The sequence below is a fragment of the Uranotaenia lowii genome, chromosome 2 (assembly GCF_029784155.1).
Source record: "Uranotaenia lowii strain MFRU-FL chromosome 2, ASM2978415v1, whole genome shotgun sequence".
In the NCBI taxonomy this organism is placed as follows: Eukaryota; Metazoa; Arthropoda; class Insecta; order Diptera; family Culicidae; genus Uranotaenia; species Uranotaenia lowii.
Window position 1 is genome coordinate 202,702,053 of NC_073692.1, and position 144,179 is coordinate 202,846,231.

The 144,179-nt window shown below is 35.5% G+C and overlaps 2 protein-coding genes across 7 annotated transcripts in view; both read right to left on the reverse strand.

The window, feature by feature from the left end:
- Positions 1-18,420: 18,420 nt before the first annotated feature.
- On the reverse strand, positions 18,421-116,623 carry LOC129749513 (uncharacterized). Of its 6 annotated transcripts, none has more exons than XM_055744493.1 (5): positions 116,101-116,623; positions 99,629-99,783; positions 19,876-20,028; positions 19,547-19,730; positions 18,421-19,305 (listed from the first exon to the last, which is right to left on the reverse strand). In XM_055744493.1, the coding sequence occupies exons 1-5, from the start codon at positions 116,510-116,512 to the stop codon at positions 18,920-18,922; spliced, it is 1,290 nt and encodes a 429-aa protein (XP_055600468.1). In that variant the 5' UTR covers positions 116,513-116,623; the 3' UTR covers positions 18,421-18,919. The 6 variants fall into 6 exon arrangements, with proteins under 6 accessions (XP_055600468.1, XP_055600463.1, XP_055600467.1 ...); XM_055744488.1 differs by lacking the exons at positions 99,629-99,783; positions 116,101-116,623 and adding exons at positions 42,339-43,276; positions 66,118-66,274; XM_055744492.1 differs by lacking the exons at positions 99,629-99,783; positions 116,101-116,623 and adding exons at positions 42,339-43,168; positions 66,118-66,265.
- Positions 116,624-140,494: 23,871 nt separating this feature from the next.
- Positions 140,495-144,179, reverse strand: part of LOC129742264 (uncharacterized) — a 25,150-nt gene continuing 21,465 nt past the window's right edge. Inside the window, exon 4 of the mRNA XM_055734139.1 lies at positions 140,495-142,670. Within this exon, the coding sequence (XP_055590114.1) occupies positions 142,140-142,670 (531 nt within the window). The 3' untranslated portion in view covers positions 140,495-142,139. The remainder of the gene's footprint in view (positions 142,671-144,179) is intronic.

Sequence of the window (144,179 nt, forward strand, 5' to 3'; positions counted from 1 at the left end):
ATCGAACACTTTCACTTTTTAAGGGACATTCTTCTAGCGTGCCGGGAGCTGTCGGGGACGAATTGACATAGTAAACAATCATAAATCATTCCCGAAATGGGTAATTTCTTTGCCAAATGGAAATACATAGAAGCAACAGTCTGTTCTAATGGTTTCGGTAGAACGATTCACTTGTTGATGTTTAGTGTGATTCACCCAATCCACGGAATGGTTATTTCACCGAAAACGGTTTCTAATCAAAAATGAATTTAGTACCTTTCGAAATTATTGTCCAAAAAAAAAAAACTAATAAGCATTGTTAACTGATAGGATCGAAATTAATATCGTTTGTTTTTCACTTTTTCTCTTGTTGTTCTTTAAACGTCTAGGAATTGATAATATTCTCAAGCCTTTGTGTTACACTGTGAGTTATGAAACAGTAATTCCCACAACAACTCTTAGTCCGTCGGCCGTTGTGTTTGCTACATCATCGTAGAAATGGGAATTACTAAAGACGCGCGGTCAATGACCGATAGTTTATTGGCGTGTGCTTTTTTTACCTAGGTGCTTGAAATCCCTAACAGATGCATTTGCCAATAATATGACAAACAAAAAACCGCCGCCCGTCCCTTCCTTTGGGTTTGTTTGTACTCTGCCAATTGACAATGTTTTATAGAGCGTCAAAATGTTATGTAAACATCGGACTAAGTAAGTGAGCCGTTCTTATAGTGGATTTGGTTCGTTTGGTTTATGAAAGTAATATTTTCAAAACATTTAGCCACTGATGAATTAAGCTTTGATGAAGGATCACAAATAACGTTATTTATTAGTAAACATGCATGGTATGAATTTTCGTTATGCCATTCCTCTTCAATAAAATTTGAAAGCAAGATGATGTCAAATTTTAGCAGTAAATTATACTTCAAAGTGGCATCATTATGCCATCAAATCTAATTTTGAAACGTTGGATAAACAAGATATCATTTAAATTTCAATGAGATACACTTGAGATAATCGTACACTGAACCCAAAATCTCGTAAGCCTTCGTCCACAGTTAAGGGAAACAGGCATAAAATGTTTAATAAATGTAGCAAGCATTCCTTCCGGACGCGTAAAGAAAGAATTATTGAGTTTAGCTGCTGCTTTGAAGATGACTGCATCCTCAACTACAATGTTGTTTATAGAAAAGTCAAGTGGAACAATATTCCTGACAGCACTATCAAAAATGTTCAGGGGATGTTGAAGCTGTTTTATAGATAAACGAGAATTTTTGAACAAAGAGATCACAGACTCCACGATCAGAGTTCGTCGTATTGTCATCCAGAAACATTTGGAGGATCTTGACTTGTTATAATTTCTAAGGGCACATCACTTTGCCGTCTTTATTCGAATTGTTGTGTCTTGATCCAAGGAGTCCGTATATTCATTTCAGTAGTGTGTTTTGGTAAGTGGCAATCGATAGCGTAATTCAAGATGTGCGAGAAAGTTTCGGCTGCAGCGTTGGGATCAGATAGGTCATTATTTTAATTCAAAGACACGTTAATGTTATTTTGACCAATATTAAATTTGTTGATATGCAGAGCCTACTCCTCTATAAATGTTCATTAATTTTAAGTTAATTATGGTAAACATTTTTTCATATCTCTATCTATAATAAGTGCAACTTTCAGATATTTTTTTTTATATTAAAGCTCTGATTTAATAAAATTTTTCAAAAAATATTTAAAACCACTGTTTCCCAAAATTTTGAGATGATCATTGGCACGACGAATTCTCAAACATTGATTTTCAACTGTACGGTTTAAACAGACAACAAATTCTCCCAGTTAAACATAAAATTCCGCTTCATTTTTGCACCACGATAAATTGTTTATTATTTTCTAAAGACGATCCTTTTTTCCAATGCGTATTTTTATACAAGCAAATTCATCGTATGTTTCTTCATGCATATTTGATCAAATATTTAACAATATTCTGCCATTTGATTCGTCAATGGTATGAAATTCTACTCAAAATTTCAACTATCCAAGAACAACTTCCGACGTCAAATACAGCCCGAGAACATTTTACATGAACCAGAAACTGTAAGCAGCAAAATTTGCTTCCTGCTTCATAAAATAGGAAATGCTCATTACATTACAGCTTCCATTCCGAAAGAGGGGGATTATCAGATTCGATAAATTAAATATGCAAACTAAAAAATCATACGTATACCACAGCCATCACAACTAGTTTAGCCATAATGAACCATTACGGTTCGGATGAGCAAAATTTATCCACATTGACATCATGCTGGCTTTACAATTCATTGACAAATTAGTTTGCAGAGCGCTTTCGGCCACGAATGGCAGGCAGCAGCAATATAAAACTGTCATATCCGCCGCGTGTGGACGCTTTCCATACATCCCACCGGGGCAACCTGGCCGGCCACACGGGAACGAGTCAAAACGGCTATGGAAGATCGCCGGCTGCCGTCCTCCTCAAATAAAAACCATCTAAATGACTTAATTTTTGATTAGTATATATGCACGTAGTCATTCTTACGAACGTTAGAGCGTGCGTCCGCTTTTTGTTGCCGTTATTTTTCGTTTTCGAGGGCACTTCTATTGGAGATGCGAATCAAGGTCATGCCAAGCCTTTCCTTGGCCGGTTACGATTTGTTTTCTCCGGAGACATTATTTACACAATACATACCAAATTAATCAGCTGATTGGATTCGGTCGAAAAAACAATCTAGCTCCGGAGGTAAATATTGGACAAATGGCAATGTCAACAGAGGCAATCAAAATAGCAAAACATCAGAAAAAAAAAATCCCAACCCGGAAATATCACGATAATGACGTCCGGGTGAGGATAATAAAACCACAATACAATTATCTTCTGAGCCCTTTAATCAGCCAAGCGTTTTATAATCGTTTGCCAGCGTTAAGTGAAAGGATCAGAGCCAGACGGTTGAGTTTGGCAGCCTCTGTTTGTGTTTGTAATCGGATTTATTTCTATACCTGGATTAGGGTTAAATACGATGTTATTATTAAGAGGAAATGATCAACACGGGGTTTGGAAAAGGTAATATGTAGCAGAACATTTGAGTTTCTTTTATGAAATGAAAATCCGTCATACAAGCTTAACACATTAAGGATCGTGAAAAAATCTTAGCCGGGGAACAACAAAATTCAATATTTTATATTTCGATATCCTTTGGACCATAGACCAAACTCTACAAATTTAGTTTATGTGAGTTTCCTCAAGTGTTGTGTTTAATTTTGTAGAACCAAAGTTTTGCGGAAAGCGATAAAACGTGTTAATAGGGGTTTTCTACTCATGTCATCATGTCCTGAGTTGGTTTGAGGTAAAGCTCGCTCTGAGAAGTTGTGGAGTTAACATCATTTACCTCATTCTGAAATTGGGCTTGTGATATAGCTCGGTTAGCAAGTCAGTTGCTTCTTGAGCCGATGTCTGTGTGTTCGAGCCCAAGAGTAAACATCGAACATTGTTGTACCGGATAAGTTTTTCAATAACTGTCCGCCAACTGCAACGTTGATAAAGTGGCGAATGCAACAAAGATGGTCAAACAACTATAATCGAAACAAAAAAAACATTCTGAGATCTAATACCTCGTCCACACTCGGCAACTTGAACTGCGATTTCAGTTGCTGATACTTCATTTTGAACTAGACGAAAAGATGCATGTCTCAAGTCTCCCAACAAGTATGGGAGACTTTCAGCAACCAAAATGTAAACATAAACAAGTCTCCGCAATCGCTGAAATCGCAGTTCAAGTTTCCGAGTGTAAACTACTGATTGTTCCTAAAGGTTTTAAATTAATTTATTAGTTCTTTAATTTGCAACCAATAGATTTATTTTTTATGCAATCTTTGAAGATGCTTCTAAACATTAACACAGAAAAAAACAAACTTTTTCTTGATTCAAACATATGTAGTTTAAAGAACTGTACTAAAAATACTTTTTCGAATGCATCTTAACATCCACACAGTATACTCAGATCTCCATAAAATATCCACATCGAGTACTTCGGATCAAGTTGATCATACTTATTCTTTTGGAACCCCTCCGGACAAGCTCCAGTAAGGAATATTCCAAACCGTACTGAAAATAACTAGCAACGTGTTCATCGAGTGGTCGACTATATTTATTTGAGGTTTGTTTGGAATGGCAAATCAGTCCAAGCTTTTAATGGAAAACTAGAATCCCTGAAGATGGTGTCATGCGACACCGAAACGTCGAGTATAGAATAAAACTCGTTTGTTATTTAAAGCGTGAACTGATTTGCCGTTAACATTACAACAGACATTAACTAACAATTTCAAAAATCTTTTTGAGTTGTGATGATAACTCTGATGATGCGTGATAACTTTCATAAGACTTAGAATAGCATCTTCAAACCTGTTCATTTGTGTTAATTTTTTAAATGAGGTTTTTGCTGCAATTACAATATCCTAATTTTTCCACCGTGTTCTATAAATGGACTCGCAAAATGGCTTTTAATACCTTGTAAAGGGTGTCCACGATGAAATTGAAACACTATGAAATGTCTCTAACTTTTTAACCGTTCGGTAGAATTTAATGAAAATTTGGGTGGATTCAGTTCATAGTGTATTGTTTACATCCTACCAGTTTTAAAGTCATGTGATCAAAACTCGTAGAAATAGAGTCTAAAGAACTGTTCGTGCGTGATAAAATCTTGCACATTCATCACGAGTACAAGAATCTCTCGCAACGTTCCAACGATAAAACGTTGGGAATCGCGAATTTCACGGTGTCGCGAGTGGTTAAGCGGTTCGAGGAACGATTGACCACCAATCGGAAGCCCAGAAGTGAAGGAAAACGTATTCCGTACAGCACCAAAAATCACGTAGTTGGTCCTTCAACCGAAACCCGAACGCCCCCGTTCGGGATGTGGCTAAGAAGCTGCACTTAAGCCGAAGTTATGTGTACAAAAGTCCCCTAATCGCGACGAGAAGCAGAACAAGTTCGCCAAAACCCGTGCCAGGAAGTTGTACCTCAACATGCTGACGAAAGTTGAATGATGCATCATTGACGACGAAACATATTTGAAAGCCGACATCAAACAGATCCCCGGCAACCTGTTTTTCACGGCCAAGGATTCCTGGTTTGGCAAGCCAGTTCCAACAATCTTCTGGCCGGATTTGGCCTCATGCCACTACTCAAAGGACGTGCTGAAGTGGTATGCAGGCAATGAGGTCAATTTCGTGCCGAAAATGTTCAATCCTGCCAACACTCCGGAGCGCCGCCCCATCGAGAAGTACTGGGCAATTATGGAGCAGCAACTTCTTAAACGACCTAAGGTAGTGAAGTCAGTCGAGGAACTAAAGAAAGTTTGGACAACGGGATTCAAAAGTAATACTTGAAAGTCACTCGCTTTGAGCTGTCTAGAAACAGTTCTGATGGGCAGGACTTATCGTAAATAATGCTCCTCCGCGTTTTCGAAAACCGGGCACTTGAAAATATGATTTGTAACTTTTGAACGGCGCAATAGATGGCAATGTTTCAAGACAATTTTCAACGTATTTTTTGGATGTCGGCATTTGAAATTTTACACACTTTTTTTTGAAGATTTTTTGTTCGAGCTGGTACGTCTGTTTTCTGTGGTATGGGTTTACTTGCAAAAAACTGTTGATTCACAGGTTGTGCAGAATCTTATGGCCGTGGTTAAGGCCAAGGTGCGGGCATTTGCGTATGGACTGTAAATAAAATACAAGTAAAATGATAAAATGAAGTTGAATAGTTATTTTTCAATCCCTGAAAATTTGAAGGCAATCAGATGAAAACTCGAATTTTGCGAATCAGTTTTGTGTGTGGCAATTTCATCGTGGACACCCTTTAGACCTGAACCCCAACTTATTTGGTATCTTTCGGAAAATCAGACAGAAATATACACTCACAAATCAAATTCTGCTCCAATAATGAACTTCCTTGGAGGTGGTATTATTGGACCGGCATAAGCAAGCTTTCTTATAACTGGTATTGTCTTCCTAGTGCAACCGCTTTGCATATGTCGAAAGAAACCAAATAAAACCTATCACATATCCTATTACAAGACAAAGCCGGATGACAAAGCATAAAGACTATGACTATAAACTTCAGATTGCTAACCTACTCAGATGGTGCATTGGTTAAGATATAGGACTGGCAAGCCAAGATGAGATGTTACAGTGAGTTCTGTTTTGGGGCCGGAACACAATTTCGGACACGATTCGAAACTCGCGAATTTGATTTTAAACTCAACTTCAAAACGACAATTTTATTTCGGTTCGATTGATTGGGTGTTTATTGGGGGCGATCTTAATAGCTCGGCGGTTTGGTTTGGACTGTATCTACATTTGTGTTGTACAAAAAGTGGCGAATGATGGAACAGAATATAAAACAAATATCTCCTATCAATACAGATTTCACACATTTACATTTTGATAGTGTTCTTTTCAGAGAGAAAATATGCTAGAATTCGAGTAGTTGAACAGAGCTTAAGTGAGCTTTCCCATTTTAGATCACTTTCGGGTGATCAGCTTCTGACGTCTGTCTGTTCTTCTACCTTCTACTGCACTACCACTAGCTAACATGATTTTACCAAAACATACGCCGCCCGCCTTGAAATCTCATTTCTAAACAACGGTACTTTTCTACAGCTATCGATTTGGTTGAACATTGAGCTAATTTACTGCGATCATTCTAACGGTACTTTGGTCGTTTCTGTTTTGTTTAGCTCATTGCTTCGTGTGATTTTTTTTTGTGTTAAGTAAAGCTTAGTTCTTTTAGAAATGGGACAGTTACGAATGCGTGTATCTCAAAAACCTTTCGTTTGATCTAAAAACTTTCTATGAAGGAAATGAAGGTAATTTTATGATAATTCATGAAAAAATTTGAAAAAAATATTTATCGTTTTTTTTGTAAGAATTAATTCTATTTTATTCTTGGCACCTCCCATCAGCTAGCGCACACTTTTTTCAGTCATGATATTGATCAGTTTTTCAAACTAATACTTCGTCTAATCTGTATTTAGGTGGCTACACCCTCTTCCTTCAATTTCCGCTACTTTTTGGAGCAATACTTCTCTTTTAAAAGAAACTGAGGGCAATTTAGTGGATACAGATGTTTCGAAATTAACAAATTTAATTATTTTTGAGCCACTTTTTGAGCATTTTTAATGGAATTTCTGCTGGCAAAATCTGGCAATAACGAAGTAAAACCATCATGAGATTAAACTTAAAGTATAATCGGTTAGTATAGATCGTAGTTTGCAAAGGGTACATAAAAGATTACTCTTTTAGGCTTTTAAAAACAGCGAAAACCATAGTTTTCGTTTTGAATATTGTTATTTCTTTCCACAGGAGCAAAATTCTGGCAAATCATAATATTTCATTAAAAAAAACAGCAAATTCATACTTTAATATACACGGGACCTTGCCACGAGCAGACATGGTATAGGACTCAACCGCTGGAATTTGTTTAAAATAGGGTATTTCATGAATTTTGTCGTTCATCAGAAATCATTTGTCCCATAGCCTTGGAACCGGCTATACAGCTAACGAGCTCTGGAACTAGCAAAAATTTAGTGTTTGAGGTGTGGTTTGAATAACTCATTACCAGACAACACTTTCAGCTTATCGGAGAAAAAAAAAATTGGAAATTTCAGCGATCTACCCCTAGTTTTTCGCTTTTTTTTTAAATTAAAATGCTTGTATGGGACTTGACTTCCCTGATGACAATTAGCCGAAGTTGCCGACCATATGCTTCACTCCAATGCTTGATTTGAACTTTGTGGACATTTTTGAAAGTATTTGCATACTTTTCCACCACTCACATACAGTAACTCTTCGAATAATCAACGTTTTTGTCAGCTATCAATTTGATTATGACGGATCTTGAATGAAACTGTGCAAAATTATTTTTTCCTTTTTCTCTTGCATCATAAATATTTCAAAAACGCGTAATTTTGAAATTTTGAAAAAAATAGGTCGAATAGTACTTTTTACAGGCAACAAATTGCTGCCAAAATTTTGAATGTCCGATTACTAGTAAACGAGCTATAAGCAAAAGAAAGTGTCCCATTTCTAAAAGAACTAAGCTTTAGTGAGTGTAATGTTGTGAGATTTTAATTGCTATCACTGGACTGGAGCCGCTGGGCTGGGGCTGGGACTGATGTCGGTTGCAGTACTGCTGGATGGAATTTATGTTGCTGTTGGGTGCTGGTTGGGTGCTGCTCTGGATGTCTTGGACCTGGAACTGCCAAGGTGAGGTTTGGTGTATTATTTTCCTTGAAGTTCCGTGAAATTGCCAACGACCGTGCTTGGATTTTGTCGGCGATATTATTGTCGATTGTGACGATGATGTGTGATGGTTATTTATTGTTTTCGTTTGCAGCACTTTTCCCGTGTGGCGTACGGACCTTGGAACCGGACTGACATGCATTCGACAGGTTTGCCTGTTAGCGATGATACTCCGTAGAACCAGGTGAGTATTTGGCGAAACTCTTGGCTACCGGAATTAGAACTTAATTGCCTGTTTTTTGTAGACTAACCGCTGCTGTTGCTACCTACGTGCTGATATTGATGGTGTACTTCTTCCTTCAAGCATCTTTTCGGATGATAAACGGATCTCCGGCGAATTGTGACATTGTGAACTTGCACCATTGGACCTCGCTGCTAATGAGTGTTGATGTCACGGGAGTGGATAAACTTCGGATAGGCTTAAGGAGTTATTCAGATGATCCGACATACTGCTAGTTCCGGATGTGCTTGAACTAGATGGGTTGCTCGACCCGGTGGATGAACTGCGAATCTGGAGTGCACGCTGAATTCGATTCGCGTGTAATCATCATAGAATGGTTAGGTTTATCTGACTGTTGCTGCTAGATGTTGTTGCGCCAATCAATAACTGTGATGATGGACCAACGGCGGATGTGAATGCTTAATCTTTGGGATCGAGCGATGGAAACTTCGATGGCCTGCAGGCATTTTGTGTGGACCGGACCTAATATAGTCGTCGACACGCTGCTGGATTTGTTGCTCACGGGGCGCTGTACCAACGGGGTGACGTGCTCGGATGCTGACCTTCAATTAGCATGTGGACCTCGGACATAGGCGTCGATTCACTCGACTTGAAGCTCCTCCACAAATGCTCGATGGATGCGTGGGTGTTTGGTGTCGACCTGTGTGCATAGGGAAAGTGCTAAGCATTTTGTAAAATTCCTGAATAGATTGGAACTTCCCTGAATGCGGAGGTGCTGGGCCTCCGCACACCCTTCCATGACGTCGGTTCCCTTTCATTACAAAGATGACATCCTTTCAACATTTCTACTGGAGCCTTTGAGATCAAAACAAGGTAGAGAAACTCTTCTTACAAGGGTGGAGCATGGGGTGAGCCTTCTGCTGACAATGATTCATTAACTCGATGTTGTTTTAATCGTCAGTAAAATTCAACTGACTCAAAGATTGTTAATCAGCAGATAAGATGGCAAACTTCAGCAGATTTGATAGATTACTAGTATGGTTCCTTCAAATGATAGTGTCAATTTGAATGATGCGAGGAACTTTCAACAATTTAAACCTTATACGATCTGCTTCTTATATGAGTTGATTCTTAATACGATATGCTGCGGGTTCTAAAGAAAGTATGATTCTTTAAGCGCTTTGGGGGAACTTCAGAGGTTATGGGTGGACTTAAAAACGTGATGGCTATGTTCCTTCAAACGGTATGCGCATAGTTCTTCAGCTTATGGTGAGCTTCAAAGGCTTTGGTAGGGTACTTCAAGCGATTAAGATACTTCAAACGATAGGGTAGGTGTTCAAAAGGGTATGCATGTATGATGGTTTTTAACTTGACATGATTCTTCAGAAGGCAAGATTCTTCAAAACATACGATACTTGAAAAAGCATGGTTCTTAAAGCGATTCTGGATACTTAAAGCGGTGTGGGTGGCGGACTTAACTTAAATCATTTGCTTTAGTGTTTGACCAAGTATCATGACCGTTTTCTGGAAGACTATGAATACTTTGTCTGTTAGGATTTCAGTGACAAAAATTCTGACTCAATCATACAACTTTCTTTTTGAATGACATTCAACTGAATTCATTCCCTCTGACTTAAAATCTGACGACATTTTTGTTCAGCAAACCCTTGCTGTTATTTGGCATAAAGTTGTAACATAGCTTATTCAAAAAATGAGTACCTCTTGACTCATTGAACTGACACAAATCTGACTCATTCTTGGGTAGGGCAGTCTGCTTAAACTCTGACTGTAGGTGCATCAATTCAGTTCGAGATCTCAACGCAGCGTGTTTCGAGCTCCTAGAACCACGTGAGCTGCTTCTGTAGGTGCTTGACGAACAGACTAGGGTATGGGAAACTTTTAGCGGAGATTCGACCACTCGACCTGACACAATCCAACCAAAAACAGAGTTCTGAAGCGTGGGACCATTCTTCGCGACCTTTCTTCGTTCATTCCTCAACAAATCTGTGTAGTACTCGGCGCCAATGATGACATCGATCCGCTTTGACTCTTGGAAGTGAGGGTCAGCTAGCAAAGAGGAATCGGGAATCGACATGGGCGAAGGATCAAACGATGTTGTGGGTATTTTTAGCTTAAGTTTTGGCAAAACGAAGAACTGTATGGTTTCTCTGAAACCCGAGATTTTTAGCGAACGTGAACAGACTTCAGAACGTATGGTTTTCGTTGACTCTGACTCAGACGACCCAATACCCTGGACTGACAAAAACGTGGGTGTTTCTTCGAGCTTCAGTTTTCTCGAAAACTCTTCTGTCATCAGACAATGTTGCGAACAAGAGTCCAACAGGGCTCTGGCTACCAGAGCGTTACCGTAGCGGTCTTTGATCTTGATGAGAGCGGTAGGAAGCAGAGTATTTGATGTTGGCTTAACAGATAGTGCTACGTAGCTTTGGCTTGTGCTTGGCATAGGTGAATTGATTTGTGTGGTTGTGTTTGGTGAATTGTGTGTTGCATTTTGTGATTGAGTGTGTGTTTCCGTAACTATTGGCATGGTTTGTTGTCTTTGCTGTTGATAGGCTTGCTGTGGAATAATATGGGTGCTTTCTTGATAAGGTTGTGCGTTTGACAGTTGACTGAGTCTCGGATTCGACGGATTTGGAACGGAGGATCGCGTAGCATGCAACATAGTGTGATGCTTTTGTTGACACAACCGACAACTGCTACGAGTGCAGTTCGTCGCAAAATGACCAGGCTGCAGACAATTCCGACAGACTCGACTTCGATTGGCGGCTTCAACACGTTCTGATATCTTCAATCGAAGGAATCTCTGACAGTGAAACGGTGAGTGCCACGTTTCATTGCAAAACGGGCACTGGTTTGAGGACTTAAACGTTGTGTAGCTTGCTGATTGGGTTCTCGACTGATGATGATCGGTGACGTTGTAGCGGGGTTCTTTGGCTGGAGCAACTGACTGCAGAACGGAACAGTAGCTGCGCAGAAACTTCCTCATGTCCTCGTATTTCGGTACTTCTTTGCTGTTCTGTTGTGTTTCCCAGCTTCTTAAAGTGACAGAGTCCAGTCGCGTGTAAAGCATGTGCGCTAGAATGGTGCTCCAACCATCAGTGTCTTCACCGACCTTCTGCAGCATCATCAGGTTCTTCTCGAATTCAGATATGAGATTGTTGATGCTCTCGTACCCCTCTTTTCTTATCGGTTCTAGTGAAAACAGTGCGTCTAAGTACGCCTTCACTATCAACTTCTTGTTTTCATATCGTTCTGTCAGAATCTCCCAGGCGACAGTGTAATTGACGTCTGACAGTTCGATAGAGAGAACTTCTTCGAGTGCCTCGCCGCTTAAAGATGACCTGAGGTATGAGAACTTCTCCATGGGGGCGAGTTGTCTGTTGTTGTGGATCAAACTTTGAAAACTGTCGCGGAATGAAACCCATTCGCGAAGTTTTCCACTAAAGCTAGGCAATCGGATTTCTGGCAGCTTAACTCTCGACCCCATGGAGGCATGGCCTTGAATGTGTGAAGAGTCGTCTACGTTCGGAGCTCGCTCGGGTTTGTTTTGAAGTTTCGACAGTGCACCCTTCAACTGGAAGAAACGGTCTTCAAAACTCAGCAGCAGCCTGTCGTTTTCTTCCTCACGTTGAGCTTCAGCTTCATCCTTGGCGTCACCGTAGAGGTCTTTGGCTTTCTTCTCTTCACTTTCATAAAAGATCAGCTCAATTTTACTGCGCACTTCATGAAACTCATTAAACACAGGCTCCAAGGCTCCGAGCCTTGAAGCAATCTGACACTCATCACGTTCTGGTTCGTAATTCTGTATGAATCGGTCGACACTGTCCATGAGAAGCACTATTTGCCGTTCTCTTTTCTGCAACAACTTCAACTGAACATTTTTCGCCATTCTGACCGGAAACTTTGTCCACTTCTAACTTAAATTCAAACACTCTGACCTTTCAGAGCTGAAAAAGCAGCGATTCAACCCAAGTGTGGGCAAATGTAGAGAATAGTTTCCAATTTACAAAATATCTGACAAACTTGGACCAAATTTGCCCAAAACTGACGAATTTCTGACTCAAATGCTGACGTAGGCGAATTAATCGTTGAAGTTCAGGAGTTTGTTCTTAATTTCTGACAAAATATCGAACTATTTTCAATTTCTGACAAATCAGATACCCTTGGACCCGATTTGTCCAATACAGAACTACTAATAACTGACTCAGGCTTCCAATTTCTGACGAATTCAAACTTGTACCTTCAGACAAGTTCTTAAACTGGCGCTTTGTTTTCTGACACAGGCTTAGTATTTGACAATTTTTCAGACGATTTGTTAACTGACTCAATTTCTAAAAAGTTTCAGACCAAATTTCACTGACTTAATTTCTGACAATATTTCGGGCGAAATTTCCGACAATATTCAGACAAGATTTCTGACAAAAACTTAAATTTCGACTCAGATCCAATTCTGACAAGTTTCAAACAAGATTCCAACAATATTCACTTAAGAATTCCGACACGAACTGATTCAGACTTAATTCTGATAAGATCTCCGACTCAAACTTTATTTCTGACCATTCAGACTTAATTCTGACAAGTTTCTGACTCAAACTTAAATTCTTCAACAAACTTGTATTTTCTGACAAACTCAAACACCTTGGACCCAATCCGTCCAGTACTGAATAATTCTGACCAATATAACTGACTTGCACCTTCTGTGCTACTGACTTGCACCTTAATGTGCTCTGACATGCACCTTATGTGCTTCTGACTTAGGGTATTTGCACTTAATTTTGATCAACTCGACGTTCCAACCGATCGCGACGCGAATTACGAGACTTGCAACCCGATATTGACAGCAGCGAGTGGGCACAACCAATGTGCAAAGCAAAGTAAAATATGCCAATCGATTACCAAGACCAATGTTTAGTTAAACGGACAGGGCACACACTTCATGCAACTAAAGATCAATTCACAATTTAATTTCTTTATTAAATTTGCACTTTGGCCTCATGCACCAAGCCTTTGAATACTTCCTGCTGTAATATTCCAAAAAACTGCTCCTTCAGACGTTGCGTCGTTTGCTGGTTGTAAATCAGCTGGGTTGCTGGCCGATCAGCTGTCTTCTGCCTTATTGTTGCTGCTAGATCAGCTGAACTTTCGTTGCTTCAGTTCACGAGTATGCTTCTGGTATTCGCACTTTAAGGATTTCGCGATGGCTGACAACTGTTGTCCGATGCACTTAATTGCATCCAAGCCAAGCGTAAATGGCGAACGATGCACTTTTATTGTTCTATGCCACAATCACTTCTGTTCGATTGTTCACTTTTGCTATGGCGATTTTGTGAACCCAAAATGGTTCACACCTTTGCTGCTGTCGAGCTAAGTCCAACTTTACTTAAGTCCGATTTTTGTTCCAGAACCACTTTCCGGACGGTCATCCGGCTCGAAGGACCAAATGTTTTGGGGCCGGAACACAATTTCGGACACGATTCGAAACTCGCGAATTTGATTTTAAACTCAACTTCAAAACGACAATTTTATTTCGGTTCGATTGATTGGGTGTTTATTGGGGGCGATCTTAATAGCTCGGCGGTTTGGTTTGGACTGTATCTACATTTGTGTTGTACAAAAAGTGGCGAATGATGGAACAGAATATAAAACAAATATCTCCTATCAATACAGATTTCACACATTTACATTTTGATAGTGTTCTTTTCAGAGAGAAAATATGCTAGAATTCGAGTAGTTGAACAGAGCTTAAGTGAGCTTTCCCATTTTAGATCACTTTCGGGTGATCAGCTTCTGACGTCTGTCTGTTCTTCTACCTTCTACTGCACTACCACTAGCTAACATGATTTTACCAAAACAAGTTCGATTCTCACTATATTTTTTATGCGATGAATTATCCAACAGAATGAAAACTCCATAAAATGATTTTCTTGTTTTGCTTGAATGTAGTGGTCATGCATCATTTTGCTTGGGAGCTCGAGACTTTTTGCCAGTAGTGCTTTTCCAATCATATCATTTTTGTACAGTACACTTTTCAGCGCTTTTTCGGCACACAGATTTGCTAAATAGACATTGGAGTTTTGCAACCTGTTCTATGGGTGTAGACCTTCTTAGCTATGTTCCGTATCGAAGGATCCTCGCCTTCATGGCTTTCATGGAGTTGACCGTCTCCGTTCAAACTCTAATGCCTGCCTACCAGTGAGTCTTCAAAGTCCTCTTGATAGATTTTACCTCTAGAACAAGGTTAAATAGTAAATACTTAACTGTTTCGTCTAGGGCCAATTTTTAAGGTAGATCCTTCAAGATTGTCAAAAATATTCCACGACCGCGTCGAAGCACTTTTTAGGCAAGCACTTGTTGTTTAGAAGCTATCTCGTAACCACTTGAAAAAATTGTTCAAAATTTAGTGAAATTCACGTTCCTAGAATTCTTTTGGGCCCTGTTAGTAACACTATCAAACTGCTCTTGGCGAAAGTGTGTAACGTAAGTCGGAAAGAAAGGAACTAAAATGGTAAGGAAAATCACTTTTCTTTGTGACGCACATATAGATACTGATCTTTAATAGACGAGGCTCTCAAACATTTTTGGTAAACAAATTACAATTTAAATCTCATAATAACTATCCGCTTGATGCGTGTTTCTGGATTGCCAGCCTCTGAAAAAATACCCCCTATTAGCGACTAGTTGAAGATTGAAGATAAGCAATCTGGCACAATTCTTCAGCAGTCAAGATTGTTTTAAATAAACCAATGTACCTAGTCAGTTTACGAAAAAATTCAAATGTTCTGCACGAGTATTCTACAAAGCAAAAAATTTCTAAAAGTATACGGAATCTAAAACACGAGTGATCTATTTTTTCATAAGTATCATAATAAAAAGATGTAATTTTCCACTCTTTTGGATGTAATTTAAGTCTTTTCTCAAAAAGCGAATAAAAATTAGTTGATTTGGTATAATTTTACATTCCATGATTTAAAAATAAAGCGGCCAATGAAATTTATATCACAAGCAGTGTAAAATTATATCTTTTTGTTTGTGCAATTTGCCAGTCGAGTCATTTTTCGGAAACCGAGTGTCTTCATTCTAAGACGAAGCTCCATCATCTCTATGGTAAAAGTGGTGGGTTTTTAAATTTAAAAACAAACGAATGATGTTGTTGAAATTAATTATTTGTTTCTCGATTACAGCGACGGCAGATTTTGAAGTGGGATCCGGAACTTGATTCCCAGGAAAAGAATTTGCCAGAACAATTCGAGTTAAATCCGGACCATTACAGTCCGGAACGGAATTCCCTGTGGTCTCCCAGTGACGCTGACCGATTAGAACATTAGCAGAATGGACATCTTCGTATTAAACAGTGCGCCAGCCTGGCGGTGCTCTTGATTGTGGGTGTACTTTTTTTTTCTTTAGTATTTATGTTTTTCTATATATATAAAAAGCAATTTCTGTGGGTTTGTTTGTTTGTTTGTCCTCTATAGACTCAGCCGCCTTAAGAGCTATAGAGCTGAAATTTGGCATGGTTGCTCATTAGGACCAGGAATGATGAAAAATGTTTTCAGATTTTCGGATGACCCCTTCTGAAGGGGGTCGTTCATACAAGACAAATATTGTTTTCGCGTTTATCACGTTATTTTTTGTCGGATCGTGATGAAAATTTGCACATGGGGGTTTTGAGAGATGGGAAATCGATTTCAGGTATTGAATTTTGGGTCAGGGGTCAGCAAAAGGGGTCGCCCATATCAACTTTTTAATATTTTAGTGATATTGACGTTAGTGTTCATCGGATTGAGATAAAAATTTGCGCTCGGATGGTTTTAGAGACGGGCAATCGATTGCCGATATCAAATTTTGTATAAGGGGCCAGCCAAAGGGGTCGTCCATATTCACTGTTCGCTATTTTTGTGATACTGGCGTTATTATACATCGGATTCATATGAAAATTGGTACACAAGAGTTTCGAATGACAAGCAATCGATTCCAGGTATCGAATTCAGTGTAAGGGGTCAGCAAAAGGGGTCGTCCATATCAACTTTCAATATTCATGTGAATTTGGCGTTATTATTCATCGGATTAAGAAGAAAATTTGCGTTCGGATATTTTGAGGGACACGCAATCGATTGCAAGTATTAAATTTTGAATAAGGGGCAAGTGAGTCAGGGACGACCCTTCATTCTAACTGTTCGCTATATTTGCGATATTGACGTTATTATACATCGGATTAAGATGAAAATTGGTACACGATAATTTTGAATGATGTGCAAAAGATTTCAGGTATTAAATTTTATGTAAGGGACCGGAAAAAGGGGTCATCCATATTACTTTTGTAATTTTTTTGTGATATTGACGTTATTATGCATCGGATTGAGATGAAAATTTGTACATAGAAATTATTAAGGACGAACAATTGATTCAAATTATACAATTTTGGATCAGGGTTCTGCCAAAGAGGACGTCCATATTATCTATTCACTGTTTTTTTTTGCGATATTGACGTTATTATGCAATGAATCGGTTTGAAAATTAGCACACGGGAGTTATAAAGGAAGGGCAATATATTTCAGGGATCAAAGCTCGGAAAACCGAGTAAATTGATTTCTGATTTAATATTTGTATCAAACGACAAAAAAGGGATCATATTAACTATCAAATTTGCTTTCCAATAATCACGTGAGTTTGTATCGCATCGAAACGAAAATTCATAAACGGGGGTGTTTTGGCACGGTCAATGGATTCCTTATTTCAAATTTAGTAGTAAACGACAGAAAAAGTGAACGCACATAAAACGTGTTCAACATTATTGCAGTTATTGCTTAAAAATGCATTCGGAATTGCAACTGGAAAATGCTTGGCGATTGGCTATTCATACAAACTGTTCATGATATATTCCAAGTTGAAAGCGAAACGGAGTTCGTATGGGATCAGCTAGTTTTTTATAAATAAATGGTTAATAATAGTAAACTATAGTGTATTTTTCTACTCAAACGATTCATAATATCCCAATATTTCATAAAAAAAATTTAATATTCCGAAAGAAATCTAAAATCTTACATTGCTGTGTATTTTTACACGACAATATGCTGTTCTCTTTTCGTGCATCGTTTTTGGTATAAAATTACACTCCTCGATGTAAGGACGATGTAATTTTAGATCACAAACGGTGTTCCGCTTTCGTTCATCGTTTTCAATCTTAAATTACACGAATTTTTCTTGATGTGTACTGCGATAATAAGGATCTGAAGAAATCGGTAGACATGGAAATCGCGAATTCTCCACTGTTGGTATCATAAATCGGTTTCATGAACGTCTGACTGTTTAATGTAATTGATAACGGGACCTGAAAGATTAGTCTGTGCTTAAAGTTTAAAGGCAGATTTCAACCAGATTCCATTAACTTGTCGTAGTTCTTAAAAAGTGTTCAACTTGGCTAGCGTAGTACACTGTAAATCTGGATTCTCCTTCTCCAAAATTCCAAAAGAGCTTGAAAATCTTCTGGCCGAATTGAAAAGATCTTATTCTCCTAATACTCTGGAACTGCCCATGCATACTGGGCATTTGCAAGGAAAACTTTCTTAAATAATTTAGGGTTATTCTGTCTGTCGATTTTGAAGGTGTAAATAACCTTATGGCTGGGGTGATGCCAAAGTTCGCACATTAGGACACATAACCGGTATAAATTAAACGAATGGTGCTGAACCTCCGATTCGTTCTCAATACACCCTAAAAATTCGATATTAATTGAAAAAAATCGAGTTCTGAGAATAAATTTTGTGTGCAGACATTTGCAGACCCTTACTGCTCATTTTATGTAGTTGTTAATGCCGACCAACTAAAAACCAATTAATTCCTATTTGAAGCTTTTGAAGTTTCTTTAAATATTGAGAATGTTATCATATATTTTCTTTTCTGTTCTACCCATCGAAACTGGATACAACTTTTTTTTCGCATAGTATAAGTTTAAGGTCACCTTTGTTTTTTTTTTTATTATTCTAAAACATACGAAAACGTATTGATAAATTAGAGGAATGCTTACATCGTTGCTCTGTACATATACATGGTTTTTGTCCATATCGTGTTGCTGTTGTTGTTTATGTGCTTGTGTTTGCGTTTGTTTTTTTCTTCACTTAAAGAGGAATCACTTACTAACAATTAATACTTAGCCCTAGTCAACATACACAGTATAAATTTATTTAAGACAAATACAAAATAGTTTTCTCACAAGCGGCCAATCGTAGAAATTCTAGGTTGTGGACTTCAGATTCGCATTTTCCAATTTTAATGTCTCCTTCCGTATTCTCTTATTTTGTTATATTCATGTATAAAAGGAATGTATCGATTTTTTCTTTCGTTGATTTGGTTAGGTTCAATTAGTGGGCAAACCCATTTCAGGTTTGGGTTCACCTCCTCATTTTTGTTGTAAGGGAAAGTGGGGGGCGGTCATCACTGCTTTTCGTTTTCGAGTGAAATGTGCAGATCGCCCTTGGTCTTATCGCTATCGAGTATCGTTAGTGGCACGGCTTCCAAGTTTCGGCTAATTTGGTGGTTCTGTTCGACGATCTTGGCGGGTTTTTTCTCCAGCAGGACGCTGCTGACGTTGTTGTAATCGGAGGCCCGGCTAAGAGATTCGAGCAGCTTCCGTTGCTTTTTGCTGCGCTCCTTCTGGAAGAACAGCCGGATGTAGTAGACCGGGAACACGACGCACTCGCCCGCAGGTTCTTCGGCATCGATGTAAACCCCCCGCACCAACACCGAGTTGGAACAGTTCAGCAGGATCAGCAGCAGCAGTGAGACGATGTGGGTGATCCAGTCGCTTAGCAGACGATTTTCTGTGCGTTGGGAAGAGATTTGTTATAACTTCATCGTCCTCTTGATTGGTTCTATAGAGCTTATATTGAATTAAAAAGATCTCACAGAGCTAGATAAAGCTGAATCAAGGTTTTACTTAAGTGACACACAATTGTCACTTGAGAGTCTATCCTTCGAATTTGAACTTGTGAACTCGTGAACCTGACTTTGTCAATTAGGCTTTGTAAAGAATGATAAAGGGAATTCGAATTAGGCACTAACCTGGTAGGAAGTAATGGTCCAGTACGTGCCACACACCACGCCACACGTTGATTGTGCCAAGGAAGCTAAAGAATAGGAACAAATCAGCGACAACAACGCGCCAAACACCGTTCAGTCGATCGCAAGCCCATCGCATTGCCGGCTGCAGGGAGAAGGTGACTCCGGTCACTCCGTAGCCTATTAGCTATTAAGATGGGACAAAAGATGAAAGACGCTTAATATTAGAGATTCAATGGAACTAAATAGCAACAATTTGCACTATTCGAACGCTTGATTGTTATTTAAATCGAACGAAATTTGTGAAAAGGATAAACTTCAATAGAACTTACCACTGATGCCCACGCCGACAGGGCGCGATCTTCCGGGAATAGTTGAGTGTCCAGAAGTACCCAGAATCCTCGCCACACGAACACCACCAGTGATCCAATCACCAGCACTGAGAACATGCAGTCGAGAATGTACAACAGCGGTTCCTTGGAGCCCTGGAATTAAAGAAGAAAAAAAATATCGTTATTTTTCAGTAGACTATTGATTGTTGATACCAAGATGATATTAAGTTAGAAACCTTTAATTCAAAAGCTTGATTTTGATCAAGCTACATAGAAACATTTTCGGGTATGTAGTTATTTTGGTAGATTTTTTCATTTGAAAAAAAAAAATGCAATCATGCTACCGGAACATGTTAAAATCTACACCGCATGAAAGAGAAAGAGAAAGTACGGAGCTCTAGAAAATGTAGCGGTGAAAAGTGTGTTTTACGCAAAGCACTGCTGAATGTGCGGGGACTTGATCAACCATGTTAAGGTATGACAACCATGTTAAGAGATAACTGTGAACATTTTTTTTATATCGAGTTGAGCCTTCCTGTATACTGAAAGTCTTTTTAACGAATGGTCACCGTCGGTAAATTATTATTATATGCTAGTTTAATGGCATTGCAGTGAACGTTATGATGAAAAATTCTTGATAGAAAAATTACAGCTTGGAAAGAAATGACGGATGGATAAAGCAGATGCTTATTCAAAGAAAATTTAAAGGTGTTGAAATTGATCCAAGAGCATATTTTTTATGGAAAGCTTCAAAGGTGCGTTCTAGACTCTTTGTCCTGCATCAATTGAATGGCTGGGACAAGTAATAGCGAGAGGCGCATTTACGTTCACCCATACATCCAACCTGATGGATTGGTAAAGCACCTGCTTCCCAATCGGTCACATCCCTCGAACTAGTTCAGTAATAGGAAAGCTTCACCAGAGCCATGCAGTCTAGACTTTTGTTCCGATTACTTTAATCCACCACCATACATTATAAGGCCAATACAAAAAGTCAACCAAAAAGTGAATTCTGCTCAACGGACATAAAATTGAATCTTTATTTATGAAACCGAACCCGAACGAGTAGCACGCATCGATAGAATTGGTTAAGCAATCGAAACAGCACATGTGAGCGCTGCTTGTGTGATTTTTTGCCCGGTCGGGTGCAACCTTATGTGTTCGACCCATCCGTAGTTGGTTGTGGGTAGCAATGTGGCTTCTTCGTCACTTACTGCAAACAACCAGCTGGTGCTGGGCAACAAATCACACAAGTAGTTTAGAGCTGCCGGTAACACAAAGCCCTTTGCTGACATTTTCACCATCTATTCTTTTCTTCTACCCAAAGCGACCTTTCCACCTATCAATTTTCATTTCTGTCTTTATTACTCTCTAATTAGAATTAGAATTTTCCGATATGCCATAAACTAAAATAAAAAACCAAGAAAGAAGCAGCATTAGGCGTGCTTTTAGCGAAAAATGCGGATTATTGACATCCCGATCAGAAGAGAGGAGAGCATATCAAAATTGTGATTCAAACATATTCCAACGAGAAATTTCTACCATATTCAGTTACAGCTTTCAAAACTAGACATGCGTAAACTCGCTTCAAAAAATTCGTTCTGCTGATTTCTTGCGAGTTTAACGCGTTATGTGTCACACAACGAAACAACAGAACGAACACAAAATGCGCACGAACGTTTGTTACCTGACAAACAGAGATGCCAATATGCCTAATTTTTCAGGATTTGCCTGATATTTTTAGGCTCATCCTGACAACATGATGAGCCATTGAATTTGCCTAATTTTGCCTGATTTTTGCGAATGGGATGAAAATTTGTAGTAAGGAACTGGATTAGGTACCATTGCTGAATTGAAAATTTGGAAATATGGCTGAATCAAAGCAATCGAAAGATTCCCTTGAATTCTTATTTAAAAAGGGAATTAAAGGGAATCTTTCAATTGCTTTGATTCAGTTTAATGAGTAGTATTATTCATCCTTCCATTGGGGATGAGGGGCCCCATACAATTTTTCGCACAACCCGAGAACATATCTAATTAAAATTGTGTTGTTTAGCTTCAGAACTTTTAAAGTGATGGGTACGAAAAAGTTGGTATGCATATTAGAAACGCCTAACCTAAACAAAAAGGGTGGGGTTTGGCTCATAAACGTGATTTTTTCGCATAAATCGAGAGTTAATCAATCAGAAGGGACCTAATTTTAAAAGTGAGGTTGTTTGTGTACGGATATTTGGCTTATCAAACTTATCAAACAAAGATAGCCAAATGTGGCTTTTGACATCATTAAGACACTCACAATGTCAATGGTGTAGTTCGTGAGACCTTCCCACTTTGGAAACGGAAGAGGGTAGAGAGTCCATACCAGTAAAACCTACATTTTGACATTATTGAAGAACTCATGACGCTTTTTTCAGATCAAGAAAACAGTTTTTCTGAAGATAGCTGAAGTTCAGTAGGCCGAAACGTAAAAAAAACAGCAGTTTTAATTTCGTCTTAATTAAATCTCCGAAAAATATCAATAAAAGAAAACCATTGATAAAAAGAAATTATGAGATTAAGTTTCAGTAAATAATATGAAATCATCTTTATATTGTAAATCAAAACTCCAGATGTTGTTAACATCCAAAATCGATTTTAGATCCTTGAAAACTAAAAGTAAAGTTTGTTTCACATATAATCTGGTCGCATCTTTTCATTCACTGCAGCGTCCCTAGTTGCCACATCACGAATCTATTGGCAGTGTTTTGATCCGGATGGTTTGTTTACTTAGTGGTGAAAATTTCATCAAGATTGAAGCAGTCAGTTAAAAGTTATCGACGATGGAACGCGAAAGGCGAGAGAAAATTCTGCACACTCACGTAGAGAAACCGACGGACGTGGTCAGGGGTAAAGATCGCGAAATTCCTAAAATATCCAAAATCGACTGTAAATTCGGTGCTGCAACGTTACCGAGAGACCCTTACGGTGGATCGAGCAAAACAAACCAGGCGTAAAAGTGGAACATATGACCGGAAGCTGCGAGCAAAGGTAATTCGATCAGTTCACAATAATCCTGGAATCTCCTTGCGTGATTTGGCGAAAAAGCTCAAGACGAACCACAGTACAGCTCGACGAATTTGTTTGCGAGAAGGCTTGCGGTCGTATCATACAAGTAAACACCCCAACAGGACGCTGAAACAAAACCTGGTCGCCAAAACCAGGGCAAGGAACTTGTACGAGAAAGTGTTGAAGTACAACGAATGCATTTTGATGGACGACGAAACTTACGTCAAAATGGATTTTGGTCAAATACCCGGTAACAAATTTTACCTTGCGAAGCATAAAGGGAATGTTGCGGGTAGATTCAAGTTTGTTTTCGCAGATAAATTTGCTCGTAAGTTGATGATTTGGCAAGGGATCTGTAGTTGTGGGAAGAAGTCTAAGATTTTCATCACTGGGGACACAATGAATGGAAATGTTTACAAAAAAGAATGTCTCCAGAAGAGGGTTTAGCCATTCTTTCGGTCCCACAAAAGTCCGGTGAAGTTCTGGCCGAGCCTGGCAAGATGCCGCTACAACCGGGATGTCGTTAAATGGTATAAGGAAAACAAGAGTGATTTTGTTGAAAAAAGTATCAATCCACCAAACTGTCCGGATTTTCATCCCATCGAGAAATATTGGGCAATACATAGTTAAAGGCAGTTGAAGAAATTTAGCAGAACCATGAAAAACCCCGCTCAAATGGAAAAGTGGTGGAACAAGATGGCGAATGAATTTACCAGCAGTACTGTACAGAAAATGATGGGTGGTATCACAAAAAAAGCTTGAAAATTCATCCGAAAAGCTGACGAATGATTTTTATGTTTTTTTCCTTAAAGTGCAATAAAAACCCTTCAAAATGACATTTTTACTTTTGTTGTACGTTATTTCTTTGCGGAGAAATGATCTATTTTATCCGACCAGCTTCTATGTGAAACAGACTTTATAAGCCGTTTCAAATAAAAAAATTGTTAAATAAAAAAAAACTCCAGCTGCAATTTCAAAGTTGTTGCTTCTCTGTTATATGATTAAAAATTAATTTCAGAACTTCAAATTTCAAATTTCATTTATTTTGGGAAGGTGTAACAAAGCACACCCGGTCAGCTAGTAAAATTTATAATTTTAGAGTTATTCATCCAACTGTACCATACTCGCGGAAATCAGGCTACAAGATATCTCGTACTTGTTCCACGGTGTGTTAGAACGAAAGTGTAGAATTATTATGTTCATCTCTTATGTACGTTTAATTTTCGTTTGATCTTGATTAACTTTTAATGATTGCTTGAGGTACAGAACCTGATGTTTGGCCCACCATAATTATTGGCTTCATAAAGAATGCAAAACCATTTGATGCCTTCAAAGTCCTGATTTTAAAATTGTTTTTTTTTTCACTATTTTCAGATTTTTTTCGCAGCACTGCACCGAGGTAAGTGTCGATTGTAACTATGAATTGGTTTTTAAATCAATCTGAGAAACATAATCAAGGAATTTGAACAAAAAAAGTTGTTCATTCTTCATAATGGGGCTTGTGAGCTATATCAGTTGGAGAGTCACTTGCTTTCTGAGCCGATGTCCGTGAGTTCGAGCCCAAGAGTAAACATCGATCACAGTTGTACCGGATAAGTTTTTCAATGACTGTCCGCCAACTGCATCGTTGATATAAGTCGCGAATGACATAAAGATGTTAGAACGACTATAATCGAAACAAAAAAAACTTCATTCTGACAAAATAAATCCATTTCAAATAATGTTCCAGTAATATTCTCCACTTACTTATGATGAACCTGTGATATCAATTTCAAGTCCTATTGTATTTATCTGTTTTTTTAGCAACAATACTTATTTCATGCAAATTGTTCATCTGCCCAACTTTTTCATTCTGTGCCGTGTTTTCTTGAATTTGTTTAGGTAAAACACGCCGTGAGAATTGAAGAAATTGCAATTCAATGGAAATCTGCGCCGGCTACCGCATGATGAATTTAAGTTTGAAACTCTCCAGTGGAGATACTGTGTGAAGAACTGTTGTGTGTGAAATTTATTAGTTTTAATTCATATTTTCCCTTAAAATTTCAACTTTTTTTTTAAATATAATTAACTAACCTAACCATGTTTATCATGAAATGAGATTTTTAATTTTTTTTTAAAAATAATTTTAAACAGTTGTAAATAACGTGAACATCAAGCAATAAAATTAAAAAAAACACGATTTTTCCCATATATAAATTCTTGCAAATTTTATGCCTTACGAAGCGTTTACAAATCTTTACTTTGATAAATCTGACTGCAGTGTGTGCCTAGTTTCTACCAAGAAATTTATCGCCGCTTCTTGCATCTCATGAACTTTCCAAGCACCAAATTTAAAGTTTTTTTTTGTTAAAAAATATTGTGGAAAACACTGTTAATTATCAATACATGAAAAAATAAAGGCCATTTTCCATTTAAATGGTAAAAAATGAATTTGAAGGGGGCCAATTTTTTGTGAGCGAAGACTAGTGCGAGGAAAATAAAATCGTGAAATTCGGCCCAATGATATCGACCAAACAGCTGTAGAAACTGAAATAAAAATCCATCGATGATAAAAAAACGGGAGATCCCTCATAAATGATTGATGAATTGTGTCCATCTGATTTTTTTCGTAAAGGAAAGCAATTTCAACAGATAAGCAATTGAAATGAAAAAAAAAACTTCAAGTGATAGCACATTTTTCATTAACCTGATAAAACCGGGTAGCGAAAGTCATCTTCAGCATCAATTCAGATGGATACTGCAATGGTATTTTTAAATTTCCTGATAAGGGAGACAATCTAAGCAGATTGGCATGTTTCTTTTGTTTGAATGGCTTCCATTCTGGAATAACATTGCAAAAAGAGATGCAGATGTTTTCGAAGTTATGGTCTTCGACAAAGTTGTTTTGCAGAAAATTTCCTTTAAAGAATTTGTAAATTGGCACAAACACCACCAGTAGTTCTTCAGAAGAAACAAAAATAAAGTTGATTTTTCACAGTTTGACTTTCGGTCTTTAAACTGTTTGGTTTTTCGAAGAAGTCATCAAATTTTTCAATGAAATATCTTAAACTTTATTTATTTTTCCCTTCAGGATTTTCTAAAAAAGTCGAAGGATGAGGGTGGTGACAAAAGCAATAATTCGATACATGATCCGGCCTAATAAACGTTTTTGTAGTTTTTGAGGTATTGTAGTCTGAATGGTAAAAATCCGAAACGTCTTATTTTCGTAGAATAAATGTATCTTAAATTTTGTTAGATAATAGTTTGATAGTTAATCATAAGAGTGAAAAGTTATAAAAAATGTGTGCTTTTGGGAATCTCGTAACGCAATTCAATTATTATTCTCAGCTTATATTCATCTAAAACTATTAGGTTTTAAGTTATTCAGAGTTAAAGAAAAAAAATCGTCAAATATGCTCCGGGGCCCTGAAAGCTTTGTATTAAAATTTCAAATTTATACATTTTTACCCCTCCCATAACTTTTTGTTGCTGTTTTTATTGCCTCAAAAAGCAATAAAAATTTTGGAAGTGATTAATTCAGTCCTGAATTAGCGCAACGAGATAACAAATTTTATGGAAATTTGTATAGGATAGCAAAATTTTTAATTCAAAAATTGCCAGAGATGTGCTGAAAGGTCTTAAATTATATGTATGAGTTTTAATTATTCCTTGATTCTTGCAATGCATTTCATGTAAACAAACCTTAATCCTAACTTTTACCCTAGAAAAGATATTCAATGTTATGGAAGAGATCTAAGTTGTCTGTGACAAAAAACTGACGTGTTTTTTTCGAGTTCTTCATTTCAAGCTTGTGAAAAAAATCCAAAAATCATTTAAAATCAAGTGTTAACCTTGAGTTCGGGACGGAAGGCAACAGTTGTAGTCATTACACACCAAAAATGGAACGAACGATCAGGGAGGAAAAGGGTCCCTTCGGATTTTAGGAAACGCAGTGCAACCATTATGCCATTGGCCAGAAAGAGCCGCAAGTGGACCGTAGAGAATAACGAGCAAAAGTTCAAGCATTGAAAAGTATCCAAGCTAAGTATTTATTTTTATTAGGTTTTCAAAATTTACTCCAAACTGTTAATTTTCCTTGTTTTCTGTGTTTTGTTTTTTCCCTACATTTTCTTTTAAGTTTTAGTTTCCCACAGCTTTTTAAACGTTACAAAAAGAAAGTTTTGAAAAATTTCGACCTCAATACTTATGTTTCAACAAATCCTGCATTTGTAGCTTTAATCGATAAGTTCTCGGAAGTACTATAAGGTTCCGTAGTCGTCAATTTAACCACAAAGTAATTAACATATTTCACCATATTTCATAATATGCCAGATTAAATTTAACGTATTTTTTTATGTTTGATGCAGTCATATTATTTTTCAATTTCAAAATTCTATACAATATAAAAAACTCATAGAAAATTTGAATTTTCAGCGTATTTTCTGTGGTGTTTTTTACGCATTTTGAAGTGCAACTTTTAATACCGTTTCTTTGTAGCCCTCCAACAGCAGGTATCGCCTGCAGTTCTTTAGTTCCTTTTTTCGAATATTATTTTTGAATATCCTTTTTTTTTTATTTCTAAAAATGTTTTTTTTTCATTTGAGAATTTAAACCGTTTTTAAATGGATGTTGTTTTCATGCCCTGCTGACTGGAAGGCAAGAAGGAAATTATTCCAGATTTTCTCATTTAAAAAAAAAGGTGTTTGAAAAAGAGTACAAAAATAAAAATTTATCAAAAATTTATACGTTATTATACGTTATTATATTTGGGTCGCGGAGAGGAAAGGATTAAAATGTGTTGCAGGATTGTTAGCGAACCGGGAAGAACTTAGAAAGTTTTAATGTCTCGTCGGGGAACCAATAAAGGACCTAGAATTTTCAAGTAACATTGGAAAAAATTTTTATGTTTGGAAGGTTTCAACGGAATTTCAGAGGTTTTTTAAAATATATTTCTTAATCTGAATGTAGTTTTTGACAGTCTCGTTTAGTTTCACCTCATAAACATGTAAAACAATTTTTTAAACTGATTTTTCTAGCTTGTGCGGAATTATTCTTATGAAATAGTAGTTTTTTACATTTTCAACCATGTTTTTGTTCATTGGTCAACAAACGAAGTTTCAATCGCCTTTTAAAAACCTTTTGTGCGATCTGTCGAAATCTGTTGTCTCCACCCTAATAAAATTATCTTGTTACATTTTTCAATAACCAACGTTTAATATTTAGCCTTGTCTCATAAACCCATCTTGAGCTCAAATGACTAGGTCTTTCGTTAAACAGGCATATTGACTTCATTTCAGTAACTTAAAAAAAAATCGTAATCTAAAATAATCTTTTCTCAGATTGTAATACACAGAGGCTTATTAACCCGTTTAAGGAAAAATAAATTATACCGGTGATTATTAGGTGAAGTACAAATATTTTTTCTAAGGCCTCACGAAACTGTTTAAAATGCATAGAATGACTATCGAAATATTTTTAAGACAATGATTTTTTTTTTCATCATTGATTCAAGTTGTATTGAATGGATAAGACCGAACGTTTAAGACGAATTATTGTTCGAAAGTTGAAAGTTCATAGCAAGCTCATGCTTTTTCTTTTCAGTAATAGCGAAATCAATATGAGGCAAAGAGTAGAATCGAATTGATGAGTTTCCAAAAACAACCTCTATCAGTTATTATTACAGAAATCTCATTTAATTTTTTTAACTTAAGAAGGAGGTATTTATTTAAAAAGCATAAGACATCAAAAATTTAGTTATAATTATACTTTGAAGTATCTCTTCATTTTGACCTTTTGGAAAAAAACATCAATATAACAGGAATAATAGCTAGAAAAATAAGTTAGCTTCAAGAAGATTTTTAAAATATGCTTTATTCATTATAATTGCATTATGGTAAAATTTTTGCCTTTTCGTCCTTAGGAAATATCTAGGAGCATAGGAGGTGTAGGAAAACTTGATCGTACCATTTGCCAAAATGCCTAAACCTTCCCCAACTAACAAAACCCTTTCCCTGGATATTTCAATATAGATTCGCAGACGTATAGACGGTTTCTATAGTTGGAGATATTGATTTACCTTTGTTTCTAAATTTTTCAAAATTTATCTTTGGAATATTAAGGGGCGATAGGTTGTTAATTGATCCTATGAAGTATCCTACTAACAATCCTTCCTGCATCCCTCATTGACTACTAGGACGTGGCCGGCGTCGTTATTGATCATTTTCAAAGGAAGAGCATGAGTTTTGTGCATTGCGAATGAACTGCTAGTCCCAAGCACCATTCTTTTGGTCCTTGCATAAAATTGATGGCCTCGATCAATCACGGAGTAGCAACCATTGGCGAAGTAGAACTTGTTCTGCCTAGCCACGCCAGCGATCATGGAATTGGAAATGCGTAAGTTGAGCAAAGCCTAATAAAATTTGCTATTTGAAGTCTTTAAAAGTGTTGTTGTATAAACATATTTGCACAGCATTTCCAGTTCAATGATTTAAGGTGGATATGAGAAGTCAACCAAGCTAAGCTAAGCTAAGAAAAGATATTCAATGTTATGACAAAAAAAAAAATCAAAATATATGTGACTCAATAAAGAATAATTTAGCATGTGATAATTTTTCACTTTTTCTCTTGAGATTTCTGAGAAAAAGCCTGGAAAATGAAAATCCTGGAAATGAAAAGAGAAAAGTCGGACTGAATATTCCTTTTTGGATAATTCGATGGAAAATTAGTATTTGATGACATGCTGATAAACCACACCAAATCCGATAAAATACTTGATTTAGAAGAAAATAGGCGCTTTCATTTCCTTTCAACAAACAATATATTAGATTTGTGCGCTACGAAACATTTGAGTATATCGCTTTTGTGATCTTTGATAACTGTTCGGGGGTTTATTGCATACTCAACGGTGCTTATTGCGCTCGCTGTAAATTACGATTCAAAGATGACGATACGATACAGAAACGGGATATTTAGATAAGGTATTGAAAGTTTTTGTAAGTTTTATTTCTTTCGTATTTCTTGTGGTAAACACACTTCGCGTACTGCAACAAACAAGTTCATTTTTCTGTTTAAATGGCTCTTATAAAAAAGAGTACATTTCGTAAAATTTCTCAAAAAGAAGAGTACGCCCATTTTTAGACCGAATAAGAGTCCAAAATGATATATTTTTCTTCTGAATGGATCGTTATCATGAAATTACTAATATTTGTCCAATAGCTAATGTTTATGCAGTAATTATCTGTTAAAAAGAACTAAAAATACTGTATTCATCTAAAAACCAGAAAATTACGCTCTTAAGTATGCAATGACTCTAGGGTAGTAGACAAACTTTTAGAATTCTCTTTGTCTGATACTTACAAACTGTGAAATGAGAACTAATATGGAAAAAATAGTTAACAGACCCTTTAATCTTAGGATTTTACTAGATTATTGTCTAGGGTCAGGGCACCCGGCACGTGGTTTTTTCGACGTCGCGTTTTTTTCGTCCGTTTTTTCGCGAATAAAAATTGTTGGTGAATTCGATGAAAAATCTAATAAATTTTTTGTCTCAAGTAAAAAATAATGGTGAAACGTGGTGAAACTATTAACAACTGAGATGCAGGGAAAAATGTTCGCAAGTTGTTCGGGAAATTTAGAGGAAAATAGGTACATTTATTTCAATTAGCGGATCTAACCGCTAGCTCCGGAAAGCAGAGCGTTTATTTTGTTTTGTGCTATCATCAGAATTCAGTATTAACGGGATGTAAAAGTGCTTTTTATGCCGTATGTGAGTCTTTAAAAAAACGATGCACGTGTTTTGTGAGAGCAAAATTACCGGAAGTGTAGTTTGAATAGATGAGACCATGAAACGAAGAAAATCACAAACTTAGTGTAGTGGAAAATTCCTGCTTTAAAATGTTTATTTAATAAATTTGAATGTATACCGCGAAAAATAAGTTAATTATTAACAATACAAAAATTGACAGCATCCTGGGTCGTATGAGTTCTCTGCACCTAAAAAGTTTCTTTAGCTGTTTCAGATTATCCCCACTATGATTACATTGACTTGTCGAGGTGTGCATTATAGTACTACACTGATTTTCTGAATTTTCTGAAATGAGTTTTGAATCCAGATACTCGTTTTGGCAGCTTGTGTTGTTCTTGATAATTAGTTGTACCGCATGTATCAGCCAATGCAAGATGTGTGTAGTCACCCAATGCTATGCTATGCTATGCTTTTTTTTGTCTAGGGTCAGGGCACCCTGCAATCAGGATCAAGTCTCCTGTAGTAAGGGATCAAGTCTCCTGTAACTTAAAAAAATATCACAATTTTTTTTTAGTCTCATGAAAATGCCTCTAGTTTATCTACGAGTTCATGTATCGTACTAACTTTTGGAACTTAAACTTGAAATTATACGCTGTCAGAAAATGCAAAAGACGGTGAATTACAAAACTTTTCAAAAAACATATGACAAAAAAAGAAAGGGGATCAAGTATCCCCATACTCCCCTATTGATGAATCAATTAACCGCCTGAATTGTTTCAGTCATAGTAGAAAACAAATCATAGTGTCGTACCAATTGGTTTAGAAAAACCCGATTTAATACACTTAACAGTGGATTGGAGCCTTTCTAACAGAGTTTAAATTATATTTGGAAATATATAAAATAATATAGAATATACATGATAGATTCCTTCCCTCTGAATCATATAAGTATGATTTCAGATATTCAAACACGAAAAATTCCAATCTCAATATAAAAAAATGATGCCTGATACGTTTTTTTGGGGAAAAGCGAACTGGTATGTAAGGAGCTCATTTTATGTATGGAAAGAATGGTATTTAAACAGTAGAATTTCCAAGATTTATAACACGCTGAAATGGTGCCGTGGTAGCAACCAGAACTTTCACGTTGCTGGTCACGGTTCGAATCTTACTGTTTTTTTATGCTTTTTTTTTACTGAATAAGTAAAACCAACTACAATATTGATGGATAGCCGTGACGCGTGCCCTAGCATGATACCTTTTTTAGAGCTCAACCATGCATAGAGGAAAAATTCCCACAAAAGGAGGGGAAAGTAATATGACTATTAAATGATTAATCTCATTCTGTAAACTAAATCTGAAATCTTATTCTGATTCTAAAGTTTGAATTTTGAGTTACAACACTTAGTCTAATATTTGAATATAAGTTCCAATTTCAAATTCCAGGTTGATCTTTAATCCAAATTCTTAATCAGAATTCTAAATCTGAATTCTCAATCTGAATTCTGAATCTGAACTCTGAATTTGAATTCTAAATCTGTATTCTGAATCTGAATTCTGAATCTGAATTCTGAATCTGAATTCTGAATCTGAATTCTGAATCTGAATTCTGAATCTGAGTTCTGAATCTGAATTCTGAATCTGAATTCTGAATCTGAATTCTGAATTCTGAATCTGAATTCTGAATCTTAATTCTGAATCTGAATTCTGAATCTGAATTCTGAATCTGAATTCTGAATCTGAATTCTGAATCTGAATTCTGAATCTGAATTCTGAATCTGAATTCTGAATCTGAATTCTGAATCTGAATTCTGAATCTGAATTCTGAATCTGAATTCTGAATCTGAATTCTGAATCTGAATTCTGAATCTGAATTCTGAATCTGAATTCTGAATCTGAATTCTGAATCTGAATTCTGAATCTGAATTCTGAATCTGAATTCTGAATCTGAATTCTGAATCGGAATTCTGAATCTGAATTCTGAATCTGAATTCTGAATATGAATTCTGAATCTGAATTCTGGATCTGAATTCTGAATCTGAATTCTGAATCTGAATTCTGAATCTGAATTCTGAATCTGAATTCTGAATCTGAATTCTGAATCTGAATTCTGAATCTGAATTCTGAATCTGAATTCTGAATCTGAATTCTGAATCTGAATTCTGAATCTGAATTCTGAATCTGAATTCTGAATCTGAATTCTGAATCTGAATTCTGAATCTGAATTCTTAATCTTGTAAATCTCATTTTGATTGTTTTGCATCACACGGTTTTCAACATTGAAATTTCTTTCATCCAAATTTTTTTTTATGATTTCGGATTTTACAACTTTTAATAGTATGGTTTTACCCCTAAAAGTATGCAGCAAACTTAATTTCAGAAAAATTGTGAAAAAAAGTTTTCACAAAACAAAATCGTGTTTTCATGCGTAATGATCTTTAAGTCATCGCAAATTTATCAAAAACTGTGCAAATTGGTATTCTTGGAGAAACAATTCCAGAATTGAAAATTGATAAAGTGAGGAGAAATTTTACGGATGATGAAAAGAGCGAAAGAACATTTTTGCAAGGAAAATTTATTAACGTACACCATACTTTACCTCGCAACATCCAGCTTCATCAATTTTTAATTCTGATATTCTTTCTCCATGAATCTAAATTTTTCACCGATATGCCGAAAATAAATTTACAAAAATTCTGAATCTGAATTCTGAATCTGAATTCTGATTCTGAATTCTGAATCTGAATTCTGAATCTGAATTCTGAATCTGAATTCTGATTCTGAATTCTGAATCTGAATTCTGAATCTGAATTCTGAATCTGAATTCTGAATCTGAATTCTGAATCTGAATTCTGAATCTGAATTCTGAATCTGAATTCTGAATCTGAATTCTGAATCTGAATTCTGAATCTGAATTCTGAATCTGAATTCTGAATCTGAATTCTGAATCTGAATCTGAATTCTGAATCTGAATTCTGAATCTGAATTCTGAATCTGAATTCTGAATCTGAATTCTGAATCTGAATTCTGAATCTGAATTCTGAATCTGAATTCTGAATCTGAATTCTGAATCTGAATTCTGAATCTGAATTCTGAATCTGAATTCTGAATCTGAATTCTGAATCTGAATTCTGAATCTGAATTCTGAATCTGAATTCTGAATCTGAATTCTGAATCTGAATTCTGAATCTGAATTCTGAATCTGAATTCTGAATCTGAATTCTGAATCTGAATTCTGAATCTGAATTCTGAATCTGAATTCTGAATCTGAATTCTGAATCTGAATTCTGAATCTGAATTCTGAATCTGAATTCTGAATCTGAATTCTGAATCTGAATTCTGAATCTGAATTCTGAATCTGAATTCTTAATCTGAATTCTGAATCTGAATTCTGAATCTAAATTCTGAATCTGAATATGAGTTCTGAATCTGAATTTTGAATTCTGAATTTTGAATCCTGAATTCTGATTCCTAAACCTGTATCCTGAATTTGAAAACTGAATCTGAATTCTGCATCTGAAATTGAATCTAAATTATGTATGAGTATGTAGAAATGAAAAAAAAACATAAATTCATTCTTCAACACGAGTAAAAAAAACGAGGGTCATAAGATCTTCATATAAATTCCCCCCCAACGCAGTTTCCTGTACGGCTCTGCATTTTGTTGACACCCGGCATGGCTTTAGACACTATAATTTCATAAATGAAATTATAATGTCTATAGGCATGGCGGACTCTGAAGGAAACGCCCATCCGCCATTTGCTGCATTGAAAAGCAAGAAGTGTAAGATATAAACACTGTTGCCGTATTTGCCCCAGCAGACTGAGAAACTGCCCAGACCACGGTGCGTCTTAGTAATGCCTTTTACCTATTTGAGTTTGAGCCGCTTTCAATCAAGCGTGCCGATGGTTTATTGGATAGCGCTTGCAACTTGGGATCTGAAGGGTTTTGGTTCAATTCTCGAGTTAATAAAAATATTATTTTTTTATTTTGATTATCTTCAATTTATAAATGATTGCTGGTGCTGCTGCTTCGAGGCGCCACTAGCAACTTTTTTTTATGCCATAATAAGTATGATATGTATTTGGTAAAGAAAACGGTTTCAACTATTTTGTTTTTTTCCCGTTTTTGAAAGGGTTGTGTAGAAAAAAAAATGCATTCTTTTGAGACTAAAATCATTTTAATTGTGCAGCCCAGTTTCGCAAAAACGTTCTAGACATTTTTAAAATGGCACATACAAATCCACGGACATCAACAGAACTCGTCGAGCTGAGTCGATAGGTACCTATAAAGGTATGTCTAAGACCCATAATTAATGATCTCTCAAATCGACCGATAACCAAACCTTTCTGTTAGAAAGGCAAAAATGATGCCTGATACGTTTTTTTGGGGAAAAGCGAACTGGTATGTAAGGAGCTCATTTTATGTATGGAAAGAATGGTATTTAAACAGTAGAATTTCCAAGATTTATAACACGCTGAAATGGTGCCGTGGTAGCAACCAGAACTTTCACGTTGCTGGTCACGGTTCGAATCTTACTGTTTTTTTATGCTTTTTTTTTTACTGAATAAGTAAAACCAACTACAATATTGATGGATAGCCGTGACGCGTGCCCTAGCATGATACCTTTTTTAGAGCTCAACCATGCATAGAGGAAAAATTCCCACAAAAGGAGGGGAAAGTAATATGACTATTAAATGATTAATCTCATTCTGTAAACTAAATCTGAAATCTTATTCTGATTCTAAAGTTTGAATTTTGAGTTACAACACTTAGTCTAATATTTGAATATAAGTTCCAATTTCAAATTCCAGGTTGATCTTTAATCCAAATTCTTAATCAGAATTCTAAATCTGAATTCTCAATCTGAATTCTGAATCTGAACTCTGAATTTGAATTCTAAATCTGTATTCTGAATCTGAATTCTGAATCTGAATTCTGAATCTGAATTCTGAATCTGAATTCTGAATCTGAATTCTGAATCTGAGTTCTGAATCTGAATTCTGAATCTGAATTCTGAATCTGAATTCTGAATTCTGAATCTGAATTCTGAATCTTAATTCTGAATCTGAATTCTGAATCTGAATTCTGAATCTGAATTCTGAATCTGAATTCTGAATCTGAATTCTGAATCTGAATTCTGAATCTGAATTCTGAATCTAAATTCTGAATCTGAATTCTGAATCTGAATTCTGAATCTGAATTCTGAATCTGAATTCTGAATCTGAATTCTGAATCTGAATTCTGAATCTGAATTCTGAATCTGAATTCTGAATCTGAATTCTGAATCTGAATTCTGAATCTGAATTCTGAATCGGAATTCTGAATCTGAATTCTGAATCTGAATTCTGAATATGAATTCTGAATCTGAATTCTGGATCTGAATTCTGAATCTGAATTCTGAATCTGAATTCTGAATCTGAATTCTGAATCTGAATTCTGAATCTGAATTCTGAATCTGAATTCTGAATCTGAATTCTGAATCTGAATTCTGAATCTGAATTCTGAATCTGAATTCTGAATCTGAATTCTGAATCTGAATTCTGAATCTGAATTCTGAATCTGAATTCTGAATCTGAATTCTGAATCTGAATTCTGAATCTGAATTCTGAATCTGAATTCTGAATCTGAATTCTTAATCTTGTAAATCTCATTTTGATTGTTTTGCATCACACGGTTTTCAACATTGAAATTTCTTTCATCCAAATTTTTTTTTATGATTTCGGATTTTACAACTTTTAATAGTATGGTTTTACCCCTAAAAGTATGCAGCAAACTTAATTTCAGAAAAATTGTGAAAAAAAGTTTTCACAAAACAAAATCGTGTTTTCATGCGTAATGATCTTTAAGTCATCGCAAATTTATCAAAAACTGTGCAAATTGGTATTCTTGGAGAAACAATTCCAGAATTGAAAATTGATAAAGTGAGGAGAAATTTTACGGATGATGAAAAGAGCGAAAGAACATTTTTGCAAGGAAAATTTATTAACGTACACCATACTTTACCTCGCAACATCCAGCTTCATCAATTTTTAATTCTGATATTCTTTCTCCATGAATCTAAATTTTTCACCGATATGCCGAAAATAAATTTACAAAAATTCTGAATCTGAATTCTGAATCTGAATTCTGATTCTGAATTCTGAATCTGAATTCTGAATCTGAATTCTGAATCTGAATTCTGATTCTGAATTCTGAATCTGAATTCTGAATCTGAATTCTGAATCTGAATTCTGAATCTGAATTCTGAATCTGAATTCTGAATCTGAATTCTGAATCTGAATTCTGAATCTGAATTCTGAATCTGAATTCTGAATCTGAATCTGAATTCTGAATCTGAATTCTGAATCTGAATTCTGAATCTGAATTCTGAATCTGAATTCTGAATCTGAATTCTGAATCTGAATTCTGAATCTGAATTCTGAATCTGAATTCTGAATCTGAATTCTGAATCTGAATTCTGAATCTGAATTCTGAATCTGAATTCTGAATCTGAATTCTGAATCTGAATTCTGAATCTGAATTCTGAATCTGAATTCTGAATCTGAATTCTGAATCTGAATTCTGAATCTGAATTCTGAATCTGAATTCTGAATCTGAATTCTGAATCTGAATTCTGAATCTGAATTCTGAATCTGAATTCTGAATCTGAATTCTGAATCTGAATTCTGAATCTGAATTCTGAATCTGAATTCTGAATCTGAATTCTGAATCTGAATTCTGAATCTGAATTCTGAATCTGAATTCTGAATCTGAATTCTGAATCTGAATTCTTAATCTGAATTCTGAATCTGAATTCTGAATCTAAATTCTGAATCTGAATATGAGTTCTGAATCTGAATTTTGAATTCTGAATTTTGAATCCTGAATTCTGATTCCTAAACCTGTATCCTGAATTTGAAAACTGAATCTGAATTCTGCATCTGAAATTGAATCTAAATTATGTATGAGTATGTAGAAATGAAAAAAAAAACATAAATTCATTCTTCAACACGAGTAAAAAAAACGAGGGTCATAAGATCTTCATATAAATTCCCCCCCAACGCAGTTTCCTGTACGGCTCTGCATTTTGTTGACACCCGGCATGGCTTTAGACACTATAATTTCATAAATGAAATTATAATGTCTATAGGCATGGCGGACTCTGAAGGAAACGCCCATCCGCCATTTGCTGCATTGAAAAGCAAGAAGTGTAAGATATAAACACTGTTGCCGTATTTGCCCCAGCAGACTGAGAAACTGCCCAGACCACGGTGCGTCTTAGTAATGCCTTTTACCTATTTGAGTTTGAGCCGCTTTCAATCAAGCGTGCCGATGGTTTATTGGATAGCGCTTGCAACTTGGGATCTGAAGGGTTTTGGTTCAATTCTCGAGTTAATAAAAATATTATTTTTTTATTTTGATTATCTTCAATTTATAAATGATTGCTGGTGCTGCTGCTTCGAGGCGCCACTAGCAACTTTTTTTTATGCCATAATAAGTATGATATGTATTTGGTAAAGAAAACGGTTTCAACTATTTTGTTTTTTTCCCGTTTTTGAAAGGGTTGTGTAGAAAAAAAAATGCATTCTTTTGAGACTAAAATCATTTTAATTGTGCAGCCCAGTTTCGCAAAAACGTTCTAGACATTTTTAAAATGGCACATACAAATCCACGGACATCAACAGAACTCGTCGAGCTGAGTCGATAGGTACCTATAAAGGTATGTCTAAGACCCATAATTAATGATCTCTCAAATCGACCGATAACCAAACCTTTCTGTTAGAAAGGCAAAAAATGATGCCTGATACGTTTTTTTGGGGAAAAGCGAACTGGTATGTAAGGAGCTCATTTTATGTATGGAAAGAATGGTATTTAAACAGTAGAATTTCCAAGATTTATAACACGCTGAAATGGTGCCGTGGTAGCAACCAGAACTTTCACGTTGCTGGTCACGGTTCGAATCTTACTGTTTTTTTATGCTTTTTTTTTACTGAATAAGTAAAACCAACTACAATATTGATGGATAGCCGTGACGCGTGCCCTAGCATGATACCTTTTTTAGAGCTCAACCATGCATAGAGGAAAAATTCCCACAAAAGGAGGGGAAAGTAATATGACTATTAAATGATTAATCTCATTCTGTAAACTAAATCTGAAATCTTATTCTGATTCTAAAGTTTGAATTTTGAGTTACAACACTTAGTCTAATATTTGAATATAAGTTCCAATTTCAAATTCCAGGTTGATCTTTAATCCAAATTCTTAATCAGAATTCTAAATCTGAATTCTCAATCTGAATTCTGAATCTGAACTCTGAATTTTAATTCTAAATCTGTATTCTGAATCTGAATTCTGAATCTGAATTCTGAATCTGAATTCTGAATCTGAATTCTGAATCTGAATTCTGAATCTGAGTTCTGAATCTGAATTCTGAATCTGAATTCTGAATCTGAATTCTGAATTCTGAATCTGAATTCTGAATCTTAATTCTGAATCTGAATTCTGAATCTGAATTCTGAATCTGAATTCTGAATCTGAATTCTGAATCTGAATTCTGAATCTGAATTCTGAATCGGAATTCTGAATCTGAATTCTGAATCTGAATTCTGAATATGAATTCTGAATCTGAATTCTGGATCTGAATTCTGAATCTGAATTCTGAATCTGAATTCTGAATCTGAATTCTGAATCTGAATTCTGAATCTGAATTCTGAATCTGAATTCTGAATCTGAATTCTGAATCTGAATTCTGAATCTGAATTCTGAATCTGAATTCTGAATCTGAATTCTGAATCTGAATTCTGAATCTGAATTCTGAATCTGAATTCTGAATCTGAATTCTTAATCTTGTAAATCTCATTTTGATTGTTTTGCATCACACGGTTTTCAACATTGAAATTTCTTTCATCCAAATTTTTTTTTATGATTTCGGATTTTACAACTTTTAATAGTATGGTTTTACCCCTAAAAGTATGCAGCAAACTTAATTTCAGAAAAATTGTGAAAAAAAGTTTTCACAAAACAAAATCGTGTTTTCATGCGTAATGATCTTTAAGTCATCGCAAATTTATCAAAAACTGTGCAAATTGGTATTCTTGGAGAAACAATTCCAGAATTGAAAATTGATAAAGTGAGGAGAAATTTTACGGATGATGAAAAGAGCGAAAGAACATTTTTGCAAGGAAAATTTATTAACGTACACCATACTTTACCTCGCAACATCCAGCTTCATCAATTTTTAATTCTGATATTCTTTCTCCATGAATCTAAATTTTTCACCGATATGCCGAAAATAAATTTACAAAAATTCTGAATCTGAATTCTGAATCTGAATTCTGATTCTGAATTCTGAATCTGAATTCTGAATCTGAATTCTGATTCTGAATTCTGAATCTGAATTCTGAATCTGAATTCTGAATCTGAATTCTGAATCTGAATTCTGAATCTGAATTCTGAATCTGAATTCTGAATCTGAATCTGAATTCTGAATCTGAATTCTGAATCTGAATTCTGAATCTGAATTCTGAATCTGAATTCTGAATCTGAATTCTGAATCTGAATTCTGAATCTGAATTCTGAATCTGAATTCTGAATCTGAATTCTGAATCTGAATTCTGAATCTGAATTCTGAATCTGAATTCTGAATCTGAATTCTGAATCTGAATTCTGAATCTGAATTCTGAATCTGAATTCTGAATCTGAATTCTGAATCTGAATTCTGAATCTGAATTCTGAATCTGAATTCTGAATCTGAATTCTGAATCTGAATTCTGAATCTGAATTCTGAATCTGAATTCTGAATCTGAATTCTGAATCTGAATTCTGAATCTGAATTCTGAATCTGAATTCTGAATCTGAATTCTGAATCTGAATTCTGAATCTGAATTCTGAATCTGAATTCTGAATCTGAATTCTGAATCTGAATTCTGAATCTGAATTCTGAATCTGAATTCTGAATCTGAATTCTGAATCTGAATTCTGAATCTGAATTCTTAATCTGAATTCTGAATCTGAATTCTGAATCTAAATTCTGAATCTGAATATGAGTTCTGAATCTGAATTTTGAATTCTGAATTTTGAATCCTGAATTCTGATTCCTAAACCTGTATCCTGAATTTGAAAACTGAATCTGAATTCTGCATCTGAAATTGAATCTAAATTATGTATGAGTATGTAGAAATGAAAAAAAAAAACATAAATTCATTCTTCAACACGAGTAAAAAAAACGAGGGTCATAAGATCTTCATATAAATTCCCCCCCAACGCAGTTTCCTGTACGGCTCTGCATTTTGTTGACACCCGGCATGGCTTTAGACACTATAATTTCATAAATGAAATTATAATGTCTATAGGCATGGCGGACTCTGAAGGAAACGCCCATCCGCCATTTGCTGCATTGAAAAGCAAGAAGTGTAAGATATAAACACTGTTGCCGTATTTGCCCCAGCAGACTGAGAAACTGCCCAGACCACGGTGCGTCTTAGTAATGCCTTTTACCTATTTGAGTTTGAGCCGCTTTCAATCAAGCGTGCCGATGGTTTATTGGATAGCGCTTGCAACTTGGGATCTGAAGGGTTTTGGTTCAATTCTCGAGTTAATAAAAATATTATTTTTTTATTTTGATTATCTTCAATTTATAAATGATTGCTGGTGCTGCTGCTTCGAGGCGCCACTAGCAACTTTTTTTTATGCCATAATAAGTATGATATGTATTTGGTAAAGAAAACGGTTTCAACTATTTTGTTTTTTTCCCGTTTTTGAAAGGGTTGTGTAGAAAAAAAAATGCATTCTTTTGAGACTAAAATCATTTTAATTGTGCAGCCCAGTTTCGCAAAAACGTTCTAGACATTTTTAAAATGGCACATACAAATCCACGGACATCAACGGAACTCGTCGAGCTGAGTCGATAGGTACCTATAAAGGTATGTCTAAGACCCATAATTAATGATCTCTCAAATCGACCGATAACCAAACCTTTCTGTTAGAAAGGCAAAAAGAGAGAGATATAGCGATTTTAGTTAAAAATGTCAAATTTAGACTCCTATAGAACTAAGGGTTCAATCGGCAACGAAAGTATTTTTTGTCTGAAGAAGGTTTCGCTCGGATGCAAGGGATAGAAACTTAATGCTTTTCCTTACGTTAAAAAAAATGTAGCCATATTACATTGTTTGCGTTACCTCAAATAGCTTATCGTCAAAACACAAATTATTTCCATTGAACAACGTACCTAAAACTATGAATGGATCATCCACTCGTCAAGAATGTTCCCCTTTAAAACACTGGAACAGATAACGCTTGTCCGACATAAGAGCTTGTCTAGAGTGTTGTTTACTATTTTTGAGCACAGCTGATGGCTAGTATTGGCAATAGAATAGAAGTTACCGGAACAAGTTTGGCTGTGTCTATTATCTTTCCAAACAAACTTTTCAATTGAAGGAATTATGCGTTCGACATTACTGACCTTAGTTAAATTGGATAAACAAAACGGTTTCTTACTATAGGAGTGGCAAAGTTTACAACGCCAGTTAACAACCTGTTTAGATTATGATGATTATTTACCGGGGATAATGGGTCGATATGCCAATTTTACCTTCAACTAGTTCGTTTAGAACCCGCGTAATTGCGGGGGTACGACGACGGTCATCCTAATCAAGCAATTAAAAGCATGCACTGGAGCGCACTAAATGTCAGCAATTAAAAGTGCAAGCTTACCGATAGTTTAAAGTAGGTTGGAATATCGAAGTACTCCCGGCGTCCATCGTTGACGACGACAAACGGTGAGGCCAGGACGTTTCGGATGCCCCGGAGCATGGCCAGGAGCAGGGCACATCCGAGCGTTATCAACACCACGTAGGCGACATTGTGCGTGGTGTAGAGATTGATGAGTTCCCAGCCTCCACGCCAAGTGTTGACGCAAACAAAACCGTAGATTTCGGTGTATAGTCTTGAGCCGAGGAAGAACAACAGCCGGTGTTTGTCGGCATCCAGATGCTGCCGGATGTTCGATTGGAAGATGTTAAATGCGAGGTGCCCGGTAATACCGATGGCCAGCGATATCACAAGACTGGTCGGATAGTCCGACGGGTAGATGTAGTCTGTCATGAGGTTCCATGTTCCGCGCCAATAGCTCACCACCAGGGGGCCAATGATAAAGGACGCGTAAAAGTTGTCGATCAGTTCTAGCAGGACCGAGTGCCAACTGGTAGGATTCGGATTCCGAAGGCCGTCCTCGAAACCAACGATGCTTCGTCGCATAATGCCTGAGCTTGAGCTTGTGCCAACCGAGGAGTTGGTTCTTCATATACAAAACCTAGTGGTGGTTTTGAAACGAATTTCACTTCACTTTTATCACAACTTTTTTTCGTTACATGCACTTCTTTGCTGGATCATCGAATACGGGATGATGGTAAACTCCTACGCTCTCTCACCTCAATCAGCAATGAGCAATGAGTTCTGGTTCACCACTCCGATCACGAGCCACTAGTCTGCAGTAAGGCATTTCCTTGTCCACCCTCAAGGTTTCACCGATTATCACAACCCATCTATCATAGATAATATAAACTAAAACCCGGTACTTTATCTCTTATATAGCCTAGTTCTGAACACTTGAACGCTAACCCAGAACTGCCAGCCGTTTTTTTTGCTTCACTCTGCGACCGAGAAAATAAGGATTATTAATTTGTGTTTACTCTTAACTATATCACAGATCAACAGCCGGCACTATCCAGCAGCAACTAACGCGACTTCAACAATGGCAAATTTCTTTATATACGATTATAATTTGATGCAACAACCTGCACACCGAAAAAAACACCGTGTGTGTTGTTTCATTCTCCAAACCTAGCAGAAGCAGAAGCAGCGACAGCAGCAGCGATAAGGAAATTTAATCACACAAATATTGGCGCCTCGATTGTATTGTTGTTGTGGGTGTTGCTGCGAGCGAGGAGTTTAGTTCGACGCGTTGAGATTTGAAAAAGCAATCAACATCCCCGCACGTGAATCGGCAAAGAGACGTCAATGCTGCGCGATACCCACCGAAGTTAACTTTGACTGAGTGACTACCTAGGTAGACGACTGCGCTAGGAGAGGAGATAACTCTTTGCGAGTAGGTTCCTGAGATGGTAAGACGATATCTGCCCACTGTACGAACCTACTGGAAGCGGATCGATTCTGGGATTTTACGGAATTGTGGTTTTCCGGCCAGTTTGTGTCTTACCGAATGAAAAACTACAGAAGAGCCGTTGTTTTGTAAATCACAGTTTCGCGGGATACAAAGTGTGTTTGTGGATAGCGATCGTTTGCTATAAGGATCTACTACTAGTTGCGTTGACTTTTATGGCTCATCGTTTTTCAGTAATGATGCTCGTATGAATCTCTTAGAATTTCCAACGATTATTTAAGCAGTCATGATTGCTTTCGGCTTTCCTTTAAAACATGGGATATTATTGATTGAATAAAAAAGTGTGTATTATTTGTCTGAACCCTTCCATAATAAGCAGTCAATAAGATTTATGTTTTCGACCGGAAATATGTATGTTTTTAAATAATAATTTTCGGTTTTTTACGGTCTGAGATTTTAATCAAAGACTTTTTATTTGAAACAAGCTGACCCGTTGTGCTTTGCTACACCTTCCGGAAATTAATGTAATTAATTCAAATTTAGATTTTAGAGGCATTTTTTTAAATCAAACCTCATCATACTTCAGAACCAACATCTTTGAAATGAGAGCTACAGCTGCAGTTCTGAATTGCAATTCAAAGATGGTATATATTAATTACTGAAACTTTATCTCTAAACTCGTTTTTCAAGATCTGAAATTTGTACTCTGTACCCAAAAAAACCCTTCTTTGAAAAGCTCTTTATCTTAAATTTACATGGGAGCTCTCCCATCTTTTTCAATTTTGTCCCCCACTGCTTGAAGAAGGTAGGCAAATTAAACCGGCTCGATACCCAAACAGCACTTATCATGGTAATGAAAAATATATTAAATTAGATATGTATTAAATACAGTGCAAATTTCTTTTTTTTTTAATAAATTTACTACGGTAAAAATATAAATATTTAAAAAAATATCAGTTGCATCACTAAATGAGTTCTCAGCTTTTTTTTATTTTCTCTTTGAAAGTCAAATATTCAAAAATGTTGGCAAAAACAAATTTCTAAGTTTACATTCTTCCCGAATATTGGGGCAAGTGTCAATGCAAACCTTATTAACAGATGCGTCAGAGTAATGGCTTTAAAATGGATTTAATACGAATTCCTGCTTTTTGTTCTATCAAGTTTCACTGATATATCTGCATTTTTCAATAAGAATTTTCCATATCCGCTTCAGTTTCAACATTCGTAATATCCCTTCTGGTCTTTCCAAAATATTGAATCATTTTGAAGATGAATTTCTTAAAAGTTCGACGATTGACCTTGCCCCACCGTGTAAGTTGACAGAAGGGAATATTGTTTTTAACACTTTAAGGGTATACTAAAAATTTCTCTTAAAAATTTTGCGTCCAGTTGAATATCAGTTCTAAAGTCTCGCTTTTCAAAAACGAAGCGGATCTAAAGTCTCTTTTATGCAGCCATGTAACACAAAAACACTTTTCATGTTACGTACGTACTTGAATTGGTATGTAAGCAAAAAGTACGATGGTTATTTCAGAATTATTTAAAATAAATAGCTCCCATTTTCATTTCTAAATTCGTTTCAGTTGTGTATTTGGGCCGAAGTAACAATTTCTAGAAGAAAACATAATTTTTAATTTTTTTTAACAGAAAAAGTTGAACGTTTGAACATGTTCTAATGTTCCTTGAATGAAAAGTCGAATGCTACCTACATTAACACGAACTAAATATGGAAGTATTTTTGCAAATCTTTCAATTGGTTTTGATTCGATTGATAAAATACCAATCCGTGTCACATCTAGGCGTCATTTATTACCACGTGCTGTGTACAAATCAAATAAGCAAGGAAAAAAACACATCTAGGTTGCATATCGCCCCACGTGTTTGAGAAACAGGCGCCTTATTGTTAAATTTTCCAGCAATCAATGAACAGTGTGCTTTGGTTACTATCCTCTTGCGACGACGTTTGCTCGCCCATGGAGACGAAAAACAAACCCCTCAAAGAAAATATGCTTGGTTGAGAAATGCGCGCCAAAATATTCCCATTGAAAAGTATGCTATGCCGTAGTTACTATCCTTTTGCGACGTTGGCTCGACGCCTCGACCTTGGAGACGAAAAACAAACCGCCCAAAGGAAGAAAAAATTTCGAGAAAATGTATGTCATGACTTTAATTTGTTCCGAAAAAGTACAAATTTTGTATGGAAGCCCCCCATCCCATAAGTCGGATGGGATTTTGAGTATTACAGAAACCATCCCCGGCCTCAAAAACCCTCAGATGCCAATTTTGACGATGATCGGTTCAGTAGTTTCCGAGTCTATAGGGAACAGACAGACAGACAAACATTCATTTTTATATATATAGATAAATGACGTTTCGACCATTTTTTGTGGTCTTTCTCAATTCCCTTGAAAAAAATAGTGGTCGAAACGTCGGGTATTTAAAATAGAAAGTTGTTTGATTAAAATCTCAGACCGTAAAAAGCCAAAAATTATAGTTAAAAAAAGTAGTCAATATTCGAAAATGCATGTACCTAACGTATCCTGTGCGATTGTCAGGACTAAAATGATTCGTATATTATAATATTCATTATAAAATCCACAATATCAGAATGTATTCTGATCTGATAATTTATGATTGCTTTTCCACAAAAACTATTTTTTTTTTAGTTAACCAAAGAGGTGTTGTTAGCTGTTGAAAAAGAAGCTGTTGAGTTGAAGCCGTCATTATTTTAGTTGGGCCAAATTCTGCGAAAAAACTCTACGTTCTCTAAGAAACTTAGAAAAGAAACAAAATCATTTGCTCATTTACACTTCTACTTTAAGGGGCTGTTCAAATATAACGTAACGCAATTTTCGGTTGTTTTCGACCCCCCCCCCCCCCCTCTACGTAACACATTTTTATCAGATTTTCGTTCAAAAATTCACAAACTGTAATAAACTGCTGTACCCCCACCTCCCTAAACGCGTTACGTATTATTTGAATGGTCCCTAACCTTCTTTTTCAGTTAAATAAAAGGACGAGCCGATTTGGGTCATATAGACCCGGATTACTATTTTGGCTCTATCTGCAACACTGCTGAACCGACTTTAATAAATTATACTATTTTGGAATCTTCTTCATGTTCACTAAATATCTTTAATTATTGTAATTTTGTTGGCGTCTAATTGAGTCAGGAGAGTCAGGAGAGAACATGACCAAAAAAGATGGCGCTTATGAACTAAGATCGTCACCATCCCGTTTCGAGTAACTAAATTTCACTATGTCAGCTAAATTTCAAATAATTTTAAGATTCACTTAATGTAAAAATAAGTTTTATGAAAGATTAATCGCCGTAATTTATGTTTGTTATTTAATTTATCGGCTTCATAGATGAAAAGTTATGTCCTTTTCAATAAGAACATCTTAAGATTATGAAATTTCATGGACGGATAGAAAGTTAGAAGAAATGAAAGATGGTGCAAATGAGCGGGAAGAATTTATTTAAGAAGCTTTATCATCATATACCTAATTTTTGTTCAGCACGGGTCTACAACTATGAAGTGGTTGGCCAAGACCGGATTAAGGGGCGGGGGAGCAATATTGGCAATTGCCCCGGCCTCCCGGCTCAGGGACCCCCCCCCCAAATTTTAACATTGCTATAATCATACTACTTCAATTTCTACAAAAGAAATCAACACTAGAAAATAGGAATGAAAACTTGAAATATAACAACTAAAAGGGCCTCCGTGAAATAATATCTAGTATAGTTTTTCTCTTACACAAGTTAAGGGCGGGCTTGTGACATAGCTCAGTTGGCAAGTCAGTTGCCTCCTGAGCCGACGTTCGCGAATTCGAGCCCAAGGTAGAGTTCACAGTGCGCGCGAAGCGAATTTCTAATTCGCGAGGAAAATCGCGTCTCATTGAAACACGTTGAAAAAAACATCGACCGGCCACAATGCAAGCGAATTTTCGTGCGAAGACCAGGCTCGATCGCGCGAATTCATGCTATTCATCCGGACATACACTTAAAATAATCTCTCGGATATTTTTTATCGCAAATGATTATTTATCAAAACATCTTCTTTAAAAGAATATTTATTTAATTATAATTCAATTGCCGTTTCTGTGTTGGTTATGAAAAATGCACGGTTTTTTAGCGCGGATTTTCGAAAATAACGCGGTTTCAGTCTTTTTCAATTGAAACAAATTCTTACTGGCAATAAACGACCGTTGGCATGAAAACCCACAATATGTGTATAGGGTGAAGGGGCTGAACGGATAGAAGTTGAAATTCGTTGTCTGACGCCATCTTGAAATCCAATATGGTCCCTTCCACTCAACTTTAAAATGCTGGAAGTGACTGAAAAGCACATGAAACTCCCACAATATGGGTATTGGATGAAAGTGCGAATTTGGCTGTCCGACGCCATCTTGAAATAAAAGATGGCGGTTTATATAAGAAATGAGTAAAAAGTATCAAAAAGTAGATGAAAAATGACTGACAAAAATTTTACAAAAATTTTGAGAAAACTGCAAAAAAGCACTGAAAGAAATAAACAAAATATGACAAGTGTTATAAAAATAAAGTAATATTGACAAAAATATAACAAAACTGAGGAAAAATATGAATAACTATTACTAAAATATAAAATATGATAAAAATATGACAAACAAAATAGAGACAAATGACAAAACTTTCATTAAAACACGAAAAATGTGGTAAAAAATTATGTCAAAAATATGACAAATATTACAAAATTAGACAAAAATATGAGAAAAAATTCACAAAAATGGCAGAACTATGACAAATGAGAAAAAAATATATGACAAAATTATAATCAAAATTTGACAATAAAATAAAACCTGACAGAACTTATATAAGGACAAATATTTGACAACAAATTTACAAAAATGACAAAATAATAACAAAAAATTTACAATAAAATCACAAAAATCTGACAAACATATATAAAACTATAAAAAAAAATTATTACAAAGGTGGTAAAAATATGGCAAAAATTTGACATAAATATGAAAAAATAAGACAAATGGGCTAGAATATGACAAAGTTCTGAAAAAATATGACAAAAATTTGACTAAATTATGAATAATGAGATAAAAATATAACAAAATACTTTCAAATATATGTAAGAGAAATGATAAAATGATAAGAAATAAGATATTGAAATTACAAAAATTTTATCAAAAAAATGACAATCCGAACATATAATGATGAATATGTTACAAATATATGGCAAATATGACAAAAAAAAAAAATGACAAAATCTAGACAAATGTATGGGCTTGTGATATGTGTAACTCAGGTGGCAAGTTAGTTCCCTCCTAAGCCAATGTCCGTGAGTTCGAATACAAGAATAATCATCGAATACAGTTGTACCGGATAAGACATTCAGTATGAAGAGAAGATGGTAAAACGACAATATATAATCGAACGGAGAAAAGACAAAACTATAAAATAAAACTTACAATCAAATGAACAAAAAATCTGACAGAACAATGACAAAAATACGACAAATTGAAAACCTGACAAAATTATGACAAAAATTAAAATAAAATGACAAAAATCTTACAGTACTATAGCAAACATTGTCAATTGTTTGCCATAATTTGGTTTTTTTTAAGCATAGTTTTGTTACATTTTTAGCATATTTTTTTAATAGCTTTGTTACATATATTTTTATCACATTTGTAAGATTTTCGTCATAGTATTGCCAGATTTATGTTGTTTCATTGCAAAATTTTGTCATTTTTGAAATTTTTGATTAGTTATTATATTTGTCGTATTTTTATTTCATTTTTCATATTTTCCATAATGTTTTCAATTATTTGTCAAAGTTTTTATTTCTAGTTTGGCATTATTGTTAATTTTTTTGTTATTATTTAGTCAATTTTATTAATTTTTGTCAGATTTTTTTTTAATTTGGTCATGGCTTTGCCATTTTATTAGTCAAATTTATCATAGATTTGGTATATTTTTCTCAATTTTTTTTTAATATTATTATCACCTTTGCCATATTTGTATCAAAGTTTTGTCAGCGTTTCGTACTTTTTGTGGATATAATATTGTAATTTTTTTTCATAATTTTGTTATATTTTTGTCATAGTTTTGGTAGTTTTTTTTTGTCATTTAAAATATTTTAAAGTTGAGTGGAAGCCTCCGTATTGAATTCTAAGATAGCGTTTCATAGCGTCAAACTTCAAAATTCGACTTTTACTAATTGATTCGTTTCACCTAATACCCACATTATGGGTGTTTTATGCGATTTTCAGTCATTCAATGCATTTTGATGTTAGGCTGAAGCCGCCATCTTGGATTTGGGCGTCAAAAATCTATTCTTCGACGTCCTCATAAAGTCCAGGCATCTAGTATTCAGGTCCTAAGATTTCTTTTCATAATTTCTGCGGTCCTAGAACGCGCAAGGTTTTTTCCGCAGTTTTCCGGAATTAACGTGGTTTTTCGGAATTAACGCGGATTAGTTTTTTGGCGCGGTACGTATCCTGGCTCACAGTTTTGATTCTGGAAATTAATTTGCAAAGATTTTTCACGTGTGATTAATTTTTGCAAAACACCGAAGGTTTTTTTCAGTGTTGAACCGCTTCGCAATTCGCGTGCACTTTGGCCGGCCTTCAAAAACGAACTTGCGAAATTCATCCGGTGAATGAATATTTCGCTTCGCAGTTCGCTTCGCGCTCACTGTGTTCGTACTCCAAGAGTAAACATCGAACACTGTTCAGGATCGCCCCTGATCGATAGCATCAGATATTCCGAGATAAAATAAAAACGCACTCATTCAAAACATTACAAAATTTTAGTGGACTGTATTCTTTACAACTTATTTCGAAATTACAAACACAAACTTGTCCCTTCTGGACTTCTGACTCTGGCCACTCGGGCCTCTGACTTAGGCCCCTAGGGCCGCGAACTTATAACCGTGGTCCGTCTTCGCTGGTGGTTGGTCGGGAAAAGAGGCCGACCCTAGGGCTAGATTTGTCTCAACCCTTTTGGAAAACCCGAGGCCCGAGGAAAACCGATGATATTTTGGCGCGCAAAGCCAACCGTTAATGCTAGCAGCATGGCGATGCTGCTACTAAGCCTTTTCTGGTGTTAGGGTGGTTCAATGAGCCCTGTTCGTTCCAGATCAAACACAGTTGTAGTTTTTAATAACTGTCCGCCAACTGCAACGTTGTTATAAAATCGCGAATTCCACAAAGATGGTAAAACGACTGTAATCGAAACAAAAAAAAAAGTTAAAGAGCCCCCCTAGAGTAAGCAGTGTAGGAGTTCTCCCGCATTTTGCGGGCTGAGAATATCAAAATCTTGGTATTGAATTTCAATTTTAGGTTGAACCTAAAATCTGGACAAAAATAATGTAAACCGATTTTGAAAAAAAAATCGACAAAAAGTTATTAATAATATAAGACAAAATAACTCAATTTTAAATTTTTAATTTTTCAAAACATGTCTGTTAGGAAATTCTGTACAGAACTGGTAAAATAAGAAAGACATCTCCTAATTTTGATTTCATACAAACGTCTTGCACAATAATAATGTTTATTTATTATAACATTAACTTTCCAAGTAATCCTTACTGCACTAAAATAGCAGCCAAAAGCATTTCGCCAAAACTGGCTCACAGTGCTAAGAGAGAATTATAGAGAAGCTTTACGATATATATTTCAAAATTTTATCTGGGCAATATCTGGGTTAAAACCAGGTATTATTAAAACTTTCCACTTTTCAATCATTATTATTGAAATTTCCTTTGGTTTATGAATTCTAAACCCTTTTCCCTCCCTATTTTTAAAAATTAAATATTAAAAAATTGTAGTTGCTTGAATTGGACCAATCAACAGTGCAAAGTTTCTTTATCGAATTTCCACCCCAATTTCTGTCTTAGACTTGAAATCCTTATTGAAACATTTTCAACTGATTTTACCAAAATTTTATCATATACTGAAGTAAATATCCTGAATTCAGCACTTTTATTTCCAAATCATTATTCTCAAATTATCATAAAAAACGATCTCATAGTTGAGTTGCTAATATCATTAGGTGAATCTCTTTACATGAATATTTATATGTTTTTAATCTTATTTTTTCCAGATTCAATTAGTGAAACAAGTCAATTCCTAGAAGAGCGAATAAAACAACATATTTAATACAAATGTATCAACAAAAAAATGAGTACTGGACTAGCATAACACAGTTTATAAATTGGCCACCTATTTAATTAAAAAAAAATATATTAGAAACAGTAGCGAGCTATAATGCAAGAATAACTGCTGAGACTGTTTACATTTAAATTAAAGGTGATGAAAATGTAGTAAACAAAGGGACTCGCGTAATTTTAAAACATATTACGACCCTTTAATCTCTAAATTAAAACAGACACTGACAAACAAATGTAAACGCAACACAAAACAAACTGACCGAAAACAATTAAGAATAGACGGAAGTCACTAATTTGTAAGATTGTAAAATTGTTATTTATTAAAATTTATCGTTTAAAATATAATTTTAGTGTTAACTGGAGAGGAGCGAATGCCATAGCAGCACGAAACGCATAGACAACAAAAAGTCGTTTAATCAATACACAAAGCTATGGTTTGCAAATTGGTTGCGTTTGAGTGACTTATTGATATTTCCTCGAAAATTCTTTTTACTCGTGAAAAAGCACAGCAAAACTAAAATCATAAGCATATTTTGTTATGGAGTCAAGGTTTCTCACCGATGCAATTTTCGGGTGCTTGATGAATTATTTAAGTACATTTTTAGCTACTTAAATAAAAGAAGCATATGATGCGTACGCACGTTCACATTTAGAAATTTTTGCTACGCCCCACAAGCGGCTTTTTGTTTGTTCGCACTGCAAGTTTTCCCCTATTGGGTCGAACCATGCTTGGCCTACTAATGTAAGGAGGTAGATGTAACTCTATATGTATCTACCACTTCATAGTAGTTGGCCCGAGCTGAAAAAAATTTGATATGTGATGATACAGCTAATAAATAAATTCTACCCGCTCATTTTCACCATATTTCATTTCTTTTAACTTTCTAATCGTCAATAAAATTTCATAATCTTAAAATGTACTTACTAAAAAAAGACATAACTTTTCACCGATAAGGCAGATAAATTAAGTGAAAGATTAATTTCTATTCAATGTAATTTTTTGGTGTGAACTTGAGATCTTATAACACGTGTGCACTAGCTGTTATGGAAATGGTAAAAGGGGAATCTCAGTAATATGATAATTTATTAATTGCTTTGGCCACACATCGATTTGTGTTCAATAAGCTAACGCAATAACTGGAGAAACCGGTTGAGTTAATAAATCCTTAAAATAATGTAAAATGTCTCCGTTACCCGTAAAATTGGTTATTTTATTAACTGAGTGGCTAAATGTACGGATTATCATATTCGTCACCGGGGCAGTACAATTTCGTGCACTTCTCAGCTCGCTTCTCAGCATCAGTCGTGACTGAGCAGCGGCGGAGGTGTGTTACTCACCGCTCAGAGACCGATAGGCTCGAACGCGTGCCACCTTTCAATTAAGTTAGGTGTGCTTTACGCCGCCCCGGGCGTTAAAAATAGCTGCGAGAGTACCAGCGATCGATTCACTAGACAGTGACTAAACGATCAACATAAAAATTCACCAAACACCAGACTTACCCTCAGAGAGGGTAAATTCTCAGCCTGGCGGCCCGGCGTCGTCGGCTCGGACGCTGTTGAATGCAAAAGGCTGGGAAAACACCAGTCAACGGTGATTATGAATGAATATCCATCTTTCCCTCCGGTGACGATTCTACTTAGTAGCTACCAGGGGAATTACTTTTAATGAGCAGACGTAACAGACAGCGAGAAGTATAAAGCATTCAGGTATCGAGATCTGATCCAATGAGCTGTCACCAAATTATGGAATGAGAATGAAAAAAGTATAGTATTGCATATTGAGTTAATCTGCCCCATTTAACAAATTATTTGCATAAGACGGAAGAATGTGCTCTCACAGATAGATGATCATTAGTCCGCTGCAAGTTAACTTATATGGTTGTTTTTACTCTTGGAAATGATTCATTCAGTCCTGAATAAGCGAGTTTAATTTTGTATGGAAATTTGTATGTGGAAAAATTTTTTTCATGCGAAATCACCAGAGATGTACTGAAAGTTAAATATAATATATACATATAAACAAATTACAATTGTAACAGTTGTAATCCAGAAAAATATTTGATGATATACAAACAAATTTTATTAAATATATTTTTTTGAATTTGAAAGCTGAATAACCGTAGGATGAAAATAAAAAGGTAATGAGTCGGTTCATTAATAATAGCACCTTGATAGAATCTTACCATCTTACTAGCAAGCAAAACGCAATTTTTAAATAGCTTCTTCTCTTGTTATCAAATATTGAAGCTTAAGAATAGGAAAAAAAAAAAAGAATCGAAGTTTCAAATCAATGCTTTTTCTGATAAGTCATACACGATCGAAAATAATGTTCCTTATTCTGAAATATAAATTTACTTGATAATGACTTTTTAGCAGTGTAGTTTACAAATTTGCAATCATTTTTTCCGAAACACCAGAAAACGAATACAAATTGAAAATTCAAATAAAATCAGAATTTATTAATGAATTTTTACGGTTTTATTGGTGAGTTTTATGACTCTTATTGTGAACATTTCAAGATTTTGAAAATTATAAAAAAAACCACGGTGATAATCTTCTTAATAAAACCAGAATTTAAAGCTTTGGAAATTCCATGAAAAATCTCGAATTTGAAAAAAATATTTGATCAATATTGAAAGCACATTCACACATTCGAATATAGAAAGCACGAACCAAATATTTATTGAGTTAACAACGCGCTGTAAAATTTTTCTTTAAAGTGACTATTTCGAATTATTTAAAAAAAAATCATAGAATAATTTAAAAAATCACGATCAATTAATAATAGAAGATTGAATATTATTAAAAACATGAAACTTTTTAAATTTCCTGCACATGAAAATTTTATAATTTCAAGTTCTAAATATTTTGTTGCCGTCAATTAAAAAACTTGGTCCTGGAAGGGACGAAAAATGCAAAGTTTTTCTTATTAAAAAATAAGATTCAAAAACATAATTTCTGAAATGAAAAACAAAGCCAACTTATTGAAAAAATTAAAAATTTGAAAGAAATGTAAACAAAATTTTGGCGTCCTGAACTCGAATCTTATGTCAGATTTCGTCTATCACCTCTTGTTTTTGTGATATGGATTTTATGAGGTTCAAAATGATTCAGATTTGAGTGAAATCACTCATTTTTTACTGAAGAACTTACTCATTAACCCGAAAAAATCTGATTCGAATTTGTTTATTATGCTTATTTCACTCAAGGAATAACATTTAGCCTATAGATATTCTAATTTTAGAAAAAAAAAACATCTGAAAAAGTAAAGTTCTACAGTTTTCAACAATTTCGAAAGATATCAAGTATTTCTGTCATTACTAAAGAAAGTAAAAAAAGGTTTAATTTCATTGAACAAATTTATAGAAGCACGCAAAACGATTTGTTTTTTTTTTTAAATATCGAAATCTAAAATTGGTTTAAGACTTTAAAAATCCCGTAGTTTAGAGATTATGGAAAAGTAATCAAAAAGAAAAATCCTACATATATAAACTTTTTTCGCTGGAGTATAAATTTACTTTCGGTCTTTGGTAAAGTTGAGAATTGATTTAAAACCTTTATTTTAAAATGTTTTGTCAAAAAAGTTCAGAAATTTATTATGACCTACATATTTACAAAACTTTTTTAGACAAATTGAATTATTGAGATTCAGGGCATCCAAACTTATCAGAATAAACTGTACTGTATGCACTTTCGAGTTGAAAATATGAAAGAACAAGAAACACAAAATAAAATTGAGGCTGAGATTGGTTTCTTGAAGAAAATTAATTCTGTTGACCATGTCCGTCACATGGCTTCAAACTTGTTGAAGTGTTAAATAAATATTTGATGAATGCATTTTGAAGTTAAAATGATTGTATTCAAATTCTAAACTTGTTTCGTTACACTTCTTATTAAAGATGGGGTTTTTGAGTGCCAAGACTTTAATTTTCAATAAAAAAGGTTTATTAAATTGAAATTCAAGTGAAAAATTAAAAATTAGTTTCAATTCATGAATGTAATAAAATCTTAGGTCTACAGTGATATAGGTAAAAACTCCGCCGGAGTCGAGCCAACTTTTGACATAGTTGTAAACACTTATATTTAAATACCTTTGGGATCATTTTGAACTGAAAATTTAACTTCGAAAAATCTTTCGCACCCTTTCGGAAACCCCCGTTTGCACGGCCTTGGCCGATACAAATATCAAATTCTTCTTTTGTCACCTCCTCTTTCGATTTTTCCAAAAATCCCGAAAGAGTTGAACGAGCGAAAGTCAAATTGTAGAAAATGGGAATTGTAGCACTTTTTGAATTCGAGATTTTTTTTTTTTCAAATTTTTGATCTAAAATGACTCTATTTTTTTCGTTTTTGTACAATGTAGTTTGTATGCAAGTTTGTTTAGTGCCAGTATTTGTTCAATTTGTTCCAATTTATTGAAAATATGGATTATTTTAGATTATCCCCTCTCGTTCAAATTCAAGTGACAGAAGAAGAAATTTCAAATTTTTTCCATCCTAATCAATCAAAAAAACATATGGGAATCGTTTTTTTGCGGAGAACCAATAAAATTTTCTGTTTCAGACCCCATAGAGTTGACCAAATGGGACTGAAATTTAGCTTGTGTTAGTGCTAAGAGGAATTTCAGCTCACAAAGTTTTGATATCGGTTTTCTTCGTATGTATACCGTATATTTTCGAACTCACAGAAAAATCTGTAATTTCACAGAATTTGAGCGAATTTATATCACAGAATCTGTTTCACAGAACACGCCAAAACACACATTTTTTTCGGCAACCTTCATACTAAGGTGTCTATGGATGTATGGAAAAATTTCATCATCAAATTTAAAGATCTTTTAAAAATTGACCTGTGCTAAATTTCAGCGAAATCTGACTTAATTTAAGGAGGCCTCAGAGCGATTGAATATTTGAACAAAATTCTAAAACTGAAATAAACAATATTTTTGGTTAGAAATGATTTGATTGCATAAACCGTCGAAATTGCGTGCTATTTAGTTTCAAAAAAATGGCCAAAATTTACATCCTGAAATTTTGGGTTTTTCTGGCAACCGAGAGCATAAAATCAAATGTTTTAGCGTTTTATATTGACTTTTCATATGAGTCAAGTCATATTCCGCTGCAAACCACGTATGTATAGTATAATCTATTTATTTACATTTCAAGGTGGTTTAAGGCTTAATGGAATAGCCTATCCATATTTCTTCACTATAGGTGTTCTTAAATCAATTAAACTGATTAACTATTCTATTTACACACATAAAGTAGCTAAGATGGAATCTCAATCAATGAGGATATTGCTTTTTCATAAGTATTTACGTGCCAATTGAAAGTCTGCCTTTTGCAATCGTACTTACTATTGGCATTTTTAATTTCAACTTCATTAGTTATGGTTACCGTAGTTTAAATAAAGCCGTTCTTTTAACATGGTTCAGTAAAATATATAGAGGAAATTCCCTCCTATCCAATGCACGATTCGTGCAGAAATCTATTGGAACTACTGCTCACTAGTTTTTTTTTTCTATTCAAATTAACGGAACAACCATAAAAATGTGCAATAGCACAGTCAAGTATTTTCAAAAGCTTTGCAATGGAGGTGTAAGCTCTAAGTTTATTTAGATCGAAACAAAATACAGTGCTGCGTTGTTTGAAAAAAGTTAGGCAATATATTTCACAATTTTCTGATGTGCCGAGAATTAATGAGCAGATTTTGACTAATTTGGGTCCTCTGAAGAACAAATTGAGAAAAGTAAGATTTATTGGTAAATTTCAGAAAAAAAAAGTTCAAATCGTTAATCTATTGAGTGTAGATATGAAACTATACTGGAAGTTAGGCAGCCTGTAACGTTATTCGGGTGCAACCAAATAAAAAAAAAATTCTTCGAGGATCTGTCAATGAGTTCTTGAAATCTTTTATTTTACATAGAACGGATGTTCTTTTTTTGGCATGTGTGCCTAATGTTAACATACCGTTTGATTTTGACTGTTTGTGGCGTTATTTTCGACTTATCACAACTACAAAAAAAATTGGTAATGTAACGAATCATCTTAACTTTAATCATACACACCATTTAGTTTCCTTACTCCTAATTTTTTAGTAAAAACCGTTTTTTTTAAATATGTCCTAATTTAACGGGATTCGTAGCATGTTTCTTAAAAAAACACAGTTTAAGAAATGGAAGATATAAGCTGAACTTTTGAACCGATTTTTTTTGGAAATTTTTGTCGGTTTGTTGATCACAACGATTTTTGTAAAAAGACTGTTAAAACAATGTATTTTTCAAGTTAAAAATAAAAAAATGCTATGTTCATAATTAGGAACATTTTTTTCTGTGTGTTCCTAATGTTGGACATAGTCAAAATGTTCCCAATTATTTTGAAGTTATAGCGTTTTTTTTAATGAATATGATTGACGTAAATTAAATAAAATAAATGATCGACGAAAAAGTGTTATAACTTATTTTGTCTTAACTTTATTTTATTTTAACTAACTGTAAAATATAAATGTTTATAAGTTAAAACATGGTAATTTCTTTTCACTATGGTGTATTTCAAAGTTATATCTATATGTCGAAAATATGTTTTTGAAAGATTTTAAAGAGCGCGGTTTAAGAAACCCGAAGAAGTTTTGGAATAGACATGAAGCTTCACAGCTTAGAGAAACCATAGCTAATTTAAATATTTAAGGAAGCTTTTAATTAAAACCATGTGTCCATTCCCAAAGAAAAACTTATTCATATTCATGAGGCAGGCATGAGCATTGTACAAATTCCATAGAAAATCTTTGTTCGAAAATTTAAAAGAACTAATTTGAATTATTGAACCATTTGTCTTCTACTTTTACAATAAAAGCGTTTTCTCGAAAATTGCAGAATTTTCAAACACATATTTCAGCTGAAAACTGCTAGAAGCAGAGCATCGATCTTCCAATAATTGAAGAACAACAGGAAAACTTCTCGGGGTCTGCAACAAACCAGGTTAATCTTAATTTGTCACATGTATTTAATGGGCGATGATAGTCCAAAGCTTCTCAATTCGTCCTCAAATCGAAGACCAATCTGAGAAACCTACACGCGATAGAAAAGCACTGAAAGGTAATTCTTTTATCGAAACAAATCACCTAATTCCGTATTAATTTTTTTAACTTTCAAAGCAGATGATTCTTCGCAGTTCTTGAAGTTACCTCAGACACCACAAAAAAGAAACATCTTAACTACAGAAAAGAAATATTTTCCTGTTCTATCAGCTGGAACCCGCATCGACGAACTTACAAAAGCAATGGATGCAAACAAGTAGTTTGAAGAGGAAAAAATCAAAGGATTGAAGAAAGACTCAAAAATATTAAAAATGTACACCATCGAAAACAGAATCGAAATGGAAAATTGAACAAAGAGTCTGAATGAAATACGTTGCAAACTTATTTGTATCCATTACTTTAAATTTTCTACTTAGGCTGGAACAAATATCAATTTCTTCTTTTGTCACACCCCCCCCCCCCCCCCCCTTCGAAATTTCCAAAAAACACTAAGGGGGAAATAAATAAAGTTTGAAGTATTTTATGGAAACTTCGAAAAATTTGTCCAAATGATTACAAGAGCAACAAACAAATTGTGAAAGATGGGAGTTTTATCACCTTTTGAATCCTTGATTTCATTGAATTTTTCGATAAAAAATAATTTGATTTTTCGGTTTTGTGCAATGATACTTTATGCAACATTGTTGCGTACAAGCTTTTGTGCAAATTGTTATAATTTATTAGTTTTTTGCATTATTTTTTATTATCCCACCCTCGCGATGTTCCCACCCCGATGGACGAAAGAAGGATTTGAATTTTGTTGCTTTATCAAATATGATAAAAGTTAAATGAAAAAAAAAAATGTTGAAAAAATTCAAGTTTCATCAGTCCGAATTGAAAAATGAAAAGTTTGATTTTTTATAAGCTTAACATCCACTACTTTCTTTAAAACTGGCATAAACGAACTTGTTGTAGAATTTGGCATGTTTTCTCTGGTCGTATTCCAAAAAATATTGTAAAAGTTATGATAAAAAGGAATGTTTTAAGAATTTTCTCATTAAACTACTAAGAAAGATAATCATATGCAGAATTAGGAACAAATATTGGGTATGCTTATACACTTTTTTTATATGTCCAGAATGAGGAACACATATGTTAGCAATTAGGAACAATTAGTGCCAAACTAGAAACATCGACACACTTTTAAAACACATTAGTTTTCGAAAATTAAAGCTTAAAATGATTATTTCAAACTTCAACCGAGTGCCTTAAAGAATTTGGAACTTAGTAACCTCTTACAATTGAGTTTCTGCTTACTCTTATCAAATCTAATAACCCCTGACAAAATATAGCGAAATTAGGCACACTTACCCTAATTACTTTTTTCATGGACGCACCCTGAAAGCCCAGGAAAAAAGTCCCTGATCAGACCTTGAGTGTCAATTTGAAATCCCTCGCTTAAAACCGATACATCCTTTTCTCAACCGATTTTCCCAAAATTTATAGTTTTTGAAACTTTGTAATTTAGCTCAAATATTATTCACCTAAAACGCTTTAGTTTTCCGTTATTCAAAGTCTAAGAAAAATATCCGAATACTTCGGAAAAAGACTGTAGATCAGCTACGGAATGCTAAAAAATGTCACTTAGTGTCCTAGAAAGCTGAAGTTAGAAACTATACACACAAGGATATATTGATAAATAATTAAGATCATGAAATGTAAAACAGTGCAAGTGGTTTGAAACCTGTAATTTTCAATCAATGAACCGTCAAAATGGTTTAAGTTACACCAGATGCATTTTGAAAAGAAGATTGGAAAGTTGACGTTATTTTATGTTGCTAGGACATATAAAAAACCAACTTCTGGGTGATTTTGATCAAATAACACTTCACTCAGATAGGTTCGGTGAATTTCGAATTCCGATTGACGATCCGATTTCAGCACTTCAGTTAGGTACTATTACAGGTCATCAAACGTACGGCTTTGATGTTTTTTTGGATTTTGAGTCCAAATTTTCCCATTGTATAGTCAAACGGTCCATCTAAAATCCATTAATTTTACTCAGATGTTGAAGGACTTTTCACCCTTAAAACACATTAAATCTTTCTATTAGTTATTTGTGTCAAGTTTTGTTTTCTACTTCCTATAGTATAAATGTTTCAGCAAAAAAGAAAGCTCCTTTTCATTTTTCAGAAATATGGAAAAAATAACTAGGTTCTCAAGTGTCAAAAGTATTATAATTTTTGAGCTCCGGAAAATAAGCTCTAATGGTCCTTGAATCATTTGGATGTATAAAGTACAAATAAAAACATGATGGACACATTATTACTCAATTTTTACCATCATTGAATTTATGAATTTTCACTATATCAAATTTAAAATTGTTTAGTTTAACTTGTTGACTCGCGGGGCGAACAGAGCACTATTAATCGGGGCACGATGAGCATTTTCTGCCGTAGAATATCGCAGCGAATTCAACTCGATGAAGTCAACTGTACTATAGAGCTACAGCTTGACTTGTTTCATTTGACGATTTGGCCTATACATAGATAAGATGTCGGAGAGATAATCAGATGATTCGAGTTCCTGACCGAGGCGTTTTTTTTTTCATTTACCATTCATGATCGATTATTTTAATTGTTGCATTATACGGCTAGTAGCTTGAGTTCGAGCCCAAGAGTAAACATCAGAGCCGGATTAAGCCATCGGGGGGCCCGGGGCAATTTTTCTCAGAGGGCCCCTATAATTCGATTTTTTTTTTCAAATGCTATCCAGAAAATACAAAAGCTTTTAAACGTGTAAAAAACTGGGGATAAGTTCAGTATACAATCTTCAAATAGCCATGTAGTCTGCGTAGATAGTTTCTGGTATCTTCAAATTAAAATTGTTAATCAATCGCGTGCAAAAATTGCGGAAGAGTTTAGAAATTTCTTAGAAACGAAAACTCTAATTTAAGCTGCAAAATGCTTAAATTCAATTCTCATTTTTTTTTAAAACCCTTATCAACAATTAAAATTCTCTAATTTCAAAAAAAATTACCGGATAGATATTTTAAATGATTTTCATATCTTAATTGATCGTTTGGTTTGTGCTAATTCGAGAAATATTTACCTAGTGATATTTAGTAAATATCTTGAAGATTTGAAACATAGAAAACAAAATTAAACAAAATAACTAAATCTATATTCCATAGAGATACAGATATAAAAGTTTATGAATTCAAAACTTTAAATCACGTTATATTCAGAGCCAAAATTCAGTGTCCTAAATATAAATCATAAATTCAAATCAAGTTTTGAGAAACAAAATATGAATTTAATTTTAAAAAAAAAGGGATACAAAGTTACAATCAGAACAAAATAAGAAATTGCACCAAATGTGAATTTCAATTTTATGTCTTTGAAACACAAAAAAAATCTTTTCATGAGATGTTTTTGAATATGAATCTCATCAGATAAATTTTGTTTATCAAATTGTTATTCTAAATGTGACGAAAGTTTCATTCGATGCCCTCAAAGCCAAAGGGGTATAAGTGCAAAAATGTTCGGTTGAAAAAAATTTTTAAAACACATAATCAGTTATCATTGAAAAAAAAATCAGATACGGAATCCAAATGAGTTTAGTACTCTAAACTAAGGTTGCCAGATTTCCCGGTTTTATCCGGGTTTGCCCGGATATTTAACACAAAGTTTGACAAAAGTCCGGTCCGGCCCGGTTGCCCGGATTTCATAGAAAAAAGCCCGGATTTTGCCCGGATTAATTCACATTACTTTCCAAAACAAACAGAGAAAATCATATTGTGTTGTGTTGTTCTCAAACGGATTTTTTTGAGCAAGTTTTATAAAATTAATAATGAAAAGTTTTTTTGAAAGCTTAAAATACGATTTAGAAATTGCCGATGAAAAAAATCAAGTTTTTTTCTCGATTTGTGTTGAGTATTTCCTGGTATTTGATCAACTTCGCCCACAAATTGCTCGGATTTTTGGTCGACATTTTGGTATCAAATGCCCGGATTTTGCTGGGATGTTAGCTAAAATAGCCTGAATTTGTCAGGCCCTGGTACGTGCTGAAAAAAATCTGGCAGCCTTACTCTAAACAAAGATCCTGAAATTTCAAAATTTAGAAAAATGATGAAACTGAATTTCAGTAACTGAAGAAACAACACAAGATTTGAAAATCCCAATGAATAAATCTGGAAAAAGATCATAGAAAAATTCAAATTAAGAAAATCACTCAATGATACAAGCAACTCAACTATCAGATCGTTTTTATAATAGTTTGAGAATGATCATTTAGAAAATAATATGCTGAATTAAGGATATTCACTTCAGTAGATGATAAAATTATGGTTAAATCAATTGAAAATGTTCCGGTACAAATTTCAATTCTAAGACAGAAATTCGTATGGAAATCTAATAAAGAAACTCTGTACTGTCGATTTGTCCAATTCAAGCAACTACTTTTTTAAAAAAGATTTTACTTTCAAAAATAGGCAGGAAAAAGGGTTTGGAATTTATTAACCAATGAAAATTTCAATAATAATGATTGAAAGGTGAAGAGCTATTCTAATACGCGGTATTAACCCGGATACTGCCCGGGTAAAATTCTGAAATGTTTATCATAAAGCGAAATTAGCTGCTATTTAAGTGCAGTAAACCATAACTTGGAAACTTAACGTAACAACAAACATTATTTTTGTGCAAGGCGTTTGAATGTAATGAAAATGAGGAATTTTTTTTTATTTTACCTGTTCTGTACAGAATATCGTAACTGTTATGTTTCGATAAAAAATGAAAATTTGAGGTGTTTTGCCTCATATTCTTCTTAATTTTTTTTTCGAATTCGATTTTGTCCAGAGGATTTTGATATTCTCAGCTCGCAAAATGTGGGAGAGCTCCTTCACTGCTTACTCTAGGGGGCCCCTAATCTTTTTAAGACAGAAGCTAATCTAGATATTTTTTCACGTGGGTCCTTTAGTTTTTATATTTCAAGTTTTCATACAGATTTTCTAGTTTTGATTCCTTTTCATGGATATGTAGTAGTATGATTGAAGTAATGTTAAAACTTTTTTTAACCTCGGGGGCCCCCCCTAAGCCGGGGGCCCGGGGCAATTGCCCCTTTTGCCCCCCCTTTAATCCGGCCTTGGTAAACATCGAACACAGTTGTACCGGATAGTTTTTCAATAACGATCCTTCAACTGCAACGTTGATAAAGTTGCGAATGCCGTAAAGATGGTGAAACGACTATAATCGAAAAAAAAATCATCCTCCAAACAAAGTACCAGAAACCAGAAATGTATGAGTGTAAGTGAATTGTTTGTATTCTACTAACAGACTTAAATTTTTCTTTAATTGCTTTGTTTGATGGATCTGCGACTCACCGTCTATTGGAAAACGACGGTAAATGAAAAAAAAAATCGCTTCGACCAGGAATCGAACTCGAGTTACCTGATATCTCTCCGACACCTTACCAATGGGCCAAACCGTCAGATGAAACAAGTCAGGCTATAGCTCTATAATACAGTTGACTTCATCGAGTTGAATTCGCTGCTAGATTGTGCGGCAAAAAAAGTTTCATCGTCCCCGGATTAATGGTGCTTATAATGCCCAAGTGGAGGTTCTCATTATGCCCCTACAGTGACTGATTTTCAACTTTTGGCAAAAAAAATTTCAAATGCATTTTTAAAAGTTTTTATCTATTTTCAAGTTTCAGCCAGTAAGGAAGTAGACATTTTTAGTGTCTAAACACGAAACAATGATGTAAGTAAGGAAAGAAGTAGACATTTTTAGTGTCTAAACACGAAACAATGATGTAACTCACATATAATAACTGTTTTCTATGTTAAAATGAACGTCCTTCTTAATGTGTCCATTATGCCCTTATCTCCCCTATAATTATTATACTGAAGATATTTACACGATTTTCAGTCCAGTGTATCCGCTCTGAATAACACCCTTCTCCCTTCAATATATATTTCTAAATTCAGGATCCTCAATCGATCATCGAAATTGTCTGGTTAGTTTGCTTGAGTGTATAAAACTAGCATCGCGTTTTGCTCGTCGAAATGTGATCACCATTCCAAACACATAAATATCTAATCAGCAAAAGCTGAAATTTACAAACAGTTCAAATTCTACTTTAAGCCCGTTTCCGCATATGATAGATCACCACGCACTGCAGCACTACCTAGTAGGTACAACTCAGTGAGCATCAGCAGGTGATTAAATGCGTGATCCCTTCCTCCGATAAGAGTCCGACGTGAGCTCCATTCACTATTCCACGCCTGAGACCTCCCACCGGTATATGTAGGAGCTGTCTTCCTAGACTTCCGATATGTTTCCCATATGATCGTGAATCGTGATTCCTTCCTCGTTCGTTCGCTAGCTCGCCAGTATGTTGTGTGTGATTCAGGAATCATCATATGTAAAACACATAACAGCAGCGGCATTAGGGATCGGCAAATAAACAAACAACAAGCCGCGTCAGTCAGAGCATCACCAAAGCGCGACGTTATTTACACACCTCGTACCGGAATTAGATTTGGAGAATTTGCAATTGTCACTAAAGCACATACAAACACACCGCTGCCTGGCTGGCTGACTGGTCAAGGGCGACAAAACCGAACCCCGGGTCCCACAAAATCCCCTTTTTTTGCTTGCTTCTGGATAACGGATTTGTTTTGCCGAGTTGCTTCCAGCTCATATAGTAGGTATCTTCAAAAATATTCGCGAATCAGCCTGAACCGTGGTCCAGCACATGCGCTTGATCCTCACCGATCTCCCGCAAGTCCATGGGACCGTGACTAGTTATGCTCGGCGCGCTCGAGTAAACGGCACAATTTGAATAAATCACATAAAATTATGCTGATAAACCTTTTGAATTGATTGATAATTTGATTAATGGTACGTTAAAGTGTCACGTTGCTGCAAATTATGTGCCGGCTGGATTTGCTGCTTGTTTCGCGGGGTTTGGTCGTAACTAGTTATTAGAAGATAAAGACAAGATCAATCTTGTTCCTACTGAATCACTTTGTTAGCCCATCTTCGATTTGGCTGCTGTATGAGAAAAAACACCTGGGACACTGTGTATGGTATTTAATTTTAAATTAGAGGTCGTTGCGCTACTCGGATATCTCAACGATTTGGCGAAACAACAGATTTCCAAAACAGAAAAAACAAATATCGACCTTCTTTCGATCGCGTCGTCGACGTCGTCGTTTGCGAAACAACTCTTTCCTTTAGCCGATCTCTTCGTACTACGCCCGTACATAAATTGGACCCGATTAGCCGCAAAGAGGATGATCCGAATCAGCCGCAGATCAGAAAGAAACTGTTATCATTGGAATTATTCTAATCAGCAAATGGCCATACGCGTAGTATGTGCTCTGGTTCGACGCGGCGGCCTTTTTACATACATAGGAGCGTGTGTGATGTGTGAGCGGGATTGGAACCGAAAGTTTCCAGAGCATTTTCGAAGTGTTTGAAGTAGCTGCGATTTGCCGGGACAAGTCTGTCAAAATCTACGGTATAACAACAGGCAGGCAAGCAACTAACACTACAAACAACGTCAACAATAGCAAGAACAAAATCACAAATGGTATCAATCTGAACCACAGCTTAGGATTTTATAGAGCACCTGTTGGGCTGGGTCAAGTTTGTTTCTAATATTATTCATTCACAAAGCTGCTCATGCAAAGCTGCGTTCAGAGAAAATGATCTGGGAATGAACATTTCATAAACTTTGCATAACGCATTAAGGGTTTTAATAACTCTGCGTTGGCCCTTGTTAACAATATGATAAACCGTAATCCGTTTGATTGCGCTCAGCAAATTTAAGTCGAATAAATAAATTTTAGTGATTAGTAAACTATAGGGCTCTGGACAATTCATTATTAAACTGAACACCTAATTTAATGTAATAATGTAATATAAATGTAATGATGAATTGGTACGAATAAAGACATATTTAAAAAACCCTAATCCGCTCTTGAGTGTCAATATGACACTATTGGAAGTTAAGAGTTTTACATAATTTCTCGCATCTTAGAAAAGTTTCTTAAAGTTTTTGATTTTCATATAAAATTTGAAAAATCAAGCAATAAATGCACAATTTTTAACGTTTTTCGATCCTTAAAAAACTTTACCCAGTATGACGGATTGGTTTAATAATATGATCAAAATACGAACAATCACTCATTTTTTTCAATTAATAACTTTATAATTCAGTTACCTGTCTGGGGTAAAATGCAATAAAATGCAAATCATAGAAACACCTTGTAAATCTCGTTTCTATATGCTGGAATATGATTGTTTTGTATCACGCATCTGTCAACATTGAAATTTATTTCATCCAAACAATTATTTTTATGATTTCAGCTTGTAGGGTTTTTTTTGTTGTACTGTTTTATCCCTAAATGTATGCAGCATCCATTTTCAGAAAAAAAAATGTTAAAAAATTAGTTTTTACAGAACAAAAAATTACTGTAATTGATGTTTTCATGCGTAATAGTCTTTACGGAATCGCAAATTTATCAAAAAAATTTATAATTTCATGCTTTTCCATAAGATTTTTCATTAAAAACAAAGTTTGTTGCAAGTTACCCCATTTTCTAAGGAGAGTGAAAATCGTATGTTTTTAGAAAATTAAAATAACCGCAAAAATCAATAATTTTTCTGATTACGCCAATTTGATATCCCATCATTCTTAAAACTTTTGATGCATAAGGACAATGATTAACTGTGAACATAAGTTTTTTAGAAGTCATTGAAGTTGAAAAGTGTTGCATGTTGCCCCAGTTGATGGAATCTCTCTTGTTTTTAACCGATTTATAAAATTTATAATTTATAGTTATTGATTTAAAGTTTTAGAAACCTTGTAATGTAGCTCAAATATGTTGGTCAGACAATATTCACATACAACACTTCAGTTTTCCGTTTTTCAAAGTCTAAGAAAAAATCCGAGAAAACATGCTGCGGTAAAAAGACTGTAGATCAGCTACGGAATGCTCAAAATAATTTTCACTTAGTGTCCAAGGAAACCGAAGTTTTTTTTAAATTTTCTAAGATCACAAAAAATTTAAAAAAGTTGTGTGAAAAGTGTACTTTTCAATCGATGAACCGTCAAAATTGTTTAAGTCACACCATATAAGTTTTAAAAACAGGTTTGAAAAGTTGACGTAATTTGGCATATTTTCGAATCTTTAGGTTTTCAAAATACTAAACACAGAATTTTTGACGAACTTTTAAAAGTAAGCTGTTTTTCGAACTTTTTACTATTTCTCAGATTTCCTTGCACTTAAATTCAACTTTGCACTGAATTTTGAGTTTATTCACGCAAGATTTTCGCAATCAATTTGTATTAACCAGAATGGAAATTTTATACCGATTCAAGTTGTGTCGGAGAGATAAGGGCATAATAGCCACCTTAAGGAGGACGCTTATTTAACCATAGAAAACAGCTATAGAGAATTCTGCCCAAAATGCCTTTGCGGGGTAAAACGCCAAACGACTATACTTTTTATAGATTATGAAGATTGAGAAGTATTATGTAAAGTCTTCTTACCCAAATGTGTTCAGGAAATCAATATCTTCAATAACTTCATAACTTCAATATCTTAAATAATATTAATTGCCAATGAAACGTGAATTACAATAAAAAAAATGTGCAAATGAAATAGGCTCTAACGCAAAGGTGACTACTTAGAACACTGTTTTTTTTGGTTGTTCAAAGAATAAATTCAAATTATCAATTGATGAAAAACTGCTGAAAATTGTTGTTTTATGATAAACTGAAAATTTATTAAACTTTAAATATCCGATCAAAATACCCTCATCGAATTTCGGACAAATCGCACTCCTCTCAAAGTGCTGTTCGGTAAGACGTAAACAAAGCTAAGTGTTTTACTCAAGATTTTGGAGTACAGTTTTCCATGAATACAGACCGATTATCAACATGATACATCGATCTTATACTTCGCTTAGTCCTAAATTACCATTAGAATACATAATATTTAGAGCTTTCGATCGGGTTTGAGTAAAGAATGTGCACTGAAAATCGAATCGGTTCACTAATTTCGTCGCCAATAGCTTCTGGAAGTTCCACCGAACAGAAAAGGAAAGACCGTGAGAAAGAAGCCCATAAGAAAAAAACGTCCTTAGACGATTCCAGTCAAGTAAATTTCGTAGGTGTTGAATGTATGTAGTGGCGAAAGTTTAAATAAATTTCGTTTACGATAGAATTAAATTTATTTTAGTTTTTTTTTATACCGAAAGTAAAGACGAAAAAATAACTATATAAAAGATTCAAACATCATTTCAATACTAAACATATTTCTCGTAGCTTTCAACATCACATCGCGTTGAACTCACTTAAAATTCACGTTCACCAAGCTAAAAATCCTATTAGGGAAGCGTTAACTAATTTTATTCGTTCAATTTACGTGAAAATCAATTGGATAACAATTATATAGTTTTTCACGTAGACATGACGTGCGCATTTTTTTGCGTGCAGCAGAAATTTTTGTTGAAACCAACATAGTTGAAAATAAAGTCAAAAACTTCAAAATTATTCATTGGAAAATAATTACAAACCACTTATTTAATGTGTAGATAGAATATTTTTTCACTTTTTTTTTAGAATTTTATAAAGAATCAATTTATTTTCACTGTGAAAATTAGCGCTGATGTGGTCTGGCGCGAGTCTGGTAACCCAGGCGTACTGGGTTCGATTCCTGGTATCGGCAAGAAAAACTTTTGGGTTCGAATCCCATAAGTTGCCGACGAGATGCTTGGGGAGTAAGTAGAGGCCAGTCTCGAACTCACCCTTGTCCTTCCTCCAACTGGTATCAGGAGGGGTTGGTTCATTATCTTGAACTGCATTCTGTCCATATCCAGCCGGAATGCATATAATGAAGTGCATGATGGTCTAACCAACGTCTCATGATCGCTTACTATTCTACGCTGCCTCCTCTAAACTTTAAAATTTCCTTCTCGAAAAACTATCCCTAATTTTCATTTCCAGCGTCAGCTCCCCGAGCTATTTAAACGCCACAAAAAAAAATTATTTTCACTGTGAAAATTGTTTTTTTTTTTGACATCTTTATGTCATCGCGACTTATAGCAACGATGAAGTTGGCGGACGAGCCATTGAAAAACTTATCCGGTACAACTGTGATCGAAGTTTACTCTTGGTCTAGAACTCACGGACATCGCTTAGCTTAGCTTAGCTTGATTGACTACTCACATCCACCTTAAATCGTTAAATCCAAAATGCTTTTCGAGAGTATACATCTTTGTATGAAAAAATATAGATTGGTTTATTATAAATTGGTTCTTTTACTTGAGTATTAGAATGAAGACTAGACAGTGCAGTTCTAAGAAAAATATATAACAGCATTTTGAACTTCACGATCGCTGGTGTGGCTCAGTAGAAATATTTCCACATCGCCAATGGTTGCTACTCCGTGATTGACCGAGGCCATCAATTTTGCCCAGAGGTCAAAAGAATGGTGTCTGGGATTGACAGCGCATTCACAATGAACAAAACTGATGCTCTCTCTTTACACATCAATAACGGCGCCGGCCACGTCCTAGTAGTCAAGAGATAGATTTGGAAAAGAGAGAATGGGATAAAAGAACAATATTGCGCTTTAGGACCGAGGTCACCTCTGCATCCTAGCAAATAATTTTGTTAGGCAGTGGGGAACATGGATATGCTCTGGAAACACTTTTGACGAGTGCATGGAGCTGACTTTTAAACCTGTTTTCCTAATTTGTGCGGTTTCTTGTTTTTTTCTTTCCTTATAATATCTTTATTTTTCAATTTCATGCTTTAAGTGTATTATTCATAAATAAACAAAAAAAAAAAAACTTGAAAAACGATTGAACTCTCGTTACCCTGACGGTTCAATATACATGTATTTGATTTTTCTGTATTTTTCCTTCGTTCGTTTGCTCTTTTTTTATAAAAATATTACCAAAATTCCATGTCCTAGCAATTGACAAAAAGATTTCTCAATATAAAAAACAATAATTAACTATTTTCAGAAGTAAATAAAAAGTAAAAAAAAAAAACAAACCAATTGGTTATTTAAAAGAAAAGATTAAAAATCATAAATTTGCTTTAAAACATTTGAATACAATTTTTATGGTCTTGTGTTTTAAATTACCATTTATATTATTCATGAGTCTTTCGAAATTTCGCATATCAATAAGTACAATGTGATGTTCTGGTGTTTTTTGCATTCTTTACTGTACTGAGGAAAGGAAGAGATTGTTTGAACATCTTTGGTATTTTTAAATGAAAATCAAGAAACTAACATGGAACACAAAATTTAAATTCATTCATCTTTTTTAGTGAATCAGGTAACTAGCTATTTCTGGTGTAATTGCTTTCAACATAATATCAAATAATAAAACAAATTAAGAAAACCGACAATAACATGTTACATGATACACGCTTTCTAAACTAATATTTCATACATACACTTGACTTTTGAGCGAAATTGATTGTGATTGTACAATCTGAATGAATGATTTTAAAACTGATAACGAAAGCGCGTTCAAGTTTACCTCGAGTTTCCAATCTTGTTGTACATAATTTTAAATTGCTCACACGTCAGTTATCAATGCTATTGCCATTTTTTAAATATGCTAACTGTTACAAAATCACAAACAAGAATAAAGGTTTCTAAATCTGGTCTATGGTATTTTAATGGCGCCTTGAGGTATACTAAGTTTAAAATGAACGGCGGCTGTTATGTTTACGCTTGGCATAATACGTCATAGCTCCATAGCTAAGAATAAAATTGGTATCGGAAAACAATCATACTGAATTTTTTTTTCAGGAATAACACCCGTGGATCTTTCAAGAAATCAAAATTAAATAAAACATAGGAATAAAAATAAGCTATGGGCGTTCACATGACAATGTTCCTCAATATCAAAATGAATTCCGAAACGCAACATCTAGTTATGGACTAAAAATCAACTCACTCTTCAAAACTTTTCTGTCTCATTGTGCACAAATTTGTATTCAAATTTTTAATTACAAAGTATATTCAAAACATTTAAGCGATTCGTGAAACTATAATAATACGATGTTTTTACTATTGAGCTTGAGCTTGAGCTTGCTATCAACTACGGTCCACCTGCGGCCCCTTCTGGCCAATGGCATAATGGTTGCACTCCGTGATTGGTTCGAGATAATCAACATTGCACAATGAACCAAATGAAAGGTGCTGGGAACAAGCAACACAATCTCACTGTACAATTTTGAGGATCTCCTACTTTTAAATGAACCAATAACGACGCCGGCCAAGTCCATGTAGTCGATAGGAGGAAGGGAAGTGCAGCACATGTGGAAATATGTTTAGCGGAGACCGGCTGTACGCCATCCCTCCACATTTCTCCACGCTGATTGTTTGAGGGAAAGGGACGTGTGACATGGAAAATCACCTTGGTAGGCGACTAAGTCACTTGATACCTATGCTCCTCACCTCCTAAGTTTCCTATTGAAACTCCTGAACATTTCTAAAGAGGCTTTTAATTTTATTTTCAAAATGATTTTACTTTATATTCTTCTACTCAAAGGTTAAAAAAATATAACTGTCCGATTTTACGCTATTTGGTGGCATAACCATTTTGACCTGCTAGTTTTTTTTTAAAACGTAGTTCCAATTACTTTTATAATATAACTTCTTTCTTTCCTAAGCTATCTTATCTGCCTCTTTTGTTGAAGACGTTTTGTAAAGTTTCCAGAAAAGCTTTCTATATGAATTATTAGGTTTTTGATGTGCAACCTCAACTTTAGACGGGGACTACTAAAATTGGTATAAAATCGAATCGAATTATTATTAATAAAAATTGAGCACGAGTTTGTTGAATCAATCAATGTAAAACTAGGGTCACAATAATTTAAAATATGATATTTTTGTATTATATGATTCAATATAGCTTTATTTTTGTCAACAAAATATTCAAAAGCTTTTGCCTTCGAATTTTCAGAAAAAACTTTTGTGTATAAATTTCTTAGAATTTGAAAATGTTAATATTTCATTAAACTAATGTTTTTGTTATCACTTTGAAAAAAAAATTGTATCACACGTATGGTGGGCCCCTTACTACACCTCTTTCTAATAAACCGTAATATGAACGCACTTCTCACCAAGGTCTTTTGATACACTAGGTTCTCCGACTTTCACAGTAAGTAGGCGAGGAGTGAGCGGGGCTCTCAATGAGTTTGTTTATTTTTTGCTCAGCTTTTCGGTGGTTTGTTGGTAAACAAACTTCATGAGTTCCGTATAGTTGCATAGCCTACATAGCAAAAATGGCTGAATCGGGAATTCGATATTCGGTAACACCTCCTGAATATATACACACCTTGCTTCTCACAAACGAGCAACCACGCCGTCAAATTTAAATTTTCTCAGCGATTGCTGCGATCTAAAATCGAAGCGTGGCTAAGAATTGATGGGGTAAAGGTCACAATAAGTGTACTGTTTGTGAATAAGTCCCACAGAATTGAAAAATATTTGAGTTTTTCCTTTATACAAGCAGTTATAAACTTATAAAATATTTTTGTTTCACTAGATTTAAAACCAAAATTGTAGATTGAGCTCAATAGAAGAAAATTAAATTTATTGGCGGCAATGATGTTTCGCTTTTCCTAAACTTGTTCATTTATGCGCAATGACCCTTCTGTTCGAAATTACCTAGATGCTGACACTTTACATACTAGCAGTTAAAATCAAAAGCACAAAACCTCATCTAGAAGAAAAGCTTCCAAACGGCGTGTAATGGAAAAAAAAGGTAAAATTCACATGCAAACAGAATGATTTGGAATTTCCTCACCGAGTTTTTCTGGAACCAATCCATCCTCGTTTGAGTAGCCATCTTCCAGAAGTCAATCGTGGTTAAAACCTTTTTCGGTCACTAAATTTTCCAATTATTTCATATGCTTCTTCTGATGAAATCTTTTTTTCCCTTAAAACAATCACACTTGAATACACTTTATAAATTCGTCTCCAAACCATAGCACTTAGCTTCTCGTGTTTCTTTTTTTGCCAATCATTACACTCGCCCCAATAATGCACCTCACACACTTGTTCGGGTGTGTTCTATAAACTCTCTTGGTCTAGAACTCACGGACATCGGCTCAGAAAGCAACTGTAAAAATTGTGTTGTTGTCGAGTCGTTTTGATTCAATGTTTTTGAGCATCAATTGCAAGGGCGTTCTGCATCCAATGATTGCAATGGTTGATTTGAAAAGCATTTTTAAAAAATCGAAAGTTTTCTTAGATTTCAAAACAAAAATTAATTTTTAATTGAGAAAATGAGTAGCAAATAGAAATACGAAGAACATGTTGCAATGTATTCGGGTGCACAGCTTATATATATCGCATAATCGGTCATTTCCCTTAGCAGGTGCATATTCCCCCGAATGACCCTAATGTGTGAGTACATCATGGTTTCGTGTTCAGACACTTAAAAAGTATATTTTCTAACTGGGTGAAACTTGAAAAACTAGATAAAGCGAATGAAAATGTCCCCTCCAGGGGCAGTATAAGCACCATTAATCGGGGCACAATGAGCGTTTTCTGCTGTAGAATCTAGCAGTGAACTCAACTCGATGAAGTCAACTGAAATATAGAGTTTCATCTGACAATTTGGCCTATTTGTAAGGTGTCAGAAAGATAATCGGAGGATTCTAGTTCGATTCCTGGTCGAGGCGATTCTTTTTACCATTCATCATCGATCGATACATTTTGCACTAAACGATGAGTCTTAGATCAAACGAAGCAATAACATAATAACGTAAGAGTGTTCTAGTGTTTTTTTTGGCAGATGATGCTACTAGCCGTATTATGCCAGGATAAAATAATCGACCATGAATGGTAAATGAATATAAAAAACGCCTCGACCAGGAATCGAACTTGAGTCTTCTGATTACCTCTCTGACACCTTACCAATATGCAAAATCAACCGATGTAAAGTAGACTGGTCCATAACAAAAAAATCCTTATATTCCACGCGGCACCCCGTAGGTTGATGCCTTTAGGTGAAAAAATGACATTCTGAAAGTTTCAGGTCATTTGGCAGAAGCACGAGCTGGCGCAAAGGACTTGAAATTTGTATGGATATTTTTGGCAAAATGTATGAAAAATCTACATACTTTCACTCTTTGTGTTCTAAAATATGTTTCCAGTATGCTAGAAAGCTCATAATTTCAGGAATTGTAGTTCAGACAATGAAAAACAAGTTTGTAGAAGATTGTGATAAGATACGAGTTGACGGTGATGAGTTACCCGCAATTGAATGTGTGATTTTTTTCTGAATCAAATCAATCGAAAGATTCCTTTTAATTCAACTATGGTAAATGAAAAGTTCATATACCAGTATTTCGATAGCAACTTATTACCTTCTTCAGTGAACGTTTTCGATTGATGAGGTAGTAAGTTGCTATCGAAATACTGGTATATGAACTTTTCATTTACCGTGGTTGAATTAAAAGGAATCTTTCGATTGCTTTGATTCAGTTGAATCATTCAACCAAGTAGGCTCACAACACAACAGAGTGATTTTTTTCGCATTTCATCGATATATCGTGAACGGTGTATAAGTAGATTATTAGTACTAACTTGATCGCATTGTCACACAATGAGAATAACAGAATAGAAAGTTTGTGTCCTCGGCAAAGTTTAAATACCCCATAATAATGTTTGTCTTTTTTCGCAACTTTGCCGAGGACACCAACTTTCTATCTGGTATTACCATTGTGTGACAATGCGATCAAGTTAGTAGGTACTAATGATCCACTTATACACCGTTCACGATATATCGAGGAAATGCGAAAAAATCTCACGTTCAATTGCAGATAACTCATCACCGTCAACTCGTATATTATCACAATTTTTTACAAACTTGTTTGTCATTGTTTGAACTACAATTCCTGAAGTTATGAGCATTCTAGCATACTGGAAACATATTTTAGAACACAAAGAGTGAAAGTATGTAGATTTTACATTTTGCCGAAAATCTTCATACAAATTTCAAGTTCTTTGCGCCAGCTCGTGATTCTGCCAAATGACCTGAAACTTTCAGAATGTCATTTTTTCACCTATAGGCACCAACCTAGGGGGTGCCGCGTTGAAAAAAATGTTGTAAAAATCATCCCATACTAATTTGGGCCAGTCTAATGTAAACTAGTCAAGCTGTAGCTCTATAATTCAGTTGACTTCATCGAGTTGAATTCGCTGCTAGATTCTACAGCAGAAAATGCTCATCGTGCCCCGATCAATGGTGCCCTGTTCGCCTTGAATCAACAAGTTAAAGTAAAAGCACCTTTTAAATTTAATTATAATGAAAAATAAAAAAAAATAATGATGGTTGAGTTTGTTGAGAAATATACCTACAAAAAATTTTTTTTTGTTTCGATTGTAGTCGTTTTACCAGATTTATGGCATTCGCGACTTTATCAACGTTGCAGTTGACGGATCGTGAAAAACTTATGCGGTACAACCGTGTTCGATGTTTACTCTTGGGCTCGAACTCGAGGACATCGGCTCAGGAGACAGCAGACTTGCCAACTGAGCTATATCAGGGGGGATAAGGACATAACGCGCATCCGGGGCACAGCAAGCGCTCTTATTTTCTACTAGAGTACGTATATTCTTAAATTAATTTTAATAAGTATTAGTTTCGTTCTTCCTATTGTTACGATTTTCACTTTAACTATTTAAATTTTATTGTTTAATTTTTCATAATTCTGAGTTCGTCTGTCTTAATTCATATTTCGACATCGACTGCCGCCCGTTTCACCTCATCTTTCGTCCTCGTCATCGCCAGAGCCGTATCCAGGGTGTTACACTATAGTATTAATTTTCCAGCCAAATATAAATCTCCTTATCATCCTTACAGAAATTTGTAGAAGAAATGTACAGAAATGTAAAAAAAACTAACTAGGTTTTGAAGTGTCGAAAATATTATAAATTTTGAGCACCGGAAAATAAATAAGCTCTTATGATCGTTAAATCACCTTGATATATAAAATACGCACTGCAACATGATGTGCACACTGTTCCTAAATTTTCATCATCATTCAATTTTTTTATTTTTCACTAAAATCAATTTTAAAACGCGGCTTTACTTTGACTTGTTGACTCGGGATGAACAGAGCACCATTGATCTGGGCACGATGAACATTTTCTGCCGTAGAATGCAGCAGGGAATTCAACTCGATGAAATCAACTGAATTATATAGCTACAGCTTAACTATTTAACATATGACTGTTTAGCCTATTGGTAAGGTGTCGGAGAGGTAATCAGATGACTCGAGCTCGATTCCTGGTCGACGCGTTTCTTTTTTCATTTACCATTTATGATCGAATGTTTTGATTGTTGCATTAAATTCGCCACGACTAGGAATCGAACCCGAATCCTCGAATTATCTCTCCGACATCTAACCAATAGCCCAATTCGTCAGATGAAACTAGTCAAGCTATGGTTCTATAATATAGTTAATTTCATCGAGTTTAATTCGCTGCTAGATTCTACGGCAGAAAATGCTCATCGTGCCCCAATTAATGGTGCTTATACTGCCCTAGGAGAGAGGGTCCTCATTATGCTCCTACAGTGACTGGTTTTTACCTTTCATAAAAATGTTTTAAAATCGTTCAAAAATCGTTTTTATCTACTTTTTCAAGTTTCAGCCAATTAGGAAATAGACTTTTTTCAGTGTCTGAACACGAAACAATGCTCACTCATATTAAGGAGTGTACTCGAGAAAAAAGCAACACAACTTGGTTTTGTGAATACATGGATGAACATTGATGAAATTTTCAGTGAAGCTACCTACACCCAAAATTCAACCTCTATGCCAATCGCGTGTAATCAATTACATAGCATCATTGGCATAAGACATTCGATGATTCGATTTGCGTCCGCCGGCTTAAACCTTCTACCTATAAACCCCGCAAAAACTAAAGCTCTGTTTTTTTAATAGATGGAATAGGGATTCAGATCTTCTGAGACTTAATTTGGCAGACTCCGAAATTATTTTCTCCGATTATGCGGAAAATCTTGGCGTAATCTTTGATCATGAACTGTCATGGAAAAGGCAAGTAAACAAACAATGTAGCAGAATCTACGGATCCTTAAAAAGGCTCAATCTTACCACTAGGCACCTCGATATTTATACTAAACTAAAACTGTTCAAATGCTACATTTATCCATTGTTTATATACGGAGATTTTATCTACTCAAATTGTTCAGTTAGGTCCATGGATAGACTTCGAGTTGCTTTAAACTCATGTGTCCGCTATGTTTATGGTCTATCTAGATTTTCAAGTGTTTCTCATCTTCAAAAAATGCTGATCGGTTGTCCATTCTATAACTTTTATAAACACAGGTTGTGCGTTTTGGTCCATAGAATAGTTACTAGAGGAGGTCCGCATTACATTAAAAGACTATTTGTTCCAGTAAGAAATTCTAGAACTATTAATTTTGTAATTCCACCTCATATTTCAGTCTATTACAATAATTCGTTTCTCGTAAGAGGCATCTCGAACTGGAATAATCTTCCTACCAGCATAAAGTCCATTAAATCGAAATCGGAATTTAAGAAAGCTTCACTATCAAGATTTGCATTAAACAGGTAACAACTGATTCTTATTAGTTAGACATGAAAATTCATCAGAAACAATTAAATTGAAATCGAAACAATGGAAACCCAAATGTAACACTTCAAAAAGATTGTACATATCTTATGTTACACGAATAAAATTGATTATTATTATTATTATTATTATTAATAATCAATCATTGGCTGCAAAAAAAAAAAAAAAACAGTGAATAGTTAACATGGACGACCCCTTTGGCCGACCTCTGATTTTAATTTGGATAGGTGGAATCGGTTGATTGTCCCTAATAACTCCTATGTGCAAATTTTCATCCCAATCCGATGTATTAAAACGTCAATATCACTATAATACTGAAAATTTAATATGGACGACCCCTTTTACCGGCCCCTTACACTAAATTTGATACCTCAAATCGATTGCACGTCACTCAAAACTATCGTGTACCAATTTTCATCTGAATACGATGTACAATAACGTCAATATCGCAAAAACAGCGAACAGTTAATATGGACGACCCCTTAGGCTGTCTCCTTACCAAAAATTTGACACCTGAAATCGATTTCTCGTCTTTCAACACACTCATGTGCAAATTTTCAACACAATCCGACGAAAAATAACGTCAATATCGCGAAAACAATATTTGTCTTGTATGGACGACCCCCTTCAGAAGGGGTCATCCATAAATCTGAAAACATTTTTCTTCCTTCCTGGTCCTAATGAGTTTCCATGCCAAATTTCAGCTCTCTAGCTCTTAAGACGGCTGAGTTTATAGAGGACAAACAAACAAACAAACAAACAAACAAACATACAGAAATAGCTTTATATATATACTAGCTGATCCCATACGAACTCCGTTTCGCTTTCAACTTGGACTATGTTATGAACATTTTGTATGAAAGCCAATTGCTAAGCATTTTCCAGATGCACTTCTGAATTCATTGTTAAGTAATAATTGCAAAAATATTGATCGACCACTTTGTCTGCCGTCTGCTACTAAATTTGAAATCAGAAATCCTTTGACCGTGCCAAAAAACCACGTGTATAAATTTCGACTCGATCATTGCATAACAATGCAATTATTGCCAAAAAGCTCAACCCCTTTCGGGGGCTCTTTTACAATCTTTGATGACTGAAATCGATTGCCCTTCCCTCAAAACTTCCGTGTGCAAATTTTCAAACCAATCCATTGTATAATAACGTCAATATTGCTAAAAGCAGTGAAAAATTAATTAATATGGACGACCTCTTTCGTCGACCCCTGGCAAAACATTTGACATCTGAAATCGGTTGCTCGTCCCTGAAAACTACCGTGTGCAAATTTTCATCCCAATCTGATGAAAAATAACGACGATATTGCAAAAATATTGAAAGGTTTCTATGGACGACCCCCTTCGCCGGCCCCTTACACTGAATTTGATACCTCAAATCGATTGCACGTCACTCAAAACTATCGTGTATCAATTTTCATCTGAATACGATGTATAATAACGTCAATATCGCAAAAACAGCGAACAGTTAATATGGACGACCCCTTTGGATGACCCCTTATACAAAATTTGACACCTGAAATCGATTGCTCGTCTTTCAAAACACTCATGTGCAAATTTTCAACACGATCCGACGAAAAGTAACGTTAATATCGCGAAAACAATATTTGTCTTCTATGGACGACCCCCTTCAGAAGGGGTCATTCGAAAATCTAAAAACATTTTTCATCCTTCCTGGTCCTAATGAGCATCCATGCCAAATTTCAGCTCTCTAGATCTTAAGACGGCTGAGTCTATAGAGGACAAACAAACAAACAAACAAACAAACAAACAAACATACAGAAATTGCTTTTTATATATATAGATATAGATACAGAATCCGTGTAAAAATTGTCAGTCTGATTTCAAATGTCGAGAACATTTGCAAAAGTCATTTAAAAAATTTCAAAATATATTTTACATTCTTTCGACACATTGCCGTTCTTGTTCCTGAATCAAGAGTTTTTTTTCTAATCGAAAGTAAGTGTCTAAACACCCCAAAATCAAAAGTATTGGCCCCTCTCCCAAATTATTCTGGACAAGTTAAAAAAGATATGGGTTCATTGATAATGAAAAACTGATCCCAGAAAAAAAAACAACTTCAAACGTTATTTTCTCAAATTCTTTGATTGAAAACGGAACACACGATTCGATTTGTCGTTCCAAAGTCTAACAACTTCCCCCTTGTTTTAATTTTAATTCAAAAAAGTGGAAAATCAACCACGTTATTACCACGCGCTGCACCAGATAACTAGAGTTAGCGTACATGCAGCACGATGTCGTTTTCGATCATCGATAAGATGTACTATACCCATCAGTTTATCAGTGAATAAATTAAACAAAAATAAATTCAGTCTTATCGGGTCGATTGAACGAGATCACTAGTGCATTGTCCACAATTTCTCCAATCAATTCGCCAGCTTCCGTCGCAATTTTCCATCCCATTCGGGTGACGTTTCGGAATTGCTTGAATTTAAATTATTCTCGAAAACACGAAGATAAACGTGTCTTTTTCTGAAACAAAGGTTGCAAAAGTAGGTAGGTACCTAATGAATACAAATGAAAGCTTGTGTTTTTATGAGGAAAAATGGAAGAAGTCAGGTTGTTCATGAACTTGATTTTTATGTGAGGTGGAGCTTTTTTTTGTACGTTAAATGAGGTGGAGCTGAGTGTTGCAAAAGTTTACAAAATTGAACAATGACCCTTCATTATTCCAATAATTGTAACAATTCTTCAATTATTATTATAACATTATGCCAATTTGTGTATGATTCAGTTACCAATGTAATACCTTCATTATTGTAGCCACGACATCTTGAAAAATTGTCGTTGTTCGAATCTTTTATATAAATCCTCTTTCAAATAACGCAAAAGTTCCATTGGCTTTCTATAATTTCTAAACTAGTAACGAAATAAATGACCCAGTCTACTGTCCCCTGTTTTCGTAGTATGTAGTATTTTCACAGACAAACAGATATTGTTTTAAATGTTAGTTCTAAAATCCTGCATGGTTAGGAAGTTTTTGGAGACCTTTCACGAAAAATGGCTTTAATCCTATCCGCATGGCTGTGGTACTCGTGCGAATATAATCCGAGAATTGTTCCGAGTAGGAGCATTCGTTTGCTGGTGAGTCGCCAATTGAGTATGGGGTATTCCAACTGCCAGCGAACCAGAACCCGCTGATGCTGCTGATGGATCCACCTGGAACTTTCAGCGCGATCAAAAGGGGGTGCGATTCCTCGTAGCTTTGGTTGGAGCAGGAGTAATTCCCACCCACTTAACGAAACGTTCCAACAAATAAGAGATATTTTTAACTCAGTCTTTAGTTTTGTTTGTTAGCATCTATGCCAAAAATTTCACAATTTTCGAATATTCTTAATTTAAGGAAATCTATAGATAGATGTATGTATCTATGTATGTATGTATCCACCTTGGGTTTGTGGCAGCACCGCGGTTATGGCCAAGAACATAACCCATGTAATAATGATAATATGAATAATACAACAATATAATATAATTAAATACAATGTTATATAATATGATATAATAATATGATATAATAATATGATATCATGTAATACGATATAGAGGAGATGAGGGCATAACGAGCACCCGAGACATAATAAGCACTACTCTTTTCAACGAAAGTACGTATTTTCTTAAATAAATTTTCATTAGGATTTGTTTCGTACTTCCTATAGCATTAATTTTTCACAAAAACAGGAATATCCTTATCATCTTTACAGAGATATTTAAAAAAACGGTCATGTTCTCAAGTAACGATAATATTATAATTTTTGAGCATCACGAAATAAGCTCTTATGATCTTAAAATCACCTTGATCTATAATGTACGCACTGCAACATGATGTACACATTGTTTCTCAATTTTTACCATCATAAAATTTTTGATTTTTTTTACTTTTATCAATTTTAAAACACGTTTTTACTTAAATTTGTTGACTAGGGGCATATTGAGCACCATATTATCGAGGAATAATGAGCATTTTCTGCCGTAGAATCTAGCAGCGAATTAAAATTGATTTATAGAGCCACACCTTGACTAATTTTCATCCGACAATTTAGCCTATTGGTAAGGAATCATCTTCCAAACAAAGCACATAATGTATGAGCGTGCGTGAATTGTTTGTATTCTACAAACAGACCTAGATTATTTTGTTATTGCTTAGTTTGATGAATCTACGACTCACCTGACTTCATCGAGTTGAATTCGCTGCTAGATTTCCCGACAGAAAACGCACATCTTGCCCTGATTAATGGTGCTCATACTGCCTCAGGGGGGGTTCTCATTATGCCTCTACAGTGGCTGGTTTTCAGCTTTTGGCAAAATTTTTAAAATTGCCTTTTTTAACGTTTTCATTTAGTTTTTCGCGTTTCAGCCCGTTAGGGAATAGGCTTTTCAACTGTCTGAACACGAAACAATAATGTAACCTCAATATTATAGCTATTTTCTATGGTTAAATAAGCTTTTTCCTTAAGGTTACCATTATGCCCCCATCTCCCCTACTACAATATAATCTAATATGGCAATGTTATACATAATATAATATAATAATATATATGTATTATAATGTTATCTAATATTTGATATGATGTTTCTGGCGATTTTGGTTATGCTCAAAAACTATAAAATGATAATCAAATTAAAATGTGTTGGTTTTCAAACATTTTAAAGAAAATAAAACAAATGAATGATATTGATAGTATTAGAAAAATAATTTAAAACTATGATCAGATTTGCTAGAATATCAGCAGACAAACGAAGCTATAATAGTTAAAATATAGTAGTATAACATCATTGAGCGAACATCATCTGAGAAAAAATATCTACATGTTGAATAAATATGGGCTGAAATTGAAAAGAATTATAGAAAATACTATAAGCATAATCGTTTAAATAAAAAAAAATCCAATTGTTCAGCCGGTTAACTGCTATAATTTTAAAAAGAATTATCAGAATCAATGAATGGTAAAATAATAAATATTATTCATTAATTTGAATTGTGCGTAAAACAAGGCTGGAAAAATAGAGGGATTCTTATCATTATTTATTGTAAGCTTATAAATATTCAAAATCACCTTAAAAATAAAAACAAACAATTAAAAATTCAAATGACCATGTCATGAAAAGAGTAGAAATATAATAAACTCTACGTTCAATAATATAATTTCAGCAGTTCCGCAATTTTTCCGCATTTAGACTGAACATTCTGTAACTAAGTTTTTAAAATTATTAAAACATAAATGATTACGAAATCCTCTTCCTTAATCAGTAAAAATGTTTGAATCAGTAAAAATGTTTGAATAGTAAAGCTGAAAATAGTATATTATTAGCAGTACAAAATTATAATTTTGTTATAGGTTCAACAAGAAAATAAGAATTAAACAAGCAAAACATTGAAAAAAATCACCATGGAATGATGTTAAGACCTTAAGGAAATCTATAGATAGATGACTTAAAAAAAAAGTTCAGAGTATAATGTAGGATCAAATTTATCCCAAATGGATTCCTATGAAGGCCAAGACCTGCGTCATATAGTCTCTGTAACTGGATATAAAATAAATATAAGAGCTAGTTGATAAGACATTTCCTAGTCGTTCTAAAACCGTTTTGGTTTTTTTATGATGTTCGGGGCCCTGGGGGCCGAATGCAATGATATTTGGAAAATGATGATAGTAGGTTTAACTGTTTTATTAAGGATTTGATCGGTATCTTGATAATTCTAAGTTCAGTTACGATTTATATATTTTTTTAAAAATCAGGACTATTCAGTATGGGAGAGTGGGGAATCATGGGCCACTTTTTTTCGTTGTTCCATAACTTCTTTAATATAAAAGATAAAATGAAAACAAAAAATGGTAGGTATAGTTTTCTACATTTTCAAGGTATCATAAGGTTTTTTTTTTAATTTTTTAAAAAGTTATTTTCCCCAAATTCTGACTGTTTAAAAAAAGCATTATTTTTTGAATTTTCAAAAATGGTGGGGAATCGTGGGCCACTTAATCGAAATTGACCAAATAACATGCAAAGTTTATGAGTTGACCCAAAACTGTGATTTCATAATTCATTTCGTTATTTTAAAGCAATTTCAGATGATGAAATAAAAAAGAGAGCTGTGTATGATCGAATAGATTCCAAAACCTGGCTCGCGAACGTTTTGGCAAAATTTCTTATTGGATGGACAAAATATTTTTCCTAACTCTTCATTTGGCATAAGAAAACTTTACAGATAGGAAAAACGTATTTTTAGTTCTGAATGTGTATGAACCCACGATTCCCCACAAGGTATGATTTGCGAATTAGTTGCGTTTATGTGACTTATTGATGTTTCATAAAAAATTCCTTTTCCACGTGAAAGATCATGAAAAAACTAAGATCATAAGCGTATGAGCATATTTTTGTTAAGAACTTTAGGTTCCGCAGCGATGCAATTAGCGGGTGTTTTATTTAATTATGTTAGAGAATTTTTAAAACTTTTTTTAGCTTGATAAATAAAAGAAACGTATGATGCGTATTTAAGTCAACAACATATAGACATATATGCTGCCCACGCAAAGCGACGACGATGACAGTTGGTTTGAGATTTTTATCTCAACACACATTCGAAATATTAAAAGAGGCCCACGTTTCCCCATGGCCCACGATACCCCACTCTCCCCTATATATAAAAGGTTGTTTTTAAATAAGGACAATTCAGAACTATTTAAAAAATCAGGTCGGGCTTCCGAAAAGCAGAATAAATCCTGATTTATCATCTGTGGACATGAGAGGACTTCAGTGTATGATATTCAGTTTCTATTTGTGGAACCCTTTCGGCCAATACCTATGCTATAGACTAGAGGTTTCATTCTATTTCTGGTACTGGAAATTGAATTCTACAAGTTTCATCAAATTTTTATTTTCTTGGTTTAATACGTAACATTATTGGTCGAACCGTCCAAAATTTTTGTATTCATGGTACTATTAGTAAGACATCTTTCAATGATTATTCATTTTGCCACTGAAAAATCGACTCAACATCGTACCTAGTTAAAAATAGAAAATTAACAAAAAGTCGCTGTGAACATCCCCGTTATTGTCGGAATCGTATCTCTTTTACAGTTATTGGTTAGATTACAAGTAAATTTAACATTCTGCATTTAATTTAATTTTTAATAGTCCACACTTACCTTATACAGAAAAAACGCACATTTGTGTAAGGCTTTATGTAGAATAAACTAGATAAACTAACTAATGTTAAGCTCGCTAAAACTTCCTTTGCGGTTCAAATCAAAACTACTGAACCGATTTTCATAAACACTACCATTTTGAAATCATCCAAATGTTTGCCATCAGAGTTTGCCATCAGAGGTTAATGATATCACCTACAAACTTTGTATACTAACACTGTTGGTGTAGAAATTTTTTTGTACAATCACCAATTTAAAAAAAAATATTTTCAGAATTCAGCTACCAGTCTGGGCTAAAATGCATCAAATTGCAAATCAAAGATTCACCATTTTAGTCACGTTCCCATAAATATGATGGAATTTGATTGTTTTGCATCATACATTTGTTAGTATCAAATTTCATCCATCTAAACTTCTATTTCTTATGATCAGCTAGTAGAATTTATTGTAGTCTTTTCTATCCATAAATGTATGCAGTACCCGTATGCTTTCTCTTCAAAAACATTTTTGATAGAAAATAATGTAAAATTCAAATCGAACAAAACTGAAAATCACTGCAAATGTTGCTTTATGCGTTATGACATCATAAATATATCAAAATTATAAATTTTAAAACGTTTTTAAATTATGTTGTAAGAAATCAAACACGATACTTCAATTATCTTAAGAATTTGAAAACTGCTCATTTCAGCTATTTTATGTTGAAATACGAGTCAGCGAATAAGTAAAAAATCAAAATTAAGTAAGATTCCATTGGTTTTTATGTTTTTAAAGATTGAGAGTCAACCAATTAAATAATTAGGTTGAAAAACAATGGTTTTCATGAATAAAATCTATTGCTTTTAATTTTTTTCTTATATTTCCATTCACGACATAAGACATCGGAAACTAAAATCTTTTGTTTACTTTGAATCAGGTGTGAGCAACCTTTTGAAGCAACGGGCCACGTTAAATTTTGTTCAAACCGATGCAATGGTATTTTTCGTTATCACTTCGATTTAGAAGATTAAGCACAATCAGTTTTTTTTTTTACAATTTATTTAAGTTTTGTCGTGAAACCTCAATTTGAAACTATGATTTTTTTTAATTTGAAGTTCCGTATGAAATCATTATGTTGAGCAAGGTTTCGAAATAATGAAAAAAACATAATATCTCTGATTTTTAACCAGAATTTGTCATTTTTGATTTTATTAATAAAATTTAAAAACCTCTGGGGCAGGCTTTCTTAGGCTGAAACATGAAAATCTTATGACTTTGGTAATGTGGATTGCATATTTTGAAGTAAAGTGACTCAATTTTATCAATTGTTGGCATGATTTGCCTACGAAGTTTCTAAAAATAGTTCCTTACATAACACAAGGCAACCAAATTCACATTTTTCCGTGGAGCAAGGAATCTCAGAGCTGATTTTGATTTATTCAAGAGCACTGAATCCATATGTTCAATTAGTTTTTCGTCAGCTCTAGTTTTCGAGATAACTTAAAAAAATAGGTAGAAAATTAGCGTACTTTTTTGACAAAACTGTTAAATGCAAATACCTATTGACTCAATGATAATCTTTCCCAAAGACCGCGAATAATTTTGAATTCTGAGAAAAAAATGATAAAAGTTTGTTTTGTTTTTTTTTTAAATCTGCAAAAAACGGGCATTTTGACGAAATTTTGAAGAAAAATTAAACTAATCAACCAAGTTGTTGAATGAGTAAAAATCTTCAATATCCAATATTCAATAACTTTCTTTAATGATTTTAGGAGAAGTTGTAATATTATTTTTTTAAATTTCTTTAAATAGTAGAATTAATTTTTTTGAAAGCGTTGTATCTCTGATACAAGAATATCTTGGCCATATGTGAGTCCTTGATTGAACGAAGGATAGAAAATTTATTCAAAATCAGGTTTTGGTTGTTATGTAGGTTTATTAGTTTAACAGTTATGAAAGAACGATTTTACCCAAAACTGATCAATTTAAAAATTTCTACACGCCATATCACCAAAACTAAAAGCGATAGACGAAATCTGTGAAATGTTTAGAATTCAGGACGCCAAAATCTTACAAAATCAGTTATTGAAACATGGGCACCAAAAATGCTGTTCCTCTGTTGGGTTGAATAACAGAATTACAGATACGGTTTTTGTCGAGAAATCAGAATTTTGCTAAGTCACTGATCATTGTTAATGACAGAAGGCTCATTAATCGAGAACAAAAATATTTGACATCATTATATAATTTTAGCATTGCTTGAAACGAAAAATAAATGATTTTACAAACTCCTATATTACGTTTTTCGAATGCCTTTAAAAGAACTCAATAAAAGGCTTGAATCTTACAAAAAGTAAACAATCTGGATTATTATGGGACAAATGCAGCTGAAAATAAGTGAGATGCATATCAAGTTATTGGTATATTTTTTTCTTTGGTTTAGTAGGGACTGCTATTTTATGATAATTAACATGTCGTAGATAAAAATCGTGAAAAAATTTCAATTTGAAATAAGTTTCGTGGGCCGCACAAAAATGTCCAGAGGGCCGCGAGGGCCTGCTTTAAATGAATCTTTGAATTAGAAAAAATTTAGCTGACATAATAAAATTTCATTATTTCTACCGGGATGGTCACGATCTCCGTTCAAAAACATCATCTTTTTTTTGACCATTTTTTCTTTCAGCTTTATTTTCAGACATCACCAAAATTATAATAATTTTTTTTATCATAAAAGTTTCACTATCTCTTTATGAAAAAAAAAAAAAAAAATCTATTATATAAAATTCTCTTGTAACGGTGTTTGTAGTACTACTCCTCCAAAATTACCCAAACGATCCGAATGAAATTATTTTTAGAATATTCTGTAGGCATGCGAATCGGTTTATATCGAATAAAAAACACAAAAAGTCACATGAATTGGCCGTTATAGTTAAATTTGTAATAATTGGAATTTTGGCTAGTGAAGTAGACAATGTGCAACTCGAGACCCCATACACCCAACCTTCGGGTAGTGGTCATATCACCTCTTGTCTGCAACTCCGATTCTCTACCTCCCCGTGGTACTAGCTGGGGTGCGAGCAACCTTAGCGGAGATCGGGTACCCAACCCCGGTGGATGCTTTGGTCGCATGCAGAATGAGTTAGGGGGCTTCGTACGCGTCTGTTCTCCATGTTAGGGGCGGCGTGCGGAGTGCAACAACGTCCTGGTGGTGTTCGGGACCCAAAACAGCAACATCACGACGGTCCTCCTGCGAGATAGTGGGGTTAGCTGCGGGCCTTGCGAGCCTGTGACTACTAAAAAACATAAGCAACGAATAACGAACAACAAATTTCGGATGGAAATCGGCAAAGACCCACGCGACGAAAAGGGACTAGCGATTGGAAACTTGGAACATGGAACTGCCGATCTCTAAATTTTGTGGGCAGTACCCACGTGCTCTCCAACGAATTGAAGAGCCGCAAATTCGACATCGTAGCGCTGCAGGAGGTATGCTGGAAGGGCTCCACGGTACGAACGTACCCAGATGGTCGTGCCATCTACCAAAGCTGCGGCAACACACACGAGCTTGGAACAGCTTTTATAGTGATGGGAAAGATGCAAAAGCGCGTGATCGGGTGGTGGCCGATCAACTCACGAATGTGCCGGTTGAGAATCAAGGGCCGGTTCTTTAACATCAGCATCATCAACGTGCACAGCCCTCACCTCGGAAGTACCGGTGACGACAAACACGAATTCTACGCGCAGCTGGAGCGTGAATACGACCGTTGCCCAAAACATGATATCAAGATCGTCATCGGGGATTTCAATGCTCAGGTCGGCCAGGAGGAGGAATTTAAACCGACAATTGGAAGGTTCAGCGCGCACCAGCTGACCAACGAAAACGGCCTCAGACTCATTGATTTCGCCGCCTCCAAACGAATGGCCGTACGTAGTACCTTTTTTCAGCACCGCCTCCCACACAAGTACACCTGGAGATCACCGTACCAAACTCAATCACAGATCGACCACGTTTTGATCGACAGCCGGCACTTCTCGGACATCATCGACGTCAGATCCTGTCGGGGCGCCAACATCGAGTCGGACCATTATCTGGTGATGGTGAAGATGCGCCCAAAACTCTCCGTAGTGAACAACACGCGAAACCGGCGCCCGCCTCGGTTAAACATCGCGCGACTGAAGCAACCTGAGGTCGCGGCAGACTACGCGCAATCGGTCGAAGCAGCGCTGCCGGCAGAGGGCGAGCTTGACGAAGCCCCTCTCGAGGACTGTTGGGATACCATCAAAACAGCCATCAACAGTGCTGCGGAGAACGTCATCGGTTATGTGGAGCGATCTCGACGGAACGACTGGTTCGACGAGGAGTGTAGGAGGGTGATGGACGAAGAGGATGCCGCGCGGGCGGCAGTAGTGCAAAGAGGCACCCGTCGAAATGTGGAAAATCACCGACAGCGGAAGAGGCAGCGAGTCCGACTTTTCCAGGAGAAAAAGCGCCGCCTGGAGGAGGAGGAGCTCGAGGAGCTTGAGCAGCTGCATCGTTCACAAGAAACACGAAAGTTCTATCAGAAACTCAACGCATCCCGCAAAGGCTTCGTGCCGCAAGCCGAAATGTGCCGGGATAAGGACGGGGGTATCCTGACGGACAATCGTGAGGTGATCAAAAGGTGGAAGCAGCACTTCGATGAACACCTGAACGGCGCACATGCAGGAGATCAAGACGGTGGGGGAAGAGGAGCCACTCCCAACGATGAGTGAAGTTAAGGAAGCCATTCGCCAGCTGAATAGAAACAAGTCGGCTGGGAAGGATGGCATCGCAGCTGAACTCATCAAAATGGGCCCGGACAGGTTGGCCGATTGCCTACATCGGTTGATAATCCGGATCTGGGACATAGAACAGCTACCGGAGGAGTGGAAGGAGGGGGTAATATGCCCCATCTACAAGAAGGGCGACAAATTGGACTGTGAGAACTACCGAGCGATCACTGTCCTCAATGCCGCCTACAAAGTGTTGTCCCGAATCCTACTCCGCCGCCTCACGCCACAAGCAAACAGATTCGTGGGAAGTCAACAGGCCGGCTTCATGGAGGGACGGTCTACGACGGACCAGATATTCACATTACGGCAAATCCTCCAAAAATGCCGTAAACACCAAGTCCCTACGCATCATCTATTCATCGACTTCAAAGCCGCATACGACACGATCGATCGTAACGAGCTATGGATAATCATGGACGAGAACGGCTTTTCCGGGAAGCTAATCAGACTGATCAAGGCGACGATGGATGGAACGCAGTGCTGTGTGCGGATTTCGGGTGAATTGTCGAGTTCATTCGAATCGCGCAGGGGGCTTCGACAAGGTGATGGTCTATCCTGCATGATGTTCAACGTGGCGCTAGAAGGTGTTATTCGACGAGCGGTGGGCGAAATGCGGGGCACGATTTTCAACAGATCCAGTCAACTTATCTGCTTTGCCGATGACATTGATATAGTCGGCAGATCATCTGCGGCGGTGGAGGAGATCTACCGCAAACTGAAACGCGAAGCAGGAAGGATTGGGTTGATGATTAATACGTCCAAGACGAAGTACATGTTGGCCTGCGGATCCGAGACCGACCGAACCCGCTTGTCCAGTAATAACAAGGTCATGATCGACGGCGACGAGCTGGAGATAGTCGAAGACTTTGTCTATCTCGGCTCACTGGTGACCGCAGACAATGACACCAGCCGTGAGATCCGGAGGCGAATTATCAGCGGAAGTCGTGCCTACTATGGACTCCACAAGCAACTGCGGTCGAGAAGACTTTGCCCTCGTACGAAGTGTAACCTGTATATGACGCTTATTAGACCGGTTGTTCTCTACGGGCACGAGACATGGATATTGCTCGAGGAGGACCTGCGTACACTCGGAGAGTTCGAGCGACGAGTGTTAAGAACCATCTTTGGCGGCGTACAGGAGAACGGAGTGTGGAGGCGAAGGATGAACCACGAGCTCGCGCTACTCTACGGCGAACCCAGTATCCAGAAGGTGGTGAAGGCTGGCCGGATACGCTGGGCTGGACATGTTGCGAGAATGCCGGACGACTGTCCTGCAAAACAGGTGTTCGCTACGAATCCGGTAGGAACAAGACGAGCGGGGGCGCAACGAGCGAGGTGGTTAGACCAAGTGGAGCGTGATCTGGCGAACGTGGGGTGCCCGAGAAATTGGAGAACGGTTGCTATGAACCGAGTGAATTTTAGGAATTATGTTCGTCAAGTTATGTCGTGAGACGGAATACTATGTAAATAAAATAAATAAATAAATGGAATAAAATAAAAGTCATGGCTTCCATTTTTTAGAGGTTTTTTTTTTTCTTTGGGCGGTTTGTTTTTCGTCTCCATGGTCAGGGCGTCGCGAGCCAACGTCGGAAGGGGATAGTAACCATTGCAAAGCATACTGATCAGAGAGAATATTTTGGCGCGTATTTCTCATCCAAGCATATTTTAAATGCAAGTGGTGGCGATATAAAGCCTTGATGTGATTTTTTTTCTTCTTGATTCTTAGCTCATTTCTACAGCACATGGTTATGAATGACGCCTAGATATGACTCAGATTGACATTTTGCGGATCGAATAAAACAAATAAATTTTGTTTTGCCAAAATCTGAAATTGAAAAGTCAGGCATCCATTTTTAGAAATTTTCTTTTCTTTGAGGGGTTAGTTTTTCGTCTCCATGGGCGAGGCGTCGCTAGCAAACGTCGTTGCAAGATAATAGTAACCAAAGCATACTGGAGCATAAGCGGATATTCAAAATTATTATAAAGGTCTTTGTAAATCAAGGTCTTTTGGTTGAACAGCATTCAGTGAAATTGAAGTACCAAGCATTAATTTATTCCGGAGAAAAACTTAGGACATATAATTGAAAGTTGATAAAACAGACAAACAAGAACAAGTATTAAATTCATTGACTTTAAAATGACGCAATTTTCACAGATGCATTTGAAAAAGACCTTTGTGTTTTCACTTGCCCCAATAAATGGGACAAATGTATACTTCGATATTTGTTTTTGTCAACATAACTAATATTTTTTTTTGAAAATATTATTTTTTTCAGAAAATGTGAAAGTTGAACTGTGGTGATATTCGTTTGCATTTGCCCCGGTGTTTCATTTTTGAAATGAGCTCACGAAACCATCGAGGCCTGAACAGATTATTTCATTGCGATCTTTAAAATTTTAATAAATCTGCTTTTCAATAAAATGTTATTAAATCTTAAAAATATTACACAATCCTAAATGAAATCACAGATCACCACAAACAATGTTCAGGAAATTTTGAAATCAGAACACCCCAATGCTTCCATTAGAATTTTTAAAATAATTGGTGAATATATCTAAACATATGTTTTTCTCTTTTCAAAACCAATCATTTCGTTGATTCATTGGGTTGAAGTTCAAAGGAATTAATTTGCATTTTTTGCTTGAATAAAAAAAGGAATTTGCAGTATACAAAATCGTCAGATTTAATGCCATGACAAGTGCTGTTTGGGAACATATTGAGTTGAAATGTGTAAAGTCTATAACTTAGGTATCAGGCAAAACTTTTTGGAAATGATTTTGGTGAAAATATGGATTTTAATTCAAATTGCTTCAAAGCATGAGGATGGTGAAGAAAAAGCTGTTTGAAAATGGTCAGTAAAAAATCTTTTATTATGTGTTTCATTTCTTCAGCTCTAAAAAATACAGCGTCCAAAGCTAATTGGGAGCTGAAAGCGCTGCGTTAGGCACAGGGGCGGTCCTAGAGTGTGCTCTTGGGGGGGGGTGATTTTCCAAATTTTCTAAAATCAGTCAATAAGAAGAATCCTAAATATCTGGCGGAAAAACGTGTATTTTGAGAAACATAGTGGTGAATGAAGGAGGGGGGGGGGGGGGACTTGTTTGCAGTTGCAAATAAGTCTTTTATTTAGTAGGTTTATATACTTGTAGGTTTGTAATTTGAAAAAATTGAAATTTAAGAAAAATAGTGAAAACTTTTAACAAATTGCCTCATTATACTTATTTTGAAATCTTTTTATTAAACAATCTGCGAATCATAGATGTTCACGCCAAAAAGTGTTGATAAAAAGATAATTTTCGTAATTTTACATTTGGAAGTTGAAAAATTATAACTTTCAGAATTATTTAAAAAAAATTTCGATATAAATGTTATTTCACAAATGAAAATTAAACACAAATTGTCTTTGAAGAAAATTCAAAAAAAAAATCACAATTATTTGAGAAAAGTGTTTGTTAATAATTGGTATGAATTAAAAACTGAATATTTAATTATTTTTCTGAAGTATTTTGCTGAATCGTTGTTCGAAAGTATCAAATTATTATTAATTCTTGTTCAAATTCTTCAATTTTTAATTATAAATTTAATTCTAAATTAAGATCTTCATAATCATATTCTTAGGTATAAAGCTTTTGAAACTTCATTTTCATTTGTTTTTCTCTTGAGTTTCAAGCTCTCATACTAGTGTAGTAGATATGTTATGGGTTTTGTTGAAACTGAATCCAAAGAAAAAGTAACTAAGCAACGAACTATTCATGAAAAAAGTGATAAGTAGATTTTTCTTCATGCTCTCAATATTTTTAAACTTTTTTTATGACGTTTGAATTAAATAAAAACATATTGAATAAAGAGTCAATTTCTGAAAGTTTAAACTATTTCAAAATTTCAGTGAAAATTCATAATCAATTGCAATTGAAATAACCAAGCTTTCAGATTCAGAGTGGATTTTATAACCTTAAAAATTAAGCTGGATTTCTACCTCAAATTTTAGATATTATTGTGTAGATGAACTGAAAACAGTATCTTCGATATAATTAGTGTGAATCCTGAAATCCAGCCTTGTTGGTCAAAAATTAGAAAAATGTCTTTCAAATATTCAACTTGAGCGATTGTCTTGTTTCCGAGAAAATAGTCGGGGATTACGGATTAGTTTTATCTCACCTGGTAAAAATTAAAACATAGGCAAGTTTTTAGAGCCTATGTTTTATAAATTGGTTCTGGAAATAAATTTCTGAACTCGATTTCAGCTTTCATTCATCACCTTTAGTTTCAGAAGTAGTATTTTCAGTATTTTTCGAAAATTGAATAGATATCATTAGAGATGTACCGAATAGTGCGAACGGCCGAATACCAACTATTGGCCCTTTTCAAGTATTCGGTGAAACGAATATTCTGAAAATGAAAAATCGTCAATAAGCTTAAAATGTGTTCATAAGTGCCGTCTGCATCACCGAATATTCTGCAAAAAAATACCATTGTGTGTAATATTTTAAAAGTGATGATAGAATTTCAAAGCAAAAGTGCTATTCAAAGCAGGTGAAAAACACTATTTTTTGTGTTTGTATAGAATCTGAAGCAAAACTGATATCAAGTTTCAACCAATAATCTAAGTTTCACATTTTTAATGTAATTTTAAATAACCATAAAATCCCCATAGGTAATTGAAATTTATTTTTATAATTTTAATCATAATTTGGTCTCAGAACAACTTTATCGAAACCATTTCTTACTTAATTAACTTAATTTTGAAAGATTTAAATTAAATAATTCTTTTTTTTTAAAAAACTATTGATCATTATTCAAATTGTTTAATTGTGATAACGGCTCAAATTGAATGAGCCAAAGGGGTATAAAAGCATAAAAGCTAATGAAAGACGTAAAATATCACAGTAAATAAAAAATGGAAAAAAAATAAATGATTTACTTAAAAAAAAAAAGAAACTTATTACGAGTTAAATAAACTTTTAATTTGATGTGTTTGCCCATTTTCCATATATTTATCTTAAATTTTAATTTCTTTTTCAAACTTCAAAGTATGTAGATTGAAATTCTAAATATCAGAAAATAGTTTAAGTTATGAAGAATGGTTTTATATCAATAAATAAAAATCGTTAATTTTTGCTACGTCGAGGCGAATACAATCCAAGCTCATTTTTTTCAAAAAAAGTTCCAAAATAAGAATTTATTTTTTTAAATAATCTTCTGAAAATTAAATGTTTCTTTTTAATTAAAATTGTCTGGACAGTTTCGGTATCTTCAATCCGGAAAACAATATGAGGTTTTGAGAATCTCAAATTGAGATGCATTCTGTAAATCGAAGATAGCAATGAAAATTAAACCAAGAAATGGAAATGTAGTATTAGGAAATGTAGATGTAGGCAATAAAAATCGAATCTGTCCAGGTGGACATCTTTGGGAGGGGGTAGGGATTGTCAAATGTCCACATTTTTGCACGGAGAGAGAGAAGAGGGTAAAAATCTCATTTTTCTGTCCACGTGATATCTGGACGGCCACAAAACTAATTTTAACCTTTAAGTGCTCAAGTCTGTTTTACTTCTAAAAAGGATCGAGATATGTTGATCCATCAAACATGGAGCAAACCGATCTGCAATAACTCGTAAGATAATAAAGTTATGGTCGAAACAAGTTTGCTGGCATTTATTGAATAAACTGGCTATTTGGTGAACATAATCAAAAAATGATTAAATTATGGCTAAAATTTTAACGAAGTTAGTCTGAAAAAAACATTTTCACTAAATATCCAAAAAGCGAAAACAACTCATACTCATATAACTCGTAACTCATATAACTTATCAGATTAGCGATACGTTGTTTGATGACAGAGACCTGCACGAAAATAAATTGAATATTTTGCATGATCCCAAACTTATTGAGGGGTAAGCCCAAGCTTTTGATCGATAACTCAAGTAGCTATTTTATTCGTTTGAAGCACTATGTAAATTTTGAGCACAAAATTTAAAAACATGTATTTTGGCATTTATGAAAAAAGAATCAAATGCATTTCCCTACCCTGAACTGATCGGGTTGAAATATAAAGTGCGATTTTTTGGAAATTTTCCAACGTTAAGCCAAGTTCAAGTCATATTAAGTAAACATATACATTTTGCCAAAACATACGAAAAAGGTTTTGATCATCGACTTTAGAATGAGATCAAAAGATATGCAATATGTCATAAGATGACTGAGATATGACCAAACAAATTTTCTTGTTTTTGAGGGGGTGATCCCAAACTTATGGCCGGTAGCGTATATGGTCAGCAAATTCTTATTCAACGATGTAAGTACCGTAAAACGGGGTAACATTGATCACCGGGGTAAATTTGACCAACAATAAACTTTTCCACATAATCATCAATAACTCAGTCGTAAGTTTGAATTTATGAAATCTGTTTCCTACGTTTGAAAGCCTATGAATTGAGTATCAAATAAGAAAAATTTGGTATGTGTTTGAAATTTTTTTCTGTTAGTAAAAAATCTTATTTCAAAATCTTAAAATATCTATTTTTCCAAGGCTCGCAAACAAAGAGCTCTTCTGATGATACCAAAAAGCATTTAGAAGCAAACGGGTTGTTTAATGTGAAAGAACAACTTATCTTCTTTGTATATGAACAGTTAGAGTGCTATTTTTATGATAATTTAATGATAAATTTCTTAAAATTTCAAAATAAGGACATTTTCCAAGAGTAAGCCCGTATTGGACAAATGGATAGGAACCCTATCAAATCGTTTACTCTGAAGAAAAAATGAAAATGGGAATAGTGGGAAGGCCTAGGGGAACGTATGATGGTAAAATTTCATTTGTATTTTGAAGCTCAAACTATTTAGCAATTATAATTATTTAAGCCCCTTAATGTAGGCAGCATCATAGTTATTTTTCCGATTACAAATATTTTTAAAATAATACGTTAAAAATCAAGGTTAAATTGATAAAAAAGCATTTTTAAATATTATTTAGGTGTTTTGCACCCTTTATGTTCAAGAAAACTCGTTAAAACCTTCAGAATAGAGACTGATCAATGTCACCCCAAAGCATCAAATTCTGAACAGAGACGAAAACGATTTTTAAATCAAATTTGAAGTAGTCTAATAAATTTCTGCATCCATGTTTTACGTTCATAGGAGTCCAGTACTGGTTTTAAAAATATAAAACATGCCACATTCCCCTTAATAGAAAAAATAATCGAAATATATTGAAAAAAGTGATCAATCTTACCCCGGATTACGGTACCTCAACAAAAGTTATTTGATGTAATTCGTTCCAGAGAATTGCAAGTTACAGCTGTTTTAGTTTGGCGGACCGACTTTTCTTTTCAATTTAAAGCTATTAAGTGATTAATAAATTCATTTAATGAACAAACACCCCCACGGAGTGGAAAAATTTGAGAATTCGAAAGTACACCTACTATGAAAAGTGCTTAGTTTTTATATCTAATTCAGCGTTTGCGAGTATTTCGTAACGGTTTTTTGCCGCTTGGGGGGGGGTGATCACCCCGATCACCCCCCCCATAGGACCGCGCCTAGTTAGGCAAAATTTTCGGCAAATACTCCAAAAATTGTCCCGATATTCAAAATTCGATTTTAAAAAATATTCATAAGCAATGTATTCCAATAAATGAGAAACTTTTTATTTCGGTTGAAACCTTTATGTGAACTCGAACAAAACGGAATAAATCTACTAAATGGAATACAGCAAATGAAACATACATATTATCAACACACAGTTATTTATGGAACAAGTTACAAAAATAGGATTTTAAAAGACCCGTTAAGTTAAAATTCTTAGGTCTAATTTTGATAGAATTAAACGGGACGATTCGAGTAAAGGGAAAGAAGGGAAATGTAAAGAAAACTAGGAAAAATGGAAAATGGACGCCAAGTTGAACATGGTAAGACGAAGTTTACCGGGTCTGCTAGTATATATATATATATATGCGTATGAGCCGTTCCAAATAAAGAATTAAAAAAAAATTATAACCTACAATTCTTCGCTAAACACAAGTTTAATTCAGTATACATTATATCGTAGGTATCAAAAAACATGTCACTCCAGTTCAAAGAGTAGTAAAATTTAAGGATGAAATTATTACCAGCAGCGTTTTGATTTTAGCTTCCGTTATGATATTCATCTGTGATCGGACTGTTTTTGCACGGTTGCTTATCCAAGCGCTTGCATAAATTGGGGCGTTTTTTATTCGGCTTGATTCGAGTAGGGCAGATAAACTAGCACGTTATCTTCGAGCGGCTACTTTAGAAGCCAATGCTAATTTTGCTCCCCCATCCAGGGTGTTGTTAATAGAAAAATACATAACTGTTTCATTGCAACTAGTGCATTTTTTTTTAAATTTTATGTAGAAAGACTATTGGAGACCGAAAAGAATTTCTTTGTCAAATTTTTTTATCAATAAGTTTTTTATTTGGTTTTATTATTGGTTATGTGTTTTCTTGCATTTTTTGCCGTTTTTTTATCAATATCTCCTCTGCTACTATTTTACAAAATAAAAAAAAAACAATTTAATTTCACAGTATTCAAAATTATTTTTTTTATCAGGATTATAATGTCAACCATAGTTTTCGTTTAACAAACAAGACGAAAGACAAGATTCAGTGAGTGAGTGGAATAAAAATTGTCTTAAAATGTAACAATGAATTGAGATTATGACTTGAAATTCATTGATCTCGATGAAAAAAGCACCTCGAAGTTTACAAATTTCAGAAAATTCAACATGACTTAGTATATTAGTATTTTTCGTTCAAAATTCTTCCCGTAAGTATAAATGCCGGAGACGGATTATTTCAGACCATCGATCAGCATCTAGCCTACCACAATCGAATTTGTCTCGGCAGACCGAAATTTTCCAAAACTGAATCACGCTTGCACTTGACCTATATGGAGCCCAATCCCATCTCAAACACTTTGGCAAACATTATAGCTTTGTGTAAGCAACACTGGTGTTGTTGCTGATGTGTACGTAGACTCTTATTATAAAATTTCAGCCGAACGGGGCTTTCTCCGCGTCCGTTTGTTGACAAATATTTACCTCGATCCTGAAGCGCGTCGGAAAGTTGAACACAAACTCTTTATGGTCGGTGACAATGATGAAGGGCGGTGCTAGTAGATTTCGGGCCGCCCTCATCAGCAGCAGCGGAACCAGACAGATTCCGGAAATGACCAGCGCCGGTGTTAAATCGTAATCTGTGTTCGGAGGGAAGAGATTAACAAAATAAATGGACGTTAGATATCAGTGCAAGTATTTCTCTGTTTATCTTCTTATCTTTTACTAAGAAACAATTTTCATAGCAAATTGAAAACAGTTTGTTTTTTGAAATTTTAATTTGTTTCACTTCGAAAAAATATTGATTAATTGAAAAAAATTAAAGCTTTATTATTTCAAAGTAGTCGAAGATTCCTTTGAATTCAGCTACAGTATTTGAAAGACCCAAATACTAGTATTTCACTAGCTACTTGCTAGCATCCTCAGTGGGTTATCGACTGAAGAAAGTGTATCATTTCCCTCCCTTAAATTGTCCAAGCTAGGTAGCTCTGAATTATTTGTAGGTAAAAAGAACCTTCGAATGCTCGGCAAATGTGCCGTTGTCAGTTTCTTGGGCCTACCTACCCTTTTCTGGGTGTTGTCAGGTAGATTATTATTGTTACCCGCCCTATTTTGGGCGTTGTCAGGTAAATTATATTTCTTCTTACCTAAGAACTTGAACAGCCAACTATGACCTGGTCCGTTGTCCCCGTTCAACAGATTAGCTGAATTTTGATTGAAAATTTCAATACTTTCCGCTACATCTAACTTCAGCGAATTACTGTTCAACGACCGAAGTAAAGAAATATTTTCTTGATCGATCAAATGGCCTGTTTCACAGATGTGTAATGCTACTGAAGATCTAGGATTCTGTGAAGGGAGAACTTTTTTCTTCGAATCTGATTTGGCAATTGCCAAATGTTCTTCGAATCTCTCTATTAACTTCCTTTTTGTTTGTCCAATGTATACCTTATCACAGTCAGAACAACTGATCTTGTACACACCGGATCTATGCAAAAGTTCCACCGGATCTTTTGTTGATCCTAAAATGGATTTCAATTGATTATTGGAACTACTAAAAACCAATTCAATATCAAATTTTGTTAACTTGGATCGTAATTCAAGAGCATTGAAGCTATTAAATTCCATCGATCTCCGTTGAAACTCGTTTTGAATTGGAGTTAAAGTAGTGAAGGATTTTCTCTGAAGAATTTTTTGTTTTTTGTTGATGATGGCTTGAATAGAACTGGATTGGTATCCATTCTTATTAGCCGTTTGGAAGATATATTGAAGTTCCTTTTCTTCCCCTTCTTTTGAGAGAGGAATCGAATTCATTCGGTGGATCATATGATGGAAAGCGGCCATCTTATGTCCGAATGAATGATTAGAGGTGCTCGGGATAACCCTCATAGTATTGGTTGGTTTCCTGTAAATCTCAAAATTGAAAAGATTATCTTCTCTCTTTATGAGAACGTCCAGGAAAGGGATTTTCTTATCCTCTTCCACTTCACAAGTGAACTTGATATTCTTATGTAAACCATTTATGGCTGTCAGGAGTTCCTCAAGAAAATCTTTGTTTACTACACAGAAAATATCGTCGACGTATCTCCACCATTTTTTGGGTAGTAAATCCTGTTTTTCAAGAGTTTCCTCCAAGTGAGCCATAAACAGTTCACAAAGAAACGGAGACAACGGGTTTCCCATTGGAGCCCCTTTTGTCTGTCTATAGAACAGATCCCTAAACTTGAAATATGTCTGTCCCATACACAAGTCAACAAGTTTCTTGTAGTTTCGCACTTTGAGTCTCCAAGCGCTGCCACTATGTTGTTGAAGCAACCAATCCTCTAACAGATTAGAAGCTTCTTTAACTGGGACGCTTGGAAATAGTGCTGAAACATCAAAAGAAACCATGATATCATCCTCCTCTATGTTGCCTGAAGCTTGAAGTCTCTTGACAAATTCCAGAGTGTTGGTTACCGATCTAGTTCTAAAAGGTTTTGGCATCCTTTTGAACTCTTCTAGTAACCATTTTGCCACTTTTTCTGTGGGTGCGTTTACACCTGAAATTATCTCCCTCATTTCATTCCCCGGTTTGTGAATCTTAGGTAAACCTTTGATTCTGGGGACGATAGGGGCTGATACTTTCAATGCGATCGGCGCAAACCCCAGAATGGGCCCACACTCTTTTAGTGTTTTTTCTACTTCCTTCACCATTTCTGGCAAAGGATCCTCTCTGCGAATTCGATAGGGGCCCTCATCGATCTTACTTTGAATTAACTGATTGTAATCAGTTTTATTCAAAATAACTACTGAGTTACCCTTATCCGCTTTCACAAAAAACACCGGTTTCTTTTTGAGCTCTTTAACCACATCAAGCTCATCCTTATTCGAATGTCCTTTGATACCTTTCCTCAAGACTTCTGCTACTTCAGCCCTCGCACAGTCCTTTTGGGTTGAGGACAACTTGCTAGACCTAATAGCTGTCTCGACGTCCAGGACTACCTGGTCCATTCGCGGTTTCCTATGTACCGCATAGTTCAACCCTTTGTTCAGTAGGCTCATTTGTTTATCCGTGAATTGTTCCGGAGAACGATTCACAACAAACCCGTCCAAATCGACAACACTTGGTATTTCCCTCGATTTGACCGGTTGCCTCACCTTCAAAAGCTTCAACTTTTTGTCAAGCGTCAACTTTTTTCTTCTCGCCTCACACTCTTCAGCTACTTTCACTTTCATCAAAAAAGAAGGAAACTCTGCTTCGTATTGTTTCGCTAATTTAAGATGAAGTGCGTAACACTCCAGAGTTTTAGAATTCAACTGGGCATACATCTTTTGGATGCTGTCCCTGATGAACTCACACTGTAACTTTTTCACTAACTTATTTGGCACTTGAACACTCACTTTTACTTTATGGCTAACAGGAGTTAACCCAAAACGTAAACATTCCTTAAGAAAAGAAATGCTTTTCTGCAACCCCGCGATACACTTTTTCAATCTAATAAATTTGTTTGGTTCACTAGGCGTGGATGCCATTGTCACTAATAATCAAAGGTTTGAAGAACCTCTTAGCTGAATGAAACTATTATTTCAAAGTAGTCGAAGATTCCTTTGAATTCAGCTACAGTATTTGAAAGACCCAAATACTAGTATTTCACTAGCTATTTGCTAGCATCCTCAGTGGGTTATCGACTGAAGAAAGTGTATCATTTCCCTCCCTTAAATTGTCCAAGCTAGGTAGCTCTGAATTATTTGTAGGTAAAAAGAACCTTCGAATGCTCGGCAAATGTGCCGTTGCCAGAAATGGTGAAGGAAGTAGAAAAAACACTAAAAGAGTGTGGGCCCATTCTGGGGTTTGCGCCGATCGCATTGAAAGTATCAGCCCCTATCGTCCCCAGAATCAAAGGTTTACCTAAGATTCACAAACCGGGGAATGAAATGAGGGAGATAATTTCAGGTGTAAACGCACCCACAGAAAAAGTGGCAAAATGGTTACTAGAAGAGTTCAAAAGGATGCCAAAACCTTTTAGAACTAGATCGGTAACCAACACTCTGGAATTTGTCAAGAGACTTCAAGCTTCAGGCAACATAGAGGAGGATGATATCATGGTTTCTTTTGATGTTTCAGCACTATTTCCAAGCGTCCCAGTTAAAGAAACTTCTAATCTGTTAGAGGATTGGTTGCTTCAACAACATAGTGGCAGCGCTTGGAGACTCAAAGTGCGAAACTACAAGAAACTTGTTGACTTGTGTATGGGACAGACATATTTCAAGTTTAGGGATCTGTTCTATAGACAGACAAAAGGGGCTCCAATGGGAAACCCGTTGTCTCCGTTTCTTTGTGAACTGTTTATGGCTCACTTGGAGGAAACTCTTGAAAAACAGGATTTACTACCCGAAAAATGGTGGAGATACGTCGACGATATTTTCTGTGTAGTAAACAAAGATTTTCTTGAGGAACTCCTGACAGCCATAAATGGTTTACATAAGAATATCAAGTTCACTTGTGAAGTGGAAGAGGATAAGAAAATCCCTTTCCTGGACGTTCTCATAAAGAGAGAAGATAATCTTTTCAATTTTGAGATTTACAGGAAACCAACCAATACTATGAGGGTTATCCCGAGCACCTCTAATCATTCATTCGGACATAAGATGGCCGCTTTCCATCATATGATCCACCGAATGAATTCGATTCCTCTCTCAAAAGAAGGGGAAGAAAAGGAACTTCAATATATCTTCCAAACGGCTAATAAGAATGGATACCAATCCAGTTCTATTCAAGCCATCATCAACAAAAAACAAAAAATTCTTCAGAGAAAATCCTTCACTACTTTAACTCCAATTCAAAACGAGTTTCAACGGAGATCGATGGAATTTAATAGCTTCAATGCTCTTGAATTACGATCCAAGTTAACAAAATTTGATATTGAATTGGTTTTTAGTAGTTCCAATAATCAATTGAAATCCATTTTAGGATCAACAAAAGATCCGGTGGAACTTTTGCATAGATCCGGTGTGTACAAGATCAGTTGTTCTGACTGTGATAAGGTATACATTGGACAAACAAAAAGGAAGTTAATAGAGAGATTCGAAGAACATTTGGCAATTGCCAAATCAGATTCGAAGAAAAAAGTTCTCCCTTCACAGAATCCTAGATCTTCAGTAGCATTACACATCTGTGAAACAGGCCATTTGATCGATCAAGAAAATATTTCTTTACTTCGGTCGTTGAACAGTAATTCGCTGAAGTTAGATGTAGCGGAAAGTATTGAAATTTTCAATCAAAATTCAGCTAATCTGTTGAACGGGGACAACGGACCAGGTCATAGTTGGCTGTTCAAGTTCTTAGGTAAGAAGAAATATAATTTACCTGACAACGCCCAAAATAGGGCGGGTAACAATAATAATCTACCTGACAACACCCAGAAAAGGGTAGGTAGGCCCAAGAAACTGACAACGGCACATTTGCCGAGCATTCGAAGGTTCTTTTTACCTACAAATAATTCAGAGCTACCTAGCTTGGACAATTTAAGGGAGGGAAATGATACACTTTCTTCAGTCGATAACCCACTGAGGATGCTAGCAAGTAGCTAGTGAAATAACTAGTATTTGGGTCTTTCAAATACTGTAGCTGAATTCAAAGGAATCTTCGACTACTTTGAAATAATAGTTTCATTCAGCTAAGAGGTTCTTCAAACCTTTGATTATTAGTAAAGCTTTATCATTTTATCAAAAAATAAGCAAAACATTTTTTGATTCAAAATATTTTATTCTAATAATCTTTTAGTTCTATTTTAAAATTAATCGTTGATAACTCGAACCGTAGACTGTATCTAAATATTTTTTTTTTCATTTTTCAGATTGTCAACTAATTTTCAAAAAGGTATGTACTGTATTATGTAAGCTTTAATATTCTAGAAATCTCAAACAAATGCCTTTTTCAACAGACTTGTATTCTTTATCAGGGAAAGTAGAAAAAAAATCAAAAGTTTATTTATTTGATAACGCATAGCAAATTTTTAACTTCGCCAATCCTTCAAGAATCTTTTTTTTGGAACGGAACAATCTCTGCATTTCGTTGGGGGGAAAGAACTGGTAAAAACAGAACAAAAATAAACCAATAACTAATCTGGCAGCTCGTGTGTTGTAATAGCCAATAAGCAATGTGATAACAAACGAGGTCATTGTCGGTAGTCAGGCACGGAAAAATTGAGACCAAATAGGTCCAATAATAGAAAGTGTGTAGAATTTCATTCTAGAACGTTCTCTGAAACCCTTTGCATCTAACCTGACCAGACCATGCTGGCAAAAGTCATACATTTTAATGATAACGGTTTCAATCGCGATGAGATTTGTAATGAGAATCAAGTGCGTTGTCGTGGTAAAATGCACATTGGATTGTAATGATGACACCAGTTTCTCAGTGTAATTTTGAAATGTTTAACAAATCCATTTTCCATACTAGTATATTAAAATTAAGTTCCAAATAAAGGTGTAGGAATGTAGAATGGTAAAAGCATCTATTTTTTTTTATTTGCTCATGCTTGGGCTTGCCGTGCATCAAACAAATTGTGCAAGGTTTAAAGAATTTCTTCTTATCAATCCTTTCATTTTCGGTTCTTTAGAAGCGAACCGAAAATGTTTCCTGGTTGTTTTTTTAGTTTTGTTTTGTTCCCTTTTCGTATTTTAAAATGGTTTAATCATTGCTAACAAGAGCAGTTTTTGTGTGCAAAAACGACTGATAAAATTGACTATTCTGGTTACACCGTACTGACTGATGATGATGAATGAAAATTTTTAATTCTACAAAATAATTTTAAATATTGAATGACGTTTAGAGTTTTTGTGAAGGAAGGCTCACATACAATCTTATGAAAATTATAAAAAAAAACTTGAACATTTTTCAAATGCCTTTCTAAAAAAAGTTTTGATGAAAGTATTGACATAACGAGGTTACTGTATAGAGTAGATTTTCGATTTTATTAATACTCGCCAAATTTACGCTCGATTTTATCACGGTTATTGTTTCAATTTTATCACCCATTTTTGGAAATCATTCACAAACCAGGACCTTAAGTTTCGTTCGAAAGTGTAGAGCGTCTTTGTTCATGATATTTTTTATGGTTTATGTTATGGTATATACATAGGTATTCAATAATATGAAAATGCCATTTAACTGCTTATTTCTGTTGTACAGTGTTTAAGTTCGTCATTTGGAGTTTAAAAACACTTGTAATAATCGACATAAGTATTTAAACGTCACGCTAATGCTAGTGTTGTTGAGTATTTGTGCTTGGTTAGCCGCTCTAAAAAAGTAAACTTTTTTGGTTATGCAAATCCTATAAAGATGTGCATGAATTTAAACGTTTTTTTTTTTTAAATAAGTGTCTCTGATTCTTTGTTTAATTTGTTTATTTGAAAGGGTGGTGTGTGCAATCCTGATTGGACAGCCTTTAGTATTGATTGAATGGATAATTTTGAAAGATCAAAATGAAATTCTGCTAGCTTTGCCTTGAAATATGTAAAAAGGACTAAGATTTCTGTTTTTCCACATATTAAAAATAAAGGATTATCTGCCCATAATGCAAATTTCGAGAAACACACTTTAAAAATCTAAGTTGAGCAAATTTCAAAATATTTTTCGAAAAGGTAAACTTTTTTGTTAATCAAAGGTGTGAAGATTGAAATACTGAAGTTTGAAATTTGCAGAAGAAAATTCTTGATGCATTTTTCTTTGTTTTTTTTTCTGTTAAATTTCCATAAAAACTAAATAATTCACTTCAATTAGATGTAGACTATCAAATGGATATTCTACATGGCTTTATTCCAAGAAAAAATCTTAAAATTGCTATAGAGAAGAATAATTTGAACTGAAATCGATCCTTTGTGATTCATAATCTTTGATAATTACGTTTTATGATCAAAATTTATTGATACAAAACGTTTCCACTACTGAAAACATTATAAATTATTGATTAAAGAAAATAAAAATACTTTTTCCACTTTAATTTTTATTTTCGCCAAATTCACGGTTTCGTCATATTTACGGTGAATTTTTTTTTTATCGTGATAAAATCGAAAAACTACTGTACATTGAAAATTCCTCCCCTTTTGTGTGAAAGGCGCCAGAGTTTATCCAGAACGAGTTTATTTGTTGTATTAGATTTTTCTCAATTTGGTACTCAAATATCCACTTGCTTAAATTCTCCTGTATGAATTTCATTTATAATTTCTTTAATTACGATATTAAAAATTCTAAGATTCACCTTTCTTTTTTTAAACTCAAAATGAAGTTGTTTTTGTCCAAAACATCACTTCAGTAACAGCACTCACCTTGAGTTCGATTGAACAACCGCAAAACTGAGCTTTTTTTTTAAAATGTCTGAGCAATAAGAAATATAGATTTTAGAATTCATGTTTTACTCTTCATGACTTTTGTTCAATGTTTATGATATATCGAAAACAGAATAAATAGATATATACTTTAAAAGTTCAAAATATAAGCGTGATAGATAGAATTAAAACTAAATATTTTATCTTGACTGACTAGAACAATTCAACTAATTTACCAAATCACTGTCACTTTTTAAAGCTACTGATTTTTATCTTCGCGGATTCTTTTAATACCACTAATTCAGGCACAGGTCATGGTTTATAGAGGTAAGGTTACCATCTGGAAGGCTACAGTTTAATTTTTCGAGCATCCAAATTTTTTAAGTATAAGTTCCATTAAAGGTAGAAGCAATTTCAAAATATTGATTTGAGGAATGTCATAATTCAAATGCAGATACAAAATGATCGCTTTATACTTCTATTGTGGATTTTTTTTAGGAATACTTTTTATTCTCGTCTCATTAAAAAGCTGAACAGCTTTCTAAAAAAAACAACAGGCTTCTACCGAGCTTCGATTATGGAACTTGAAATTTTCGATAAGAACTTTAATCTTGATCTAACGCTAAAGATGCTTAAGCCAAGGCTTTGTAAGATTTCAAGTAACTTTTCTATCGATTGAACTTTCGATTAGTTTAGTGCTTTTGATAAAAGTTCAAAAGTACATAGATAAAAAAACTCCGAAAGATCGAAAAATCAGATCCAAAAGATCGATCTCGCCAAGATTTATCCAAGATCGACCAATCCTTTTGTCATACCTTTATTCGTAGCTTCTCAAAATGCAGTTCGGCAGCCGAGCTCAAAATGAACACTCTAAGTGCTTTCAGTTCAACATACACAAAGAGAGTTAATTTTTAAGTTCATTAGGTCGACCAGTCAGTTCTGCTTTTTCGCCGTAGAATAAAATTAGAATACCGTGAAAGCACCAACGGCCGCGCATTTAAGCTATGGTGGATGTTATTTGTGCCGTTAAAAAAAAATATTTTTGTGCGATTCTGAAAAAAAAAACACTTACACCACAGAGAACAGACGTACAAGTTAGTCCACGAAACTTGTGTAAAAAATCCAACACCCGTTTTGAACCAATTTTTAATTTTTAGCTGGGTCACCAGATGTCTCCAAACACACCAAAGAAAACTGTCAAAACAAAGCTAAGAAAAAATGACTAAGTTTCAGTCAGTTTTCTACAGGTCGTATGAGCTGCTTTTTAGCAGGCTTCAAGAAAATCGCTGTTGAAGTTTCGTAATACGTTCATCATGTTGCGTGAAAAAAAAATCATAAAAGTTATGATCATTTTCCTTCAAATTTGTTAGGATACAAAATTTAAAACAGCTGGATGCTAAAGTGATATGTGAAAGTAACACGCTTTGAGATGCCTAGAATCAGTACTGCTGGGTGAGACTGATCGTCTAGAATGGTCTTGTATTTGACATAGGATGAACATATGCACTTTCTAACATAAATTACTGTTCAAGAAGTGCGAAAACTTTTACCAAAGCTGTCAGTTATCTTAACTGTCATAGTAGTGCAAAAATTGTAATTTTTTCCGCAACGGAACCTTCAATATGTTCACTTTTCTTCACAAATTATTCATTGTAAAGCTACAAATACTTAAGTTGCGTTCGAAAATTTTAGCCGAGGTGCTCGAATTCAACACTAAAAACTATATTACATATTTAAGTTCATAGAAATGTGTTTTGAACCACGGTCAAATATAATTTTGAGAACCAAAAAAGGAGCATGTTCAGGGCTTTAGTTTACATTCTTAATTCTTGGAAAATTGTTCATATTTAAAAAAAATCGTATTTATTTATTGTTAATAAAATCAACGGATCACGTATTGATCCTAATGATTAGACTTAAAAGTAACATTAAGGCAAAATTAACAAAAAATTACATACTACAGACTACACAGTTCTTAACATAGCTAGAATTCTTCTTTTAAACATATTCCTGGAGTCGAAGAGCTCTGAGAAACGGTTGAATGTCCTTGTAATACCAATCAGGGCACTATTGGCTCCATGGTTGTTCTGGCGAAGAGGAATGTGAAGCTGAATGTTCCGATTTCTTAGTCCTGGAAGCATGCTTCCGAAAATCAATCATTTTCACTGAGCCATGCTTGACTACATTCAGAGCCAAAAAATCAAAGCAGTCAAATTTTCCTCCTTCAACCAAATCATACAAACAATCATGCATGACAACGACGCTTCTGTATTTGAAACACTTTTGCGATACATGATGAGGTAAAAAAGGACGCAGACTATCAGCAACGAACGTCTCGATGCTGATTTCCTTCCCCTAACGACTTTCAACCTTTAGGATCATAACTGATATGTATCAGTTCTGAGCGATCTATGTAGGCTATCAGATGATTTTTTATTTTTCGTTTTGCCTAGAAGGACAAAATCATGACTAGGTAACCGCAAAGAACTGTCCAGCATGTGCTACAGCTTTTTTGAACATGTGGTCCTGGTATTTATTCAGATTTTTCCTTTTGAAACATTAATGATCGTCTATCAATAACGAGCATTATCAACAATGATGGCGAGGATAGACGTTCGGGAATGATTGAGGGAGCGACGTTCAAAATGTATCATCAAGTATGTCGATCACCGTCGATTAGCCACGTGACGAATAGCAACGGTAGCCTCCGGTGGGGCATGGTATATCTTCTTATATCAAGTTAGTGTTGATTTTCGACATATAGATATTCAATGGGTACTTTTACCACGTGCGTATCACAGCACTCGGAGGTAGCATCATTCTAGCTAGAAACCATTCCTGATTGCTTTTCTTGAGCGATTTTCCGACCACTGCCTGGAAGTCGAACGCACAGGTTGATAGTTTCCAGCATCATGGGGCAGTCTATATTCGAAGCTAGCAGATCGGAGACAAATAATGCTCGAATGGTAGCTCGCCGGGCTTGAAGCGTGTCCAAAGATATGAGGTAGCAACGATTCTCGTATCGTGGAAAGCGGAATGGATCTTGCCAATTCAAGTGTCTTAGAGCGTAACGCATAAAGCGTCTTTGGATGGCCTCGATTCGATCAACACCATTCTGATAATAGGGACTCCATACAGCAGATGCATACTCCAAGGTTGAGCTTTGTTTTGGATTAAAGTCGTTTTACCATATTTGCGGCATTCGCGACTTTATCAACGTTACAGTTGGCGGATCGTTATTGAAAAACTTATCCGGTACAACTGTGTTCGATATTTACTATTAGGCTCGAACTCACGGACATCGGCTCAGGAGACAACAGACTTGCCAACTGAGCTATATCACAAGCCCCAAGGTTGAGCGAAGAAGGCTACAATAGAGACTTTTCAGGCAGTAAATGTCTTTAAAGTCTTTAGTGACGCGAAAGAGAAATCCCAAACTTCTCGATGCTTTGTCGACTACATAGCAAGTGTGCGTCTTAAAGTCCAACTGTTGGTCTAGAATTACTCCCAAATCTTTTAGGTGCTTTGCTCGATAAATTGTCTGGTTTCCAAGAAAATAATCGACAGTTATGGGATGCCGTTTACGGGAAAAAGTGATGACCGAGCATTTTTTGCGGTTTAATGGCAGGCAATTGTTGTCGCACCATTTGGCAAAATTGTCAAACTGTCGTTGTAAAAGTACAGTATCTCCAGAACCTTTTATAGTGTAGAATAGCTTCAGATCATCTGAATAGGCGAGTTTCGGACCGTCAAGTAGTAAAAGCACGTCATTAAAGTAAATCAGGAACACTACTGGGCCAAGGTGGCTGCCTTGAGGCACGCCTGATGTGGCAGAGAATTGTTCGGAACATGAGTTACCAGATCTTACAGAGAATTTGCGTCCTATGAGGTAACTGCGAAACCAATCTAATAAGGACCCGCAAATTCCCAGCTTCTCCAGCTTCGCAATAGCTATTTCATGGTTCACCTTGTCAAAAGTAGCTTACAAATCGGTGGAAATTGCATCGACTTGAAAACCGGCAGCAAAACTGTCTTGCACAAAAGATGTGAATGTCAATAAGTTCGTAGTCGTAGAGCGCTTGGGCATAAATCCATGTTGATCATTACAAAAATATTGCTTGCAAAACGAGAAAATTGGGTCAAAGATAACAAGTTCGAACAATTTAGCTACTGCACACAAAGCCGAAATTCCTCTGTAATTGTTTCGCCTCCTTTCGCCTTTTTTGTAAACCGGGAACATAAAAGCAATCTTCCACAACGACGGAAAGATCGCTTTGTCTAGCGTCAAATATGCGTTTGATAGGAATTACTAAATGAGGCATGAAACATTTCAGAAACGTAGCTGGTGTACCATCGGGGCCCGGGGAAACAGAATTTTTCAGTTTATCAGTCGCCTTCAGAATAGTTTCTTTATCGAAAGAGATGTTGTTTAAGAGGGTATTCAAGGATGGAACGTTTCTAGTTGCGCTAACTATTCGTTCTGAGGATATAAAGCATGGATCACCATGAATCTGGACGCACTGTTTATTATACCATTGCGCTCCTAGTAGTTGGATCTGGAATGTTTTGACAGTACTTTGTTTGGAAATGTTTCTTCTATCAGTGCTGAAAATTTCATTACGATTCGTTTTGTTCCAAAAAAGTTACACGTGGTGGAAGCCGCGAGACGAAAATAAATTTTTGACACTCACGTTAAAAACCGACGTGGTCGGGTTAAAAAAAATCGCGAAATCGTTAAAAATGCTCAAATCGACCGTGTGCAGCATTCTCAAACGTTTCCGTGAGATGCATACTATCGATCGGCAGGTTCATACCAAGCGTTATAGTGGACCTAAGAATCAGAAACTGCATTTGAAGGTGTTGAGAACGATCAAGGCAAACACAGGGTAGTCGGACTACGACATCGCCAAGAAATTCAACGTCGACCGGTACACCGTCAGAAGGATTAGTCTCCGCGAAGGAATATGATCCTATCGGGCCAGTAAGCAACCAAACCGGACATTGAAGCAGAATTTAGTAGCCAAAGGACGTGCCCGGAAGTTATACAACAAGATTCCAACGAAGTACGACGGATGCATCCTCATGGATGACGAAACGTACGCGAAGATGGATTTTGGGCAGCTTCCTGGCCAAAAAAATTATAAAGCCACTTCAGTGGTGCACTGCACTGGTCAGGGTGATGTCCCCGTTCAAATTCGTTTTTGCCGATAAGTTGGCAAGAAAGTGTTTGATCTGGCAAGGTATTTGCAGCTGCGGACGGAAAACCCCGGTTTTTGTGAAAAACAAGACCATGGACTCCGAAATGTACAAGGAGGAGTGCCTTAAAAAAATTTTTTTTTGTACAATAGATCTCACAAAGGACCAGTAAAATTTTCGCCAGATTTGGCATGCTGCCACTACAGCTAGGAGGTACTACAGTGGTATTCGGCCAACGGGTGGATTTTGTTGGAAAAGACATCAACCCACTCAACTGCCCTCAATTCCGCCCTATCGAAAAATTTTGGGCAATTGTCAAGCAGAAGATGAAGAAGAATGGTAGGACGACTCGGGATGCAACAGAGATGAAGAGATTGTGGAACAAAATGGTCACTGAGGTCAGTGAATAGGGTGTCCAAACTTTGATGAGTGGTTCTGGACGAAAAGTTCGAAATTTTATCAAAAAAAAAACATCGAAATATTTTTTTTCTTATTTTTCCTTTGAAGTGCAATAAAATCCCTACATTTTGATTATAAAACTTTTTTTTTCGTTTACATAGCTCCGAGATAGACCCGTTTGACGAGTCCAGATTTGTAGTGGTCCATGCTTTAGATCCGGAAGTGAAGACGCTAAAAAAACTTTTTAGCAAAAAGATAACATATATCGTGTTTCGACGAGACCGTCTCGTCATCCAGAAACATGTTAGTTGGTAATCCAGACTCTTTTCGCTGGTCTTTGACGTGTTTCCAAAAAGATTTTGGATTTTGTTTAAAATTCCGTTGCAATCGAGATAAGTAATTCTGGTAGCATTTGACGCTGGCTTTTTTAAACGCTGAGCTCTGCTTGCGAAATGATTGGGTTGATGATTAATACGTCCGAGACGAAGTACATGCTGGCCTGCGGATCCGAGACCGACCGAACCCGCTTGTCCAGTAATAACAAGGTCACGATCGACGGCGACGAGCTGGAGATAGTCAAAGACTTTGTCTATCTCGGCTCACTGGAGACCGCAGACAATGACACCAGCCGTGAGATCCGAAGGCGAATTATCAGCGGAAGTCGTGCCTACTATGGACTCCACAAGCAACTGCGGTCGAGAAGACTTAGCCCTCTCAGGAAGTGTAACCTATATATGACGCTCATTAGACTGGTTGTTCTCTATGGGCACGAGACATGGATATTGCTCGAGGAGGACCTGCGTACACTCGGAGAGTTCGAGCGACGAGTGTTAAGAACCATCTTTGGCGGCGTACAGGAGAACAGAGTGTGAAAGCGAAGGATGAACCACGAGCTCGCGCGACTCTACGGCGAACCCAGTATCCAGAAGGTGGTGAAGGCTGGCCGGATACGCTGGGCAGGACATGTTGCGAGAATGCCGGACGACTGTCCTGCAAAACAGGTGTTCGCTACGAATCCGGTAGGAACAAGACGAGCGGGGGCGCAACGAGCGAGGTGGTTAGACCAAGTGGAGCGTGATCTGGCGAACGTGGGGTGCCCGAGGAATTGGAGAACGGTTGCCATGGACCGAGTGAATTATAGGAATTATGTTCGTCAAGTTATGTCGTGAGACGGTATACTACGTAAATAAATAAAATAATCAGCTTGCGAAATTCATCCTTTGAGGAGGGTATTTTGAGCCTGTTGTAGTTTCGAAGAGCTTTGCGCTTCAAAGTTTTCAAGCGTTTCAAATCTTTGATTATCCAAGGCGCTCAAGTATTTTCAGCTGCAAGACGTTTCGGCGCATGTAGGTCGATTATGTGATTTATGATGTGAGTAAATTTGTCTGCGGCAGCGTTGGGATCGGATCGATCAAGCTCAGCTTCCCAATCAACAGAGTCAAGCTCGTGAGAAATAGCTAGGAAATCAGAATCAGCATTTTAAAAATCAAGGAAGAAAGGTGTCGTTATCTCTGAGCGGGACTAAAAAACGGATATCTGCATCGAGATCAGCAACGCAGGATGGTGACGAACACACTTGACTATAGGTGCAGGCGCTGGTTCAATCGTTATAGTCTGGAGCCCATCGTTGGAGAAACATAAATCAAGCTTTCGACCGTTTTCATTCACAACGCTATTGATCTGGCGAAAAGTTGCGGTTCTTAAAACGTCGATAATAATGTTTGAGGCAGTTGAGAATGAAGAAAATGTAGGGTCAGGATACAGAAAGCCTCCCTCCGATGGGCACCACTGATTTGATCAGGCAAAACAGTTTTTTAAGAACATCCGACCTCCGACCTCCGGCATCAAGCGAAAATGCGTTCAATTTTACACTAAAGGCTCCATCGATTGACTTTTTTATTTACTTTTAAAGTAAATATATGTATAAAACTACCCTAAAATTTTGGTTTTATTCTAATAATTATAAGAAAATTGGCATAACATTTTCGTTGTCGCAATAATTTCGTGATCGCCTTTTAGTCAATAGAATGGAGCTTGGAAAACAGAATAGGGGATTAAAGATCAAAGATTGTGCATTAGGACCGAGGTCACCTCTGCATCCTAGCGAAAAAATGTTGTTGGAAATATTGGTGAAAGGATATGATCAGGAGGCACCTTTGATTATTGCGATAATCTTAGACTAACAACGTTTTCCATAATTTCCTGTAAATTCTTGGTGAAACTGTAACATTTGTAGTTACGTCTGTTTAAATCTTTTTTACAGTGCTTTTCTGAATTTGTTTTTGAAATTTTGAATTTCTCAAACCCTAGGCTTCATCCAAGATTTTTTGCAAAAATTTTAAATAACATTAACATGAGTAAATTTGAACTTGTATGTTTGTATGGGAAAATTGAACAATTTGTTCTGGAAAATCAACATAATTTTTGTTTGTTCCGTAGAAACGTTAGTGAAATTTCTGAGAGAATATAAAAATCATTTCAGTTACTGACTTCGAAAGATGTTAAGAGGCCCACTTTCGGAATAAAATTTGCCACTGCTTGATTACCAATCCAACACGAGAATTCATAAGAGATCCTTCCTGCAAAACAATACGCAAACTTCCACAAATCTCTATTTCCTGATTTACCGAAGGATACAGTTTATTTCTTCCACATACTGATCGCTACCTAATACTGTTGATTTTTCTAGCTTTCGAACGTCATCCAACGCTGCGACTTCTGAACACGTGATAAAATTGCTTGAGAAAAATTTTCAGAACAGAGGCAACATAATATTGATCTTTACTAGCACTTATAATTGTCGTGATTATTTGTTTTATGTTGAATTGCGTTGTACAACGTACTTCCTCTAACTTCATACAAGAACGTGTTGTAGACCTTAAAAGATTATTTTTTTGGCGAACGTCTCTGTGTTCTTTAAATCAATCAATAACTCTGGATTCAAAATATTGACACAAAAATTCGATTAAATGTCTGTGAATATTATTTACTTTTTATGTTTGTTTGTTATCGATCGGTGTTTTTTTTTATTTAAATTACTCAAGAATACTAACCGAGATACATTTCCATAACATTCCAGCCGCCTCTCCAGTGCATGATACAGCTGATGCTAAACACATAGGTATAAACCTTAAACACCACAAATCTTCGCACCGTTTTCCACCGACTTTTTTCTCCATTACTGGGAACGGAAAAAACCGCTTGCAGCGGACCTCGTAGCAAAGCAAAGAAGGTATGCAGCAAGGATCCGCTCAAGAAACACTGCCACGGCGGGAAATATTCCTTCTTTTGATCCATATAGTCCCAGGTTCCCCGCCAGTGACTCACAACCAGGGGGCTGATCACGAAAAGTGAAACCAGCGTATCCCCGGCATGGAGCATCCTTTTCAACCGGATGTGCTCATCGTTACGCTGGTTTTGCAAATGCGGAAAAATGATGGGCTCATTGGGAGCGTCGTGTTCCATTTTTCAAACCTAGGGAAAAAACACTACACTTTTTTTTTTATCTCACTGAGCAGAAAGCAACAAATTTGGCACTTGAACTCGGTTATCCGTTACTGAATTCAGGAACATTTCCGCGACAAGAACTTATCCAAACTGAAACGAACGAGATATCATCCCAAACATCATCCACGCGCTATGCTAAGGGGCCATGAGTTTGCTTACGAGCAGGTGATAATTCGTAGAGTAATAAAAACTCCTCCGGGTATGATCTGCACTTGTTGTGTTACGGAGAGCGAATAAAATCGCGCGGATTAGACACAATCAGTTTAACAGCGTGTTATCTTTAAAAATTAACGATGCATTTGACGAGTACCAGCTCATTATCGCACTGAAGGGCGTTTATTATTATCTGATATCTTATAAACGGCGTCCACGTGTAGTCTAATTTCCGAAGGGTTGCTTTCACTAAATCATATCCAACAATATTAAAAAAAGCCGGAGTTGCTATAGAACGTGGCGACGCATCTTTACTACCATCGTCGGTGCCCTTTCGGAACTAATTCGTCAGTATCAGTTGCTGGCTGGAGGAACACTATATCCGGGATTATTTCCTTATCCGTCAAAGAGTGCAAGCCGTTTCCGAGTGGCTGTTCGTTCTTCACATTTTCCCGAAAATCGTTGCTCAGAGCTTTTGAAGCGATTCCGCGAAATGTTTCTTATTACCTATTTTCAACGTTTACAAAAATACCAATTAATAAAAATTAGTTGCTCCTTAAGTACATTGATATAGAAATTAGAACTGTTTAGTGATGAGACATCACACATCTGTTGCGAACTTACGATGAAAATCAACTGAGCTGGAATGCAAATCAACAAATAAATAAAGTCTAGTTTTGTAGATCACATCATTAAGCAAATCTAGAGGTAAAGCTTAAGAAAATCGATAAGATCAATAAGAGTACTTAGTTTACAACTAGGATGGAATGCAATGTTGTGAATTATTGTTTTTCAACATTGATTCTATAGTCCCAAGCAAGGCGCAAAATGATAAGGTGGCCCTTTTCTCAACAGCTTCATATTAGTCACGCCTAATAGAATTTGAGAACATTGAGCGGGTCAAAGTACTTTCAATAAACGTATCTTCAACTTCACTTGAAGTTTTATTCTGAAATACATATGTAAGGTCAGGACGATGAACGTTGGCAGGGTTATTTTGTCGAAGTTCATTTCCTCTTCAACTGAGAATAGAATTGGGGTGGAACTAATGGCTTAATAAGTATTACATTATAAGTCGATTGCCTTGTAGATGATGACTCCAATGCAGAGTCGAATTTAGGTACAATTGCCCTGGGCCTCCGAACCCGCCAAAAAAGATTTTAAATTTTTGGTTTTGCTTAAAACGACGAGAAAATTCAACAACTACAATTAAAAAATCATTTCCTGTGAAAAAGAATATTTTGAACATGTAAATTAAAACACATTTGACCTCAATTTTGTATGTCCATGCCTGACACGGTTTCTAATTAAACTCGGACGCACACTCGGACGTGTGCGGTCCAATAGAGTAACAATCCATCGGCGGTTGTCGTTATTTCGTGGTTTTTGTGGATGATTCAAGCCGGAAAGTATTTGTCTATTTCCTGAAATCGAAGGCTGAGGTGGTCAACGTTTTCCAGAAATTCAAATCGATGGTTGAGCAACAAAGGGAACGAGCCTTGAAGATTTTGCTAACGGATAATGGGACCGAATATGTCAACGTGGCGATGAAACGATTGCTGAACAAAGAAGGTATCATCCACCAAACATCCTGTCCGTATACTCCAGAGCAAAATAGAGTTTCTGAGAGGATGATCCGAACACTCGTCGAGAAGCCCAGGACAATCCTGAACGATGCCTTGTTGGACAAACGTTTTTACGCGGAGGCCGTGTCAACCGCGGCATACTTGGTCAACCGAAGTCCTGCAAGTCAACTGGAATCAATGACTCCTGAGGAAGCGTGGACGAGCAAGAAACCTGCATTGGGACATTTGAAAGTTTTTGGATCAAAGGCCATGATCTACTTACCCAAACAGAAGAGGATGAAGTTCTACCTAAAATCAATCGAAGGCATTTTCGTGGGCTACGCTGAACATTCGAAGGGGTACCGAAATTTCAATCCAAAATCTTACAACATCGATATAAGCCGAAACGTGTTGTTTATCGACGAAGGCAAGCAGTCGATGATGGTTCCGCAAAACGACGAGGTGAACTTCATGGAGCTCCACAGTTGGTTCGACTCGAATGAACCGACGATAAACAATGCTCAAGTTCAAGAAGTTGGAGATGGCCCAAACGATGATGAAATCGTCGAACCCGGGTCCAGCACTGCGCTCCCGCCGCATTTTACTCAGCTGGCTGGGGAACAGCAATTAGGAAGGCGCAGCGGTAGGGAGCGCCATTTCCCAGGCAAGTATTCGATTTTTCTTTGTTATAGTTCGACTACCGTTGATGATGATGTTTCCACCCACTTAAAGATCGCTGCTGGTTCGTTTTATGACCCTCTCAGCTATGGTGAGGCTGTGAATCGGCCCGACGGCGATCTGGAAACCAGCCAGACGTGGGAGCTGTGCGACTTGCCAAAAGGAACGAAGGTGATCCGCAATACGTGGATTTACAAAATCAAACGTGGTGCTGATGTCGAGGTGTTCAAATAAAAAGCCAGGTTGGTCATCCAAGGGTGCTCGTCGGGTTTCGACTTTGATGAGGTGTACTCGCCAGTGGTTCGTTACTCTACTGTGCGGTATCTGTTGGCGTTAGCAGCAAAGCACAATTTCGAGGTCCATCATATGGATGCTGTGTCGGCTTTCCTTCAATCCGACTAGAAGAATCAAACCATCTTTATGGAGCAGCCGGAGGGATTCGTGAAGGATTCAACGAAAGTCGAAACTTAGGAAGGCTTTGTATGGATTGAAGCAATCCAGCAGAATATGAAACCAGCACCTAGGTGAAGCGATGCGGCAGTTTGGATTGGTCCGATCCAATGTTTTTTCCTGTCTCTACTTCAAGACCCAGTAAGGCAAGATGATGTTCGTTACGATGTACGTAGATGACCTCCTGTTCTACACCAACGACAACGTGCTATTGAAGGAGCTGAAGGATTACTTGCACAGTCGTTTTGAGTTCAAGAACCTGGGGCAGGCGCAGCTGTGTCTAGGGCTGCGAATCACCCGTGATAGGGATGCGGGTAAATTGAGTCTGGACCGTTACATTGAAGAGATGCTGAAGCGGTTTCATCTGAGGGATTGCAAACCTGTGGCAACCCCAGCTGATCCTGGCCACAAATTGGATGCGGCAATAGCGGAGGAGCTCGACGGAATGCGGAATGTATCGTTCAAGGAGGCAGTGGGTTGTTTGAACTACTTGTCCCAAGTAACTCGTACAGACATCTCGTTGGCGGTGAACAAGGTGAGCCACTTCAGAAGCAATCCGGGTCGTCGCCACTGTCAAGAGGATCGTGCGATACTTGAAAGAAACCAAAGGGTACAAACTGGAATACAGCAAGGCCACAAAACCGGAGATTCATGGACACACCGACGCGGATTGGGGAGGTGATCCGGTCACCAGAAAATCAACCATCGGGTACGTTTTTACCACGGCTGGAGGTTCCGTTTCGTGGAATGTGAAACGTCGAGCGTCCGTCGCACTTTCATCATGCGAGGCCAAATTCGTTGCTCTGTCTCGTACGATTCAAGAAGCACTGGTGGAAGCAACTGGAGATCGATACTCAACACATGATCCAGATTTTCTGCGATAACCAATCCGCTATATGTTTGGCGCAAAATGAAGGATATAACCCAAAAACCAAGCACGTGGCTATTCGATATTGTTTCGTCAAGGACACCCTGGATACCGACGATTTCAAGCTGCAGTACATTCTGTCCGACCAGCAACCGGCCGATGGCTTCACGAAGGTTCTACCAGAGCAAACATTCGAAGCGTTCCGGAATCTGTTAGGAGTATCTAATTAGAGAGGAGTGTTGAAACTAAGAAAACTAATATAATTGGATATCCTTGGTTACCCTAAGTAGCCATGGGTATAACAAACAAAAAATAAATTTCCACTTGTTTTTCAGACTTTGACCAGAACACACGTTTTTCCTTTAACTTTCAAGTGGCACGTCATTGATGACGTCATTAGACAATGCTGTCAGTTTAACCGGGAGACCGAGCCACAGTAGTCTACAGGGTGTTGAATAAGTTCGAATACAAATTACATTTGCATGCTCGCGTTTGCCTGGATATTTTGGAGGCATCTGGTGGATCTAAACGATAAAATATTGAAATATGTACCAATGTTTTTTTTGTTTTGTTTGCAATTAATCCTTATCCGCTCTTGACACGCTAATGACACTATTAGAAGTTTGAAGGCTTGTATCTTTATTCAGGAACATACCATTTCAAAAATTTCTTCTGGGACCTTCAATGTATTCATAAAATCTTTAATTTTGCATCATTATTACTTTTATGGACCTTCAAAAGTTAGACCAAATCCATCCCTAATAAGTCCTTTATAGTCAATTTGACACTCCTCTTGTTTCTTAACCGATTTTTACAAAATTCGTAGTTTCAATTACATCCAGGCGCGGATCTAGAGATTGCTCCTGTGGGGGGGGGGGGGGGGGTGATTTAGTAAATTTTCAAAAAATATGGCCAAAAATTTTTGAGTGATTGGGAAAAATAAAAATTGTGACAGAAAAAATATTGATGTTTAAGATAAAGAGAATTCAGCAACATGTAAATAATGTTGAAGATAATTTAAAAAAAATGTTTGTTCAAAGAATTCTGTACATCTGTTTGTGGCTGGCTTAGTCTTTGACAAAACGCAGACAAATGTTTTTCGTCACTAGTATGAAGTTAAATTTACTTTTATTTATCTAGTTGGGGATATGGAATGACCATTCATTTAATTTTATCGTATTAGAAATCCATAAGCAATTTACTTTTGAAAATAAATAAATCTGTTGGTATGATTTCAACTTACTCAAATGAGCATCTCTGGTTTTATAATTTAAACTTAAAACTACGTCTTATTAATTTTGAAACCATTACAATATTCGGGTAAAAAAGCCAATTATACAAGTTTCAATAATATTTGATCGAAATATTTTCTCTTTTGAGTAACAATTTTAAACCGTATGCTGCTTCATTTCTTATCGAAACCCGTCAATGTTTTTATTCAATACTTTCACATATTTTTCACATGAAGTTCCATTAAAATAAGAATTTCAAGACGTCAATCAAAAACAATCTAAACTATATAAACATTTAAAACACAAATAAGCGTGTATCTAGACAAATAAAATATAGATTTCTTATCATTATATTGAATTTTATTGAAAAGGTTTGCTGAATAGATTCGTCTCTTTATATCTTATCGAATACTTACAGCGTTTTTTTTGCTGTGAATTTTTAAAAACAAATCAGTGGCTTAGTTACAAGATTTAACAATTGTACAGTTTTATTAACTCCACCAGTGAGGTTGACTACAAAGAGCAGACAAATTTTAAAAAAGTAACCTTGCTCAGTTTTGGAAAAAACTAGGCAACTTTTGAATGTTGCCAAATGCTTTGCACTTGCGTATCGCAGGGTGGCCGGCAAGTTTCCATTTTTAAATTCCCGGTTTTTTTTCCGGTTTTTCGATCGAGATTTTATGATTTTCCCTGTTTCGAAATACATGAATGTGACAAGATGGATTTTTTGAAAACTTAAATAAGCTCTTTTTTCAATGTCAAACGTAAGAATATTCTGATAACGATGATGTTTGTTGGGATTTTTCTACAGAAAATTGTTTAAACAAAGGATGAAGAATATAATTGAGACCCTCAGAATCAGAGGGTGAGGTGCCAAAATTACCAACTTTGAGTGAAGTACATAAACCAATCGATTCTTCATATCTCAATCTACATCTGCTGCAAAACTCTAATTTTTTGATAATTTTGTCAACACTTTTTTGATTCAACTAAAACGATGATGCTCCAATTAAAAATTAGTTTATTGAACATAGAATTTGATAATTGGGCTCTGGTTTCTGAATTATGAAATTTGAAATATAATCATCAACGATGAATTACCGATCTTTAAATCAAAACCTAAAAACTTCAAGTTTGGATTTATGATTCAAATTTTAACTGAATAATACTGATTGATATTCTAATTTAATTTTTTTCTCTGCAATTTTGAGAACAAAATCCACTAAATTCTATTCCTCCAATTATTCTAAAATTTTGATTTGATTCTCGTCTTGAACACTTGAGCCTGAGGCTGAGTTCTAAGAGCTTGACTTTAAACTTGGCATGTTTATCTAAACTCTGAGTATGAATTTGCAATCCAACCAGAAAATTTAAATATTGTAATTCAAATTTTAAATTTGAAGTTCTAACACAAATTTTGAAAATTATTCTAAAGCTCGAATTTGCTTTTCAAACTAGCTTTGTGACAATATCTTGATGTAATTTTTAGCTCATACATTTTAACTATCTGTATTTTTCAAATTTTTAATCAATAAAGAATGCCATTGCCAGTAAAAGCGCAAAATGTTAAATAGAATCACACAAACTTTTGGTATCTCGTTCTACCTATTGGGCATTTTATTAATGAACCATGTAACATGGTGGTCACTCATTTTGAATTTTTCTGTTTTCTCGCATTTTGCCCGCATAATTTTATAAATTGCCGGCTCTAAAAACTGAAAAAACAATTTTTTCGAACATATGAAAGATACATAAGTTTTTTTTTGCGTTTTTGATGCTTATAAAAAATTTGTGTCAAAAATTAGTAAATTTACAAAAAAAAAATCAATATATTTTGTAACTCGAACACTCCAGAGCACTAAAAGTTATGTGCTGAGCTAAAAAATCTCGGTTTTTCAAGAAATTATCGACTTTTGCCCACATTTTCCCCATGGAATTTTGATCCCAATTTTATGTCGCTTTTGGGAAAAAAATTGAAAAATGAATTTATTTTAGAATTCAATTTGTTTATATAGGGGGGAAAACGATCCATAGAGAATTTTCCCGGTTTTGATTTAAAACTCCCGGTTTTTTCTGGTTTGCCCGGTCCTATTTTCAATTTCCGGTTTTTTCCCGGTTTTCCCGGTTCGCTGGCCACCTTGGTATCGTTTTTCTATTTCAGCACTTCGACTTTTCAAATGCTCGGAGTATGGAAACGAAAATTGTGGTTGAGGTATCCAGTGTCCAGTTAAAATGTTAAGCTTTGTGATTTCATCAATAGTTGAGTATCCTATATCTATTTCATAGACTAATGGGTCTGCAGCAGATGCAAACGACTGATCATTCTGGAGGTCAGATTTGCTAGTAGAACTTGAAACCATTTCGATGCTTTTACGGTTCAGTTGCAGATGTATGTACTTACCCCATATCATTTTCGATGGCATGCATGTTCCTGAAAGCAGAGACTAATCTGCTATCATGCTTAAGGAAATTCCTTAGAGAGTGAGGTGCAAGCTTAATCCTTTTCGCGCGTCCGAAGCCACGAAAATATATATGCGCATACTGTTTATACTCAATTCCATATTTTTAAGCAACTATTGAATTCTTAAACACGCGTAAAAATGGTAATATCAATGTTAAGATATTTGGACACATGAAAAAGTTATATTTCATCTAAATTGAGTTAAAATATTTGTGAACATTTTACTGATGATTTATTTTTCCCGCCTGGGGGGGGGGGGTGATCACCCCCATCATCCCCCCCCCCCCTAGATCCGCGCATGATTACATCATTAGAATCGGTATGAAATTGCTTTTCTGGTGAATATAAATTTATTTCGGAAATCTGACGTTAATATACTCAAAATCCAGTGCAACGTTAAATTTAAGTTTTAGAAAATCTGAGAAATTTCTAATTGACAAAAAGTTCGAAAAACAGCTACCTTTGAAAACTTCTGTATTTCCTATTTCGAAAATCTTAAGATGCCAATATATGTTAAATTACGTCAACTTTCGAATACATTTTCTAAAAATATTCTAGTATTATCAAAATTTTTTTTACGGTTAATGGATTGAATACTACGGTTTTAATCTCACTTTCTACGTTTTTGGTGGACTTAATCTTAAAAAAATCAATGGAATATATTCTGGTGCGCAACGTATAGCTTTTAAGCTCAGTTTTCTTGGACACCAATAGTGTTTTCTTTTATTAGCAGTGGCAACCTAGTTATCTACGAGTTTTGCCCTAACTGCTGTCATTGTGTTCGTTTATTAATTCAGAAGTCCACCAGTTTAGCCCGAGGTTTGAACCTCAAGTAGACGCTTGCAACCCGTAGAAGTTGTCAGTGTTGGGGGTAAGCATAAGGGTGAGTATAGCAACCATATTTTTGCATCGTCCCGGGTGACAATTTTGTTTGTTCATTCAGAAAAAGTTTCGCCCCGCGCCGGTGGAGGAAACGAAAACGGCAATAGTGAAAATTGTTTTGAGCATTTCGTAGCTCATCTACAGACTTTTTCCGCATCATGTTTTCTCGTATGCTTTTCTTAGACTTCGAATAACGGAAAACTGAGTAGTTGTAGCTGAACATTGTTTGAAACCCAAATTTGAGTTACATCACGAGGCTTCCAAAACTATAAATTATGTTCAAATCGGTTGAGAAACAAAATAGATACCGTGACTGCGAGTATTTCCGTACACCTCAGCGATTTTTGTTTTTCAAGACTGTGTAAAAATTCAAATGAATGATTTAAAAGGTCACAAACCCACCATTAGTTAGGATTTTTAATGTACTTTAAGGAAAGAATATCGTAGTTGATGAAATACACGAGAAAAGTTTGGAAAAATGCATCTGAATGCATTTCGTGCACATAATTCCGTGCACTCTTTCTTGCAAGTTTTTAATTCCGTGCACATTTGCACCTAATTCCGTGCACTCTGAACTTTGTTATTTATCTACAGTTTGTGTTGATTAAATAAATGCGATGACTTTCAAGCTAGGTATAATAAACCTGGTAATAAATCTGGTTACACCCCAGCCTCTCCCTATTAAATATTTTCGTAATTAGTGAATGACCCCGAAGAAAAATATAGTTAACAAAGTATTGCGGACTCAACTTTGCATTAACGCTTTGCAACACCAGGAAGTTACGTTTCAACCGAAGAGTGCTGGCGTTTTTATTTTTCTTGAGCTGTGTAAAGCATAAAATGCTGTAGTTATTTGACAGCATTGTGCGTAAGTTCAATGTCTACACGATAGCATAAAATTATGTTGGATATAAATAATTTTTCGCATAGATAAAAACATTTTTTCAGGAAAATGCACGGAATTATGTACTTCACGGAATTACCCGCTGTCACGGTATAGAGTAAAAACTAAAAAGTAAAAATTTTAATTTTTTGGTTTATTTCAATTATTTAACGTAAGATAAAATCTTATAAATTGTTAAAATGTGTATTCAAGATTTGTTCTCCTAGCCTAATAATTACTATCTACTGTTTTAACAAATTACATAGAATGATTGTAGTTGAGGAAAAAAAATTATGTCGATCTTATTCTGCAAGTCCCACCAATAAACCCCTTTGAGACTCTGATCGAATAGATTTGACATGGAAGGGAATAACGTTCCAATGAAGTGTAAAATTGACACTTCATGAATTTTAGCGGGTAAAGTTTTCTTGGGCGGTTGAGGGCCCTATAAATTCTGTTAATGATCTCGAAAGTGGCGATTTTCTTTACCAATAATATCCGTCCTAACCGACTTTCCTCTACATCAAAAATCACTCGTTTCAGACCACTTCGTATAGATTTTTTGATTTTTGGGAAAATTTTCGGTTATTTTCGATCCTTGATTTGATCCTTCTTGTTTCCGGAGCTACCCTTTATTCAGTTTGTTTTGGCATGACTGGTCGGTTTGTGACAAATCTGATTCGAAATGCTAATGTTAGGGTAAGGTCAGGTTTATTCCTAAGAATGCTAACGCGCGGAGGTAAATCGGTTCCAATTTATTATCATGCACGAAATGTTGACATGCTTATTAATAATTTATTCAACCCAAATGACCCAAACAAGTTGGAAAATATTTCTGCTAATACCGTGAACCGAATAGAAAAAAAATCTGATTCTTAATTTTATTTTCTGATTTCTTATACCTATGAGTCTTGAATTTCGAATTCAAAATTTTCACCCAAATGTTTGGAATGGGGTTGTGAATTTTTCTATTCATTTTTCCAAATGTTTGAATTGAATGATATATTGGACTAAATGTAATACAATATTTGTTTGTAGAAGTTGCATTTGTTTTAAATGAAAATTTTTCATACAAGTAACTCCACTTACTCCCCATATGACATGATTCGGGAAAAAGGATTCAGAAAAATCAACGGGCACCATTTCCGTTGATGGCGGAAAAATAGGTAGGTATATCAAATTATGGACGTGTTTATAGTGAGCCCCCTGCCACCACAAATAGAGTGCATCGCCTGTTTTTTTCTAGCTTTCTAGCTTGTGTCAACGGACCATTCGTTGCCATTATTCGTCAGATCCAGGATCCAGGCACCCCCACTACTGACTCGACAGAAGGAATTAATTCCTCCGATCAACATGAGCGATTGTATCGGGGTCGGTTCTGTTTGACGCGCGCCCGCTGCAAGGATGATAGCCGTTGTAAGGCGATTGACTAGAGCCCATCATCAGGGAGAAATAAAAGTGTTGCCATTCAGCAACACAACAGTTTTTACGAGCTTTCGCTGCTCGAGAGCTTTGCAATTTATAGCCTATCAACCACCACTCTACTTTGCTCATAGAATAAGTTGTAGTCGTTGGATCGCTCGTCGAGGGGCTAGCGGCAATTAAGATATTATTTACATCACAATCGGCACTGATGACGAGCACCAGACAGACAGACAGACAGACATCACCCGCAGAGTCTATCGGGGACCTGAGATCTATCTGCTCATCTGAGTCTAGTTGCACTAGTTTCTGCCCTGAAGGATGTTTGCGCCATTGCTAATTTTTGTTACCGATTTTGTCTTACGTTTGATAAAAGAAACTGTCAACATGATACATCTACAGAGTGATGGAAATGGGTTGATAGTTACCATAGAAAAGATAAAAATAGCATTTCAAAAGGCCAACAACTAGATACGATAGTCATCAAACGGTCGTTAAAATTGATACGATCAAATGCGAAGCGGTACGAAATATTTTTCACACTAAGAATCTTGTATGTGTTAAGGTATTAAATGAAGAAAAATCACACAGAAACGATATATAATCTTGGCTGAATTGGGCTTGAGCCTGCTAAAAAGAATAAAGCTTGCTCTTTACTCTTATGTAGATTTCCATAAGAATGACAACTAATCAGAGTGAAATTGGAGTGAAGGCGTTTGTTTTCTATGCTTAACACATGGGAATTTTATACCGGGATTACGAAGGCCTATGAAACTATGATTTCAAAAATAGTCGTTGAATTCCTTTGAATTCAGCCCCAGTGGCCCATCGAATATCTTTTTTTTTTTTGGATTTTGAAAAACTGTGGGGAATCGTGGGACACTAAATCCAAATTGACTAGGTTACATGCAAAGTTTATGAGTTGACCCAAAACTGAAATTTCATAATTCATTTGGCTATTTTTACGCAATTTCAGATGAGGAAATAAAACAGACAGTTGTGTATGATCGAATAGTTCTTAAAACCTGGCTCGCGAACGTTTCGGCAAAATTCCTTATATAGGATTTATGTTCATCTCTCTCGCATTGGAAAAAAAATGGACAAAATATGTTCCACTACTCTTTATTTGGCATACAAAAAAATTGCAGGGTGACCCAAGATACCCCACAAAATGTGGCCGACGATTCCCCACAAGCTATGATTTGCAAATTGGTTGCGTTTGCGTAACTTATTAATGTTTCATGAAAATTTCCTTTTCCGAGTGAAAGAACATGACAAAACTAAGGTCATAAGCGTATGAGCATTTTTTTTGTGTACTGTACTGCCGTTCTAAGCAAGAATGTCCCATGTGACTTTTGGGTCATTTTCACTTTTTTGCTGGAAACGGTCTGTTTTAATGTTAACTTTCGAATAAAAACACAAACAAGTATACTTTGTTTTGAACTTATACGAAATTTTCATCAAGGTGGTTGTCTCTATGTTGATAGTTCTACGCCAGTATGTCACACTAGAGAAAATTCTATGAAAAATGCAAATTTTATTAAAAATTGTCTTAAGATGAGTTCAAACTGTTGAATTTAATGTTATTCACTGAAAAAAACACTAAAATAGAGGGCAGAGGAGGAGCGAGAAGCCTTGAGTGTTTTATTCAGAGAAATTCTCACTCAACACTTTTCGGTAGGCACTACTTACAGGATCCATACTCACCTATACATTTTTATAAACAAAGAGGAACGTATTTCTCAAATTACGGTTTCCCCTAAGTTTGTGGCATATCGGCAAATTGAAAATCTAATTAGAGAGCAATTAAGACAGACATGAAAATTGATAGGTGGAAAGGTCAAAGCTAGAGCGCTTTGGGTAGACCGGGCCCGGTCGAACGCAACCTCATGTGTTCGACCCATCTGAGCTGGTTGTGGGTAGCAATGTGGCTTCTTCGTCACTTACTACAAACAGCCAGCAGGTGCTGGGTAAAGAATCACACAAGCAGTTTCATGCTGTCGATAAAAAACAATGCCCTAAGCTCACAGTTTCACCATCTATTCGTTTCTTCTACCCAAAGCGCTCTAGCTTTGACCTTTCCACCTATCAATTTTCATGTCTGTCTTAATTGCTCTCTAATTAGATTTTCAATTTGCCGATATGCCACAAACTTAGATAAGAATATATCCCAGCGGCGATCAAAATAAGATAACAAATTACGGTTTAGCATGAGTTTTTGGGAAAAAAATAAACTTGTAGCCGTGGGACAGTTTTTCGTAGAACTAGCATCGGCATGCGTTCTGATTCTACGCAAAAGTGTCACACGGAGCATTTTTGGCTCTAACTTGCTGTTTTTTTTTAAGGAAATGTATTTTTTTTGGCAGAAAACATTGTAAAATGATTAACTTGAACTGTTCAATACGAAAAAACTTTCGGTGAATTTTTAGTTTGAGAGACAATTTGGAAATATATCACGTTTTTCTCGTTTGCATGTTTTTCCACATGGGACAATCTTGCTTAGAACGGCAGTGTAGGTCTCCAACGGATGCAATTATTGGGTGCTTGTTTAATTATGTAAGTACATTTTTCTAGGCTAGTTAAATAACAGAAGCATATGATACGTTCATATGTCAACAACACACTTTCACTTTTGTGGGTTCGTTTTGAAATGTTCATATTAAAAATAATTTTCATGATAAACACCTGGGTTCTTTGGGCTAAATAACCTCTCCCACAATTTTTACCGGAAAAAAACCAACCGTAGGTGTGAATTACGGAAAAATGTCTGTATAACAAAAGAATTCCAGGTGCGCTAACCTCCGTCCTCGATAGCCCTAGAAACCTTATATGTGCTTGATGTTATTCCAGGGTTTGAAACCACTTGGGGAAATTGGCCCATGGTATTTAAATTATCTACTTGCAGGACTGGATTAAGCCTTCGGAGAAGCAGGGCAATTTTTCGCGGGGCCCCTATGATTTGATTTTTATTTCATATGCCACCCTAACGAATACTTAACATTTTAAATGTGTAAGGGAACTGGAAATGAGTACAGTATAATGCTTTCAAATAAGCATTATGTCTGCATAGAAATACTTTCTGGTATCTTCAAATAAAAATTGTTAATTCATCATGTGCATACATAGCGGAAGAGTTTATTAACTTATCAAAAATGATAACTCTGATTATGTTTGTTAAATGCATTATAAAATTTCCAATGAATTTAACACCTCTATCGCCAACTTAAATTCTCCCGTCAAGAAAAATTCATGGGTAAATATTTAAAATGTTTTTATCATTTCATCATGGATCGCATGGTGTGTGCATTCGTATGTGAAATGCTAATTCTATAGAGACACAACTAATATGAGTTTAGGAATTTAAAACCTAAAATCAGATTTTATTTAGAACCAAAATTCAGTTTCTCGAATCATAATCATGATTTCAAATCAAGTTTGATAAACAAAATACCAATGAAATTCAAATACAATATTCGGAATCGAAGTTATAATCAGATTCAAAGCAGGAACTGCAAAATTTATAATGTATAATCCAAATGTTTGTTTTAATTTTATATCTTTTAAACACAAAAAAAGTCATTTTCATGTATTGTTTAAAAATTGAAAACTATAAAGCAGATTACTCTGCTTCTGTGGAAAACAAACAACAATTTTTAGCACGAAAACTTTAGATTTCGCTGTTTTTAAAAGCTGAAAGAGTAATAAAGGGCGAACACGAAATTCTTGCGACACCGAAAATGTCATGCCAATTTTCTTATAATGTTTAGAGTCAAACCATTTTTATGCATATATTTACTTCAAAAATAAAAAGAAAAGTTAACCGATGGAGCCTTGAATGAAAAATTGAACGCATTTTCGCTTGATGCCCTCCATCAAAGTCTTTACAGTATCATCCGGTACCAGTTTCTCAGTTTTTTCCATTTTCTTAACATGTCCTTCTTGTTTTTGACTGTCTTCTTGCTCTTCCGAAGTTCCTGCTTCATTATTGCCCAGTTCTGCTTGCTTGGCGGGTTCATGTCCTTTGGAACAAAATGGACAGAATTCACCTTATACATACCTCTCCAAGAAACTTTTAGAATAGTGGCATGATGCCAAATCTGGCCAAAATAGCGGAGCTTCATCGTGCTGCAAGAACGGCAAAATGCGCTTCTCGAGGCACTCAGATTTGTAGATCTCGCCATTTACTGTGCCCTTTGTCACGAAAGGCTCACCCCTCAGTTCCAACCCAAGCAACCAAAAGTCTCATATCTACTTAAACCCGTGCCTCCAAAGGTCGAATTTCGCTGAACAAAGGTTCCAAAGGGAATTGGTACCGAATTTTCTCGAATGTGAGCATGAAAGTTACAAAAGGTTCCTCAAATAGCCTTCTAAATATGGACTTGAAGTTCCAAGAAATTCCTCAAATAGCCTTTTTTGTGACATGTCAATCGCACCCACACAGTATAAAAGTTACAAATTAGATCTCAAATAGCCTTCTGTGAACTTAAAGTTCCAAGAAGTTCCTCAAATAGCCTTCTATTGACTTGAAGTTCCAAGAAGTTCCTCAAATAGCCTTTTTTGTGACATGTCAATTGCATCCACACAGTATAAAAGTTACAAATTATGTCTCAAACAGTCTTCTGTAAACTTAAAGTTCCAAGAAATTTTTCAAATAGCCTTCTGTGAAATTCAAGTTCCAAAAAGTTCCTCAAATAGCCTTTTTTGATACATGTTCGCCATTTCATGAATATGAAATGTGAACGAACATCACAAAAGGGCATATAATAAATAAATAATTTTTTGGAGCTTGGAAATTGTTGAAATGTATAATATGTTTTGAAACTTCAAATCAGAACAACTTGAAGCTTACTTGCAAATTATTGTTTTTTTTTTTAAAAGAGTAAATATTTTGACTTTATAAAATTGCGTCCAACTGTATTTACTTACCACGAATTTATAACACCTAGAAAGTCAGTTGAAGTAATTCATTAATTAAATATCAAGATAAACTCAAGAATTTGTATAATTTTATGCCTAACAGTTAAAAACATGGAATTCCATCTTTTTAAACCGATATCATGTTACCCGATGATTGATTTATATGCCGTTTCGTAATGCTTCTTAGTAATAATCAACATGTGTCTTTGCTGCAGGCCGCTGGCTGCCCTTGCGGGTATTCTAGGAAGCTTATAACCACTTCGAATTTTAGCTGGCGGCAAGGCAACATCTAGGCGTGGCGTCTTGGCAGCGTGTTTGGCTATCATCTCGGAGGATCGAGTTCAAGTCTGGTACCACTAGGTTGTTGGATTGCTTGAGTAAGCGAATCAAATAATTGTGTAGCAGAATTGGCGTGCGTGCCGGCATGTATCGAACAAAGTTAAAAGCAAAGCAATTAAGTAAGATCAATTGAGGGAGGTGATGGAAGGAATAAAGATGGATGCCGAGAAACCGGCAGCACCACCAGGTGACCAAAGTAAGAGAGAAGAGGAGAATTATTTTTTGTTTTTGCTGTTTTTACTACTATATTTTATACATGTGGACTGAATAGAAGGCCGTTCAGATCTGTAATGGAACTTCAAAGTTTCAATAAGAACTTAAATTTTGGGATGAATAAAACGAACTTCAGCACATTGATTATGCTGATTAAGCTGTGTTCGACCTTTTTAACGAGACTTTTGGTTGCTTGGGAATACACATCAATGAGAAAGTGGGCAAAGTTTGGTTGATTTTTACCCAATGGTAAAAAAGTTTTGCCCTGTTGAATGTGTCGCAATAATTTCGTGTTCGCCCTTTACTGTGGTTCGTTAAATTATAAAAATTGCAAACATTTCGGTTTAGTAAAATAACCATAACTTTTTCAATTTTAAAGCGACTTTGATAAACAGTCACTTGAAATTTATGATTTGAATTGAAATTTGAGGTGCATACATGATCAGATTTTAAAAATATTACCATCATGTCATGAGTTGTTACCAAATGTTATCATCATGTCTAAAACTGTCGATAAAACAAAAATTTTCCAAAAAATGCATTTTTTATAATTTTGTCTATCTGTTGATCATACGCAAAAACGAAGTTCAGATGATTGATAGCAAATTTATTCATCTTCAATTTGCAAAAAAGAGATTTCAAAAGCTATACATTTTAAAGAAAAATATTATTCTGCAAAATTATAAACAACACTTTTGCTACCTCAATGATACTAAGTTTGTAAAATTTGGCTCAGTGGTTTTGTAGTTATACAGGGTCCGGCAATTGAACTGCTACAAAATTTTAGGAGTGATTATTTCGAAGTATACAAAACTGAGTTAGATGACACCTTGTCACCTTGTTAACATTATGTCTAAGATGTCAGAGGATATTTTTGCTAATTCCGCAATCAAGTGTTTTTTTCTGTAAAAATAGTCCTCGAACCTTAACGTAGTGCTTTGATTGCCTAGTTCCAGGCTGTGAAACGGTAGAAAAACATATTTCGTGAGTTGTCCAATGAGTGTATGTATTTTTTTTTTAATTTTGGCTCGCACTAGGAAGATACCTGGAGATCAGAAGTACCCAAGTATAGTATGGTGGGGATCGGCTACAGTGGCGACACCTACCATGGTGAAGATCATCAAGATGCACTCTGAGAGAATTTCTTGACGTAGTAACACTAAATTGGCGATAGATTTTAATACACCGGATCAAAATCGGCGTCGGCTCTTGGAAGATGATCTTTAGGACCAGCCTTACAAGATCCTTAGATTTCAAGACCTCTCGTTTGAACAGAAGCAAGAGCGGGTAGAAAGGGCGAAGGCGCAGCTTACGCGGTCTGCGCATGAAAAATTTGGAGCGGTTTGTGAAAAAACAGAAATCTGTCTCATTTAAGGTCTGGGTCGGAATCACCCGTACTTTCCTGGTGAAGATCAACCGAACATCCTTAAGAGATGTAGATCAATCAATTTACGTATCGATAATAGTTCTACGGCATGTCCTCGAACTGTGGACACGTCTTAATTTTGGTTTTGGTTGGTGGTTTTCCAGCAGAACTTCGTATTGGCTTAGGAAGGAAAGAGGTCCCAATTTGTGTGTGCGAATTTTTTTCGAGGGTTTATTTTGAGTACGGAGTGGTCGGAGAGTTCGCCGGATCTGAACCCTAAGGACTTGGCTGTCTAGGGTATACAGAAGCCCGAAGTCTACTCTACAAAACATGACGGGTTGGAAGTTCTGAAGCGTCATCTAGTTGAATCCTGGGATAAAGTACCACAAAAACTACCTGCGAGCTTTTTAGAATATGTGCCTTGAGCTTCTGCAGCGAGTGGTTAAGCTCAAGGACAAAAAAATCGAAAGGCGTCAATGGATTATAAAAATATGATCTGTTTTGATGTAAATCTTATTAAATTTTAAAGAAAAAGTTTTTGTTTTGTTCAAATCATTTGTTAGTTCCAATGTAGCACTTCAATTGCCGGACCCTGTAGAATGGCGTTTTTTATGTTTCCCGGCTTAGATTTCTTCGCGGTCCCTCATGTGTTAACAACTGTCGAGCGAACATCGCATTTAACGACATAGTGAAAACGTTGAATTGCTGTTCTGAGCATTTGAACATCTGCATTTGTGTTAAAATCCCAGAAAAACAAAAAACAAAAAAAAACCAATTTTTATTTTAAACTAGATGATCCCGTACGAACTTCGCTTCGCTTTTAACTTTAAAGCTGATGATTTTGTATTTGGTTGGTAATTTGGACGCATTTTCACCAAAAAAATGGCTAAAACTTCTAAACAGAATTTGCAAGCGACCTATTTGCTTGTCTACCAAATGGAAATTTAAAATAAGAAATTGATTGACTGTCGAAGGGAACACCCGTGTACGAATTTTTATCTTTTTCGGATGCATAACAACGAAATTATGTCTAAAATATTTAAAAGGCAATATTAACGACCCCTTTTCTGTCGTCTTATTAAAAATTCAAATTCATAAATCAATTGTCCGTTTTGTAAAACACCCGTGAATGAATTTTTGTCTGGATCTCTTGCATAATAAACAATTATTGCAAAAACATTAAACAGTAAATGTGGATGACCCTCTAATCGTCGTCTAATTTAATTTAAGTTTGTTATCAGGAATCGATTCCGCGTCCTGCAATACTCTCGTGTTTTAATTTTTGCCTCGATATGATGCCTAACAACGTAATAATTACAAAAAAAAATCGAAATTTTTTTAAGATAAACGCTCTTACTGATTTCTTGTCAAAATTTGACACGTGAAGTCAATTACATGTGCTGTAAAACTCCCAAATGCAAATTTTCATTATAATCCGATGTATAATCAAGACAACGGGGCTTAGTCTGAGAGTCACGTGACGTGATGTGCAAGATCGTCACCTCGTTGTGCCGACTCCAGAAACCACTCTAGGCTAGAAGTTTCAGCTCAAATGTTCTGTGATCCATTTTTGGAGCTCATTCATACTAACGTTACTTCTCTGAAACTTTTCCTGGAGTCAGGATAAAGAAGTGAAATTTTAAGAATCACGTCACTCGACTCGCAGAATAACCCCCAATATAGCAAAAACAGTGAACAGATAACATGGACGACCATTTTTGCCGACCCCTGGTTCGAGATTTGAAATCTGAATCAATAGAGCGTCCCTCAAAATTTCTATGGTGAAATTTTCATCTCAATCCAATGCATAATAATGTCAATACCGCAAAAACATTGAACAGTTTATATGGACGACCCCTTACGCAGACCTCTGAATAAAAATTCGACTCCTGAAATCAATTACTCGTTCCTTGAAACTGCCACGTACCAAGTTTCCATCTTAATCCAATGTATTTAAGCATTGATATCGCAAAAACAGTGTTAATATGGACGACCCCTTTTGCCGATCTTTGACCCTGAGTTTGGAAATTGGAATCGATTGATCTTTCCTCAAAATACTCGTATGCAAATTTTCATCAAAAACAAATCTATAATTACGCCAATATCGCAAAAACATTGAACAGTTGATATGGATGACCCCTTTTGCCGACCCCTTCTACTAAATTTAATAACTGGAATCTATTATCCGTTCCTTAAAGTCTCCGTCTTAAAATTTTCATCTCAATACTATGCATAATAACGCCAATATCTTTAAAACATTAAAAAGTTGATATGGATGACCCCTTTAGCCGACCCCTGATTCTGAATCTAATACCTGTAATCGTTTGCTCGTCCCTCACAACACTCATGAGCAAATTTTCATATCAATCCAATGCATAATAACGTCAATATAGTAAAAACACTGAACAGTTCATATGGACGACCCCTTTTGCCGACCCCTGACACTAAATTTAATACCTGGAATCTATTTCTCATCTCTCAAACCCCCCATGTGCAAATTTTTGTCACAACCCGACGATTAATAACGTCAATATCGCGAAAACAATATTTGTCTTGTATGGACCCTTTAGAAGGGGGTCATCCGAAAATCTGAAAACATTTTTCATCATTCCTGGTCCTAATGAGTATCCATGCCAAATTTCAGCTCTCTAGCTCTTAAGATGGCTGAGCCTATAGTGGACAAACAAACAAACAAACAAACCCACAGAAATTGCTTTTTATATATATATATATACTAGCTGATCCCGTACGAACTTCGTTTCGCTTTAAATCATTGGTACGTCAAAATGAGTTTAGAAAATGAATTCGAAACATTCTTTCAAAAAATTCATCAGTGTTTAAAGTCGCTATTATTACTGTTACTTGAAATTCAAATTATACGGTTGATTGGATTTTTATTAAAATTTATGTGAGAATGTTTTCTTCTCGATCGGTTGCAAAATCTAGACATTATGGCAGAAACATGTCCTATTTGTTTATGTGCACGACTCTTTTGCTTGACCTTCACACTTAAATTGGTATCAATTAACTGCCTCGAACAAAATTATTGCACAAAACACTGAACTTTCAATGAAACCCTCTTTTTCTGTCCCGTGGCCCGAAATTCGATAATTAAAACCAATTTAACGTTCCTCACAACTCCCTTGTGCCATTTTTTTTTTCAAATTATATGTAAAATAACCTCAGGAACTTGAAAACAGTGAACAGTGATTATAGACGCCCCTTTCGCCGACCCTTGACACGGAACATGCTACCTGGAGTCAATTGCTCATAGTTTATAACCCTCATCTGAACATTTTCATCTCAATCCGATACATGATCACGACAATATCGCGAAAACAGTGAGCAACTGACATGTGCTAATTTTCATCACAATACGATCTATAAAAACGACAATTTCGCAAAAACAATAATCAGCGGATATGGACGACCCGTTTTGCCGACCCCTGACCCTAAATTTGATAACTGTAATCGATTGCTCGTCTCTTAAAACACTCATGTGCAAATTTTCATCACAATCCAATGTAAAATAAAGCCAATATCGAAAAAACATTAATCAGTGGATATGGACGACCCCTTTTGGCGACCCCTGACCCTAAATTTGATAACTGTAATCGGTTGCTCGTCTCTCAAAACACTCATGTGCAAATTTTCATCACAATCCGACGGAAAATAACGTCAATAACGTGAAAACAATATTTGTCTTGTATGGGCGACCCCCTTCAGAAGGGGTCGTCCAAAAATCTAAAAACATTTTTCATCATTCCTGGTCCTAATGAGCATCCATGCCAAATTTCAGATCTCTAGCTCTTAAGGCGGCTGAGTCTATAGAGGACAAACAAACAAACAAACAAACAAACAAACAAACATACAGATAATTGCTTTTTATATATATAGATGACCCATTCCAGCGTGACGTCACAACGTTTGCAAAACAATTTTGTGGTATATTGTATGTAAGTTTTACAGGTCATATCGCACATTGTTAAAAATATCGCACATTGTTAAAAATTGTACATCATAGGGTCAAAATTTAATTCTCTACAATTTGAAACCAAAAATATTTGTATAGAGTTAATAGTTAACAAAATATAACCAAAATGAATCGTGACGTCACAACGCGCCTCTTTTCCCACTTTTCAATTTTTTTTACAACGTCGCAATTTTCTGCTCTTCTATTTGATCAAATTTTATGAAAATTTCAGAAAAGTATCGATTCATTACAACCAACAAATCACTGTTTTTGATTTTTTAAAATTTTGATTTCAATTTATTTTAGAGCGATTCAGTTTCGTGACGTCACAACGCACCATTTTTTCAAAGCAGGGTTTTGCAAAGCGTTGTGACGTCACGAAATTTGATGGTTAGCTACATGAAATAAATCAAAGTATAATCTTGAAATGAATACTTGATTTACTTAAAATGCTTAAAAACTTAATAAATAATGTGATTTGGTGATGAAATCGATCCATTTATTCCCAAAAATTAAATGGAATTTAATCTCAAAGGCCAATATAAGCAGATAAGGTTTGCAACACTGCTCACATCAATTTTATTCGAAGTTTTTTTATGCGATCATGTGAATATTATTTAGAAAAAAACTAAAACTAGGAAATATTTATTCGTAAAAGCGTCGAAATGTGTTTCTGATTCTTTTTAATCTTTAATTGCAAAGGAAAGGAAAAATAAATGATAATTTCAAAGCCTTCGATCTTGCCAAAGATAGTTAATCGACACTAGAGTGCCTAAATCAGCCATCTAATGAAAATCTTATAAGTTGCAAGCTTTCATTATGACAAATAGTTTATCTCAAGATCCCATTTCGACAATGGTTTAGTTAAAAAGGTTTTTGAGTTTCAAAAATTAGCTTCTGATGGGTCAAATACAAAAAATACATGAATTATCGTTAATCGACGCTAATTTTGAACGTTCTAGCTGTTTTATGATAACTCTAATCGAAACTAATCGAAACGCGTTCCTCAGATAAAATATTGTCATAATCAAAGCTTTAAAATACTCAAATTAAAAGAAAAATTGGTTGATAAAGACCTAAATTATTGACGAAAAACGGTTTTTTTTATCATGCCGAACCAAATCTACATAATTCCATACAAACTTTAGGTGTGTTGCGCAACCTCTTTCCTAAGAATAATCTGACCCAAATTTTGCATGAGACCTTGTGGTAGTACATATTTGAATTTATTAAATTTTGTAATTCAGTTTAAAGTCTCTTTTGTGAGATTTTATGTTAACACGGGGTTCGATTTGGATTTTCTAGTGACATTCTTTGAGGTGGAAATTTCAATAAAAGCAGTTTTCTATTAAAATAATTGAATTAATTTTAATTTATTTATTTGCTATGAAAATCTTATGATTTTTTTTAATAAAAAAGTTAATCTATTAAGTTTACCAATTTACCAGATTTTTTGAATCTCATTACATTTATTTCATGGAACTTATTTTGTTTGAACATAATGCCAGAAAGAAAAAGAAGCTTCTAGCGGTGTTTTTCATTCTAACATAGATATATGAAGTACTAGATCTTTAACAAGATTTTTATTCAAATCACAGATAACTATCTGCTTTATGATTCACAAATATTCTTTTACAAAATCGATGAGGATTTCATTTGTTTGATAGTTTGTTTATTCTTGAATCAAGCGTTTTTAAGTGCTGTTAAATATGTTTTATTAGAAATGTTTAAAAACAACTAAGTTAATGCAAAAAAAAAATTAGTTTCTTTGAAAACTTGATAAAAGAATTCGTTTATTGAAGCACAATGTTGTGTTGAACTTGTATTGAAGAAATACTATCATAGTGTTAAGGTAAAAAGTCTTGAACGTTTTCGAAAAAAAGTAAATAAATTTTCGTGACGTCACAACGCATTCTTTACCCGGGTGCAACTCACAACCTGCTAAACCGATTTTCAATCTAAAAATTGCATTAAATTCCACTCAAAAAGTTTGATGAGACATCCAATTTTCGACAATATATGAAATTTCAGTAAATCATAAATTTAAAAACAGTAGAATTTTCGTGACGTCACAACGCTTAAAAATAGATACCTTTATCAACGACTCTAGAGCGTAAACTTGCAGTAACTGTTATTTATCTTATATCATGCTTAAAAGATGGCTTTTCTACCATCATTTTGCAGTAATTTGTTTTGACATAGCTAGTTTTTTGACAAAGTTATGTTATGATTGAAGAATATTTGCAAAAATCAATTTAATTTCATACTAGAATTTTTAAATTTCAACGTTAACATACTCAATTCTAAAAAAAGGTAGCTGAATACCTTTTTATGGAAAATGACACTCAAGAAATAACCTTTCTAACGCTATGTAATTTATATTTGGATAATGAAAAATAAAAATCGGTTCTCCAGTTGAGGGGTGCTTGGAATGGGTCATATAGATTATAATTACTAGTAAGTTAACATTAGGCACATGTGATTCGTTGATTTTATTAAATTTTTTTAAATACTTGCAGACAAAAACAAAAAAACCAATTACATGTTTAAAAACTTTATTTATTTAACGATTGCTGCCAACAGATAACAGAAAACACTTTTGTTCAACCAACCGGTTGTTGAAGTTGTTTGAATGTTAGCTTAGTTACCAAACTGTACAAAGAGCAACATAGCTTCCAACGCGTCCTATAAATACAGTACCTACACAATAGACTCACTTATTAACACATTCCCGTCTCCTGACACTTTCTCAACTTAGTTGAAATGCAACAACGCTACACAATGTTTGCAATAAGAATGGTATATAAATCAGAAATGCTACAATTTGTTTAATAATTTTTATCTTGTTTCAAATTTCTCTGGCACTCACCGCTATATCGAGTTTCTCTTTACGCGCTAAAGGTGACATAAATTAGTAAAGTCTTCAATGATTCTCAGTTTTACCTTGTAAAGTATACTTGTCTTGATTTCGTGGCTATCCTAGGGTTTTTTTTCCTCGGTTCCGTAATATGTCACAACACGTAGTTGGTTAATTTGTTTTTTTTTTTGCGGATGTTTCTCCAATAGTTTTCAGTAACTAGATTATAACTACGTAAGTTAGTGTAAAAAGGAGGTTCAGTAAAACTAACTAATGGATTCTTTCTAGTACTTTTCATTGTTTATCATAATTGATTGTAAAGAGTTTAGTTTTATTGTTAAGTTCGAATTTGTTAACTAAACTAATCTACATGTTCGATCTACCTTCTTCAATAATTGATCATACAGTCGAATTCACTCATTGGTTAGATTTTTGTGTTTCATTAGTTTTTCGCTTAGTGCTTTGAAATAGCTAGAATGAAGGCCTCAGGATGAATGTACAGAGTAAGGGGATTGATTGGGAAACTAGTTGAACTCACGTTAGGGTTTCATTTACTGAACTGAAATTGGAAAGGAAGATTTTCCGTGCATTCGTCGTGAATGCCGGGCACTTTTCTTTGTCGCAAACTGTCCTACTAGTATCACTTGGTATTTGACGATCGAATTATCAAAAGAAAGTTGCTCTACGATGTATGTATTGTTTTGTTGGTAAAAGAACAAAAATGTCAACGTTTGTGTACACTACTACAGTATTGGTATGTCAACATTAACAACGACATTCTCTCATAACAGCTGTTTCGATCTACATTGTTCTGTACAGTAATTGTTACCTTTTGTTGCTCCACATTTGCTTCGTTTAAACTTTGTTTTTTATCTTAAGCTAGATGTAAAGATTTATTATTTTAAATAAATCGATCAACGAAGTTAGGTTGTAATATTTCAAAAGTGCATCGTTAAAATAAAATAGTTGAATGATATTACATAGATTTATCTTCACGATAAGATCAAAGCACGTTTCATAGAAACTGTTAAGCAGCTGTTATAGGTTTTAATTAAGGTTGGAAATGGACTCAGTAATATCCTTTATTTTTGTAGTGGTGGCAAATAAGCGGTTTTGTTTGATAATAGCATTATTTTACTGTACTGGTTTGGTAGAAATAATATTCCTTTCTTATTAATACTTGATATGGATTGCTTGTTCTGGAGTTGAAAACACAAACTGAAAGAATTATGTTCTGTTCTATTTGAAATTCGTTATCTTGGCACATGCCCACGCATGTTCCCCCTCTTTGATCTTGCTACAAAATTTGATTCGTTAACTGCCTATCTAAAATTTCAAACTCAACAACGATCTTCGTTTCTTCAGGCCTCCCTCTTTCTTCTTGTTCGGGTCTTTTGCACAGCTGTCGTCTTTGCTTTCTTTCTTAAGTTTTTTGTCTTCCTTTTTGCTGCTACCTCCAGCAGTTCCATTCGTCCCGTTCGCTTGGTTTCCGTTTTGTTTGGGTTGTTCCGATTTATCCCTCCTTAGCAACCATCTCCTGTCGCTTTTCTCCTTTACGGGAGTGCTGATGTTGTTGTTAACGTTACTACTACTAGGACTGGTACTGCTGCCGACCACAGATTTGATAGTTGTTGGACTTGGGCTTGATTTAGCGCTGGCTGTTGTACTGACCGGGATTTTTGGTAGAGACGTTGGAGTCGAAACAGTGGATTTTGCGATCGGTAGAATCCTATTGACCGTTGAAGGTCTACCGGTGCTCACCTCTCCGTTAACTGAGGGTTTTGCTGATGCTGCTGTTACTACTGAGGGTGTTGAGGGAAGCATTCGGGGAACTGGAACAGCTGATTCCTCAAGGCACTGCAACGGAAAATAAAAACAATTGTATCAGATTGCCTCCCTCAGTTGTAAGATTAATTTTCAATAAATGTTTAATGACCCTCAGAAGATTGAAGAACTGTAAAACAGAAATTGCTCTTTCCGGACACTGAAAACTCCGGCTCGACAAACATTCTGCCAAAAACATTCAGGTGTTACAAAGGGGAAGGGTCAATAGCGGCGCGTTATCCAAAGATATAGGAAAATCGTGCCTGGCACTAAATCGTAACAAACTAATAATAATTAGTCGTTCTGTTAGCCTCGAGAAAAAAATCCGGATGTTGCATTGCAAAGTATGCTGGATTTTTCTTTACATTCTTCACTTTTGATTGTAGAGCTTTGTCTTTCTCTCCTCCAGGTAAATTACGAGCTTTTCTGTGGCGCAAATTTTTTTTTTGAGTTTTCTAAGGTTATGGTGACGTGATCCTTCGATTTTCACTTTTTTTTGATGAATTAGCCAATAAGATGAAAATCCTATAAAATGTTTTTTTGTTTCGCTTGAATGTAGTGGTCATGCATCATTTTGCTTGGGAGCTCAAGTCTTTATGCCAGTAGTGCTTTTCCAATCATATCATCTTTGGTACAGTACACTTTTCAGCGCATTTTCGGCACAGAGATTTGCTAAAAAGGGATTGCACAGTGAAATGAAATTTAGCGTGAAACAATTAGGAGCGTATTCCCCTTAGGTTTAATGCATTTGATGTTTTAAATGAACTGTTTTAAAAGTCTAGAGGCGGTCATTTTGACTGGAAATTTTCTAGGGTGGTTCACGAGGTTTCTGAGGTCCGAAAATTATTTCCTAACTGTGATAAGATAGAGGCATACATTATTCTACAATATTGTAGAATCTAATAATTCATTAAACTTTGTCGAGAACACCAAACTTCTATCTCTTGAACTGAAGGTTTTATGACAACTGATTCCATGAAGTTAGGGTGGTTCATAAAACTCAGTATTTTGTCGATATCTTTTCATGTTGATATTTTATCGAAATTATTTATTCAGCATTTTTTCAGATATTTATAAGGCGCATCTTTTGTTGAAAACGGATTACTAAAATTTGTTTTTGTATTGAAGTTATGAGGCAATATGTGATGAAAAAGGACTATTTTAGAGCTTCAATAACAATCAAAATTATTCGATAAAAATAACTCCTACGTGTTTCCTGATATGGATTTTTTTTTTAGGTTTTCTTCATATTGGATGGGAACCCCCCTTTTTTGGTGGGAGGGGCCTTTGTGTACTAAAAACTATCTGAATATGTAAATCCTAAGCGATTTCACAACATTTGATGAGATTCACTTGTCAATAGATTGAATTTTACTGCTTTTAATCGTATTTTACAAAACGAAACTGGAATGTCTTACAAAGATCAAATGTTCTTGAAAAATGTGCCAAATTGAGCAAAATAACAATGCTTGTAGTTTAAAAAATTTTAACAAAATAATTGTTTGAGTAATTGAACTTTGTTTGAAAAATTTCACAAAATGT

Coding starts and splice junctions, on each gene's coding strand:
- LOC129749513 (XM_055744493.1), bottom strand. CDS start 116,512: ATGGAACACGACGCTCCCAATGAGCCCATCATTTTTCCGCATTTGCAA. Junction 99,784..116,100: donor TGTTATGGAAATGTATCTCG/GTTAGTATTCTT, acceptor CTCCGAACACAG/ATTACGATTTAACACCGGCG. Junction 19,306..19,546: donor GGACCATTACTTCCTACCAG/GTTAGTGCCTAA, acceptor CCCAACGCACAG/AAAATCGTCTGCTAAGCGAC.